Here is a 102,499-nt window from a genome sequence, read left to right on the forward strand (position 1 = left end):
TAACAACAACAACAAAGGCAACAAAATGGGAAAAATATCTTCCAGGAGCAGTGGATTCTTAGTGTAGGCATTGAGCCCCAGCAATAATCCTGGAGGCAAAAACAAACAAAAAACTTAGCAACCCAGGCAGGCTCCCTGTTCTCATGGAGCTCCCAATCTAGGTGATGCACAAGGTGTGATTTTCATTAAAAAGCCATGCAGTTGGTATGATTTATAAACTATGATAACTGCCATGAAGGAAAAGAATAGAGAATAAGAAACAGAATAAAACTCTGGTCTTTGGAATATAACTAAAATAGCCTACAAGTTATCTACAAAGCAGAAACACCCCCCCCCCCCAAACTCATCATCTGAACCATTCCAGCCTTTAGGTTCATGATTAGTCAACAATTTGTTTGGCTGTATATGTGACTCTTTTTTCAGCCACCAGGTTCCAGATGCTAACCAGATAACCAGATAACCAGGCTTCTCTAGGGCAGAGACCCCACCAATGTGTCCTGGAGGCCTGCTTCCCCAGAGCCCCGCCCCACTAGGGAAAGAGAGAGACAGGCTGGGAGTATGGATCGACCTACCAATGCCCATATTCAGTGAGGAAACAATTACAGAAGCAAGACCTGTCACCTTCTGCACCCTATGATGACCCTGGGTCCATACTCCCAGAGGGATAAAGAATAGGAAAGCTATCAGGGGAGGGGAGGGGATATGAAGTTCTGGTGGTAGGAATTGTGTGGAGTTGTACCCCCTCTTATCCTATGGTTTTTGTCAGTGTTTCCTTTTTACAAATAAGAATTTAAAAAAAAACCTCTGATCTAAGAAAGCAAGAAAGAAAAGAGACAGACATTATATAACCAGGGAAGCAATAAAGAAATACAGTAGGATTTGGAAGAGTGTCAAATGTCCATCTATATAATCCCCTAGGACTTTCAAACAGCCAAAACTGAAAATCCCCCAAGTCTTTTCTCTATCTACCCTTCCTTCCTCCCACTAGAGTCCCAAAGCTACATGTTCTAGGACAGACAAACATCTGTTTTGTTTGCCTAATGAATAAGTAAATGTCTGGCTGCCAGGATTATCGTGCAGCTGTCATTTCAGCCTGGCCCAGGGCAATCCCCCAGGAAGTTCGAATGTGACTGGTATGGCCGGTGTCTAGTGCTATATGCAGAGAAGTCAGGCCATTCCTGTGAGCATCTCTGTGAGCGAGATGGTCATTATCCTTAAATGAACAAACATCAGAAGTTTCCCTTATACAAAAAGCTCAAGAACAGGGAGCCAGGCAGTAGCACAGTGGGCTAAGCGCACATGATGTGAAGCACAAGGACAGGCTTAAGGATCCTGATTCGAGTTCCTGGCCCCCAACTCCTCACCTACAGGGGAGTCCTTTCACAAGTGGTGAACCAAGTCTGCAGGTATCTATCTTTCTCTCCCTCTCTCTATCTTCCCCTTCTCTCTTGATTTCTCTCTGTCCTATCTAACAACAATGACAGCAACAACAATAACAGTGATAAACAAGGGCAGCAAAAGGGAAGAAATAGCCTCCAGGAGCAGTGGATTCATAGTGCTGGCACTGAGCCCCAGCGATAACCCTGGAGGCAAAATAATAATAACAACAACAACAATAATAATAATAATAATTTTTTTAAAGCTCAAGAACAAAAAAATCATCACCTCCACATATGGTAATCATCCCATCTGAGATAGTTAAAATAGTTTTAGACAGGGTACTATAGATCTGGAAGGGTAGAATAAAAGGCAAAAGAGATCACCTATATCCAAAAATTATTCCATAGGAGATTTGCAATTGCAAATAAAAAGAAATGGGGGATGAGGCATCCTGGCTGATAGTCAGCCTCCAGCTGATCTGCCCACTAGTCACACCTGAGGAAACTCCAGAGGCTATGCATCAGCTACGCCTGCCCACCTGCAGAACAGCCTCCTTGCTAAACTCTGCCCCAATTATCAACTTGCAGGTTAAAAGAAGGTTAAAAAGAAATAATCATCCCTGAATATTAGGAGTGAGGAAAAACTGCTGTTGTTGTGTTTTTAGTACCATTATCATACTTTATTTTTTTAATTCATTTTTATCCCACCACTCCCACTGCCAAAGGTCTGTGTCTCCATCCCCACAGAAAAACTATTTCTAAAACCATTTATAGATGAGAATTAAAACATCTCAATAGAAGTAGGGGGTTCCTCCAAAGAATCTGCTTCACAAGATAGATTTGGAAGAGGATAAGGCCCCTACATCTTCCCCAAGACATCAAAAATACACAGTTTGGGTCTTTTCTATGAATTTTCTTTCACTGCCATCAAAGCTAGGTAACATGATTGGTGAAGCCCACCAAGCTCCACCTAGCTGCCACACTTATTAATGTCTCCATAGTCTTACATTATTGGTGCTGTCTTGCAAATTCCCTCACTCATTCCACTCCTCACCTAGAATCTTCAAAATCTAATTTATAATTTGTTTTAATGTATTGTCACTGTCATTCTGCCATTACAAACTTCCAGTTCTTTCTTTCATCTTCCATTTGAGAAAGATGGTTTATCATTTCTTCTAGAATAATTCATCTGACTGTGGTCAGTGATGCCTCAAGGATTCCGAGAAAAACACATCTCTCCAATCCTGTTCTGAAGTTGTTCCCCAACCCCAGCCACCACTGCCAGCCTGAGAATTACTGCACTGACCTCAACAAAATATTCCAGACTCCTAGAACAAGCTAGCTTTATTATTGCTTCTACTAGTGATCATATTATTGGTAACATCTGTCCCAGAAATGTATTCCCAGTGATACAACCACGGTATGATTATAATGAGTTAATGCTCTAGTCTCAACATCAGGGAGATATGAGTTCAACTCTTATTTCATCCACTTACTAACTATAAACTTGGACAAGCATCTTCTGTTGCCTGAATGTCAAGACAGAAAAAACAATAGTAATTTGCTCAAAATATTGTTTAATCAATGGCATGAGACAGACTTCAAAAAGGATCTGTTGGTATGCATGAGACCCCTTCTGTTTCATTTGGTTTAAATCCCCCCTGCTTAACACTATTCTATTTACATAACCACTTCATTCTATTTACATAACCACTGTTAACAAGTTCCACCCTCCCTCCAGGGCATTTGTGGTTCAGTGATAGGATTCTCGCCTAATCTGCCCCCTCTTTGTCACACTCTGATTTTCACCAGTCACTTTTCTCTCCACCCTCTCTATGTCACATCCTGTTTCCACCCTACTTCGCAAGTATATATAAAGACAGCATTGTGAGTTTTACAGTACCTTGAGTTTAGCTTAGCTCGTCTTAGATTGTGCTGCACGTCCTGCATGAATAAAGAAATACTGCCTACAGCTCAACCATGAGTCCCTGGTCATCTGTTACCCGCCCGTGAAGCCAGCCCATTGAAAACAACATAACCCGTCGAAAACAACAAGGATCAACATGGAACTTGGGGCATGATAGTCAGGAATGTCCACCATTCTTTGTTTTGATATATATGCATTCTCCGGCCTCAGTTAAGTTGTGCATCAAATTATATACAAGAAAAAAAAAAAAGGCCAGAGCTTTCCTGGTCTTTCTGAAAGGCCTTCTGATTCAGGCCAGTGCTTTTCAAGCTGCCAGTTAACAGATCTAGAAATCAGTTTAGCAGGTCATAACATTACTATTTTCAAATTAGAGTAAGATGTGTAAAAATGAATAAATTAGAACAGATTGAGACTGAATCCAGAAGGATGGGATGGGATGGGATGGGATGGGATGGGATGGGATGGGATGGGACAGGGCAGAACAAAACAAAATGTACCGAAAGCTATGTTATGTTTTAAGGACTACATGGAAGATTTCCAAATATATATTATATCTATTTTTGTGTATATTCATGCTGAGAGATACAAGGTAAATTTATTTCTCACTGTACATCACAGTAAAAGGAAAAAAATAAACTAAAGGCAGAACTATTAATTTGGTGACTATTTATAGGAGATACATTGCTGCCCCCTGCTGGCAATCTTGATGAGAGGCAGGGGAGAGAGGAGGGAGGAGGAGGAGGAGGGGGAGGAAGAGGAGGGGGAGGGGGAGGGGAGGAGGAGGGGGAGGAGGAGGGGAGGGGAGGAGGGGAAGGAGGAGAAGGAGGAGGAGGAGGAGGGAAGAGGAAGGGAAGCTAGGGTAGGGAAAGTTAGGAGAAGGGAGGGGAGGAGAAGGAGGAAGAGAACAAACAGCAGGTAGAAAGCTCTTGCTTCTCATTACCCCTGTGACTCCAGTCAACCTCTAGCCATCTGAAACCTCTGCTACAGGAAACTCACCTCTGGAGCCGTCTTGATACCCAAGGCAGTAATTCACAAGCAATGCTAGATGTGAGAATCAGGACTCTCAATGTCAGTCCTACCCACATGCCTTCCAGTTTCTCCTTGGTAACCAAGCAGAAAGTCCCCATGACTGAATCTCAGTCACAATGTTACTCTTGGTCCCACCATCACCTTAAGTCACAGCTGATAGCATCTTCCTAGCCCTTCAGCACCCAGCCTTCTCTGTTTCTCTGGGAAGATTATGCCCCTTAGAGGATGGTGCACTTAATGTGATTTCTCAGGGTCAGCAGTCTCTGTTCTGTAACCTAGAAGCACTCTGTGATAACTAAACTGGGGTTTGGGGAGCAAAAGGCAGGGAGGAAACACCCACCCACTGCCTCCTGCCCCACCATAGGCAGGACTGTAATACAGGTCTTACTGAGAAGGAAAAGACCTTGAAGAAAACAGTACCACCTAAGTGTGGCCCAGAACCAGTTAGGCTCACTAAGCATCTCCTTCATCTTGTTTCTTGGGACAGTGAAGGTGAATCCAGTGCTCCTTCCAAGTCACCCACATATGTAGTCACAAGTAAAATTCTGAGCAGAGGGAAAGGTCAGGCTTAAAGGGGTGCAATAACTTACCCCAGTGGCACCGTGGAAGGTGACTTCAGACCCCAGTGCCCCCTGATGCAGGCTGGGTGTACACAGACATAGCTCTAGTGTCTTCCTTCCTATCTCCCTCCCTCCCGTCCTTCCTTCCTTCCTTCCTTCCTCCCTCTCTCCCTTTCTTCCCTTATTTTTTTTCTTCTTCTTGGCATCACTATGGTTTCACCAATCTAGGCTGAGTGTGTGTGTGTGTGTGTGTGTGTGTGTGTGTGTGTGTGTGTGTGTGTTCTGTGAAGAAATATAGGGAATGGAAAAGAGAAAGAGACACAATAGCACCAGAGATTTCCCTTTACCACAGAACTTCCATATGGTGGTGGTGGGACTCAAACTTGAGTTACACACAGGACAGAGTAAGTGTCTTTCCAGCGGAGCTAACTCTACACTTGTGTTTAAAGTTGGAGACTTACATGAGGGAAGAAACATGATCCAAAAGCAAAGTAGCAGATAAAACAAATCTAGTATTGGGTGGTGGGGAAGGTGAAATCTTAGCACACTGAGGGATGTGATCACATACTTTTTTTAAAGATTTTTTTAGAACAAAAACTATTTCATTAACACCCCTTAAAAATAAATTCATTTGTCTTGAGTCTGAATTAGGCTTCTTTCTTCATTAGGGAGAAGGCCTATGCTCGAAAAGACATTCAGCCATTTCCTGGTCTATTAATAAAGGATTTAAACACAAAATATTTTTCCACTCCTCTAGCATTTACACTCTGTGTAGGCTTGTATGCTTTTTCAGTGAGCTGTTGGACAGAAAACTGACAACACTGGGTCAGAGAAGTTAATTTGCAGAAGGTCACACAGCTAGTAAGAGACAGATCTCTTGCCCTGACCCTGAACCCTCCCTGGTAAGTGCAGTTTGACACCTTGAATTTCTCCTTCCTCCCTTTTTTATTATAATTATTTATTTATTGGATAGAGGCAGCCAAAAATTAAGAGTAAAGAGAGTGATAGGGAAGAAAAGAGACAGAGAGACACCTGCAGCACCGCTTCACCACTTGCAAAGCTTTCTCCCTGCAGGTGGAGACCAGGGCTCAAACTGCCCAGCCCCAAAGGTGACTTAATCTTTCTTTTCTTTTGTCTTTTCTTCCCTTTTTTTTTTTTTACCAGGTCCCTGATCAGCTCTAGCTGATGGTGGTGCTGGGGATTGAACCTGGGGTCTCAGAGCATCAGGCAGGAAAGTCTTTTTGCAGAACCACTATGCTGTCTCTCCAGCCCCCTCCACCTCTGCTTTTCCGTACGTCCCAGTGGGAGCAGTTATTGAATGTGAAGGAGGACAGAATGGCCATGCTCATGAAAAATATGGGAAGACTGAGTTACCCACACAGGCCAGAGATAAGGAGGGAAATAAATGCAATGTGGTGTCCTAGGATCTCATATTACAAAAGAGACTTTAGTGAGGGAACTGGGTGAAACCCAAAGGCTGCCTTTAGCAACATACTGCAGGTTCTTATGGTTCACTGGCTTGGTCTCTTTGATCTTGTAATACATTCTCATGATACTTCCAGATTTCTCTTCCCAAAGCACCAGTCTAGTCATATCCCCTTCTTCTGCTTACGACCCTCCTGTGCATTCTCTCATGGTGAATATCAACCCCTTTTTCTGGTCTGTCTCCAGCTTCCTTCCCTAGTTCCTTCTCTCACCTCCTTTCTCCCTCCCTGACTCTACTGTAGCTCTGCTGAACTTGCTACTGTTCTCAGAAAGCACCAGGCCCTTTCCACCCTCCGGACCTTAGTTTGACACATACTGTCTGTGAACTCTATGCCCTCAACCTGTTATGAAAATTAAGCAGGCCTTTCTTAAGGGACTCAGATGCCACCTCCTCCCTGATGCCCTCGCTCTCGTTCCTCAGTGAAGTTCCCTGCCTTGAGTTCCCTCAGTATTCTGTAGTGAGCACCCAATCACAATGATTACCATCCTGAAACATATTCCTATTATGATATTTGCCCCTTTCCTCTCACATACTGTGCCACCACTTCCCTGATGTGGGAACTGCAGGCCCAGGCAAAACACTCAATAGCACACACTCACTCTCATGGCAGTGAGGCCCATCCTCTATACTTTTCTCACCATTTTTTCCAGTTGTCAAGGAGAACAGTGTTAATCTGTCTTCAACACTCCTTGCCACTTGTTAATCATTTTTCAAATGATGCCAGATCAAGTGTAAGCTGGTATTTAGAGCAAACAACAGAATCTAGGTTGAATTTAGTGCTTTTTTTTTGCCATTTGTTTTGTGAAATTCTATTCATGGAAAACAATTTATATGAGTGAAGGCAGTAACTTACTTTACAGAAACTTTGGTGAGGGGTTGTGTGGCAATGCATCTGGTTGAGCATACATATTACAGTACCTAAGGACCTGAGTTCAAGCCCTCAAGACCTGCAGGGGGGAAGCTTCATAAGAAGTGAATCGGTGTTGTAGTTGTCTCTCACTCTCCCTATCTCTCATTTCTGTCTCAACTTCTGTCTATATCCAAAATAAAATGTAAATAAATAAATTGCTAAAGAAAGAGAAAGAGAGAAAGGAAGAAAGACTGAAAGAAAGAGAAATAGAGGGAAGAGAAAAAGAAAGTCTGATGAGTGGCTGTGCAAGTAGTATGATGATAAATGAAAGCATATTGTACATGCATGTAATGCATACATTCACATATGTACACCTGAATGCATACATACACAGCTCTGTGAAGGTCACTCTGAATAGGAGAAACTCCATCACTAACACTTCTAAAACTTCTGGTGACCCACAGTACTGATGCCTTTGCCATTTACTTCCCGCAAGAAAATTGCCATTCTGTTTCTTAGTTTACTCACCTGCATGAAAAGAGGATAATAAACTTGGGCTGGAGGATCATATGCCTTATTCCCTTACTCAGAGTCTCTTTTCCTGCTTATACAGTATGGATAGCACATTGCTAACAAGGAACCCAGAAGTGACTGAATTTGTTATACTAGAAATCAGTCATCTGAACTGTACCAGGAATTAAATGACTTGACCAAGGTTATATTGCAATTGTATGTCCAATTCAAGACCAAAATCTCCAGCCTCTTGTGATGTTTCTCCCTTCCATTCTAATACCTTCTCCTACTGCATAGTCTCCTGATGAGTTTTTAGTTACAAAACATACAACTTGTGGGTGTGTGCACACATACACATGCAAATAGAGACTTTGCATAAAAACATCTTAAACAATGGAAAAGCAAGTAATAAAAGGGAAAACAGTATTAGATTTCAGAGCATTACCACTGTTGGACAAGGAAATAAAACATTTTGAGGCTGAGAAACATGTTACAGGGTTTTCCACAATGTTGCAATTCCCTCCTTGTTCTCTCTTTAAATTATATCTACAGGAGTCAGGAATCATGTAGGCCAGCTAATTCTGGGTGAAGATTAAGACAAAGAAAGTAATTCATCCTCAAGGGCTGGGCAATGGTGTGCCTGGTTAAGTGCAAGTCATAATAAGTTCAAGGGCCTGAGCAAGGATCTGAGTTCGAGTCCTGAGTCCTCAGCTCCCCACCTGCAGGAGGGATGCTTCATAAGCGGCAAAGTAAGTCTGCAGGTGGCTATCTTTGTCTCTTCTGCTCTCCCTCCTTCTCCCCTCTCAATTTCTCTCTGTCATATCAAATAAAATGGGAAAAAAATGGCTCCCAGGAGCAGTGGATTCATAGTGCCGGCACAAAGCCCCAGTGATAATCCTGGAAAGTAATTCATTCTCCTTTGGGTACTTCTTATGTATAATAAAACCTGCTCAAACAGAGACCTGAACCAATCACCACTTCACTCTGTGTATCATGAAGAAACAGCATTAAACTACATTGGATAAATGGAATATTAAGTGCTTTTAAAAACAATTTGGGGGCAAATTTGCATATTGGATGCGGTCATTGTAATTATATAATACAATATTTTTCTCATTAAAATATGTAATTCTTCCTTTGTCTGAAATGTGCCAAACATTATTAAGTGACCTGAAAAGAAGCAAATTTACCAGCTGAAACAGAGTACACTGAACCAGGTAAGTGTAACCAGTTTCCAGTAAAATGTCAAGTGGGTGGATATAATCAACTTCACTTGAATATGTAAATATATATACATATACATACACACACACACACACACACACACACATATATATACACACACATATACTGCGTTTTTGGTAAAGTCATGACACATTTTTCTGTTTTTCTACGTAAAAATGCATCATGACTTTTACAACAACCCAATATCTTCACTCAACATATGTGTTCACCTATATACACAATATATAATCACTTGAATATAGTTGTCTCTGTGTGTGTGTGTGTGTGTGTGTGTGTGGTTTCTCTGTGCATGTGGGGGGGAAGCCCATGTAATATGCTTCAACTAATCATAAGCTTAGTATAAGCCAATGATATATGGCTTCTGGGAAGAAGAAAGATTTTAATGCAACATTAAAATACAGCATTACATCAAGCCTAATAATAATCTCTGCCCACCAGCCAACACCAAAAGCCTGGTAAATCTATAGGGAACTACACATTCAGAAAGACAAAAATTGTCATCTATCCAGAGAGGAAAAAAAGGCTGGAGGGTCTGTAACCTGAGTCAAATAGGGAATGGAGTCATAGCGTGGATTCCCGGACCATGTAAAAATTCAATATGAGATATATGGGTGTTCTGGAACACATATGTCCCTGGCCATTAGGCACTGTATTGGAAGTTCTCTACATGAGTTCGACTCATCCACAACACCTTTCCCTGCTCTGTGATTTTATAGTTGTGGTAAGAGAAAAGTCACATCTGTTTCATAAGGTAGCAGATTTGGTCTTTGCAGGTCCTTCCTGAAGAATTCTTTCTAGAGTAGAGTATTTGGAGAGGCAACCAGCTTCACTGATGTTCAGGTAAGCTTGGAAACTAAAAACTGCAATATTTACTCAACTCATCACCCCCAGTCCTCCCAACTCCACCACTGGTCATCTGACCAACCCCAGGAAAGAAAAACTGAGGACAGAAGGCCCCACAACACAATCTAAGCTAACAGATATCAGGCAGCAAGTCTTATACAGAGATTCTCTAGTAGATAAGCTCTATAGTTTTTAGAGCAGGAATGAATCACTTGCACCATAAGGATCACCAAGAGAACAGGTAAAACTCACCTGGGTTCCACAGACTCCTGATCTGTAAGTCCTCAGTGGGACCCCTGATTTTCCATTTCAGTTAATCCTAAAATTGATACCAGTGCTGCTGGTCCAGCTGGTGTACCAGACTCTGAGTTAACTGTCTTAAATCTACACTGTCTTAAAGACTACACTATCAAAAAGCTCCAGACACTAAGGAAGGCAACTGTGGAAATATCTTCAAAAGTCCCTTATCTCCTGAAAGATATACCCTTGGCCATTCCTTCCCTTATTCTGTGGACTAGACCCGGTGACTGCCCCATTATGAACTGAGTAGGCACAACAAATGGGATGTCACTTCTAAGCTTATGTTATGAAAGGAACATGACTCGTGCTCTTGCTTGCTCCCCCTAACTCCATGCTCATCCTGACTCGGGCTATCATGTTGTCAGCTTTTCTATGGAGGAGACCACACAGCAAGAATCCATGGGCAGTCTCTGACCAACATTTGGAAGCAAGCAATTTTCTAGTTGAATTTGAGAAGGCTGTCGCCACAGGAAATAGTCTTAACAAGGTCAATTCCCCTATAGCCCAAGGAAGCAACTAAATCACCAGGGTTCCTGGTTTCTGACAAACTCTAATGTAACAAATGTTTCAAATCACTGCACTTACCATGCAGTAATAACTAGCAGACAGAATAGCTCCATAAAGGAGCAGCCCTGGAACCAACATCAGAACCCTTTAATATCTAATATTTAATATTCAAGTCAACCATCTCCTTTCCACTTGCTAGAAAGGAGACAAATGTGTATGTAAATGTTAATGGACAACGTTTAATAATATAAGCTTGTTTACTTGTAATCTGTGTTATTTTCTTAGTGCTCAATTTTTAATCCTTGGTCCTTGAGAAGCTTGCCACAAGGTTGTGTGGGAGCAGGGCCTGAGAGCAAGATGGAAATCATGAATCCTCTAAAGCCCTGTGCCTCACAACAGGCCCTCCTGAGGGTCTCTTTTGAGCTGAGAGCATAGTGACTTGCATCCTGTCAGTCCTCATGAACAAGGAAAGCAGCACTTTTTTTTTTGAAGACAAAAAATATAACTAGAAGTTTCTCTATAGGCAAGGGGTGAGGTTGTTTCCTGAGCAGAACCACTGAAAGGAACAAAATTTCATCTGCTTCTTGTTCCAGAGCAGTGCCCAATTTTTTTCTTCTACAGCGTAAAGAAATAGGTCTCCTAGAGGTAAGGTCTCTCAGTTTTTCTAGAACCACTGCCTGTGGATAGTTACTAGCTTCAGAGATCAAGATACTTTCTAAGCATTTCAGAGGTCTTGTGTATGGAAGGGCCACCATTTACTAGATAGGGTCTAGATACAGATCCAGGACTTCCAATTCCTCCTCCACCATCTGTGTGACCTCGAATGAGTCCCCTCCCCCTGGACTATGCTCGTGCCATTGTAAGATGGACAGAAGGAGCTGACCAAACCATGACACAAGTCCTTAAAGTCAGTGCCCAGAGGTGAGCACAGGAAGGCAGCTTCCCGACAGGACAACTGATCCAAGATGGGCCAGCTCTCCTCAAAGGGCCAGGCCCCCACCACTCAGCCACCGCGCTCTCTCAGAGGAGTGCCCAGAGGAGCTGCTGTGCCACAAGGGGCTGTGGCAGATGTAGTCCAGCCTGTTCCCAATAGTGTTCTGCAGCTCCTCATCACCCAGTAGGACGGCAGCTGCCAGGGCCAGCCAAAAGTACTCAGTGGCATCATGGGCATCCTAACCCCATAGCGTGGGGTGGGGGGGAGAAGAGAAAAAAGAAATAATATTAGCAAACATCTTCAGGACAGGCTGAGAACTCTAGCTTTTGTGTGTACAACATATATTCCCACCTTCTCTTCTCAACTGATTTTTTTTTTGGGGGGGGGGTGGGGAGCCCCTCTCCTACTCCTCAGTGATCCTCTAGGAATTGTGAACCCATGTGAGAAGCGCTTCCTCTGGGAATATGGCAGTGGACTTTGCCCAGGCTCAGACAACATGAAGCCCAAACTATGCAACCAATCATTCATTCCTAGGAACTTCTCAGAGTGACTCAGCAAAGATGGGCACTAAAGCCTACTAAGAACTATAGGGAAAGATCAGCAGAGGGAAGCAGGAAAAAAAAAAAAGATAGAGCACAGAGATAGACCAAAAGATGGGGAAAAATCCTTGATGATATTTAGTACCATCATTCAGAAACTATATCTAAGTTGAATTTCCAAATGACCTGAACCAATAAATTGACTTATAGCTTAACCAAGTTTGAATGACTTCTAATCCCTTTTAACCCATACAGGTCATGATTGGTATAACTGGATCACACACACTTTGTCTTAAATTACTCCTGGGAGTTATGGGGCACAGACAAAATGGCTAAAAGTCCACCTTGATCCCCTTTGTCCATCTCTACATGACAGGAATAAGGAACAGATGCTTCTTTGAGACTCAAAAAGGCATGTCTGGTTCCCATTAACCCTCATAAGTCAATAATTAATCCAGACCAGAAACAATGTCTGGCAAATAAGCACAGCACAACAGGCTCCCCTAGGGTCCCTGGGGGACAAATCAAACACCGGCTAAGTCTGAAGCCATGGTATCAATATATTAGGAGTAAGTTGAAATAAACCGGAGACTCTGGGAAGAGAAAAATAATGCTTCCAGAAAACTGTAGAACACCGTCACAGTTCTCAAAGTTGACCTGGAAAATAATTTCTGGATTCAGTTCTACCAAATTAAATAGGAGAATCAAGGCTAATGGCTTCTTGGGAGCAAAACATGTTTCCTTTTAATGACCTCGCATATTTCAACATACATTTATCTTATCATATGTTTACCCCAACATATGCTCATTTTGTCATATTTATCTCAAATGAATGTGCACAGAGTTCTCCTAAAATACAAAGTTTATAACCTTATAAGTAGTGAATTGCTACTTATTAATTAGTCTATAACATTTTATAGACATACGAAAGAATAGGCTATCCCAAAGACATCTAGATAGGCTTTTTCAAAAATGTCCTGAACAGGATGCTTGGTATGTGAGGTAAACTGAAACTCTACTAGTTTTAAGAGAAACTGTTGCCATTGCCAAAAATAATTATGGCTGCCATATTTTGCTTTGTTTCTTGCCATTTTTAGGATTACTTTTTTTTTTGAGAAATCTGTATTATGACAGAGTAACATCTAGAGTATCTGCTTTTGTCAAATTATGCGATTCTCTTGTTATATTCTATCCCTTCCTCTCTTCTTGATGTCCTCTCTTCTCTTTTTCTTTTTTTATATATAATTTTTATTTATAAAAAGGAAACACTGACAAAACTATAGGATAAGAGGGGTACAACTCCACACAATTCCCACCATCAGAACTCTGTATCCCATCCCCTTCCCTGATAGCTTTCCTACTCTTTATACCTCTGGGAGCATGGACCAAGGTACATTATAGGGTGCAGAAGGCAGAAGGTCTGGCTTCTGTAATTGCTTCCCCACTGAACAGGTAGATCCATACTCCCAGCCTGTCTCTCTTTTCCCTTGGTAGGGTGGAGCTCTGAGGAAGTGGGGCTCCAGGACACACTGGTGGATATAAACCTTCAGTTTGTCTGATTTACTCTAGGATTTACATCCATATACTAAGAATTTAAAATTTTAATGGAATTGCAACCATGTAAAATTTTATACATAGTTAATTAACTTTGACCTTCCTCTCCTACTAATTTGTTTAATGTTACTTTGTTTGTTTGCTCTACCAGCTCAAGAACTCAGAGAGGAGATGTAACTTTTCCTTGCACCCTTGCACATACAGGTAAGCACTGGTTTTTGTTTTAATTTCAGAGTATCACAGTTGTTTTAGATCTCTTATGTTACGAGGGGTGGGAGTCTCATATATTTTCACATATAGCAGTGCTGTAGTACTAATCAAATGGCTGCATAGGTCACAGCAAGGACAAAGGGGAGCTTTCCTGGACAGAGATGGCACCCCTTGAGGTCTTCAATGGAACAAAGCAGAGCTAGTTGTGTCGCTAATGGGGTCACTTGACCAAATCAGACAAGACTCTCCATCTTGGACCTCTGAACTTTACCCTGAAGGCTCAAGGTCAAGGAAGAATATAGTTGGATGATTGGTCTGGTACAACACTGGAGACCTGACTCTCACCTTTAGCTGGTAGAAGGTGAGTTGTCCCAGGCGATAGTACACCTTGACATAGTACAGGGCCTCCTTGGGACTCTGTAGACAAGGTGGGCAGAGAGACAGAGTCTTCAGGTAGCAGTCCTCAGCCATTTCATACATGTGCAGTGAATAGTAGACTGTAGCCAGACGGTGAAAGGCCACCAGCTCTTGCCTCTTATCTCCTAGGGATTACAAGATTGAGAGCAATTCCTGAAGCCAACATCTTGCATCATGTATTTACTCATTCATTCTGTATTTTCTGAAGGCCTACTGTCAGGGACTTAATTAAAAGCAATGGGAGCAGAGCAGAAGAGTCTCCTACACTCATGAAGCTGATCATCTCATGGAACACATGCATTCCTTAAACAGCGTCAACAAGGAAAAATTACACTGTGAAAAGTGTAATTCATGGGGTTTAGGTGTCCCAAAATGTGTCATTCTGACATGTTGCTTCTTATTTTAAATCAAATTTATTTAAGTAATAGTCAATACAAGAACAATATTCTGGCCCTTATCTATTTCCCCTGCAAATGGGAAATGAATCTTCTATACCAGAGGAAGAGATGCTATGCTGGGGGTAGAGAGATATCCTAAACACCACAGAGGGAATTTGGGGCTGGAAAGACTTATGAACAAATACTGCTACCTCTTTATCATCTTCTACAACCAATACCACTACCACTACCACTACTATTATCATTAACCTGTATCATTAGGGTCTTGTACATGTACAACTGCACTGCTCTTGGGTCAGCTTCTTCTTTCTTTTAAACTGAGATATAGAGGAGAGACATCATAGCACTGGAGATTCCCTGGTACCATGTTACTCCCATGCAGTTTCAGGGTTTAAACACGGGCAAAGCATGTGCCTTTCTATGTTACCTATCTCCCAGCCAAGCACTTGATTAGACAGTATTCTTGCTCAAATTTCTTTGTCCGGCCCATTCTTCAAACCTATCTCCATGTTAAAAGATATAAAAACTGCCTGCTTTGGTCACTTTTTGGAGTTGCCTGTTTTGAGTATGAAATTGAATTGAATTTGTCTATTGTTAATCTTGGTTGTTGCTTGGAGGAGGGCAGGAGGAACTGTCACTACATAAGATAAAATACCATTTACTCTGTATTGGAGAATAATGCCAACTGTAATACAGTAGTTAGTGTGGCACTGGGACTTCTTATTAAGGACTTCTTATACCAAGCACTGTGCAGCAGGTTGCACCTGGCTAATCATTTGTCTTCAAAACAACTTCAGGAGGTGGGTGCTATTTTTCATCCTGATTTGCCAGTGAAAAACTTGGGGTTTAGAGACTTTAGGCAACTGGCTTAATTGAGGGTTCTCTGACTGATTCACCTAGGATTTGAACCTCTGCAGTCTGACTCAAGATATGATGCTGTTAACACTTTGCTGTCCCTCTTCGGGGAGTGTTACCTACCTGCCACAGTGCTGAGCCTGGCTGCCAGGGTGGCAAATTCCAGAGCCTTCTCATAGCCTTCCAGACTGATCTGTAGCTCTGCCAGCTTGTTGAAAATCCGAAGCTCTGTTCTCACTGCCTTCAGCCTCCTTGCTAATGGGACAGCTCCAGCCTGCAAACATAGTGGGGTAGTTCAGAACAAACTTCCTTATAGAGGTCACTTGGGCACAAGGACTGCTCTGAACTGGAAGCAGTTAGGAACCAATAGACTTTCTCCAACTTCCCTTAACTCTTCAAAGTAATTTAAGTAGACTCCTCTACTAAGAAGCAAGTTAGCTCCAGTGCTAAATAGATATATTTATACATACACATACATTTTATACATATACATACATATGTTAAATATGGTAGACTGCAGAAAACTCAATAAGGCCAATACTGAAATTCTTCCCTGTATATGCAGGGCCCAACAAATATTTCTTTTTAAAAATATTTATTTATATATTTAAGATAGGAAAAGGAGATCCAAAGCATCCCTCCAGCACATGCAACTGGGAAGTGAACCTGGGATCTCAAGTTCATAATCCCTGGCCTCTGCCGCTGCACTACCTCCCGGGCTGTACAAGGAACATTTCTTTACGGAACAGTTGCTCCTCTGATATTCCTATACCTTCATTCCTTCTGGTGTTCTAAACTCTGCCCCCTTCTGCTTAGTCCATTATGGAAGACAGACCTCATGCTGCTTGAACATCTTTACACCCTCAGTGCCACTGTGAGGCCCCTGTATGTGAGTAACTGAGTCTGCTTCTCTGTTCTTCTGTCTTACCATTTTACTCACTGAACCAAGCAATGCACCTAGAGGAGTGAAAGGAAATAGTTCTCTCCCAGCAAGAGGCACAGGAATCTCAGTCTAGTCAAGAATCATTGGGATCCACCCAACTCATTACATTCTACAGACAGGGCTCTCCACTGCTGGCAGTGACTAAAACATAGGGGACAGGATTCCCATGCACAGTCTGTCCTTCCTCTCTTGCTCTGTCCAGATGATGTCAGAGTAGTAGTACAGGTCATCAGGCCTCCTAAAATGAGGGGAGCTAAGCATGGGCAGAGGACAGTGACTGTCCCTAAAGTCATATGGAAAGTTATCCACCACTATCACCACCCCCAGCAACATATTCTGTTACCACCCATAGTGTTAATCTACAAAGCACACACCAGGAATACTGTCTGAGTGCCTGAGAGTACCTGATAAACAGATAATTCAGCTACTGGTACCATGATTCCCTTTGGGATAGATTACCTCATGGGTCTAAGCCTTTGTTTTCTCATACATAAAGTGCATGTGTAAATAGCTTCCTAGTCTCACCACCCTGACTCACTATTTGCACATACTGGTGGGTGCTTTAAAAGAGTTTGATGATTGATAAACCACCAAATAAACCAATGAGTGGACATCTTAGTGACATTTTAGGGTCAAGTATGATAATGAGGTCTCCCAACCCTTATGATTTTTGACACATCTGTTCACTATCTAGAATTCAACTCTTATGTTGCCTCATCCTTTGCAATAATACCTATGAAATCACAAATTCAATGAGCTTGTGCTAATGCATTTTTAATTATTTTCAACACTTAAGAACATAGTAAAAGAAAACAGTAATTGTCCAGACCCCTTTAAATTCTCTCCCACAGTGCCATCAATAGTATATGAGACACTCTCATGGAAGTGTGAGACTAACTATAAATTATCAGGCACACAAAGACATGCAGAGGTTATACTATTTTGTAAGCCTAAGAACAACAGTTCACTAATAATTTTAAGAACCTTCTAGAAGAGCCATAAAAATAGCTTACTTGGATAGTGTGTCACTTTGCTGTGTGTGACCTGCCCCTATCACATTTAAGAGAACTTTTGTGAGGCATTTTCCCTATCCCTTTCTCTCTCATTCTCTATGTGTATGCATATGTGTTTGTGAATCTGTCTGTCTTTATCTGAAAAAAAAAAACCTGCTAGAATGAAGAGAGGAAGAGCAGCATGTTGATGATGGATGAGGACAAGAAGAAAAAGAAGTTCCAGCAAGATAGAAGAAAGATTCTGAGGTTAAAGCCCATGTACCACCCACCCTACCACTCACACACACAGTCTGTGCCAGAGCCTGGAGGAAGGAGCACAGGTAGACTGGGACTCACTCTGTAATACTCCACTGCTCGGTGCCTGTGGCGGGTCCCATTGAAGAACACATCCCCAGCTTCTTCATAGAGCTTGAGTGCCAGGGAGGGCTCCTCTGACTTCAGGGCTTTCTGGATGGCTGCCTGGGTAGGACCGAGATAGCCAAAGGTAGAAACAACACTTCTAGAATCCCACAGAATTGGCAGGAGTGAGGTTCTGACCACCCAGTTAACCCTATATTGAAAGTCCAAATTTTGAACTGTCCTCCACACTCATAGGGCTGCTGAGAAAACACTGTTCACTTTGTAAACAAGCATTTTACGATAAATAATAATTTATTTTTTAATTAGTTCAAGAAAATTATTAGTATGCATTAGGACTTAGTATTCACATTGTGTATATTATAAAATCTAAGTTGATTTGAAGTCAAAGAGAGACAGAAGTGAAGTTCTGATACAGAATCCTAGACTCTTCATCCTCTGCCACCAAGCAATGATCAATGTGGACAACTCCCTCGGGGCCTCCACCAATAGAGAATGAAAAGCAAGACTGTTCATTTTTCTAGCCCTTTTTCCAGTCATGACATCATCTCCCCAAATAACAACTTGGGTCCACCTGCATATTAGATGTCAGGCTCAGGAAAAAAACTAATAAAGTCATGGGCCCCTTAGAATATACCTAAAATAAACCTACTAGCTTTTTCCAAAATGGAGACCCCAAGTCTTCATCTGCAACATCCCAGCCTTTAGGTTCATGATTATCAAGTTTGTTCTGCTTTATATGTTAACTCTTTTTCAGCCAGCTGGTTCCAGATGCCACCATGATTCCAACTGGACTTCCCTGGGCAGATGACCCCACAAATATGTCCTGGAGCCCTGCCTCCCCAGATTTCTACTCTACTGGAGAAATAGAGATGGTTGGAATACTGTGAGAACCAGGTTGAGCATGGTGAGGTTTTTTCCATTGAAAAATGGGTAATTGGGAGTCAGGCTGTAGCGCAGCGGGTTAAGCACAGGTGGCGCAAAGCACAAGGACCAGCATAAGGATCCCGGTTCGAACCCTGGCTCCCCACCTGCAGGGGAGTCGCTTCACAGGCGGTGAAGCAGGTCTGCAGGTGTCTATCTTTCTCTCCTCCTCTCTGTCTTCCCCTCCTCTCTCCATTTCTCTCTGTCCTATCCAACAATGACAACAACGATAATAACTACAATAATAAAAAAAAAACAACAAGGGCAACAAAAGGGAATAAATAAATAAAATTAAATTAAAAAAAAAAAAGAAAAATGGGTAACTGAGGAAACAAATCTCCCTATCAGACTCTCTCTTTCTGAGGGTGAGCTTGGGAGAAGAACAGACCTCAGTTTTCTGCCTCTCTGTTAGCTTACTCCCTGTCTCCAGAGACCCTGCATTTTTCTGCCTCCAGGGCTCAGCATTCCTTAAAAGTTTAAGCTGGCTCCCCTGCTTCACCCTTCATTCTTTGATACAATGGCCCGCTCTCTTATTATCTACATATCATGTTATGCTTTGTCTAACAAACGGTCTCCTCCCTATTTTCCCACCCATTCTGCTCATTTGACATATTCTTTTTCTACCCTCCAGACCCTACCTGCCTGCAGGATATTATTAATCCTACCAGTTAAACCCCTCGCAATAGTTGCTAAGGAAGTTCCTACCTTTCCCAGCCCCCTTTTACCTTTCTCCACCCATTTCCTAACCATGTATGGTATTGTCAATACACTTCTGTTCTGACTTGCCACTTCCGTTTTCCAGCCTTTAAGAGGTTGGGCACTGGAATGAATAAAGTATTTGAACCACCTTGCCTCCACCAGCTTGGTTCCTGAGTCATCTCTCTCATCTCTGAGTGAATAGCAGCCCTGGCTGCCTCTGATTGTGTTCCCTCCAACCAAGAGAGCACGCACCCAAGAAGCACCCCCACACTAGCCCAGCAGAGAGAGAGACAGGCTGGGAGTATGGATCAGCCTGTCAATGCCCATGTTCAGCAGAGAAGCAATTACAGAAGCCAGACCTTCCACCTCCTGTACCCCATAATAATCTTGGGCCCATACTTCCAGAAGGTTAAAGAATAGAAAAACTATCAGGGAAAGTGATGGGATATGGAGTTCTGGTGCTGAGAACTGTACCCCTATTATCCTGTGGTTCTGTCAGTGTTTGCATTTTATAAATAAAAATTTTAAAAAAAAAGAACAGAAGAGAAGGGGGAAGAAAGAAAGGGACGGAGATGTTGGCAAACATCTCACTTGGATAATGCACTACTTTTCAATGTATGTGACCAAGGTTTAAGTCCAGCCACCAACACATTGAGGGAAGTTTTGGTGCTGTAATCTATTTCACACACTCTCTCACTGCCTTTCTGTACCCAACAAAATTATCATGTAGATATTAGTATTAATAGTTACAAATGTATGATGAATTTACTATGCAAGTATATACCTAAACCTGACCCTAAGAGGCAAGTCCATCCATGAAGAAGCTGAAGCTCACCAGAGAGCTCATGTAGCAAGTTCAAGATCATGTAACCAATAACCAACAGTGGCGTGATCTGAAACCAGGCTTATCTCATTCCAGCACCCAGGCCTGGAATCACAACACTAAAACCATACTTCAGATCTTAAAGGAATACAAAAAACAAATAATAATCCTACAACAACATTAATGCTAATACTCACACACAACAACCTAGACTCCAATTCTAGTATAATCCTGAAGTCATGATAGGCACCAAGCTTGGCAAAGATGGTTAGACTTGATGTACTTGATGTGATAGGTGAGCTAACTGGGAGCATCTGCTGGCCACCTGTATGCAGCCTGCCAGACCACTTTGGTATCTACTTTGTGTCCAGGGAGCTGTCCAGTGCTGATCTTCCCTCCAACCCCTTGGGTAGGTGGACATCACCTCTCTCTGGTTGCAGCTGCTTCTCCAAAGGAAACAGTCAGCAGGTGAATTTGTGGGAAGCCTACCTGCAGGTATAGTTCTACCAGCTCATCTTCCTGCATGAGGTAGTGAAGTCGACCAGCCCCAAGCCAGGCCTCAGCAGCCTTTTCTCTCTCCCCCAGGTCAATGAAGATACGCAGGCTCTCTTTGATGCAGGTGAGGGACCTCCTGAGGGACCTATGGGAAGACATGGAGTCAAAGAGGACTCAGCACAGAATGATACCTCTATAAATGCTCACTCTCTTTAGAAAGCAAAGTGGCTGCTGGGAGTAATATCCTCCTGCCTCCAATTGTGAATTTGATTGGCAATAAAGGCTTTTCCTTTTTGCAAAAGCAATGTAACAGAGTTTGGCTTTCTGTGACCCTGGGCAGCAGGCCTACATTTGATTTTACTATTATTCTAAATTATGCAAATTCTTCTAGGAAGATGAATTCATGTTATTATCAGTTAGGAGGTTTTCATCAAGTGTCACTCCTGTCTCATCATGGGCAGCCTACCCTTAGGTTTGCTTTCCACTAATGATCCCTGGGTCATCAAGGCAATAAAGAAAGGAGCCAGGTGGTAGCACATCTGATTGAGTACATATGATAAAGTGTACAAGGACCTGGGCTCAAGCCCTTGGTCCCTACCTGTAGGGGGGAAGTTTCATGAGTGATAAAGCAGTTTTGCAAGTCTCTCTCTCTGTCTCTCTATCACTCCTTTCCCTCTTGATTTCTTGATTTTAAAAAACAGTAAGTGCTACACATTAGACCATTATAAGTTTTAAGAAGAAATAAATCAAATGGCCCTCATTGCTCTGCTTTGTTTGTCTTGTTTGTTTGTCACCATGGCTATCACTGGGGCTTGGTGCCTGGACAACTCCACTATTCCAAGCAATCCTATTTTTATTATTTGGGTGAAATAGGAAGAGAGGGACATACAGAGGGAGAAACACTTGCAGCACTGCTTCACCACTTGTGAAACTCTCCCCCCTATTCCTTCAGGTGGGGGCTGGGGGTTTGAACCCAGGTCCTCATGCATGATAACATGTGAGCTCTATTAGGTGAACCACCAACTGGCCCTGTTCTGCTCTTAACATATGGTTTCTTGCCATCCAGTGTAGACACTGGTCACTTACTCCCATGTCAGATTGGCTCTCATAACACTGTGCTATTGTTGGTACTATGTGTGAGCTTGATAGAGCTTAGGGAGAACTCCCCATCCTTGGATGGAGGTCTGAGAAGATACCCTCTTGGTTAGTCTCTCTCAACCAAGGTGAGCAAAGGAGAGAAGCTCAGACTTAGTTCTTTCCTTCTTGACTCTCAGGCCCACAGAAATCCCAGTACTTCTCCCCATTAACTGCAGGCCGCATGGCCGCCTACTTTAAGATTCACTTACTCAAAGTCACCTTACCTTCTGATCACAGAGAACACACCTTATCACACACTCCATCATATACCTCAGACCCCAGACAAGAGAAATTCCAAACTATATGGCCTTTTGATATCCATCTTCTCTCTGTCTCACCCTACTGGTTTAACCCTTATGCCTCTCTCAAATACCTTTGGATAATTAAGTTGCTTGCGTCATGGAGAATAACTGTCTTGTATCTCATCAATTCCTGTCATACCAGCCCCCTACCATAAGAGCAAGCTGACCTTTAAGAAACCTGTAATTTCTGACATATTTCAATAATTCCCTTTGTTTGGTTTTCTATTTAACTCATGTCCACCTGCTAATAAATGAGTTCTGAGCACGCTTCAGGTCTCCCTGGTGTCTTTACTCGAGAAAGAACCAGTCCATTACCTTTCCCCTGGAGATCACCCCACCAGAGACCCCGACATGCTATGAGCCAGGAAACTTCAAGCATTGCTTCAAGCATTGTGTCTACTATATACTCTGCAAACTTCAAGCATTTGAGCAGTTTGACAGGCCTGGCCTCCACAGTTCTCCCCACTCCTGCTGAAACAGATGATGAAGACAAGACCCAGGTATCTCATCCGATCCTGATTCTTATTCTGTCTTTATCCCCACTTGCTGCCCAAGGAGACCCTGAGGCTGTAGCTACTTCCTCCACATGCCCAGGCATCAAGAATTGAGTTGTTACCATGACCAACTCACAGAGCAGCTTTTGTTTCTTGGATATGTTCTGAGTTCAATACTTCTGTGGATAAAAGACCATCAGTATTTTTCTCCATGGAATATTCCATGTGGGAAGGCAGGTCTGAGGTACACCTACCTAGCTACTCACACAACACTACCAAAATTCTTGTTGCATGAAGGGTTCTACAAAAACCACTGCTTCCCTACCACCTGCTCCATGACCTCTGGTAAAGCACAAATACGTTTATAGTGTAAAACTGGGAAGTGGTTTCCAGATTCCTTGCATCATTCCTGTCACTAGTCACCACCCCATTTGTTTACACCTGCTGGTGGGTATCTATATCATCCATCAGCTAAGTTCCTGGCTTGTCCTGGAATTGGCCCAGCACCTCAATTTCCTCCTGAGGTTCTAAGTGTGACTCAACTCCCCAATCAAAAGAAGGAATAAAGTAGGTGGGAAAGCATCAACTCAACCTTGACCCCAAATCTCCCACACACTTAGGCCTCCTCAGCTGCCACCACCTTCAGGAAGTCTTCTCTGCCAGATTCCCCTACCCTTAGTGGAGAATGTGTCTTTCTTTCACTCCAAGTACACCACATAGTCTCATCCATGAGCACTTCCCTGTCTGTGCTTGCTATGACTTGGAGCTTGTGAAGAATGGAAAACCCCTTGTGGGATGCTGAAGATCTGCCCATGACATCAGAAACTCACTTAATAAGCTCCTTCTGGAAATCAGTGCCAAGAAGGAATATGCTGTGAGATATATTTTTTGTGTGTTCTTTTAAAAGACAATGAGATTCTCATATGGATTTCCCCTTTTTATTTCAACTACCAGGAAGCTTGGAGTTAATTACAGCAACCAGCTTCAGGTTCACAGACACACCTGCGGACAGGTGTCTGTTACCTGTTCTTGGTTCTTATTTTTTATCTCAAGTACTCTGTAGAAGTAGGTAATTAGAAAAAGAAAACTATATATGATATTATATAGTGTTATAAACCAATGTTACACTGTAGCATTACAATGGCCAGAGAAATAGACTGGTAGAGCACAGAGTTTATACGCCTGAGGTTCCTAGTTCAATCCCCAGAATTGCATGTGCCAGAGTGGTACTCTGGATTCTCTCTGTCTCTGTATATTTCCCTCTGTCTCATGAGAAGCTCATTATCTCTCATATATAATAAGGAAAATAAGCCTTTAAAAATAAGCAAATATGACATTACAGCATGTTCTTCTGGATAAGATAGTAATTCTGAAAGGAATGAAGACCTTATGCTTGCAGAGGCTTCCCCTAACCTCTTTGGCAGGAAAGCAAAGGTATATTATATAACTATACATACGTAATGGGCCCAGTGGTGGAACACTGAGTTTAGTGCACATTGTACTAAGCACAAGTACCCACACAAGGATCCAGGTTTGAGTCCCCAGGTCTCTATCTGCAGGAAGGGAAACCTCATGAGCAGTAAAGCAGGCCTACAGGTATCTCTCTATCTCTCTCCCTCTCTATCTCCCTCTGCCCTCTCAGTGTCTCTCTGTCCTATCCAATAAAATGGGGGTGAGGGGGAGAAGGAAAATGACTGCCAGGAGTATATTCATAGTCCAGCACCAAGCCCCAGCAATTAACAATGGAGGCAAAAACAAACAAACAAGCAAACAAGCAAACACACATATACATGAATCAGAATGTCAGAGATTAAAATTACAGAATTCTAGTATTATATCTTTGCAGTTTGCATCGACTTTCAGAGTAATGGCATAAGGTGCTGTAGAAATGCTCTCCTCCATAAAAGCAATGAGAGCACAGGCAAATCAGTGAATAAATAAATAGCCACAATCACTGTTCTCAGAACTCCAGCAATTAATCAAATGTTTGCAACAATTTGAGGGCTTTTTTTCCTCTAAAGAAAAATGACTCAACTTTAGTAAGAATGGTAAGTTTTGTCACTTTTTAAATTCACACTAGAGTTGTCTCCTTACTAATCTTTTAAAAGCAATAGTCTCACAATCAGGACAATGAGTTTGGAATTCCCCAGCATGATGTTCCCAGGAATCATGGCTATGTGACCTTCCTGGAAGTTCCCTGAAAGCCTCCAGTTATAAGGTTTGCTGTTCTTAAACCTGTCTCAGAGCAGTTGGTATAGGTCCGCCCCTTTCTCCAGCAAGGCCAGCACTGCACTGGGGAAAGCTTCAATGCTGTGGTATCACTCTCTGTCTCTTTCTTTCTATCTGAAAAATCAGCTTGGAGTGGTGAAGCCCTTGGCAACGATGTACACACACAAAAGGAGGGAAGAGCAGAGCAGAATGAAATAACATAGTGGACTATCTTTTCTCCTGAGCTATCTGTCCACAAAGACCAGGTGCAGTTGCTACCACCTGCAATAGTGAAGGCATTTGGAACCAACAAGAAGCTAACAAACATTAGTCAATTGATTGAAAAGGCTGGGGATGGGGGCAGGGCAGTGGTGTACCTGGTTAAGTGCATATACTACCTGGGTTCAAGTCCCCCACTCCCCACCTGGAGCAGGGACTCTTCACAAGTGGTGAAGCAGGTCTGCAGGTATCTATCTTCTTCTAGCTCTTCTTCCCCTCTCAATTTCTCTCTGTCCTATCGAATAAAAATGGGGGGGGGGGAGCCAAAGGGTGAGATGTTCCTAGGGAGTCTTAAATAACTGCAGCAACATCAGGGAGATAGCTCAGCTTTTTATGAGAGTATCAATTTGCATGACTAAGGCCCAAGAGACCACAGATTCAATCCCTGTACCACCTTATGCCAGAGTTGACTGGTGCTCTAGCCCTCCCTCTCATACTTAATTTCTATTAAAAAAAAAAAAAAAGGAAGAAGAAAATCTGTAGGTGAAGCAGAACTGCTTCTCTCTCCCTCTCAACCTCCCCCCCTTCTCAATTTTTCTCTATACTATCAAATAAAAACAGAAAAAAGTGGGGGGGGGGAGAAAGCTAGAATGAATGAATGAATGAATGAATGGGGCCACTGTGAATGGAGGATTCCTAGTATTGGTACTGAGCCCCAGGGATAACTCTAGTGGTAATAAATTTAAAAAAAAAAGAAGAAGAAGATGATGATGATGATGATTAAGAAGGAAGAGGAGGAGGAGAAGGAAAGAAAGGAAGGAAGAAAGGAAGGAAGGAAAAACATAGTCTCTGTTAGTCGAAAGTTCATGTCAAATGAGGCAAGATGACAGACGGAGCCCTGATGAAAAGATGCCTATTTTCTAGCCTATGCCACTCCCTGAAAGTCCAGCTTTCCCTAATCCCAATCTGTTGGTATGCATGAGACCCCTTCTGTATCATTTGGTTTAAATCCCCCCTGCTTAACACTATTTTATTTACATAACCACTGTTAACAAGTTCCACCCTCCCTCCAGGGCATTTGTGGTTCAGTGATAGGATTCTTGCCTAATCTGCCCCCTCTTTGTCACACTCTGATTTTCACCAGTCACTTTTCTCTCCACCCTCTCTATTTCACATCCTGTTTCCACCCTACATGGGAAGTATATATAAAGACAGCATTGTGAGTTTTAGAGTACTTTACCTTGAGTTTAGCTTAGCTCGTCTTAGATTGTGCTGCGTCCTGCATGAATAAAGAGATACTGCCTACAGCTCAACTATGAGTCCCTGGTCGTCTGTTACCTGCCCGTGAAGCCAGCCCGGCGAAAACAACCTAACCCGTCAAAAACAACACCAATCCTCAGGGGCCTCATCATAAAATATGATTATTTTATCTCCAAATGCCACCAAAGCCTGCCTTCTGGGTGTGCTCCAGAACTATTCAAGTTCCTTGGGTGTCTTGGAATGGAGGCAGAACAGATCTGGGGTCAGGCCTCGAAGGCCCTCTGGGACAAAGATCCAAAACTTCCTTCCTAGGACAGAAGGCAACAACAATGGGAGGTTTTGGAGGACACCAGATTCTTTCAAAAAGAAAAAAAAAAAACTGAAAAGCTAAAGGAGCTGGAGATAGAGGCAGAGAATGGGAGGGACAGAGAGAGACAAAGAAAATGTACAAAAAGAGAGAAAGGGAGAGCATGCAAGGTTAGCACGTTACCTAGAACAGCAGAATCTGTCATTTAATTAGCTTCTTCTCAACCACCTCTTTCTGTTCAACACTAGCAATTATCCTCGCTCTACTTTAGAAGTCACTCATAATTATGACTACAATGCCACAATGCTAATCTGTTACAAAGTGAAATTGAGTGTCTTGAAAACCATGAAGGATTTAATGGAATCAGTTAAAGGCTTGTTAGAGAACAGACCCCGCAGGCCCAGTCATTAAGGAAGGAGGATCAAGCTGATTAGACCAAGGAACAGCAAGGAGCTAGAGACAAGAAAATGAACAGGACAATTCTTTCCTCTGAGAATAAATGAAACAGCAAAGGGTTAAACAAAACAAACAAAAAAAGTCCTTGGATAAAACAGTGTATATTTCGTACATTTTCTGCAAAAATGAGTCTTTTTAAAATAATACTTAAAAGTCAATCACAAGACTGTCTCACCATGCTAATTAATGTTTTTTTTTTGTTTGTTTTTAACAAGAGAACTGCTCAACTCTAGTTTATGGTAGTGCTGGAGATTGAATCTGAGAGCCAAACTGAACCTGGGAGCTCACAGCCTCCAGGCATGAGAGTTGGTTTGCATAGCCATTAGGCTGACTGACTCCTCAGCCCTCTAATATGCAGTTTTGTCAACACAATGAAGCTAAAAAAAAGTCAGCACCTCCTTTGTTGCTTGTTCTAAAATTTGGTGTACAGTTGCAATTATAATCTAAGTTTCTTAACTCAAAAGGACAATGCATGGGGTTTCATGATTCTCAGTTTCTTTTTAAAAGAGGGAATGCCCCCAATCAAATATTTTTTTTATCATGAAATTCTACAACCCTTTCTGTAGCACCCATTGTCTCCAAGCTGGGAAGACCTCTGAGGACTCTATCCTCCTCCAACCTTCTCTCTGAATTATGCATGTGAGGCGTGGTTGTGGAAACACACAAGTAACTGCAACATAGCCAGTTTTACTAAGACATTCCTCTGTGTCTGGCACAGGTCCATGTGTACCGTGTGCATTCACTCACTCTTCACAACAATATTAGCCTCTAGATGCCATGATTGCCCTCCTTTGATGGATGTGGAAGCTGGAACACAGAGTAATTAAATAATAACTTTCCCACTTGAAGTCACTAAACTAATTAGTGATGGCCAGCAAAAGGCCTGCAGCCCACATTCTTTTCCAGAATTCCATGAGCACAGTGTGTCCTTGGTCTTGACTCCCTGAGCCAAAGAATATTGCTCTTCCCTAGAGAAGACCTACGATTGAAAAGATACGGTGTGTGCCTTGTCATTTGTGTGGTGCAGGTTTGAAGCCCAGTACCACATGGAAGCTTCAGTGGCACCAGGGGAAGCTCTGGTGCTGTGGTGTGTGTGTGTGTGTGTGTGTGTGTGTGTGTGTGTGTGTGTGTGCGCCTCTCTCTCTCTTTCTCTCTCTCTCTCTGTCTCTCTCCCTCCTTCCCTCCCTCCCTCCCTGTGTGTGTGTATGTGTGTGTGTGTGTGTGTGTGTGTTTGTGTGTCCATCTGTCTTTATCTGAGTGAAAAAGTATTTCAACTCAGAGTGGCAAAATGATGCATGCATGCATGAGATGAGGCCCCAGATCTACAAAAAAATAAAGGAAAAACTGACACTAGGACTGCTGCTAAGTGCTAAGTCCAGACCCACCTGGCTGTGTTCAGATTCCGATAGAGCTGCCCCAGAGATTCCAGCAGCCTTCCTTCCATCTCCCGGTCCCTAAGTTTCTGAGCCAGACTCAGCCAGTGCTCATGGTAAGTGATGCATGCCTCAGGGTTTGGGGACACCGAGCTGTAGAAATGGCAGAGGGATTTGGTGACCTGAAGCTGACCTGAACATAAAGCAGGGACAGGAATGAGATGACCTGAGACACAAGAACTAAGATGTCTCAGTACTCTTAAGATTTTTCCTTCAAGCTCCCCAGCAGCACAGACATACTTACCCTTCAAGTGTTGATGCCGCAAGGCAAACAGCAAGGCCATTTCATAGCAGAGGCGGCCACTGGCCAGCTGGCAGCTGCACACCAGGACTTGGGCCAACCAGAGCAGCACCTGTACTAATTCCATGTCTGTCTCCACACTGGCCTGGAGTTCCAGGTAGAGTTGGACAGCCCGTAGGAAGTAATCCCTGGCCAGCAGCTGAGCCCAGGATTTAAAAGTCAGGTAACCAAGGTTGGCCAAAACCACTGCCTGGTTCCTCAAGTCCCCAGTCTCCTGGGCTCTAGCCAGGGCACGCAAAAAGTTTTTAGCTGCCCTATTTACCCGGCCTTCACCTTGAAGTGCAAGTCCCAAGAGGTTATGGACCACCCCTTTCTGGGTGACACTTTCTGTCCCCTTCAGGGAGTATGACAGTGGCTCCAGGAGGTCCACAGCCTTCTTGGGCAGGCCGGCTAAGAGATAAGCCCAGGCCAGGCAAAGAGAGGACTCAAATGCTTCCTGCTCACTGAGCAGCTGCCCTAGCACCATGGCCTGCTTCAGGTAGTAGACAGCACCTTCAGGAGACTTGTGTTGCAGGTACACTTTGGACAGGATAAGACACAGGGCCCTCTGGGTGCTGCGGTCCTTCTGCTCCTCACAGGCCTCCAGCGCCTGTCTGAGTGCCGGGCAGGCCAGGGGGGACACCTCACCCCAGTTTGGGGAGTTGACCCCAAGGAGCCTGGTGGTGTTCTGGAGAACCAAGTGGGCCTGCCAAATGGGGAGACACAACCCCTGGCCATTCTGGGCACCACGCTGCCTGACAGAAGCCACCACAAGGTGAGGGAGATATTTCTTGTCATAGAGAAAAGTCAAGATGGCTGTCCCAGCCTCCAAGGCAGGAAGGTGACCAGACAGGAGCTGCAGACGCTCAGCGAAGGGCAGGACCTCCTCATGCCGGCCGAGGCTCAGGAGCAACCGGATGGCCAAGAAGCAGGCCCTGGCCTCCAGGGGGCAGCTGCCCGACACAATGCCCTGACGCAGCACATAGGCCACCACGTCCAGCTCGTTCTTGGCGCTCGACTCTCGGTCAGGCAGGCAGGCCAGCAGCACGCCCGCCTTCTCCAGCAGAGCTGAGCCCTTGTCCCTCAGCCTCTGCCTCAGGTAGATGGCAGCCACGTTGATGTACAGAGCAGCTACCAAAGGGAGGTCGTCAAAAGCCCCGCAGAGAATGTGAATGGCCTCCTCAAAGTACACCCGGGCCTGAGAGAGTTTGACCTTCCGGATGCCCAGGCGGCCCAGCAGAAAGCAGAGCCGCGCATGCGCCCAGGTCATGTGATTGCGCTTGGCCCACTTCCGGCAGGCCTCCAGGTAGGCCTCCAGCTCCATCTCCTCGGAAAAACTGTAGAAGGAAGAGGTGAGGAAAGAGAAGGAGAAATCATAGAGGCTCTTAAAATGGTCAGCGTAACCTTCGTGATCCAAAAACGATAACAGTGGAGCGAAGTTCTCCACTTCCTCTTCCTCCTCCTCCTGACCCATGTTGAGGTCCACAAGTAGTTCCGGGTCATCGAGGTCTTCAGGCTCAGGCAGGTGGTAGCTATCCGAAGTGGCCGAGAGTAGCTCCCCCTCCAGACTGGAATCCTCGGAGCTGCTGGACCTTCTGAAGCTCCGGGCCTGACGCTCCTCCCAGGCCACCCCAGGTTTGGCCTCCCTGAAGCCTTTGGGTGGGGATGCTGTAAGGACAAGGGAGGTTTGACTGACCTTAAGCACCAGCCACTGTGACCACCTCTGGGCAAGAGGACAAGATACTGTCTCTGAAGGTGTAGTTTTGGTTCAGCATGATTTCTACTCACCACTCAGGTCGTTTGGAAGGTTCTGGATGGATTCAAACCCACCTGGGTGGAGACGAAGGACAGACCTGCCATTAGGTTAGAATTGGCCACCAGCTGACCTATGGCCTTTGGGAGACTTGGTATATAAATGACAGATCATCAACCAACTTTAGGAACTCGGCAGAATATCCCCCTCTCATCATCTCTTAAGAATTAGAGGGACCCCAGAATCATCTTGTTAAGCCCACTCATTATTTAGTTGGGCACTGAGGTGGAAGTGAGAGGCAGAGTAAGAGAAGAGAAGCTAGAAACACAAGCCCCATGCCCAGAGAGGGGGTTTCAGAGGTAGAGGATTGATCATGAAATCTGAGGTCTCAAATCCTTTCAACCAGTTTACAGCAAGGCTAGAAACAGAATCTCATGTGCTGAATATGTTGTGCACAGCTTCAAAAAAATGTGGCCTCCTTGACAGAATAAATTACAAAGAGGCATTTCATCACCAGGGTAAAGGCCTTGGGGGAGTTGGAATCTACAAACCAAATACCCTCTTTTAGTGGCTTTGGTGTCCAGGGTAGCCTGAGCACCCATCACGTACAGTGTTGTATCTAGAAAGTTGTGCTCCTGGTCTTCAGATAAACAGCAAAGGAACTTGTTTGAAACCTGCTCCTGGCTCTCTCTCAACCATGAGAGTGACAGATGGCAGATAATTTAGATCCTAGTCTGCCCCTCTCCTCCAAGCCCTTATCCCAAAGCATATCCCAATAGTCCTTGATTACCAAACCTCAGCTTTAACTACCCAGACAATGCCCATACCTCCAACGTCCCAGGTCAACATGGTGGGGCAGTGGGAACTCAAAGCATGGAAGCTTTACCAGGACTGGGTGCTAATATTGGAGCTAGATGTTCCTCACCAATGCTCTTTGCATGTGGAGATAGACTGTAGCTGCTGCCTCTGCTCCCTTGGACTGTCCCCACAAGATCTACTCATAAAATCTGTTGTTTGCACAGGGATAGACACAGCCCCACCATTACCAAAGATAAAGAGGGAAACAGGAATCCCTCCTCAGGTCACTGCCAATAAGATGTACCTCCTGGCACAGAACAGCTATTTCTAATGTAAGGGAAAGGACCATCATTTATTTACTTATTTATTCCACCCATCATTCTGAAAACTGCTTCAAGCACAGACCTCCATATCCACCCAAATCTAATTTATCCAACAGATCAAGATCTTTGCAGCGGGGAGTGGCAATATAGTGATGTAGGTAGATATTGACCTGACCAGAAAGTCAGGGAGACAAGTTCTCATCCTGACCCAGACACTGATTCACTTGGGCCTCAGTTTCCCAGTCTGCAAACAGAATAAAAGGTTTCTTTTTCCTTTGTTTTTGGTTTTTGTTTCTTATCACTAGGGCATGATGAATCAACTGTTCTTAGAGGCCATTTTGCTTGATTTTTCTAAAAGACAGAGATAAGTGGAGAGGGGAGAGAAGGAGAGACACTTGCAGCACTTCTCTACCATTCATGAAGCTTCCCTCCCTGTAGATGGAGAACAGAGACTCCAAACCTATTTCTTGTACATGTTACTATGTGTACCCTTATCAGGTGCACCATGTCCCAGTTTTAGAAAGCATTTCTCAGGATCCTTCCAGTTATAATCACTCTGTGGCCCACTTTTATCCCTGGGAACCTAGACATCCCTCAATTCTGAAAGGAAGAGACCTCAGTCACAACTCAGTTTTTCTTTACCAAGGTTGTCATGTAAGCCTCAATATGGCTGACAGCAAATAGACTGCTAAATTAACTTCACTGCTTCCTTTCCTTTCTAGGGGAGAAGTCCCAGACTACCCCTAGAAGTGCCTGAAAACTCATTAACTAGAAAGCAGTCAGAGCACCAAGCTCATGGACAGGATTAGATTGGTGCTATTTCACCCTCAGTTTAGAGCACACTTATCTTGAAGCTCCTAGGCCTCCAGAGTGGTTCAAGAAGCAGATACTCACTAAGCCGGTAGACAGACGTTATGTCTGTGTGAGCAAGTGTGTGGAGGAAGCTGGCACATTCTGCCTTCCTGTCACTTCCCAGAAACCCCAGGGAACATCTTTCTTCATCACTTAAAAAGGCAGAGTTCTTGCTCCTGCATTGAGGCAAAAGACAGGGACACAGATCAGTACATGGTGCCAAATGCAACTTCCTTCCACCCAGGGAAGTAGCAGGGACCAGTGAGGTACCATCACTCATTTTGTACAGCTGGAATCAGGCTCTTTATCTCACTGTTGTCTGTGTATCAAAAGCCAATAAAGAAGAACTATAGGGCTATTAGTACCAAATCCATGGAGTGCTGAACTATGCAAAATAGCCTCATGTGGGGGCAGAAAACAACCTTCTAGTAGCACGGCCTCCTCCCCAAGTAAAGAAAATTCCCTTTATTCAGTCTCCTGGGATGCTTTCTCCAATCTCAGAATTCATACAAAAAAACAACTCTTTATATGTTTAAAATGTATTCACATAGCAAAATGGCAAACACATAAGAAAATGAACAGTAGAATAAGAGAGCCAGCCAATACACAACTAGGTGAATGTATAGTTCAAAAACTAAAAGTAGGATGATCTGAAGATTAAAATGACTAAAATGAGGAAATCCAGAGAATGTGGAGAAGGTGTAACGTAGAGCATTTAAGCAGAAGCAAGCATCTATACAAAATAGTAAAATATAAATTCTAGACAAGAACATAAAAGCTTAGACACAGAGGACAATACTAGTGAACTGAACAGCAGATTTTGCCATAGCAGAGGAGAGTATCAGTAAAGTCCAAGATGGGTCTGAGAAAATACCTGGAGTGACCAAAAGTGAAAAATACAAAAGGACTCATTAAGCTAGATCAGGGACAGAATGATAAGTTTAACATACCTCTAGTAGGCGTTCCAGAAGAGAGACTAAAAAGAATGAGAAAGAGGCAGTATTCAAAGGGAGAATGACTGAGAACTTTCCAGAGTTGAAGAAAGACATGAATCTTCAAATGGAAGAAGCACATCAAGTCCTGAGCAAAATAAATAGAAATAATGTCATTTAAAAAATAATAGTCAGGGGGCCAGGCGGTAGTGCATGTGGTTAAAAAAAAAAACACTAGAGTGCACAAAGACCCAAGTTTAAACCCCTGGGCCCCATCTGCAGGGGGGAAGCTTCACAAGTGATGAAACAGTGCTGCAGTAGTCTCTCTCTCCTCCTATCTCCTCCTTCCCTTTTAATTTCTCTCTGTCTTTAGCTAAAATAAATAAATTATAATATAGAAATAATAAATAATAAAATTAGAAATAATTTTAAATCTAAAAATATTTATTTCTTTAATTTCCTGTGGACTTTTGTGGCTTCTCTTCTAATCCTGCTTTCTGGGCCCAACTACCTATTACATAACTACTTGATTTAAGGCATGGAAAAGTTAAATATAAAGGGTGAGAATATGGGAGTCGGGCGGTAGCGCAGTGGGTTAAGTGCATGTGGTGCTAAGCGCAAGGATCAAGTAAGGATCCTGCTTCGAGCCCTGGCTCCCCACCTGCGGGGGAGTTGCTTCACAGGCAGTGAAGCAGGTCTGCAGGTGTCTATCTATCTCTCCCTCTCTCTGTCTCACCCTCCTCTCTCCATTTCTCTCTGTCCCTTCCAATGATAACATCAATAACAACAATAACAACAATAACTGCCCCTGCGGCTACAGACAGACTATGACCCACATAGTCAACGACTGCCACCTCTCCAGATTCAAAGGAGGTCTCGAAACTTTACATCAGGCTCAACCTGACGCTGTTGACTGGCTACGGAAGAAGGGCAAACGCTAGAAGAAGAACAACAACAACAACAATAAGTACAGCAATAAAACAAAAGGAAATAAATATTTTTAAAAGGGTGAGAATATAAATTAATGAAATAAAACATACAAAAATACCCAGGATGAGACAACAAAGGAAAGTATGACTCTAATGAAATAGAAAGCAGAGAAAAATTAAGTTGGCTAACAAAAGACCGGCTGATAATTATAAAAGACTAATCAAATGACTAAAATGCTGGAAAAATGGATTTGAATTTTATATTAATAATTATTTTACCCATTCATATTTGAAGATACTATTTGTTTTGTGCCTAGTTAAACTACCACTTATGGGTATATTTTAAGTAACTTTCAGAAAAACATAGACTGAGACTAAAAGAATTTATGGCTCAGTGGTGCCTGTCAAAATAATTACTAAAAAATAAATTTTATGGAGAGAGAAGTGGAGCCTTTGCTATAAAAAAGTAATAGAATATATCATTTCTAAGCAAACTGTACAAAAGAAAAGCATCTATAATAGATAGAAAAGTTCTAAAAAGTACATAAATGAACTATATTTATTACAATGTGAATACATTCTAAATTTGTAATGTCAACTGAAAAAAATAACAGTCAAGAAGAATACTGATATAAACTTTTAAATACACAAAATCATAGGATTTTTGTTGATCAAATACCTGCTTTTTAATTGTATCAGAATGAGAATGAGAAAGGCAGATTAACCTCAGATAATTGGCTGCTAGAGTCAGATAAATTGGCCGCTGGAGTCAGAAGCAGGAGCAGAAAATGGAAAAGGTAAGGGCTTGAGTTATATATAAAGACTTTCCCCCATTAACATACACACAGGCACACAAATATCAGACATTTTCTGAAAACATAAAATGTCAAAAAAAAAAAAAGATGCAGTGTATCATCAACCCCAAAAGATATGGGGTCCTAAAAAGTCATTTAGACCAAGTGAAAATACAATATCTTATTTTTTTATTTCTTTATTGGGGAATTAATGTTTTAAATTCAACAGTAAATACAATAGTTTATACATGCATAATATTTCCCAGTTTTCCATATAACTATACAACCCCCACTAGGTCCTCTGTCATCCTTTTTTGGACCTGTACTCTCCTCCCCACCTACCCCAGAGTCTTTTTGCTTTGGTGCAATATGCCAATTCCAGTTCAGGTTCTACTTGTGTTTTCTCTTCTGATATTGTTTTTGAATATCAGAATACTTATTAGGAGGTTCAGAATTCAATCCCCACAATCACGTATGTCAGAGTGATAGTATGGCTCCCAGTAAATAAAAATAAACCTTTAAAATAAAGAAAAAAATAGCTTCTGAGACGTTTCAGGCACAATACACTGTTGATTTGGTTAGATATCTATAAATATGGTAGAAAGACAAATGCAACACTCTCGGGAGAAAGTACATCAGTACAGGGAGGAAACAGGGTGGGGGTGGATGAAAACAGCAAATGCTGTATCTTTTACAAAAACCATGAACACAAACTAAGAGTGACACCCAGTGGTTAACTTGTTCCATAGCACACAGGACACACCCTGGCTACTGATCTGTGGCCAAGCAGTTGTCAAGTCTTTCCTTCAAGTGCTGTGTTTAAGAGATGCTTTGGAAGGAGGCAATGAAGCAGTTCCTCTCTCTTCTCCTTCCACCCTTCCCTACTCTTTCCTTCCTTTCCATACTAAATGTGCAATCTCTGATGCATTTGGGACCAGTTTGGAGGCTGGTAGAACAAGAGATGGCAATAAAGAGAAAATATTGTACCTTTCCTGTGGTTCACTGTTCTTCAGGTGAAGAGTTCCTAGAGCTCTGTCATTCTTCTTCTAGCGTTTGCCCTTCTTCCATAGCCAGTTAACAGCATCAGGTTGAGCCTGATGTAAAGTTTCGAGACCTCCTTTGAATCTGGAGAGGTAGCAGTCGTTGACTATGTGGGTCATAGTCTGTCTGTAGCCGCAGGGGCAGTTTGGGTTGTCTCTGGCTCCCCAGCGGTGGAACATAGCGGCACACCGGCCATGGCCTGTTCAATAGCGATTGAGGGCCCAATCATGTGCTAGGTCAAAGCCGGGTTGATGCTTGCAGGGGTCTGTGATGAGGTGTTTGTTCTTTACCTCAGCTGACTGCCAACTCTGTTTCCAAGAGTCTGGAACAGAGAAGTTCAGTGTAGGCGTAGGAGACCAGATTGGATGACGAGACGTCAAGCGTTGGACAGGGTGGGTGAAGATATCCGCGTATATTGGCAGGTCTGGTCGAGCGTAGACATGGGAAATGAACTTAGATGATGCCGCATCCCGACGACTATCTGGCGGGGCGATGTTGCTAAGAACTGGCAGCCATGGAACTGGGGTGGAACGGATGGTTCCAGAAATTATCCTCATGGAGGAATATAATTTGGAATCGACCAAGTGGACATGGGGGCTGCAGAACCATACTGTGCACAGTATTCTGCAGTGGAATAGGATAATGCCAGAGATGATGATCGTAGTGTGGAAGCGCTCGCGCCCCATGAGGAGCTGGCCAGTCTTGCAATGATGTTATTCCTCGCGCCCACCTTTGCTGCAGTTTTTAGGAGATGTTCATGAAATGACAGAGTGCGATCGAGAGTAACGCCAAGATAGACTGGCTGGGCTTCATGCCGGATTCTCGTATCGTTAAGTTGCACATTAAGCTCACGCAAGGCCGAGGCATGGTGTAGATGGAAAACAGATGATACCGTTTTTGCAGTGCTAGGGATTAGTCGCCATTTTTTACAGTAATCAGATATCAAAGACATGTCTTTCGTGAGTGTTTCCTCGAGGATGTCGAACTTGGATGCCTGAGTTGCACAGCAGATGTCATCGGCGTAGATGAACTTCCTTGAAGTTTCTGGGAGGTCATTGATGTAAATATTAAGTAGCGTAGGAGCCAGAACAGAGCCCTGGGGGAGGCCACTTGAGACAAGTCTCCATCTGCTAGACTTGTCACCCAGATGCACCCAGAATCTTCTGTTTTGGAGAAGAAACGATATAGTGTTGGCCACCCATGGAGGCAGGCATCCTGAGATCTTGACTAGGAGACCACGATGGCAGACCGTGTCATAGGCTGCTGTGAGATCAACAAAGACAGCACCCGTCTTTAAATTCTTCTGGAATCCATTTTCAATGTAAGTTGAGATGGCCAGGACTTGTTTGCAGGTAGATCTTCCTGGGCAGAAACCAGCTTGGGCGGGTGATAGGAATTTCTCTGTAAGAGGAGAAATTCGTGACAGAAGCAGCCTCTCAAGGAGTTTGTAACACATGGAGAGGAGAGAAATTGGTCTATAGCTGGCGGCCAGTGTTGGGTCTTTCTTTGGTTTCAAAACTGCTATTATCTTCGCACGATGCCAAATTTTGGGCATAGATTCGGATTCCAAGATGTGGGACAGGAATGTAGTGAGCCACTTCTTTGCCGCGGGGCCCAAGTTAAGAATGAGCTCTGTCATAAAATGTGATGTCACACTACTGTAGTGGTACCAAGTTACTGTCATTTAAGTCAAGATGAGGCACAGAAACCCAAACAGAATTTATGAAATCTGACACTTGCCCCCAGTATCTATTAACCCCGTGATTGATGGTAAGCACACAGTATGGGCTCTGTGTCCATGGTTCCTGGCTCACAGATACCAAAACTCTTGGAAGTTCCTGAGAGGTAAGAACATGTTTAAAATGTACTTACTTATTAATCAGTGAAAGAGAGAGAGAAAAAAAAGTTTTCTTATACCATGTGGTACTGGGATTGAACTTGGGACCTCATGCTTATAAGGCTGTTTTATCCACTGCACCACCTCCTGGACTGCAAGAGCAATATTTGTTATACTATTTTTTTTCTCTGTACAGTAGTTTTTGAAATTGCTCAGAACCATAAAGATCGGTAACTTGTTACTCATAGCAAGCTCCTTTAAGTCACAACTGAGTCAGTGTTAGCAAAGTGACTGGGAAATCCCCTAAATATGGGAAGGGCTGGTTGCTAGGAGACCCAGCCATGAATAGAGACTCAGAAATTTCAGTCCAATTCCCTGGTTCCCAGAAAGAAGAGAGAATCTTGAGAGTGAATGAATTACCTGTAGTCAATGATTAAGTCAGTCACTGAGGAGTTAATAAATCAGGGCTGGCAAAATAGTTCAGCTGGATAGTCTACTGCTTTGCTATGCACACAATCCAAATTCAAATCCAGCTTCCATGATATTATATGAAGCTTTGGTCTCTTTTTCTTCCTCCTTCTCTGTCTCTTTTTTAAAACTTTATTAGTGATATATACATAGATTTTTTTTCCATTTTTATTAACTTCTATGGCCCTGCCTTCACTTTCTTTCTAAGCCATACCCATGCCTATTACTATTCCAAGTGTCTTTCCTTTTTCCTCTTTCCTCTCAGATAAGAGAAATAGCACCTGGCTTCCCCAGGTATTCCCCAGATTCTTTTCCTTCTCAGTGTATCTCTACTCTCATTCCTCTCCTCCTCCTTCTCTTCCTCCTCCTCCTTCTCCTTCCTCCTCCTCCTCTTCCTCCTCCTTATTCTTCTCCTTCTTCTCCTTCTCCTCCTCCTTCTCCTTCTCCTTCTTCTCTCTCTTATTTCTCTCCCTCCCCCCACCTCTATCTGAAAATAAAAATCAGACAATAAACCATACCTATTCAATGAAAATCCTAAGAGAAGTTCAGAGAACATACAGCCTTGACATCTAAACTACTTCTCTGTACCACTATGTACAACCCCAGACTCCAAAAGGATAGAAGCATCTTTTGTGGAAACTATATGTATTTCTTCATCTGGCTGTTGGTTCACAGCATTTAGTGGTCCATTTCAGAAATCAGTAGTCTATTGAATAAATGGGTTTCCAGAGGTTCTTTGAGCTTCTCTAGCAAATGAAACAAACAAAAAGGTCTTTGAGATGGCCAATCATCTAGAAATAGTACAGGTGATAACCATCAGCCAAAGTGGACAGTCCACAACCTGTGGAGTTTGGTGCTCTCTCACAGCAGTTGGTGCCAGAATTGAGCAAGAGTGTAGGATACATAGCTGGTGTCAAAGAATGATTTATTAGGAGTTAAAGCATAATGAACACATAACACATACACACACACAAACACACATGCACACACACACATACACACACACACACACACACACACACACACACAAAATACCAGGCATAATTCTAACTGACCATTCTAACTGTATTATCTTAGTTCAGTTCACAACATCCTTTAGGACAAAATTAATATTGTACCCAGTTCACAGATGTGAAGGCTGCTATATAGAGAGACAATGAGTCATATCTTCAATAAATATGAACATTTATAACAAATTCAAAGAGACATTTGATGTGCTCACATGGCCATGGATGTGTTTTAGACAGTCCAGTTCTGGAACTCTTGGTTATTCTTAGTAACTATATTCCTAACTGGATCAGCTCAGAAGATAACAATATTAACCAGTGAGAAGGTTCAATACAGGCCATCCCCAAACATTTCACTTTGACATATGTATTATAATAATAATAATTATTATTATTATTATTATTACTATTACTATTTCGGGGGGAGTGTCATTGGAGATTCACTGTTCCAAGCAGACTTTTTCAGGTAGAGATACAGGAAAGGAAAGAGACAGTTACCACAGCACTAAAGCTTCCTCCAGTACAGTAGCATTGGGTTCAAACCTGGGTCATTTGCATAGAAAAGCAGGCACACTATCCAGGTAAACTATTTTGTCTGCTTTTAGTAAACGCTACTTTGAGCTGAATCAAAACTAACAGCTAAAAACAAAAGGAAACAAAACACCTTTATATCTCCCTTAAATACAAACACCTCCAGAATTTAGATAGAAAGGCCACTCGGAAAAAGAGCTTTGATCAGAGATAATTTCATCATTGAATTGGCCTTTATGTGAGGTCAAGCAAACATCTGACCACCAAATATCTGCTCTTCTCTATTGGAAATGACCCTCCTCCTCTTTGAAACCCCAGCCCACTCTTCATTCCTTATCTCAGGGTGGCATTATGCTTCAGTTTGCCCCATAGCACTTTAGTATGTAATTAAGATGGTTTTCCTTTTGTTTATTATTTATTCATACCCTGTGTTGCCCTTGTTGTTTTTGTATTGTTGTAGTTATCGTTGTCATCGTTGTTGGGTAGGACAGAGAGAAATAGAGAGGGGGGGGGGGAAGACAGAGAAGGGAAAGAAAGATAGACACCTGCAGACCTGCTTCACTGCCTGTGAATCGACTCCTCTGCAGGTGGGGAACTGGGGGCTCGAACCAGGATCCTTAAGCCGGTCCTTGCACTTTGCGCCACGTGCGCTTAACCCACTGTGCTACTGCATGACTCCAAGGATGGTTTTGTTCTTTTTTTTTCTATATCAGTGTATTAGCAAAGAACCTAGAAAGGTAGAAGGAAAAACTTTCCTCTCCTAGACAACCCCCCGCAACCTTCCATAGATGGTTCCTTCCTCTCAGTGGAAAGGAATTTATTCTTTTTTCACTCTATTCTTTCTTATTCTGCTCAATGCATGGTTCTTCCCCACCAATGCTGTTCTTTGTATTCTTTTTCCTTTTCACCAGGTCCTCAACTGCAGAAATATGTTGCTGAGAGAAGAGAAAAATAACAGAGCTGGCAAAATAGCTCACCTGGATTGTGCACCTGCCTTGCCTTATACACAAACCCAGGTTTGAGCTCCCAATCATCGGGAAGCTACACAAGTGGTAGAATAGTGTTGTAGTGTCACTTTCCTTCTCTCTCTTTCTCTTTCTCAACTTCTATCAAAAAGAAGAAGGAGGTAGTAGAAAAAGATGAGGAGGAAAAAAGGATCCACCAAGGCCAATAGAGTTGTGAATGCATGGAACCCTGGTACGAGCGAAAAATGCAGAGAGAGAGAGAGAGATTTCCAGAATGAGTGTCCAGAGCTTTCCACATTCTAGGCCCTGTTGTCACAGTGTGAAGGACTTGATCCCACCCTGCAGATGGCCTTCTGTGCTTGCTCCCTCCCCTGTTATCAGAGCCCAGACTCCCTGCTGCTTCCTTCCCTCTGCAGGAAGAACACCCCAGAGACCAGACAGCCTTCCCAGCTCTGCCCCTTCCTGACATAGCTAAGTGGAGGAGGCTAGTCTCTGCTCAGCAACTCAGACCCAGCCCTGCCACATTTAAGGTAGAAAGGAGTAGAAGAACGTACTTCATCAGTCCTGCCAACTCTGCTTCCTCCACACACCCAGTCTGAAGCACACAGACCAAATGGAAGGGATGCTTCAGTCACTGTGCTGCTGTCTCCAGAGCCTGAGTGCTCTTCCCTTGATGGAACTTCATGATTCAATGAAATGAAAGGCAGAACACAAATACCCAAAACAGTGACCATCTATGGAAATAGATTTAAGTGGAAAAATCCATGATCACTCATTCTGTTCCCTCTGGCCTTCCTGTCCTAGTCTAAGCTGTGAAAATGTGCCCCTGGGTTTCTCAGGAACCCTAAAGTTCAGATAAGCTCAGAAGAAAAGGACCCTGCCACTGAAGGCACCCCTGCTGAACCTCACTCCTGCCCCAAGACCTCCCAAGAGCTTCTCTGCTGTACTCACATGGAAGAATAGGAATTTGGATCTATGTTCCTGGTGGGGATGAAGCCCACTTCTCCCGAGCACAAGGACTTCCCAAGGAACCACTGAAGACCAGGGATGACGAAGCCAATGATCTCGATGCTCTCTCCCTGCTGTAGGGTCAGCTCATCCTTCTCCTCCTTTTCATAGTCCTTCCAGGCCTTGCATTTTCCTCTTCCTGTGGGGAAAGAGCATGCAGCTCAGAAAATAAGACACAAGCAGCAGAGCCATTTGCCAGCTTCCAGTGCAATGTGAAACTGAAGACTTCGCAGATTCCTCGCTTACAAGAACCAATAACCACTACAACCACCACCAAGAAAGAAAACAGAGAAAATTAGAAACATGGCACAGGGTCATTGATTATTGGGTTTTGTTTTGTTTAATTCTTGTTGTTTGTTTTTAATATTTATTATTTTTTACTTTGATAAAACAGAAAGAAATTGAAAGGCAATGGTGAAACAGAGAGAGAAAGAGAGAAGCATGCAGAGGGGGACAGGTGGTGGTGCACTTGGTTGAGTGCACATCACAATGTTCACTCACGGACCTGAGTTTGAACCCCCAGTCCACACCTGCAGGAGGAAAGCTTCACAAGTCGTGAAACAGGGCTGCAAGTGTCTCTCTATCTCTCTCCCTCTCTATTTCCCCCTGCCCTCTCTATTTCTGGCTGTCTCTATCTAATAAATAAAGATTTTAAAATGTTATTTAAAGAGAGAGACACGTAGCACTGTTTTACCATTTGTAAACCTTCCTCCCCACAGGTGGGGACCAGGGGATTCAACCCCAGTCCTTGTGCATGATAACGTGTGTACTCAACCAGTTGTACCATCACCCAGCACCTGTTTTGTTTTTCCATTTGATCAGATCAGAACAATAACAACAGAAGAACTTATATCCACTTTCACCATTGTTTTAGAAAAGACGTTTTGACAAATGTCAGAAGGGGTCAGGGAGGTAACCTGGTAGTTGAGCACGTACCTCAAAATGCATGTAGACTTGGATCTGATCTCCAGAACCACTCAGGAGAGTAACAAATAAAAAAGTGGAGCCCCATGAATGGTAGGACAGTTCTTTGATCTTTCTCATTTATTAAAATTAAAAATTGTATTAAAAAGTTTCTAATATTGGAAAGACAGTGGCATTCACCTCAAATCTAAATGAAGTCAGTTGATCAGAATTGGGAAGCTCACACTTTTGCCCCCCTCTGTCTGATGTATTACTATCATATAAAGACAATGTCTGTGTGGTTGGCACAAGTCCACAGACAAAGGTGAGAATCACTGGATATCTCTCTCCATCTCCTGACAACTCCTTTGGCCTCTATGGCCTTCAATCTACCCAGTTGTAAAATGAGGGTAATGAGAATACCAGTCTCACCAATCACAGTGATAAATTGTACCTATCCATCAACAGTACTGTAAACCATTAAACTCCCACACACACACAGGAGAGAGAGAGAGAGAGAGAGAGAGAGAGAGAGAATGAGAATGCCGGTCTCTTGTAAACATAAGAATCAATGAGACCAAGTGTGCAGTGTAGGAAGCTAATAATCTCTCAGTAGATGTTACCTTCAAATCACCTGTCATTCAGCTTGACAAGTTGCCTAAGATCTTGGGTATGTATAATTTTGTCCATTTTCTCAGATCTACCACCCACCCATCCACTGAAGAATCCCAAAGAATAGTAGTAGAACAACAGATTCTCCTTAATACAGATTGGATGGAGGAGGTGCAGAAAGGATAAGTAATTAGTACGAAATATATATCTTTGTGTGTGTATCCAAGTTGAGGCTAGAATTTAATTTCTCTCTTCTTTTTTATATATTTTATTTTTTTATTGGATAAAGACAGAAATTGAGAGGGAAGGGGGAAATAGAATGGGAAAGAAACAGATAAACACCTGCAACACTCTTTCACTGCTTGTGAAGCATTCCCACTGCAGGTGGGGACCAAGGGTTTAAACCCAGACCCATGCACACTGTAACATGTACACTCAATCAGGTGTACCATCCTTTGCCCCCAAATTTCTCTCTTCTTTACACTGATCCTGCTCTGGTTGCTAGAATGGTTTTCATGTGCCTCAGTTCCCACATTTGTCTTTGATCCTCCACTAAGGATAGCAACCTTTTTTCCTAATATTGTTAGTCATGTCTCTCTTGATTTTGTCAAGGTGAGAAATTCCCACTGCTTTGCATGTTAATGGGATCGACTATTAATACTGACAATGTTAGATAATTTACTAAATGATTTGCAGATCGCCTTTAGCTTCATTCCCATTACGCTATTTGCAGTTGGCTTCTAACAATGGTTTGCTAATAAGGAAGCTGAAGTGTAATCAGGCATATAAATGGCTGAAATCATACTGATTTCAAGTTTTGAAGCCAGAATGGCTCCCAGGCCCATGTTCCTAACTACAGACAGGCCTTACTGCCTCAGATACATAAAATTGTTTATGGTTATTTGTTAAGCCTAATCTCTGGCCTCCATATTTCCCCCTCTGTTTATTTCTATTTGTTGTTAAGTATTACTTGAGATTAGAACCTTAAAAATTGTACTTTTGGGGGGTCGGGCAGTAGCGCAGCAGGTTAAGTGCATGTGGCGCAAGGACCAGTGGAAGGATCCCAGTTCAAGCGCCTTTCTCCCCACCTGCAGGGGAGTCGCTCTTCACAGGCGGTGAAGCAGGTCTGCAGGTATCTCTCTTTCTCTCCCCCTTTCTGTCTTCCCCTTCTCCCTCCATTTCTCTCTGTCCTATCCAACAACAAACAGTATCAACAACAACAATAATAACCACAACAAGGCTGCAACAACAAGGGCAACAAAAGGCGGGGAAATGGCCTCCAGGAGCAGTGGATTCATGATGCAGGCACTGAGCCCCAGCAATAACCGGAGGCAAAAAAAAATTATACTTTTTGTTGGGAGGAGATTGAAAATGACTCTAAGGATAAAAATAAAAAGAATAAATAATCTAGATACCTAGAAAATATGAAATTCTTTATCCTTTATCCAGCAGATTCATATATGCCCATATATAGTTATACATGTGTGCAAATACAGATTAGCTAAAATGTATGCTTGTGTTTATTATACACATGTGTATATATTTTCTTTCAGTCTTTTAAGTCAAAAAATACTTACTGAATTTCCAAGCATTCAAGTCCTAACTTCAAGATCTCTAAAAGAAGTTAGAAAACATTTCACTAGTGACTGAAAGCAGGCAGCCACCAGGCTGCATTTGGTCCATGCCAGGCTTCATTTCCATGTAACTTCCTACCCTCGACTGTCCACATAGTTCATCGAAGTCCCTGTACATCCAACAGGCATTTACATCTACACCCTGCATTTTGCCCTGTCCTTTCAGAGACAAGGAAACACACATGCAGAATCAGTAACTTATTCTCAAAGCCAGTGAGTAACAGGGGCAGGGAGCAGATGGAAACTCACACCAAGAAACTCCAAATGTTTAGGTAGTATTAGGAATCAGGACAATTGTTTCTGTTTCTTCCTTTCAATTTTCCCCTTATTTTTATTGTTGTTGTTGTCATCAGGAATTCACTACTCTGGGATGACTTTACTTTTTCAGATACAAAGAAAGAGGGAGGGACAGAGGAAAGATACCATGGCATTGATGCTTCCTCCAGTGTGGTGGAGGCTATGGGTTATGTCTGTGTCAAGGCAGGCACACAATCCATGTGAGCTGATTTCCACTCCACCTTACCAATCTGATAGGGCCCTGTCCAGTCCCTCTTTCTGCAGTGGCCACAGCTTCCAGGGTAATTCTTTAGGAACCACCTGCCAATGGAAACATGGAATTTGCAAGCATGCCTTTCAAAAGATAAGAATGGTGGAAAGCTGGGGCTGGGCAGTGGTGCGACTGGTAGAGTGCGCATGTTACCATGCTCAGGAAGCAGGTTCAAGACCCCAGTCCCCACCTGTAAGGTGGAAGCTTCACAAGTAGTGAAGCAGTACTGCAGGTCTCTCTCTTTCTCTCTCTCTCTCTCTCTTTCTTTCTCCTTCCCTCTCGATTTTTCACTGTCTCTATAAAAAAACAAAAGAGGAGAACAGAATGGTATACTAAAATATCAGGGTAATGGTGATGATGCTGGGAAGGTGCTATGAAAAGGAGAGACATTCAGCAGGCTGAGAGATTTCTTGTTCCTTCTATTAGTTAGTTAGAAAACTCATAGATGCCCTTTCCATTCCCACCCAGAGTCCACTGCCTGGAACAACATTAACAGTCACTCTGTGTATCTGAGCTCATAATGCCTTCTAAAGGGGATTCTCCAACTGAATGAGAAAAGCATCCACTTGTCTTGTGGGAAGTGTATAAAAAATACAAACCCCTAGCATCAACTCCAAATACTGTCTAAGGATGGCACTGAGATAGGACTGACAACTAAAATCTCCAGGTGATTCCAACACAATAACCCAAAATTCCTACACTGGGGGGTCACTACACTGAAGACTAAGCAGAACATTCCTCCCAGGTACAGAGACTTCTAAAGTTTAGAACCATCTCAAATTTCATCCAGTTGAGCAATCCTTCATTACTAGCATAAATAAATAAATAAATAAATAAATAAATAAATAAATAAATAAATAACAGCAGATAAGAAGCCACACAGCTTTTTCTCCCTGCTTAGTCTCATGGGTGCCCACGTCTGCAAGCTTACCAGGCCCCTCTCCCAGGCAGCAGTTGCTACTCACTGGTGGAAAGGAAGTTGCAGGGGCTCCAGTGCTGACACAGGTACCAGACCACGCTGGCCTGTCATCAAGGACACGCCTTCCCAGTCAGACTCGCCTTCTGCCATCTTCACAGAGACAAGCTCATTCTTGCAAAGTGTCAGACACTCCCCTTCTTTTTCAGCTGGCTCAATCACAGAACGCACAGCTCTGCAGACAAAGTGACCTGTGGATAATGAGAGAAACCCTTTACAAGGAGTAGCAGGAAGCAAGAAGAGGTCATCACACATTATACCATGCCTCTCCAGAGCTTCAATCCTGTCCTTCCTGGATTGGATTATAGACAGTCAAGGTAAAACACCTCAGGGATCCCTTTAGTGGCAGGGACGGTCACAGAAAAACTGATACCAGGAAAGAAAAAGGAATTCATTTAAAAAGACAGAAAATTCTGAGCAACTTATAAAAATAAAATCTAGTTATGACATTTCCTAAAGAAAAACTAAAAACACTAAAAGTATACACTTAACAGAACAACAGTTATAATTGTAACCTTGTCCTTAATCTTAGAAGCAACAAAGAAAAAATTACACATATTTAAGTGAAGATGTTTCTTCACCTAAATTTTACAGTTGCACCTCATAAAAGTTTCTTTGGGAGAGTGGGGCAGTAGCACAGCAGGTTATGCGCAGATTGGCACAAAGTGCAAGGACCGGCATAAGGATTTTGGTTCAAGCCCCCGGCTCCCCACCTGCAGGGGAGCCACTTCACAAGCAGTGAAGCAGGTCTGCAGGTGTCTGTCTTTCCCTCCTCCTCTTTGTCTTCCCCTCCTCTCTCCATTTCACTCTGTCCTATCCAACAACAACATCAATAACAACAACAATAATAGCTACAACAATAAAACAAAAAGAGCAACAAAAGAAAATAAGTAAATAAAATAAATATAAAAAATTTTCTTTGGATGCCATGCAGGCAATGCAATCATAAGCACAAATGAATGTTTCCATAAAACATTCAACACAAATCTGACCCTTTCAATGTGTCTGCAATGTCATCAGTTACTGAAAGTTTTCTCAGAGCCTTTCAAATCTTTCCATGCAAACAGTTCCTTGGATGCTACAAGCAATTCCGACAGCTCTTTACACCATCACATGAAGCCCTCCAGATTTTGCAAGATTTACACTTTTATTTTATAATCATATGGTAACAAGTGATTCTCAGTGATGGATGCACATAAGAATTGTCTATCAGCTGATACAGAAATCTGGACCCCCCACCTCCATAGATTTCACTGAAATGAGTGATAAAATACCACCTGACATATCACTGTGGTAAAAATTCTCCAGGGTGGTTCTAATATCAGGCAATCAGTGAGACCACCAGCAAAGTTGACTATATGATGTCAGTGTTAAAATGAGAAATATGGGCCTAGGAAATAGCACAACAGTTATGCTGGAGGCTCTGAGGTCCTATATTCAACCCTAAGCACCACCATAAGCCAAAGATGAGCAAAGCTCCAGTCTCTCAATCTGTCTCTCATTAAAAAGAATAGCTTTCACATTTAAAATAAAACTCAGAAAGACTATAACAGGTGACTTTACTTGTAGGAGTCTTCACCTTTGAATATTCTTCACCTCTATTTGTATCCTTAGATGTATAATCAGATAAGCCCTCATCTGCTCCCTTGAGGGAAGATGTCTAGGAAAGATATCTAGGCATGCCCAGTTTATATTTGCAATACACTTATACAACCCATGGTCTAAGTATTCTTCATGGCCAGAAAAGATCTGTAACTCCCAAACACTGATAGGTGTCATGAAACCAAAGCTCCCGATGCCAAAGCACTTGACTACAGCCAGTTTGATACCTCATGTGAAGGAGGGGATATATAGCTTGATAACTATTGTAGTCATAAATCTGTTGAGATTCTCTTAAGAGTGCTACTTAGGAGAGACCTGGAACCAAAGAATTCTAGAAGAGATTCCTGGTTTACCTCATCTTATCAGTGATGCTTGCTGCCCAATGCAATTTCCCTGCTTCGTTTGTTCCCCTTATCACACTGTTCTTCTTTTTGCATCAGTAAACTGTCTTACAATTTCTTGATTTATCTTAAAATGAACTAATAAAAGGCAAGAAACCCAAGGTTGAGGCTGCACTAAATGCCACTCATCTGTAGTAAAATAAATTGGTGTGAGCCACTCCAGGCTTCTTAAGACTAGGCTACAGTCCTAAGTAATTATTCACTATTTCTGTGTCAGAGATTTTTTAAATTTTTTTATAATTATTTATTCCCTTTTGTTACCCTTGTTTTATTGTTGTAGTGTGTCAGAGATTTTGAGTCATTTCACATTCCCTTACTATTTCATGCTCACCTTCCTGTATTAGGAGTCCCAGGTACATTTTTTCCAGTTTTTTATCATCCATGGACACCTGGATTTCTGTATCCTCCACCAGTCTACAGTTGAGCCAGTACTTTTGATCAAACAGGAGATGCTCCAGACACAGAGATACATAGCCTATGAAGACAATACAACAGAAGAATTCTGAAGAACAGGATTCCAGCCATTAGCTAATTGTAAAAAAAAGTACTGGTAATCTCTGTCCTGAAGTATCTCCCAGCCTTCCATTCTCAGCCTTAAATTACTCCACTAGAATGGGAAAGGCATGCACTTCTAAAATAAATCAGTTTTTCTGAGTGTCTTTGGGAAGTACAACTTATTTTGAAATGATTTCATCTTCAACATCTTTTTTTTTCAGTTACTACCAGTGTTTCAATACTCCAGGCTGAATTTTTCAGATAGAAAGAGGAAGGCAGGCAGAGAGAGACAGAGAATAAGAAACCACAGCACCAAACTTCCATCAGTGCAGTAGAGGTCAAGCTCGAACGTGGGGCACATATTTGGCAAAACTGCACACTGTGTAAGTGAGCTATTTTGCTGGTCCTTGTTCACAACATCTCATGAGCCTGTGTAAGTGCACAATGAAGTGACCAAGCCCAGTTACATTTTTCTAATACATCCAAGATCCAGTGACATATGTGATTGTTTCTGGTCTACCTATTTAAAATTTTGTTCTATTTGATAAGTTGGAGAAAAAATGAGACAGAAGGGTGTATAGAGAAGGAGAGAGAAATAGAGACATCAGCAGCACTGATTCAATGCTTGGAAAGCTTATCTCTACAAGTGGGGACCAGGGGCTTGAACCTCCAAGGTCTCATATTTAGTCCCCTATTGCACCATAAACCAGAGATGAGCATTGCTCTAATAAAAATAAACAAAATAGGAGTCGGGCGGTAGCGCAGTGGGTTAAGCGCACATGGCACAAAGTGCTGGTGTAAGGATCCTGTTATAGATCTCAGCTCCCCACCTGCAGGGGAGTCGCTTCACAGGAGGTGAAGCAAGTCTGCAGGTGTCTCTCTTTCTCTCCGCCTCTCTGTCTTCCCCTCCTCTCTCCATTTCTCTCTGTCCTATCTAACAACGATCAATAACTACAACAATAAAACCACAAGGGCAACAAAAGGGAATAAATAAATAAAATATAAAAAGTAATAACTAAAAACTTTAAATGGTATTTATTTATTTATTTATTTATAGAAGGCAGAAAGAGAGAGCGTTGAATAGATCACATCACCAAAGCTTTCTTCAGTGGAGAGAGACAAGGTTCAAACCTAATACACAAGTACACATGACAAAGTAGCATTCTATTCAAGTAAACTATTTCTCCAGTTCTATTTATTATGAGAGAGGACACACCAATGCATTACCCTATGGGATATCATGCTTGTAAGTCAGGTATTCTATAGTCTGTGCTACCTCCTGGATCATAGTACTCTACCCCTTTCAATGATTAGAATCTGATCCAGTACTACAAGTAAACCTAGCCAGCTCTCTACTTCCCTGTTCGCATCATACCTAAGTTAAGATAGGTGGAGAACTTCCAGATTTCCTCCATAGTCTTAAAAGTGATGAGGAATTGGGCCTTCTGGGACTGGATCCTCACCAACCTTGCCGAGAGGTCCTGGATAGAGAAAACAATGAGTCAGCCTGAAACAACAGAAGTGTCCTGTGACAAGTTCATATATGAACCAAATGCTTTCTGTTAACTTGATTATGGTGTTAAGTTTTACATCACATGCACACACACACAATACAAGCAGCCTAAATCTTCATCAGGAGTAACTGGATGACAAATCATGGTCCATACAAGCAGGGGGACCTAATACATCATGGACATTAAAAATATAAAGCTCTATTACTCTGCCATGAATTTTCAGATGCTACCATGATGCCAGCCTGACATCCCTGGGCAGACGACTCCACCAATGTGTCCTGGAGTCCCACCTTTCCAGAGTCCTGCCCCACTAGGGAAAGATAGAGACAGGCTGGGGTTATAGATCAACCTGTCAATGCCCATGTCCAGCTAAGAAGCAATTACTGAAGACAGATCTTACACCTCCTACTCCCCATAATGATCCTAGGTACATACTCCCAGAAGGATAAAGAATAGAAAAAGCTTTATCCCTCTTGGAGTATGGACACAGGGTCATTATAGGGTACAGAAGGTGAAAAGTCTGGCTTTTGTAATTTTTTCCCCACTGAACATGGGCATTGACAGGTTGATCTATACCCCCAGCCTGTCTCTATCTTTCACTAGTGGGGTAGGGTTCTGGGTGTGTGGGGCTCCAGGACACATTGGTGGGGTGGTCTGCCCAGGGAAGTCCGGTTGGCATCATGGTAGCACTTGGAACCTGGTGGCTGAAAGAAGTGTTAACATACAAAGTCAAAAAAATTGTTGACTAATCATGAACCTAAAGGCTAGAATAGTGCAGATAAAGATTTGAGGGTCTCCATTTTATAGCTAACTAGTAGGCCTATTTTAGTTATATTCCAAAGAGCCCATGACTATACTGATTAAAAAGAATGAGAAAAGCAATAAAAAAAAGATACATGAGATGACTAATTTAAAAAAATATATACAAAAGCTTCCAATGGGGGAGATGGGATAGGGAACTCTGTTGGTGGGAATTATACTCCTCTGGTTCTATGGTCTTGTCTATCGTTGTTAAATCAATTTAAAAAAAGAAAGCTCTTTATGAATCGATACAGCCTCCAAATTTACTCTTCTAAATGGAGGTACCAGAACAACAAAAACAAAACCAGGGTATAGAAGTATGGAAAGAAAATGCTATGTTATTTTTTAAAAGATTTTATTTATTTATGAGAAAGATAGGAGGAGAGAGAAGAACCAGACATCACTCTGGCATGGATGTTGCCAGGGATTGAACTCGGGACCTCATGCTTGAGTGTCCAAAGCTTTATCACTGTGCCTCCTCCCGGACCATGAAAATGCTATGTTCAATATAAAATGCAGATGAACAAGGGTGGAGGATGAAATATAGAAAGCATCTCAGAAGGAAATTTGGTTGCAAATCTACCTAGTGATCGTGTTTATAAACCTGAAAGACAGGAAAATCAAAAGACACAAAAGTTAATATCATCCATAATTCCTCTTCCTTCGTGTACTCACTCTTTCTTTTTTCAGATAGAGAAAGATAGAGAGAATGAAAGAAACCATGGCATCAGGTTGAGGAGACAGCTTACTGGTTATGTGACTTTCATTCTTGAGGCTCTGGAGCCACAAGTTCAATCTCCAACACCACAGACCACTGCACATAGAGGTGTGCAGTGTCCTCCTCATGTCTGCCTGTCTGTCTATCTATCTACCTACCTATCTATCTGTCAATCCATTTGCAGCTCTCTCATTCAAATAGAAATAAAATTTTAAAAATTCCAAAAAAGAAACAACAGCATTAATGCTCCTTTCAGTGTGGTGGGAACCAAGCTCTAACCTGGTCATACATGTGGCAAAGCAAGCACACTATCCAACTGTATTATCGTGCAGATTTCACTGTATGATATCTTAAGGTGTACAGTGTGATGGTCTGACTTACATATACTGTGGAATGATTCGTTCAGTAGGTTTGTCTAACATCCTTCCCATAAACTAAAAGCAAAGGTAAGAAATAAAGAAGAAAAAAGAAATTTTTCTTGTGATGAAAATTCTCAGGATTCACTCTTAACAGCTTTCCTATACAATTGTACCTATAAAATTGTACATGTTTTGTTTTGTTTTTTATAGTTTCACTCTCCCTGGTTTCAGGTACTCTCATTCAGTCACAGTCTGAAACTACAGTGTATAATAAGATGTTAAGAGAGACACAGAGAGCACATTTACTTCACACTTTTGCTATGCTATATTGCTGTGATCGTTCTGTTTTTATCCATTATTTCTGCTAATCTGTCTACTTTAGAAATTAACAGTTATCAGAGGTATTGATGTATAAGAACAGTCCATAATACAGTTGGTTCTATACTACCGAAAGATCCAGGCATTGACAAGGGATTTTGGCCCATACACCCTGTGAAAGAGGGGGCCTACAGCATTATGAAAACATTATCAGCTGGTTTTCTTTCATTCTCTCATACCAATAGCCAGAATTATCATCATCATGTTGCCAATTGTTAACATACTAGACAGCACTGTGAATAAACATCCCATGGCTAAGTCTTCATGCACATCCTTGATTGTTTTGACAAGCTTTATTTCAAGAAGTGAGAGTGCAAGAGCATGTACAGTTTCAAAATGTAAGCGTAGAACCAAACTGCTCTCCAGAAAGGTTGTGCCAGTCTCCAAGTTCACAAGCAGAGCTAGAAAAGGGGGCCTGGAAACCCTTCCCCTTAAAACAAAAACAAAAACAAAAACTTGAGAGAATAAAGGTTTGAACCACTGCCCAGCCCAGACTGGATTGTCCCTTAAGAACAATCTTCTTGTTTATCCAAATTTCTATAGTTGGTTCTGATGATCAGAAAACCCCTCAGTCCTCAGGCCTCAGGCCAGGTTTCATCATCAAAACTCTAACCCTTCCAGTCTGAAGGCAGGTCCTGCAATGAGTGCAGCCTAGAATGTTTCTAGCTATGTCAACAGAATGAGAGCTCAGACCTACAGGGATACAGAGATTATAAAGACTCCTGCACTGAATGTAGGCCCCAGATCAAATCACTGGGATTTATAGTTAGCAATACTTATAAAGTTTTCCCATTTTGGGGAGCTATTCTCTTCCCTAATCCAGCTTTCTAGTCCTATTTCCAACTCTGACACCATCTCCCCAAACAATACTTTTTAGCCTACCTGCATGTTAGCTGTCGGTCTTAGGCAAAAATTAGTAAAGTCATGGGCCCCTTGGAATATACCTAAAATATACCTACTAAATTTCCTAAAATGGAGACCCCAAATCTCATCTGCTATATTCTTGCCTTTAGGTTCATGATTATTAAACTATTGTTCTGCTTTATATCTTAATGCTTGTCTAGCCACCAAGTTGCAGATGCCTCCATTATACCAATCTGACTTCCCTGGGCAGATGACCTCACCAGTGTGACCTGGAACCCCAACTCTCCAGAGCCCTGCCCCACTAGAAAAGATAGAAAAAGGCTGGGAGTATGGATTGACCTGCCAATGCTCATGTTCAGCAGAGAAGCAGTTACAGAAACCATACCTTCCACCGTCTGCACCCCATAATTATCCTGGGATGCTCTGAGAGGGATAAAGAATAGGAAACTTTCCAATGGAGGGGATGGGATACAGAAGTCTGGTGGTAGGAATTGTGTGGAATTGTACCTCTCCTATTCTATAGTCTTGTTGATCATTATTAAAGAAAAAAAGAAAGAAATGGCAATACAAAATAAAAATAGAAATAAATGCCTTGAGATTTGGCAATCAAAAAAAAAACTCAAACTCTAGAGCCAGAGACTCAGGTTCAAACCCTAATAACAACATAGCAGATGCTGTAGCACTAAAGGAAACTCACATACTGCGGTGCTTCTCCCTCTCCTTCTGAGTCTTTCTGTCTGAATGAAAAAGCTGCCCAGAAGCAATGGAATCACAGACAAGTGAGACCTTGCTCCTTATAAAAAATAAATGAATAGGGGGGCAGGCAGTAGTGCAGCAGGTTAAGCGCACATGTTGCAAAGCAAAAGAGCAAGGACCAGTATAAGGATCCCGGTTTGAGCCTCCAGCTCCCCAGCTGCAGGGGTGTCACCTCTTAATAAGTGGTAAAGTATATCTACAGGTGTTTATCTCTATCTCCCCTTCTCTATCTTCCCCTCCTCTCTCAATTTCACTCTGTCCTATCCAACAACAACAACAGCAATGGAAACCATAAGAATAACAAGAAGGGCAACAAAATAGAGAAAATGGCCTCCAAGAGCAATGGATTCATAGTGCAGGCACTAAGCCCCAGTGATAACCCTGCAGGCAGAAAATAAATAAATAAATAAATAAATAAATAACCCTAACACCCTGCCCTCAGGAGCTTTGGGTATAGAAAAGAACAGAAGGGCCCACAGGAAAACGCTCTTCAATTAGCAAAATCAGATCTCTGAGATTCTGCCACACACAACACGGAGGAAAATTTAGGTCTCATTAATTAAGGAAAGGGTTCAGGTAAAGATTGATGTACAGAGAATATACTGTATGACAGGCACTTCACTAAGATCTTCACAAGCAGTGCCTCAGTGGACACACACAGTATCCTGTGGCAAGAACACTGTTACTACACTATAAGACAAGTACTCTCATGGACCTAAAGGCTGGAATAATGCAGATGAAGTGTTGGGGAGTACCAGTCAATGCCCATGCTCAGCGGGGAAGCAATTACAGAAGCCACATCTTCCACCTTCTGCATACTCTGGGTCCATACTTCCAGAGGGTTAAAGAATAGGAAAGCTACCAGGGGAGGGGATGGGATATGGAGATCTGGTGGTGGGAATTGTGTGGAGTTGTACCCCTCTTATGCTATGGTTTTGTTAATGTCTCCTTTTTTAAATAAATAAAAATAAATTTTAAAAAAGACAAGTACTCGCATCACATTCCATCATTTCTGAAAACAAAAACAAGACCGTATGGCATCATGCATAATTGGCAGTCTTAATCTTTTTTTCCCCTAAAAGGGATATAAAATTATGTCTTTTACAACCAAATGACAGCTCAGATTTATTATAAAATGACATCCAATCAATGAGCAAGGGTCTAGGACACAGATTAAGCAATTTACCCAAGGTCACCTGTGAGTGACCTGTGGCTCTGATTGGATCTCAGATTCAGCTGCGTCTAGGCCTCAACTTAGATCCACAGCTTACCCACCTCTAACACAGGCTCTGCGGGCCAGCTGTCAATCAAGCACAGCTCCAGTCTGAGCTGAAAAATGGCTCAAATTAAAGATACTCTGGGGAAATTGAGACATGATTCAACCTGTTAGAGCACTAACATGCATGTCTGAAACATCACTTTATGTTTTATGCTAGAGCTGAGCAGTGCTCTGGTCCTTCTCTCTCTCTCTGCCTTCCCCTCCTCTCTCTATTTCTCTCTGTCCTATCTAACAATGATGACATCAATGACAACAACAATAATAACTACAACAACAATAAAAAAATAAGGGCAACAAAAGGGAAAATAAATAAATATTTTTAAAAAACTAGAACACATTATTTCACTATGTAAAGCAACGTTCTCCTTCCCTCCAGTTACTATAACTTTCAACCATTTCTAATGCTATTTTCCTACTATGTACTACCAAAGCTGTAATAATTAGACTATATCTTTCTTCCTTGGTGAAATGAGTAAAGAGTTATTTGCTACATTGTCTTTTCTTTATTTCCTGCTAATATATATAATTGTAAATTTTTCTCTTTTTTCTTAAATTAGAGCACTACTCAGCTGTGGTCTATGGTCATGCTAGGAGTTGAACCTGGGACAGCATGGAAATAATTTTGTATAACTATTATATTATCTATCCAGCCATAGTTATTAATCTTTGATAGGCAATTTTGGTTCTTAAAAAAAAGGGTAAGATACAGCCAAGTAGTGACGCACTTAGGTGAGCACACACTTTGCCATCTGGAAGGACCTGGGTTCAAGCCCCTGCTCCCTACCTGCAGGGGAGGAAGGAAGCTTCACGAGCATTGAAGCAAGGCTACAGGTACTTCTCTCCCTCACTATCTCCCTTTCCCTCTCAATTTTTCTCTGTCCTGTCAAATAAAACATTAAAAACATTATTAAAAATTTAAAAAGGTAAGACTTAGTAGGTTGCTGGGATTAAGGGAAGGAGACAAAGTGGAGTTATAATTTAATGGGCACAGAGTTTCAATTTGAGAGATTTCTGAAATAGGTGATAGAGGTGGTTCACAGAAATATGAATTTACTTAATACCACTAAATGGTATTCTAAAATAGTTACAATTTAGGTTTATACCACATATACTTTATAACAATAAAAATAGTAAATTTCAAGCCTACTTCATTTTTTAAAGTACTCTTAATGAGCTAGGTATTATAACTACTCAGTTCCCCCATGCTGTCATAGGTGCTATCCAAACTGTGGCAGACCAGTAAGAGGCACCTGCACAGCTCAGGCCCAACTCACCTTAAACAATGCCTGCACTTCCTGGTCCTCATTCTCCAGGGCCCAGAGCCGCCTCCTGGCCACTTCCTGCAAGGAACCATTTACACACTTCCTGGAGCGGCTCTTCACACTGAAGGAAAGTGTCAGGTCTTAAAGAAAACAGAGACAAGAAAGATCGGGTTCAAAATGTTCTGAATGGGAGAAATCAGAAAATCACCAATGTTTCTCACTTAAACTCTAACTTGATGTCCTCATTTATCAGCAATAATAGGTGGCCTTAAATATCCTTTGAAGGACTCCTTTAAACTTTACCCCTAGAAGGAGAAAGGGGGGAGTCGGGCTGTAGTGCAGCTGGTTAAGCGCAGGTGGCAAAGCACAAGGACCAGCATAAGGATCCCGGTTCAAACCCCGGCTCCCCACCTGCAGGGGAGTCGCTTCACAGGCGGTGAAACAGGTCTGCAGGTGTCTATCTTTCTCTCCTCCTCTCTGTCTTCCCCTCCTCTCTCCGTTTCTCTCTGTCCTATCCAACAACGACAACAACAATAATAACTACAACAATAAAACAACAAGGGCAACAAAAGAGAATAAATGAAATAAATATTTAAAGAAAAAAAAAAGAAGGAGAAGGGGATGCGGAAATGGAGGAATGTTCTGAAATTTCAAGAGCCGATGTTCACAGACTGTTTATTTCCACTTTATAGAAGACCATTTCTGTGTTGCCTGACATTTAACTGAGATTGGGCACAGCTAGGACATACATGGAATGACCTCGTAGATTGTGCAAATTTTATATATTAAATCATTCATACTAATAAATTATATTTATATATTAATTTTACAATATGAAATAGATATTGTGAGCTTTATTCATTGACATATGCCCAGATATTTTCTTTTTTTTTCTATAAATTACAAAGCTTTAGACTTGGGGGTGGGGGACAGTGTCTCTACAGACAGTTAGAAAGGCTCTCGGGACCCACGTCCTGGGCGTGGACGGCATGATGTGGAAGGCCTCCACACGGAAGTTGTACTGTTACTTATTTTTTGCAATAAAAGAGGCACAGCTGGTGGGGCTGCTGATGGTGAGAGGAGGGAACGTGACAGCAGCTTCAGGAGGCAAGGCCGGAGCGTGTGTGTGTGTGTGGGGGGGGGCACGGCGCAGGTGGTCCTGGGCATATCCCCTCTGGGCCTGCATGCGGCCATGGGGGATGGGGTGTATCATCAGGCCGGGCCTGGTGCCCCGAGAGCTCAGTCATGCTCCCCACTCTGTGATGGGACGCGCGGACTCTCTAGTGCTGAGCACAGGGTCCCCCAGAGCTGACAGGACAGATAGGGCTCTTTCCTCTCTGAACGGGTCACCCCCTATCAGCTGTGGGGTTTAGGCCCTACCTGCAGGATCGTACCCAGGGCCCCAGGATCACACCCAGGGGACGGGGCAGGGATCCCAGGCCAGGGTGAGGACGAGGTCCCCCATGTGTGCGCGCCACGGCCACATCACCTAGAGTCCCCAGGGTGCGTCGGGTGTGTGACAGGAAGGGGCAACAGGGTGAAGAAGGCACTTCTTCTGGGAGGGCCCCCAGATGGGTGAGCCTGGTGGGGCTTGTAGGGCCCAGGTCTGGGGGCGGTAAGGCGGGTGGCCTCCTTGGTCCCCAGCCAGCCTGCCCGCCCACCGGCTGGGAATTGGAGGTGGAGGTGGCTTCAGTAGTTTGGTCCCGAGTCCCGGGGCCTCAATGCAGAATGGTGTCCCTGCGGGTCTGAGGTCCCAGGTCCCAGGGGGGGTCTCACTGCAGATGGTGTCCCTGCGGGTCTGGGGTCCCTGATCCCGGGGCCAGGGGCCTCACTGCAGGATGGTGTCCTGGGTCCCAGGGGGCCTTGCTGAGGGTGCTGTCCCTGGTCCGGGGTTCAGGGCCTCACTGCAACATGATGTCCTTGAGGTTCTCCTGCAGGATGGTGTCTTTGACGGCATGGAACACGAAGAGGATGTTGTCCATGTCGATGGCCGTGGTGAAATGGTGGAAGAGTGGGCGGCTGCGGCTGCTGCTGCGGCGCTGGCGCTCAAAGCTGTGCACCAGGAAGCGCTGCACGTCCTCTAGCCGCCGCGGGTCCCCGCGGAAGTCGGGGAAGTGGGCACGGATGCTGACGCAGGGCACCTTCTCAGCCAGCAGGTCCGTCTTGTTGAGGAACAGGATGACGGACACGTTGGCGAACAGCCGGTTGTTGACGACGGTCTCGAAGACGCTCATGGCCTCTGCCAGCCGGTTGGTGTGCCGGTCCTCCATGAGCACCTGGTCGTACTCACTGGATGACACCAGGAACAGGATGGACGTCACGCCATCAAAGCACTGGAACCACTTCTGCCGCTGTGAGCGCTGGCCACCCACGTCCACCATCTTGAAGGGGATCTTCTTGATGACAAAGTCGTGCTCCACGATGCCCTTGGTGGCCTTGCGGGCCAGCAGGATGCCCTGCATGCTGGGGCAGTAGTTCAGCTGGCCGATGCGATCCAAGTTGTCCAGGAAGTAATTCACCGACTCACCCAGCTGGAACTCGCTCCGGCGGTTGAAGGCCTCTCGGATGCCTGAGTCCTGCCAGAGGGCGCTGAGTGCAGGCACATACAGCTGGAAGGTGGCCGGCTCCACGGGCAGCCCTGCCGGGTTCTCAAAGGCCATGAGGAACATGCCGTGTTTCTCGTTCTCCGAGTGCTGCCAGGGGATCCTCAGCTTGTCCCGCACGTCCACGAGGACCCTGCAGCCCTTGAGGATGTTGTCGAAGATAGTGTCGCAGAACTCGAGCAGCGCCTTGTGGTCGAACTCGCGGCCGTGGATGATGCGCATCTGCTTGAGGAAGGTGGACTTGCCGCTCTCGCCCACGCCCAGCAGCAGGATGTGGACCAGCCGGCGGCCGGCGCGCCGCTCCCAGGCCAGCCCCGCATCGATGGCTCTGCTGTGCCGCCGCACCTCCCGCTCGGGGTCCCGGGTCTCGGCCAGCAGCAGGCAGCGGCTCAGCGAGCGCACCACCGCGGCCATGGCACTCAGGCCATGGACCAGGCGGCCGGACGCGGCCAGCGCGGCCCGCGGCCTCCTGCCTCCGCCACCGCCCCCCAGATATTTTCTCTAGTATGTTTCTGCTATAGACATTCTTCGCTGCCCCAAAATAGCACTTTTTGGAAATAATAGTCATTAATATATACAAAAATCACTTGAGAATTTCCAGACTCAAAACATAACCTACCAATTATGCCAAGTAGGAACATTCTACTTTCAGATATTCAGGGAAATCTATCGTGAATTTATTAGTGTTTGCTGAGGAAATCAATTAATATATAAAAGTCAACCATCAATTTATTCAACACACTTCTACGTTTAATAAATATAACAGGTAGACAGGCTGGGTGGTGGCACACACTTCACCAAGCACAAGGACCCAGGTTCAAGTGCTTGGTCCCCTCCTACAGGAGCAGAAGCTTCAGAAACAGCAAAGCAGTGCTGCAAATGTCTCTCTTGATCTCTCCCACTATGTCTTCTCCTCTTTCAATTTCTCTGTGTCCTATCAAACACAGAGAATTAGAGAAAAATATGGCATACAAGAGCAGTGGATTTCTCATGTAGCCACCATGTGGGGTCCAGTAGGAAATCAGACCAACATAATCCTGTTCACCTGGAGTTCATACCAATGAGCACAATGATATCAAATGGAGTAAGTAATATGAAAAAATACCAGATGGTGTTGGGAAGTGTTTGAGATACAAATTAAAATATTAATATATTATAGTCTTATCAATATTTCCATTTTATAAGTAAAAATTTAAAAAAAGAAAAGAGATCAAGTCAAATCCCCAATTTATCTCATACTTGGAGAGTCATATATTTAAAAGCAAAATAACAAAGTAAGTAATTTCAGAGTAGGAGAAGACCTTTCTAAATATAACACAAAGCTCTCTGCAAATATATATATATATATGAATATCTACTGTTTACTCCCATGTTATTTGAAATACAAGTGACTATGTATATATTATTTTGCATGAGGATGTCTTTGACCAAAAAAAAGCAGTCTGTTATTTGTAAAATTCCTTGTTCTAAATAAAGCAGTAATGTAATACAGATATAAATTATGTAAATAAAATTATTTTATACTACTACTGTTGTGTCCTTTTTGTACAGCTAACTATACTGTTTAGTTAAACAAAGCTAAGTTTTTCAATTAGTTTATACTTGATTTTCTTCCTTCCCTAGGAAGAATTAGCCTTTTTTCTTATGTAAATACTGTAAAGAATTTTTTTTTATCTTGCAACAATAAAGATAGCCTTTTACCCCTCCCCCCAAAAAGGAAAGGAAAAAAGTACCAAATGGAGTAAGTAATATGAAAAAAAAATAATGTCAAAGGACAAAGAGACAGAAGTGTGACACCTTCGAAAATCAAGATAAATCTCTGGGTGGCATCTTCCAGAAAGGTTATAGAGAAGAGATTCACCTTGAAACTGCACTTTTCCTTGTAGCTTCTTTAGACAATAAGTAGTGATCCCATTAATAATTATCAAGCAGGGTAAGCCAGGAAGGCAGTGGACTGGATAGCCATGAAGGTTTCTCTTTCGGGGCTAAGTTTCCAGGGTCTTTGCAATTACTGAATGCATTAAAAACAGCCCCGTCGTGCTGGCCTGAGTACACCTAGCAGCCCTGGACTCCTATCTTTAAAAATCCTGTCTGTAACCTAGAATATCTAGAAATGGCTGGCATGGCCAATCAACCCCAACACAGTTGTCCAACTGACCTGACATCAGCATTAACTTGGGGCCGAAGTTTGTTCCACTCAGTTCCTCCTGGTTTGAGTTCTGATCCTGGCCAAGCCCTCCATCTGTGGCAGCTAAGTCCTGTCCTCTGTGTTGTAGCCCCACTACACTCTGAGCTCAAGGAAGCAATGTAGGCAAAGGAGGAGTCACAGTCTTGGGCTTGAAGCTTGGGCTTGAAGTACTGCCCTCTTAACTGTGCCAGCCTAAACGGTCCATTACCTCTCTACACTTGCTTTTTCTCATTAGAAATATGACCTTTAGATACCTATCTCATTGGGGATTTTGAAGACTTATTTAATGAGATTATGCACATAAACATTTTCTTTCAATGCCTCGTACATACTATGTGTCCAGTAAACACCTTAGGCACTAGCTGTTACATCTTGGAAATCCCCCTCCCCTCATCCCAGTACTCCACCTGTTATCTCTTCACACCAGTAATGAGCCTTGACTCTACCTAGGTTGGTGATTTCCGTTCACCAAACCATGTCCTTCTAAAGCTTGGTTCAAACTCCCTCCTAGAATTCCTCACCAGTAGAGTCCTTAATGAATAACAACCCTTTCAGTATGACTCTCCTGTGGACCAACCAAAGTTTAATCTATGAATATACAACTCAAAAGAAATGGGAGGGTTCAGGCAGTGTTACAACTGATAAAAGGCACAAGTTACCATGCTTGAGGACCCAGGTTCAAGCCTGTTCACAAGCAGTAGAGCAGGCTGCAGGTGCCTTTCTCTCTCTTCCTTCTCCCTCATACCTCTTATTTGCCTTTATCATAGTTTAAAAAATAAATGGAAAGGGGGGAAATGGCTGCCGGGATAGTGGGATCATCTTGTAGGCTCTGAGCTCCAGTGATAACCCTGATAACAAAATAAAACAAAACTGAATTTCAGTGACCTGGGAGTTGGTACAGTGGATGGAGTATTGGGCTTGTACTTCTAAGCATAAGATCCCAAATTCAATCCCCATCTCCAGCATCACATCTGCCAGAGTGATGTTGTGGGTCTTTCTTTCTTTGTTAGCAAATACATATATTTTTTTTTAATAACTGGATTTCAGGGAAGGGGAGATAGTACAATGGTTATTCGAAGAGATTCTCATGCCTAAGGCTCCAAAGTCTCAGATCCAATCCCCTGCACGAGAGCTGAGTAGTGCTCTGGTGATGATGATGATGATGATGATGATGATGATGATGATATAAAGTAAAATAACTGAATTTCAGTAAGTAGATCACTTTTGAGATCTTGACCAGTGAGAACTGAGGCAGGGCACAGCTTTTGTGTGCTCTATATCACCAAGACAGGGAGTGAATCAAGCTCACCCTGGTTTTAGTGTGAAATGCATCTTGTCCCTTTTTAATCCTCCTGCAAATGGTCACATAGTCACAGTAGCATATCTGACTAAATGGATCTGTGGCTATTGCATGAAGAAGAGTTTGCAGCTGGTGCTGTCTCCCTTCTCATCTGTGACCTCCCTGGAGACAGCATCATGCTGCAGAGCACCATGAAAGCAGACAAAATCAACCTCTGAATCATTCATTCAGTTTCCTGTGTTCATACCCATGGTGCCTTGGACTTTGCACATTAACAAAACGCAAAAAAAAAAAAAAAAAAAAAAAGCTGACTCCACTGCACTCATGAAACAACAGATGGTGATTTAGCCTTTTTCATGGCTGGCCCAAGCTGACAGAGGAACAGATTGACAGCATAGCAAGAAACAAAGCAGGGTTTTTCTCCTTTTCAGTCAGGCAGTGTGACAGAATTTCACATTGGGCAAAGAAAACACCCAGAATGACATTTGCACAATATCTAGCAGTATAATTTATATCCTTTAAGACATTCTCTTTCTCTCAGTAAAAACTAATAATAATTGTCGGGTTGAGCTTCATTGATGGGAGACAGACGACCCGGGACTCATGGTTGAGCTGTACACAGTATCTCTTTATTCATGTAGGACACAGCACAATCTCAGCTGAGCTAGAGTAAAACTAAAACTAAAAACTGAACTAAAATGAACAATCCTGTCCTTATATATATACTTTCCAAGTAGGGTGTGAACAGGATGTGACGTAGAGAGGGTGGAGAGAGAAGTGACTGGTGCAAATCAGGGTGTGACAAGGAGAGGGGGCGGAGCAGGCAAGAATTCTACCACTGAACCACCAATGCCCTGGAGGGAGGGTGGTGCTTTATGTAAATGTAAAAGTGATTTATGTAAATAGACCGCAGCTTTGAGTGGGATCAAACCAATCCCTATACAGGCATACCGGTGCTTGGTTAAGCAGAAGCCAGGAGGAGCTGGCATACTACCCAACAAATAATAATAAGTTTGGGGGAAAAAGACATTCTTTTTTTTAAATATTTATTTTTATTATTTATTCCATTTTGTTGCCCATGTTGTTTTATTGTTGTTGTTACTATTGATGTTGTTGTTGTTGGATAGGACAGAGAAAAATGGAGAGAGAAGGGAAGACAGAAAGGGGGAGAGAAAGATAGACATCTGCAGACCTGCTTCACTGCCTGTGAAGCGACTCCCATGCAGGTGGGGAGCCGGGGGCTCAAACTGGGATCCTTATGCCCGTCCTTGCACTTTGCACTACCTGCGCTTAACCTGCTGCACTACCACCCAACTCCCAAAAAAGACATTCTTAATGTAAATCTTTTCTCACCAATATATGATCATCTTCGCTTCTTAATCTTGCTTTCTGAGATTTGTTATTTATTCATGGTCCAAGCATTTTATGAATAAGGTATTTTGAGAGAAAGAATACATCTATATTGCTTTCAACACAGTGTGTTTATGTATATTGAGTTTTTCATCACTGAGACTTCATTCTGGGCTGACTTTTAATACAGAAAGAAACATAGGGAAAGAAAATAAGATAGCACAGTTTTACAAACTGAAACTTCTCCCAGTGTACAGGAGACTGGGGTCAAACCTGGATCATGCATAGGACAGAACAGGTGGACTATCCTGTGTGAACTATCTCATTGGCCCAAACAGTTCTATTTTATTACTAGTTATTGTTCTTAATAGTACACTAGCTTATAAATTAAATTTTATATTAGGTATGTAAAGGAAAACCATAGAATGAATATATATGTACACACATATATATCTGTACACACATATACACATACATACATACACATGCATATATATATTAGTACTACCTAAAGCTTTTTTGTTATTTTTTAATTTTTGTTATCTTTATTTATTGGCTAGAGACAATCAAGAGGAAAGGGAAAGATAGAGAAAGAGAGAGACAGAGAGACACTTGCAGAGATGTTTCACCACTCATAAAGCTTTCCTCCTGCAGGTCTAGGTGGGAGGGGGGAGAACCAGGTCATTGAGCATTTTAACATGTGCCCTCAATCAGGTGTGCCACTACCCAGTCCTGAAAGCTTTGGCTATCCACTGGGGATCTTGGCTTTCATCATCCATGCATAAGGGAAGAGTGTTCTATTTCATATGTCAGAGAGAAGGTGCTTTTGGAGGAGCAGTGGAGCATTGTGGTTGTGATTATGAACAAGACAGGGAGAAAAGAGTCCTTTTCTCACTACATGTTAGCTCTGTGGCATTGAAGGTCATCAGCTACTGACTGGTGTTTGCCACTTGCAGAACAGAGAATTTAGTGCCATCTCCTGGCTGAGGAATAACATGAGTCTGAGGAGACCTCTTGAAACTCACTTAGCATGTGTTTGACACATGGTTTTCCTTCAAAAATGCCCTCCTTTGCAATACAACAGGCACTGAGTCTTCCACAGATTCATTTCCAGAGACTCTGGAACAAGATTCAGTTTTGCCTACTGAGGTCATTCAAGGAGATACTTATGAGATACATGTATTGAGGATAAGATATATTGCACAATAACTTCAAAATCTTTTTTCTGCTTCTGAGTCATGCATATGCTTTTCTGCTCAGTCAATCTCACCCCATATATCCAACTGATTATTCAGTCACTAATTTGACAAATAATTATTGAGAAACTACTTCATATTTATTACCAGGTATTATGTAAGACCTTCATATATTTACTCAACCATTCTGGTAGCTATTTAACAAAAATTTTATAAGCAAAAAGTCCTCCTTTTGGGAGGACTACAAAGAATATATAATTATCTTTAAGAAAAACCTCTGACCTCTATCAACTTTAAATAAAATTAATGTGCATCCTGAAAGGTGGCATAGTGGATGAAGCATTTCACACTCAAACATGAGGTCCAAGCCCTGTTAGTGCACAAGCCAGAGTGATGCTCTAGTATTATCTCTCTCTCTTACTCTCTCTCTCTCTCTCCCACTTTTTCTCTCTCCTATCTATTTTAAAATATAAAACTTACTTTTTACAAACTGAATCTATGAATAACTTCCTTTAATACAGCAAATAAGTGCAGAGTTATGTATTTAGCAATATCTTTCAGACTGCATGAAGATTTTCAGCCTAAGAAGATTTAGTTTGATCCAGTAGTAATGGAGAGCATAGAAACACTTCTGAGGGACCGGGTGGTGGTGCACCTAGTTGAATGCACATGTTACAGTGCCCAAGGACCTGTGTTTGAGCCTCCGGTCCCCACCTGCAGAGGGAAAGCTTTGCAAATGGTGAAGCAGGGCTGTGGATGTCTCTTTCTCTCTTTCCCTCTCTGTCTCTCCTACCCTCTCAATTTCTAGCTGTCTCTATCCAATAAATAAAGATAATAAAAGTAAATAAAATAAATAAATATTTCTGACAATATTTCCTCTAAGTATTTAATATTTTCTGGTCTAAAATACAAGAGGTGTTGAAATCCCCTACTTTTACTGTGTTGCTGTTAAAATATTGTTGTACCCCTTTCAGTAGATGTTTGATGTATTTAAATGGCCTCTTGTTGGGTGCATAGATGTTAATAATTGTTAAGACCTTTTTATTGATTGAGCCTCTGAGCATTAAGTAATGTCCATCCCTATCTTTTTAAATTTTATTTGTTTTAAGGTCTATCGTGTCAGATTGAGAATAGCTGTTACTCTGGGGTAGGGGAGGTTCAGGTCCTGAAGCATGATGGCAGAGGAAGACCTAGTGGGGGGTCGTATTGTTATGTGGAAATGTTATACATGTACAAACTATTTTATTTTACTGTTGACTGTAAACCATTAATCAACCATTAAAGAAATTTTTTAAAAGAAATATTTGTGAGTTAGTCAATATCATAGTAAAGATAATGTCTATACAAATGCACTTGGTTTCTCCCTTTATTTCCTCTTTGACCTAGAGGTTGTTAAGAAGTGTACTGTTGAGCTTCCACATTTTGGGACTATTACTAATCTTTTGTTGATTGTTAAGTGTTAGTTTAGTTCCACTGTATCTGAGAAGATGCTTGGGATGATTTCAATGCTCTTGAATTGGCTGATGCTGTCTTTGTGGCCTAACATATGGTCTATCCCTGAGAATGACCCATGTGGATTTGAGTAAAATGTGTATTCCAGTTTCTCGGGATGAATGAGTCTGAAAATGTCCAATAGTTCTAGTTTATCTATCTCTTCATTTAGCTCCCTTATGTCTTTATTGATTTTCTGTCTGGATGATCTGTCAGGTTGAGAGAGTGGGGTGTTGAAGTCCCCTACTATGACTGTGTCGCTGTTACTATATTGCTGTAGCTCTTTCAATAGATGTTTGATGTATTTAGATGGCTTCTCATTGGGTGCATAGATGTTAATAATTGTTAAGTCCTCTTGATTGACTGATCCTCTGAGCATTGAGTAGTGTTCATTCCTATCTTTTTTAATCTTATCTATATTAAAGTCTATCATGTCAGAGTTTCGAGACTTCAATGAAAATGAAGACACAAGCTATCAAAATATTGGGACACAGACAGCTAAGGCAGTACTGAGAAGGAAGTTCATAGCTATACAAGCACACATTAGGAAACAAGAAAAAGCACAAATAAACAGCTTGATTGCACATATTAAAGACCTAGAAGAAGAAGAACAAAGGAACCCTAAAGCAACCAGAAGGACAGAAATCACTAAAGTTAGGGCAGAAATAAATAACATTGAGAATAAGAAAACCATACAAAAGATCAACAAAAGTAAATGTTGGTTCTTCGAAAGAGTGAACAAAATCGACAAACCTTTAGCCAGATTCACAAAACAAAAAAGGGAGAAGACCCAAATAAATCGGAAAGAGGAGATATCACAACAGACACCACAGAAATTCAACATATCATGCGAGGCTTCTATGAACAACTATATGCCACCAAGCTAGAGAACCTGGAAGAAATGGACGATTTCCTAGATACCTACCAACTTCCAAAACTAAGGAAAGAGGAAGTGGATAACATGAACAGGCCCATCACAGCTAATGAAATTGAAACAGTTATCAAAAATCTCCCCAAAAACCAAAATCCTGGACCAGATAGTTTTACAAATGAATTCTACAAAACCTTCAAAAAAGAACTAATACCCCTACTTTTAAAAGTCTTCCAGAAGATTGAAGACACTGGAATACTCCCTGCCAGCTTCTATGAAGCCAACATCACTCTGATACCAAAAGCAGACAGGGACACAACCAAAAAAGAAAACTACAGACCAATATCTCTGATGAACATAGATGCTAAAATACTGAACAAAATTCTAGCCAACCGGATACAACAGTATATTAAAAAGATTGTTCATCATGACCAAGTGGGGTTTATCCCAGGCATGCAAGGTTGGTTTAATAAATGTAAATCAATGAATGTGATCCACCACATCAACAAAAGCAAGACCAAAAACCACATGGTCATATCAAGAGATGCAGAGAAAGCCTTTGACAAAATACAACATCCCTTTATGATCAAAACACTACAAAAAATGGGAATAAATGGAAAATTCCTGAAGATAGTGGAGTTTATATATAGCAAACCTACAGCCAACATCATACTCAGTGGCGAAAAACTAGAAGCATTTCCACTCAGATCAGGTACTAGACAGGGCTGCCCACTATCACCATTACTATTCAACATAGCGTTGGAAATTCTTGCCATAGCAATCAGGCAGGAGCAAGGAATTAAAGGGATACAGATTGGAAGAGAAGAAGTCAAACTCTCCCTATTTGCAGATGACATGATAGTATGCACAGAAAAACCTAAGGAATCCAGCAAGAAGCTTTTGGAAATCATCAAGCAATACAGTAAGGTGTCAGGCTACAAAATTAACATTCAAAAGTCAGTGGCATTCCTCTAAGCAAACACTAAGCTAGGAGAAATTGAAATCCAGAAATCAATTCCTTTTACTATAGCAACTAAAACAATAAAATATCTAGGAGTAAACCTAACCAAACAAGTGAAAGACTTGTATACTGAAAATTATGAGTCACTACTCAAGGAAATTGAAAAAGACACAAAGAAGTGGAAAGATATTCCATGTTCATGGGTTGGTAGAATTAACATCATTAAAATGAATATACTACCCAGAGCCATCTACAAATTTAATGCTATCCCCATCAAGATCCCAAGCACATTTTTAGGAGAATAGAACAAATGCTGCAAATGTTTATCTGGAACCAGAAAAGAAAATTGCCAAAACAATCTTGAGAAAAAAAGAACAGAACCAGAGGCATCACACTCCCAGATCTCAAATTGTATTATATGGCCATTGTTATCAAAACTGCTTGGTACTGGAACATGAATAGACACACTGACCAGTGGAATAGAATTGAGAGCCCAGAAGTGAGTCCCCACACCTATGGACATCTAATCTTTGACAAAGGGGCTCAGACTACTAAATGGGGAAAGCAGAGTCTCTTCAACAAATGGTGTTGGAAACAGTGGGTTGAAACATTCAGAAGAATGAAACTGAACCACTGTATTTCATCAAATACAAAAGTAAATTCCAAGTGGATCAAGGACTTGGATGTTAGACCAGAAAATATCAGATATTTAGAAGAAAATATTGGCAGAACTCTTTTCCGCATAAATTTTAAAGACATCTTCAATGAAACAAATCCAATTACAAAGAAGACTAAGGCAAGTATAAACCTATGGGACTACATCAAATTAAAAAGCTTCTTTACAGCAAAAGAAACCACTACCCAAACCAAGAGACCCCTCACAGAATGGGAGAAGATCTTTACATGCCATACATCAGACAAGAGTTTAATAACCAACATATATAAAGAGCTTGCCAAACTCAACAACAAGACAGCAAATAACCCCATCCAAAAATGGGGGGAGAACATGGACAGAATATTCACCACAGAAGATATCCAAAAGGCCGAGAAACACATGAAAAAAATGCTCCAAGTCTCTGATTGTCAGAGAAATGCAAATAAAGACAACAATGAGATACCACTTCACTCCTGTGAGAATGTCATACATCAGAAAAGGGAACAGCAGCAAATTCTGGAGAAGGTGTGGGGTCAAAGGAACCCTCCTGCACTGCTGGTGGGAATGTAAATGGGTCCAACCTCTGTGGAGAACAGTCTGGAGAACTCTCAGAAGGCTAGAAATGGACCTACCCTATGATCCTGCAATTCCTCTCCTGGGGGTATATCCTAGGGAACCCAACATATGCATCCAAGAAGATCTGTGTACACATATGTTCTTGGCAGCACAATTTGTAATAGCCAAAACCTGGAAGCAACCCAGGTGTCCAACAACAGATGAGTGGCTTAGCAAGTTGTGGTATATATACACAATGGAATACTACTCAGCTACTAAAAATGGTGACTTCACAGTTTTCAGTTTAACTTGGATGGACCTTGAAAAAATCATGTTGAGTGAAATAAGTCAGAAACAGAAGGATGAATATGGGATGGTCTCACTCTCAGGCAGAAGTTGAAAAACAAGATCAGAAAAGAAAACACAAGTAGAACCTGAAATGGAATTGGCATATTGCATCAAAGTAAAAGACTCTGGGGTGGGTGGGTGGGGAGAACACAGGTCCAAGAAGGATTCAGAGGACCTAGTGGGGGTTGTATTGTTATATGGGAAACTGGGGAATGTTATGCATGTACAGACTATTGTACTTACCGATGAATGTAAAACATTAATTCCCTAATAAAAAAAAAAAGCCAAAAAAAATCCACTTGGTAGTGATGCCTAAAATGGATAAGAGGAAGAAGCCTGCAGATGGGAGAGATAAGGAAGTTACTGCAATATTCTATGTGGGGAAAAAAATATTAGGCCTTGTCTCTGGAATTTAGATACCTGGAGTCATAGTCTGTGGCAGGAAACATTTTTCCTTATCTTCAGATGAGGACAAAGCCTCACTAGAAATGGCTGGCTCCTTGGAAGAAGTTTCTTTACCTAAAAAAGAGCAAGTGAAAGATCATTTGTGAGCATGTGAGTAGGTTTTAAGCAAGGACTTTGAGTTTTTGTCAAGTGACAATTCTTCCCTACAACTGGTGACATGGATATTTTATGTTATCACCAGTGACATAATTATTTAGTACTTGAAAGTTATCATACAACTGCCATACATGTTATCTCAATCATGCAGCCTCCTGAGTATCTTCCACTTTATTTGAAAAAGAAAGTCATACACACACAAGTTGGATGGAGTGTTATGGCTTAATACTGAAGGAGCTTAATAGATGTTGATCCTCAAAGACTACACTTTCAGGTATCATTTTTATAGTTTATAATAAAATGTTGATCCTCAAAGGTGATTATAGATCTCAACTACAGCAAGATTAGCTAATCCCTGGAGTGGAGCAAGGAAGAATGGCATCTTCAGAGATATCCGAGGCCTGGTTGGGATGACCCTAGAATGTGTGAATGTCCCCAACCAGTCTGTCTGCTCACTAAATAGTTCTATCTGCATAAAATGACTCTGTGCACTGAAATGTTTATGTCATTATAGGTGTGGAGCATAGTGATGAAGCAAGAGGCAGTAGATATATAAAATAAAACGGAATTTCACAAGCATTGCTAAGCAAAGTAGGCCTTCACTAGAGTGGTTCCAAAATACAAGGGAGCTCAAGTCCTTAAACACATTACCTTTGGTTAATTTGTTATTTTTTATTTTATTTTATTTTATTTTATTTTGGATACAGGCAGTGAGAAATTGAGAAGCAGGGTAGAGATAATAAGGGAGAGGGGCCAAATGATGGGGGTACGAGGCCCCAGTCCCCCACTCGCAGGGGGAAAGCTTTGCAAGTGGCAAAGCAGTATTGCAGGTGTTTCTTTTTCTCTCTATCATCCCCTTCCCTCTTGATGTATGGTTGTCTCTATCCAATATATGTAGGTCTTGGTCTATCTATCTATCTATCTATCTATCTATCATCTATCTATCTATCTATCAGCCTCTCTATCTGAATGAAAAAGGTGTCCCACAGCAATGAAATCATGCATGCATGAAGCTCTAGCTACAGGGTGGAAAAGGATCTTTTTTTCTATTTATTTATTTTATTTATAAAAAGGAAACACTGACTGAACCATAAGATAGGTTATGGTTCAACTCCACACAGTTCCCACCACCAGAACTCCATATCCCATCCCTCCCTTGATAGCTTTCCTATTCTTTAACCCTCTGGGAGTATGAACCCAAGCTCATTGTGAGATGCAGAAGGTGGAAAGTCTGGCTTCTGTAATTGCTTCCCCACTGAGCATGGGCATTGACATATCCCCAGTCTTTCTCTCTTTCCTTAGTGGGGCAGGGTTCTGGGGAATTGGAGCTCCAGGACACATTGGTGGGATTGTCTGTCCAGGGAAGTCTGGTTGGCATCATGCTAGCATATGGAACCTGGTGGCTGAAAAGAGAGTTAACATATAAAGCCAAACAAACTGTTGACTAATAATGAACCTAAAGGCTGGACTAGTGCAGATGAAGAGTTTGGGGGGGGTCTCCATTTTGTAGATAGCTAGTAGGCATATTTTAGTTATATTCCAAAGGGCCTGTGGTTATACTCGTTTTTTTTTCTTTTTCTTTTTTCCCCTGAGCCTGAAATCTGATATGCAGGTGGATCCAAATTATTGTCTGGGGAGATGATGCCATGACTGGAAAAAGGACCAGAAAGCTGGATCAAGGAAGAGAGTAGTTCCCAAATATGGGAAAGATGTACAAATATTGTTGACTATAAACCCCATCGATTTGATGTGATCTGGGGCCCATATTCAGCTTAGGAGCCTATGTGAGCTCTGCATCCCTGTAGATGTGAGTTCACATTCTGTGATCATGAGTAGGAACGTTCCAAGCTGCCCCAATTTCAGGACCCATCTTCCTCAAGTGTAGCATAGAGTGTGTTGTCCAGCCTCCCTTCAGAGGATGGAACACACTCTACCATTATTGATGCAAGTTGAGGACAAGCTCCTATTGGAGCCCACAAAGGGGCCTATTGTGTTGTTTCTGATAGAGATGACCGGTAACAATGGAGAGAGGGATTTATTTGAGGTCTAGGCCCATTATGTCTGTTTGGGAATCTCAGGACTCCCTGAACAGGGCCCCAGCTGATGGGGTGGACTGATTTTAGGTAATATCAGCATTACCAGGAAACAACTTAGAAATTTTTCTTCAACTCCACCTATCATTTCTATTAACTTAAAATTAATTTTAATTTAATTACCTTTTACTAATATTATTTCTAATATTATTTCTAATTCTCCTGGTTGCTTAGACTCTAAAATCACAATGGGTGGAAGTCAAGCTGGCCTATCAGCTTTGCATACAGGCTCTTTTGCTCCTATTGAAACAGCCAAGAGTCACTGCTGGCTACTTCTAAGCCCATATCCTTATACTACTACCAGGGGTACTGGCTTCCTGGGTGAGTACAGCAGGATTTTGAAATCTAAGTGGAGAAACCTTCCAGTTATTCATAGGGGGAGCAACAGTTAGCACTTATTTAGATGACACATGGAGAGCATGAAATGGATTTGAATTGGAATAGGCAGAGAAGGAGGGCTCATCACCTCACAGCTCTCTCGCTATCCAGTGATACTTGTCAGAGGCTCAGCATTGAAAGCAAAGCCTGCTGCTTAGCTGGAAAGCTAAAGCATTCAGCTATAGGTGAGCAAGAGCAGTTTGTAATTCTGTCCCCAAGGAACCAAAATTCTCTGAAACAAAAAGGTACAGACTTGGGAATTATGAGCTGGAGCCCAGGTTAGATTCTTGTATACATTAATTAAGTGACCTCGGGCAAGACATTTCATTTGTTCCTGAGATTTCATTTCTCCCATTCATAAACGAGAGATTGATCTAAGTTAGTGCTCTTCAACTCTGGCTGCCTATTTGAATCCCGTGAGTTGCTTTTGAATTTGAAGTGGCCCAGTGCCTTCTTATTATATCCAGAAATGCTGACTTTGGTTGTATCACAGCACAACCCAGGCAGAAGAATTTTTTTAAGTTCCCCCAAATGATTCAGATAGGAGTCAATGTGGTAAATTACAATCTACCTCGGTCATTCTCCAATGTTAAGGTGCAGATGAATCACCTGGGGGTATTAGGCAAATATCAGTGGAAAATTCCACCCCACTCCTTGAAAGGCGGAAAGTTTGTATTTCTAAGCTTTCCCCAGTGACACTCCTCCTGCCTGTCCCATCACACCTGGAGTAGCAGTTTGCTTCTCTACTCCAGAACAAGAAGAGATTATTGTCCATAGCAAGCCCGTGGACATCTTTTGCTTTCTTCTCCAACTCCGTGCCAGTAAAGTTTAAAGTTTTAGTTGCTTGATTTTATTGTTTGTTTGTTTGTTTGTCTGTTTGATAAAGCAGAGAGAAATTGAGAGGGGAGGATGAATGAGGGAGAGAGAAAGAGAGAAATTGACAACACTGTTTCACCATTGATGAAGCTTTTGCAAGTAGGGACTGGGCATTTGAACCTGTGTCCTTGAATATGATAGCATGTGCACTCAACCAGGTGAGCCACTACTCCAACACTCTCCTATTTTTTCTGTTGAGAAACTGAGGCTCAGAGAAGACAGTGTTTTTCCAAGTTCACATAGCAAACCAGAGGCAGATGCAGAGTCCACTCAGATCACTGCATCACAAACACTTACTGGAAATAAGAATCCACTCCTATTTTTCTCCTTTCTCTCTTGACTCCTATCCACCCACCACCACCCCAACTTGATAAACAAAACAGTGAACATTTCTTTGCATGCTCTTTTTCTCTACCCACATATTTTTCCCTTCTCTGATCTGAGCATTATGCCAACCACCATTTCCCTGATATAAGTCCATACTGTCCTTGTTGGGATAAATGTCAGATTAGAACTGCAGCAACAACTATCTGCATTGATATTTCTCTGATCATCATGGTATCCTGTTTAAACCCAAAAATACTCAAAATAAATTCTCTGCAATGATCATGATTACATGAATATGTAATAAAAGTCACAAAACCACTGAATTCATGAAAGTGATTAACTTTGAAGGGAAGAGGAATGGAGGTTATATAGGTAAAACTATCAAGAAACCCTAATTAAGTCTGCAAATCTGTTATTCTTTCAAAAAAATAAGAGAAAGAATAAAGAAGCTCTGAAGTAAATACAACCTGGAATAGAAAGATCCTAAAGATGAATGGTGAATTTGTTATTCTAATACTATCTATTATCAGTGTGTTCAAAATGCCCCAGCAGCTTTTCAGAGTTCAAATGTGAAGCATCATTTGCTATTGTTGGCACTCATTCTCAGTTGCCTATTATTATATTGATGATTCATAATCACGCACATACACAAAAACCTGAAAGGTACAAACACCAACAATCTATGCAGGCAAATATATCTCTCCCACACCCTCTAGTTGGATGTAAATCTGCCAAAATTTCTTGAAGACAGTCTTAAAGATAAACGGGGAAGATTTCAAAGCTTTCAGACCAAAGAACTTTGACAGACACACAACTTGCTCTGTGATTCAACAGTCGGATATAAAACAAAGGCAAGACTCTTCAAGGGTTCCAGCAGTCAAAGACAATGGAAAATGACCAGAAACTTGCCCTCTCATCATGCACATTCAGGAGATTTATGTAAGCAAACGGGAAACATCCTGGGGAACAGATGTAACAGGCAGAGTTGAGAATGTTGCATGCCTGGGGGCTCCAAGCCAACAGGCTTCATGTGTCATGCTGCAGCAAGACGGCTGGGCAGCTGTCCAGAGTTCAGTGGTATCAAGAGTCTCTTTCCCCCTTCCTGCCTCCCTCACCCTCAAGGACTGTGGGTCCTTGCTACTTACTTCCACTTAGACACAATGGCAGAAACTGCCACAGAGAACATAAACGGAGGCTCCAACACCACTGGAGTCAGGAACTGCGAAGAAGGGGTTGGGGAGGAGTCCTTATTAACTATCAACAAACAGATTATGAGAAACCAGGCCCTGCACTAACTCCAGAAGACTAATTCTCTGGTTTAATCCTCTCCAAGACTGTATGTTATAGATAGTACCATTAGATCCAGGTGACAGCCAGGTAAACCGAGGCTCAAGAGGATAAGAGACTTAGTGTCACACAATTATTAACTTCTCCAGAAAGTGTCTAATAGTTAGTTCCATTTCTTTGAGATAAATATATTTCCCTAGAGGAGAGTGTTTATATCAGTTGACTTCAGACCTGCAACACCCATATCAGCTTCCTGGTGGAAGGGTTCTGACATGCAGAAAGAATGGGGGATGGGGGGAAGTCTTACAGAAAGAAATAGCAGGCTAGCTCTTGGTAGGAGACTCTTGGAGAGAGTGGATCAAGATGTCAATCAGTTATGAATGAAGTGAGTTCAATCATAGCACACCAAACTTGCATACTTGAGGTCCCAGGCTCAATTCCTGGCACCACCAAAATAAACCAGAGCTGAACATTCTCTCTGTCACTCTTGTTCTTGTTCTTGTTCTTACTCTTGCTCTTTCTCTCAAAAAAATAAATCTAAAATAAATATTTTCAAAAGGTAATTATCACAAGAATAGTTGAAGAAGAAAGCAGATGATATCTTTAAGAGTGCTTTCTTCAGTATTGTTGGTTTGGTTTATTGCTTGCTTGCTTGCTTCCTTGCTTGCTTGGATTTGAGCTGCAGATTCTGGTTTGCATGCAAGCTTAGGAGGTAGCAAAAGGTAACAAGAAGAAGCTGAACTGCTGCAGCTAAATCTGGAGGCTAGGGAGTAGAAGCAGAGCTTCCTAAGTACACCTCCACTGGCTGAGTTAATACTCCCTCATGTAATACAGACTGAGGCCTAGAAGGAAATTAAGGTAATTTTCAATAAAGAAATGAATTAAAGATGGCTGACATGTGTTGTGCTTATAACCTTGCCATGGTATCTGAGTACTTTGCATATAGACTGAATTCTCACCAAAACCCTTGAGAAAGGCATCATCATATAATATATTTGACAGATGAAGAAGGTGACACACAGAAGGATTATGTATCAAGAACTTGTCTCAATGAATGATCCCTGGTGGGAGGTATGCTTTCTGGTTTTCCATGCTAGTGTTCCCCATTCCACCCCATCCTACAAGCCATAACTTATCCCTATAAATGCTATTTGCCACAGGCTCTACTCTAGCTGTACTCAAAAGAAAAAAAAAATGCTTGCATGATGGTGGCCAGCCATACCACGGACTGTCCTGATTCTAGCACCCAAAACAAAACCTGGATGGAATATTCATCCTCTGATGTTAGATAATTCAGATATTAGATAATTCAGATATTAAATAACAATTCTCTCTCACTCTCTCTCTCTCTCTCTCTCTCTCTTTCTCTCTCATGCACACACACACACACACACACACACACACACACCCCACATCACTCTGTAAAGGTAGAAGACAGGAAACTGCCTGTTATGACTTTTTTTCCCCGGTAATGGCAACTCTGACAAAAATAGGATGAGCGACTAGAGGCCAAGGTCCTGACCACCCATGGACCAAAGAGGAACTCAGTGTCTGAGCTTTCTTCCTGACCTAGGGAACCTTGGGAAGAAAGGAAGGAAGGGTTTAGTCACACCCTGGGAGTGGCGGCCAAGAGCAGCAGGGCTCTGAGTGAGTTCAGTCTTTTTCTTTAGGAAAAGTACATGCTCCCAGGCTTCACTCCATTCTCACAAATCCAGAATAAACTCAGGAGAGAGGAAAAGCAGTAAGAAGAGCCACCCTCTCCCCATTGGGAAGAACAGTTTCCCCAACCCAAAGAATCTCTGAGGCTTAACCAGACCAAGCACTGAGTCAAGCCATAACCCAAGTTCTCACAACCAGGGAACTCACCTGGGCCCCACGACAGACTTGGCTCCCCAGGGATGCAGAAGCAGCCACCCATGTGTGCACCATCCTCCCAGGATGAGGCCCCTGGGAACACCAGCCAGAAGAGCACAGGGAGGGGGAGAACCTCTTCGGAACGGTGTCCCTCCTCCCGCCTCCTCCTTGGCCCATGAGGGACCAAGGCCAGCTCAATGCACAATGCAGCCTTTGATATCCTTGCTGCAGCAGGAGGCCTAGGGAGGATGGGAGGGGCAGCCCAGCACACAGGCCCCAGAGTCCTGCACTGTCAGGCCTCTGACCAGCCAGCAGAGCTCCTCCCTGCCTCTCTGCACATTGCTACATGCCTATCAGGCTGTAGCACATTCCTCGCATTCTAGGATCTAGATACAGGCTTAGCCTCTTGTGGGGGCAGCCAGGGCAGAGGAGAAGGGCAGAGAGCAGCCCAAGTATCAAGGGCTGCTGCTCTTCCTCCTCTCTCCATGACTTGGGCAGCACTGGCTCCCCTGCCACTGGGAATGCCCGCCCCATCTGGCCTCTCTTTCTCTGCAGACACACCTTGACTATCTGAGTGAATCTGGGACTGTGGTACAACATCTGCCCTCCACCCCAGAAACAGCAATGAGCCAGCTCCTCATGGTGCATGTGCAAAACCCCAGCCACTGGCTTCCAGGGACTTAGTCAACAAGAATCATGAAATCACCTCGATGTCACCTAACTTCTTCCAGAGAGGACACAGGCCAAGAGCATTGAGGCTACAGGTGTGTACCAAGTACTGGTCATACCAGATCAACATCTTTTCTGTTTTGGATGGGGGTGAAGCAGGGGAACATGGCTGACACAGTGTTTGAATTTCAGAAAACCTCCCACGGGATCACCCAGAAGAAGAGAAAACAAGGGCTGAATGCCAACAAGGTTAGAGCAAGGCATGAGCAAATCAAGCTCCATGATCACCAGATGCTTAATTTTGCCCCAATGTCAAGAGCAAAAGGCTTTGGTGAATTGTCCAAGAATGAGCAAGTATGAACCAAGGGAAAAGAGGGTCCTATAAGGCTTGAGTCAGAGTCATTACCTACTTAAGGAAGAAAATGGACTGATTGAATCTATATTCTGGGAGAAGCAACTGGGTGATATCGTAAAGAAAAACCTCAGGGTTCCTCTCACTGATCAAGGGTGTCCACAGGACCCAACTTGACCCCAGGAGACAAGTATAAACCATGAATCTGTCAGCTTTAGGGGGTTGGGGCACACAAGTATTTTGGTAGCCTCAGGATCAGGGGGGTGGAAGGGTAAATGCCCATAGTGCCCTCAAGTGTTAACTATACTTTGCAAACGATGACACCACCCACACATTTAAGACCTGGAACATCAGGAAGCTTCATCCGAATTTCTGAAGAATCTTGGTTGGGTGATGTTCGACACAAGCCACATATTAGAAAACCCAGAGGAACTTTTTTTAGAATTGAAAATGCACAGCCCAAAAGGTAGTGCAGTGGATAAAGCATTTGCTTCTCAAACATGAAGTCCTGAGCTGGATCCTTGGCAACTCATGTGCCAGAGTGATGCTTTGGTCCTTCTCTCCTTCTCTTCCTCATCCTCATCTTCTTCCTCCTTCTTTTTCTCCTCTCATTAGTAAACAAATATTTTTAAGAAATTGGAACTACATGGACCCCACAGCCCACCAATTTAATTATTTTAGCCTGAATGGGTAGCAGACATGGACCTCTGGTTCAGTAAGCATGTCTAGTATTCTTGGACTAGCTACATCAAATCTCCAGTCTGGAAATCAGTTTAGTGGTCATAATGTCTGCATCTTGCTCCACTATTCACTCCCTGGCTGTTTGCTAAATACCTGCTGTACTTGTTCCTGATATTACTGTAACAAAACTTCGCTGCCTTTATCAAAAACCACAAACAAATTATCCACTCACCACTATGGAGGTCAGGTGTTCAAACTTCTTTTACTTGCCTCTAGTCCTTCCTTATAGTCGTGGAGGGAAAAAAAAACTGAGAAAAACAAAGCTCCTAGAATATGGAATTGAGTAGACCTGATCAAGTTTTACACCTGACATTTAGAAATGGTAGAGCCTTGTGCAGGTTATATATAAGTTAAAATGCTGGTGTTTCAAACTCAAGACAAAAGTGTTAGCAAGACTCCCTCCAGAGGTTTTAGGAAAAGGATTGGCTCCTTGCCACTCTCAGCTTCTGGTGAAAGGGTGTGTGTGTGTGTGTGTGTGTGTGTGTGTGTGTGTGTGTGTGTGTGTGTGTGTGTGTCTTCACTGGTATGTCACTACTCCAAGTTAACTTTTTTGTATAGAAAAAAAGAGAGACAAGAGACAAAAAGAGAGTGTGTAAGAAAAGGGAAGTCACCACAGCACCAAAGCTTCTTCCAGTGCATTGAGGGCCTTTATCAAAAATCTAGATCATCTGTATGACAAAGCAGAGGCACCATCCAGGTGGGCCCATGGCAGCATCTAGCTCATGCCTGATACTTTATACTCCAGCTTGATCCAAAGGATGGTGTCTAAATCTAGTCCTGAAGTCTGACTTGGGTTTATATGCTGACTCATCCCATCTTAAAGTCCCTGTTTATTATAGCCTGGGTATTCATTGTGCATTACTTCACTTCATACATCCAATGTAGACATTATTATCTCTATTTATCAGTAAGAATACTAACAAAGATGAACAAGCATGACCTGTACAGAGTCGTACCACTTATTAATGTCAAATGCAAGATTTGGTCAGACCTACTCAATTTCCTAGTCCAGGAGCTTTGCTTGTCTAAGTTTTGGATTCTTCCATGACAACTGTGAGAGAGGTTAGATGATCTGATACTGAACCTTCCACAGTTCCACTTATGGAAGTTCCAGGAAAGAAGAGTAGATGGGGACAGAGTACAGGGACAGAGAATCCCTCTGATCAGTGTCACCACAGAGGATATTCTCTCCAGCTTTATCTATTTAGAGTGTTCTCTCCCATAATGTGACTCATGACCTTTCCAAAGCATAATATTTTTATTTGTTTGTTTGTTTTTAGTATGAATTGGGATTTTTCTTGAACCCAAGAACAAACACCAAGGATTTCTTTAGGAAACAAATGTTCATAAATTTGGGAGACCCAGGAGGATCAGACAGTGAAGGTAACTTATCGTCTAACTTGGATAAGGACACAAAAGCTCTGACATATCATATATTCCACTCTGACTTGCCTGCACACCTAACTTATACAAGTGCAGAAATGAAGATCAGGCACTGAAAAATATGAAGGTCAGCAGAAGGAGACTCAAGCCATCTGTCTCATTTGATACAAGTGGCTAAGTAACACAGCCACCAGTCAAGTGACACCAGCCAAGCCGAAGCTGTCAGTTTCTCAGTGTGAGGCAGTTTCAGTGCTTCAGTGAACAAATTTATCAACATAATTATTTATATATATGTATATATAAATAATTATATATGGTCTCACTTGGGAACTTATGTGCATATACATAGGTGTGTATTTGTGTGTATACGTAAGCATATACACATAAGAGATAGACGTAATGCTTTTTATGCATAGCTTATTATTATAAGGACACCATCTTATTAATTAATCAGGTGTCCCAAATATATTTATTTATTTATTTATTTATTTATTTTGGATACAGACAGAGAAAAACTGAGAGGAATTGGGGAGATAAAGTGGGAAAGAGAAAGAGAAACACTTGCAGATAAGCATCACCACATAATGAAGCACCCCACCCCCTGCGGGTAGGGACTGGAAGCTTGAACCAGAGATAGAGATGAACGTACAAATACAGATGAAAATATGGGCACAGATCCAGATACAAGTACAATTACAGTCACAGATACACAGTTGAGAGATAGCTCACCCGATACTATATGCGCGTCACCATGTGGGCAGCCTAAGTTTGGTCCCAGCACAAGGTGGGGATGACATGACACAGGGGCAATTTCCAGTGCTGAAGTGTTTTTCTCTATATTTACGTTGAAATGAATGGTATGAAAAAGTCAATTTAGGAACATGCCTGCATGAAGCCCTGGTGCTCTCTCTATATATATCGTCTATATCATATTTCATTTTTATATTTTATTGGGATGATTAATGGTTTACAGGAAATTCAGTTGTATTTTTTTTTCAATTTCCTACAAAACACACTTACCCATGCCTAGATCCTCCTCCACCATCATGACCAGGATCTGAAAGCCTCTCCCCCTCAGAGCCTTTTACTTTTGTGCAATTAATTCTACGTCATCTTTTTATATGGCTATGAAGATAGCCCAACATGCTAGAGCACAGGATCTGCAAGGATTAGGTCCTAGAAGTCGCAGGTTCAGGTCCTGAAACCACCATATGCCAGAGCCAAGCAGTACTCTGACCTTTCTCATTCTGTCACTCATAAAAATAAATAGATCCCAAATTAAGTACATAAACTTCCTAATAGAAGTAGGGGTAATATGTGCTCAAGCCTAGGATGCAGAGGCAGAGGTCTGGAAGGACATACTGGCTCTCAGTCTTCAGGGAGGGGATTGAGTTTTGTTTAGGAGGAAACAATGCTGAAAGGGAGGGGCCTTTTTTTTAATCAATATATAGTTTGCTTTTCTTCAAGTAGACAAACTACTTGGATTATTTATTTAGTTAGTTACTTGTTTGTTTGTTTATTGTTTATACCAGTGTACTGCTCAGGTATATACCTGGAACTCTGGTGCCTCAGGCATGAAAGGTTTTCTTCCACAACTATTATGCTACCTCCTCAGCCCTCAATATATAATGTGGATGCTTTTTATGCATAGCTTATTATTATAAGGACACCATCTTATTTATTGATTGATTTACTTCTTTATTAATTTAATTATCATTGAGGCTTCACTGCCTCAGGGTGACTTTTTTTTCAGATAGAAATACAAAGAGACAAAGGCTTAAAAAGACAAAAAGACACCACAGCACTGAAACTGTAGACACTATTTAGGCCAAGAACACTATTTTAAACAGAAAACTCTTGGACACTCTATGTATAACCATATAGGAGCCTATAGAACAGTGCTGGCCTCAAGGCCTCGACTAGAGTCCTATCAGGTGCTAAGAGGCATCTCTGAACTTCAAGCTTTGCACCTTCCTCTCTTACTCCCTGACGGACTTGTTCTGTGAACTTGTGTTTTTTATGACTTGGGTCAGTAGAGTGCACTGCATTGTCATGTGCTTGGCCCAGGTTCAATCCTGGCCCACATCACATTGAAGGAACCTTCAGTGCTGTGATCTCTTTCACTCTCTCTGCCTCTATGTCTTCTCTGTTTCAATGAAGAGAGAGAGGGAGGAGGAGGAGGAGGAGGAGGAGGAGGAGGAGGAGGAAAAATATGGTAAGGAAATAAAACCATGACTTGTCAAGAAAATCAGCCTGAGCCTGGAACCCCAACTTTATTTTTATTTTTTTTAATTTTTAGTTATTTACTTTGGATAGAGATAGAGAGAAAATGAGAAAATGAGAGGGAAGAGGGAAATAGAGAGAGGGAAAGAGTGAGAAAGAGATCCACAGCACTGTTTCACTGTTTCACTGTTCATGAAGCTTCCATGTTGCAGTTGGGCTTGATCCCAGTTCCTTGTGTACTATGATGTTTGTTCAAACAGGTGCACCACCACTCACCACTCACCCACCTCCAACTTTATTTTAATTTAATTTTTCCCTTCCAGTCCTCACATACGTGTTTCCACTGGTCTCAATTGAGAGAGAGAGAGAGAGAGAGAGAAGGAGAGACACCACACCCTGCCATTCCATTCATGGAACTTCCTCTAGTGCCATCCTTGTGGTGACAGAGGCTCAAACCTGAGTATTTCTGTAAGATGAAGTGTGTGCTTTTCCTTCATTCCTTTTTTTTTCTTTTTCTTTTTCTTTCCTTTTTTTGTTGCCACCAAGGTTATCTCTGGGACTCAGTGCCAGCACTACAAATCTACTGCTCCCTGTAGCCGTATTTTGCCTTTTTATATTTTACTGGATAGGACTAAGAGAAACTGATAGAGGTGGGGGAGCTAGAGCGGGAGAAAGAGAGACACCTGCAGACCTGCTTCACCACTCATGATGTGTCCCCCCCATAGGTGGGGAGTGGGGGCTTAAACCCCACTGCCCTTGCATATGGTAATATGTGCACCGAGCTGGGTGCACTACTGTCCAGCCCCACCATCTTTTTTGCACATATGTGTGAGCCAAGAGTCAGGGTTCAGTGGCTTGAGTCTAAAAGGAGATCACTACAATAATCCTGACTATGCAGGGACTCAGTAGCATGATCTTCATCAACCATCAAGGATGCACAAAGAACTATAAACTCATGATGCTTCCCCTTTCCTAAACCCATAACTCCTGACTACCATCACACATAACCCCCTATACACACACACACACACACACACACACACACACACACGTTTCCAGAGAATTGAGTTAACCAGAGAGGCCAAAAAAAAAAAAAAACTAAAATAAATAAATAAATAATAAAAAGAAAAAAATCTTGTTTTACTTGCCTTACTGTAGAGATAAAACAAAGTCATGAATAATGCTAACTACTACTGAGTTTCATCTTTTCATCTTTGCTAAGGCTTTTCTGCTCTGGCTTGACTTTTTCAGATAGAGGAAGCACAGTACCAAAGCTTTCCCCAGTACCATGGATACCAAGCTTGAACTGGGGTCACACACATAGCAAAGCATGCCCCCTCTGAGGTGAGCTATCTCACCAGCCACAATGTTCCTATGGTATAGAACTCCTTTGATGTTAGTTTCAGCCTCCACTCATGTGTACACAACATATAAACTCTCTACACTATGTCCGACCGAATCTTTAGTCCAGTTCTCTCAGAGCAGTGTGAGGACTGATTTTTGGTTCAAGTCCCTCCTGGGCTTGAGTTCTATTAATTGATTCTAAGTCTATATTTGTTTTTTAACACTTTATGTGATAGAACAGCCAGAAACTGAGAAAGAACGGGGATAGGGAAGGAGAAAGAAACAAAACACCTGCAGCACTGCTTCACTACTTGTGAAGCTTTTCCTGCAACAGATAAGTGCCAGGGGCTTGTGGAACTTTGTACATAATAACAAATGCCCTTAACCAGGTGCATCACCACCACCAGATCCCATCTGTATTTTTTTTTCAGTCAGCCCTCATGTCACAGTCTGTCCTTGCTCCCATCTCCCTTTCCATCCTCTTTTTTGTTTAGAGGATTTACTTTATTATATTTTTAGAAAGAGACGAGAGCTCTGCTCAGTCCTGTTTTATAGTGATGCCAGAGACTGAATCTTCAACCTCAGGCCTCGGGCATGAAAACCTACTGCATATCAACTGTACTATATCCCCAGTCCCTTTCCACTCTTCTTAGCCTCTTCATCCGGTCTGCTTTTGCTGCCACTGAGAACTCTCTCCAAACTCCCCAGATTTTCTCACCTCCTCGCCCCCAGCCCTTGCATATCTGCTTTGCCAATTCTACTAGGCTCCTGGAAGTTACCCGCCTTCATTCCAGAACATTCTCACCGTTCTTTCAGAGGATTCTTCTATCTCTGCTGCCTCCAAGTCCACCCTTTTCCCTCCTCTGACATTTATTGTGAACATAAATTCTTCCCCTAGAAACAACCCCCAAATACCAGCTTCCACCCTTCCAACTCTACCTCTGTAGTTGTCTCCACTCAGGCACCTTTGGTCTCTTTCTCTCTGATTCCTGCTGGCATGGACAGAGCCAGAGCATTGTCCTGGGCTCAGTTCCAGCTCATAGCCAACTTTGCCCCCTGTGGTGAGGAAACAGAAGGTAGGTATGATCAGTTCCCACCCCCTGGTGGCCAGTCCACTCCGCCCCCAGTTGCCTTAGGGTTCCAGAGGACTCTTAGCTCAATTTCTCTCTGGGGCTTACCTAGGACAAGAGTGCCATCCCCATGCCATACCCTTCGGGGCAGCCCATGCTCAAAGAGGGGTCTTTGCAGTGCTGAAACCAGTGCAGAGGCTGATTGTCGCTGAGTACCCTTGTCCCTTTGAAAGACAACTGTGTAAGGCTGTGCCCTCTTCCTGCAGGAGATAGCTGAGGCAGCCACTGGGTCTGCATTGCACAGACACCTCACCCCCACCCCTCCACCCCGCTTCCACATGGATCCTGTGATCACATTCCTAAAATGCTTCCTGCTCACAAATTTTCCTTTCAGAGGCTCCTTCTTGAGAACCAATCTGTTGCATCAGGTTTTCCAGATCTTGGGAGAAATCTTTGAGTATGGATAGGATAGATCAGAGTCCAGAATGATTTCATCTGCTTATAGCACAGACCCTGGTCTAAGAAGATAAGGCTCCACAGATCAAGGTAAACTGCAGGATTCTGTTGTTCAGCAAAGCTCTGCTATGCAAATACAAGATGGGAGGAATTTAGGCAAGCATTTGATTTGAAAAAGAACAGATGGATCCCTTAATGCTTTAGTTCATTCATTCATTCATTCATTCATTCATTCATTCATAGAGCTGTCTCTGCTGTGCCAGGCTCTGTGTTGCACAATGAAGGTGGGGGAGCAGCAACATGAGGAGAAAAGGCAGTAAGCACCTAGTTTATTACTATAGTCTTGGAAGCAAATCAACAGGGAGGGCAGAGATAGAAAATGAAGAGGGCACCTCTCAGAATGGGTGACAGATGATCTGTGTCATTTTCTTTCTTTCTCTTTTTTATTTTCCTTCCACCTTTCTTCTCTCCCTTCCTTTATTTCTAAAAAACAGAGGAAAGAGAGAGAGAGAGAGAGAGAGAGGAGAGAGAGAGAGAGAAACTAAGACCGGAGCACTTCTCAACTCTGGCTTTGGGTGATGCTAGGGTTTAAATCTGGACTCTCAGAGTCTCAAGTCTTCATTGGGGAAACTGACGATCCTTCCTAGCCGACTGAATCGACATGGATCCCAGTCACTTTCAAAGCCAGCAACAAGCAGCAACCTGACGCTGTTGACTGGCTACGGAAGAAGGGCAAACGCTAGAAGAAGAAGAAGAAGAGTCTCAAGTATGAAAGTTTGTTTGTTGTTTTTGTTTTATTTGTTTTTGTTTTTACAAAACAATCATGTACCATTTTCAATGCTCAGATGCTTGAGCAGTGAGAGGCTTCCAGATTCAATTCGTAAGGAATAGTTAGCCTGCATGGGGCAGGGCAGAGAGAGGGGCACTGCAAATGTTCTTGCTGTTCAAAATGTGATCTAGGATCAGATGTAACCAAAGCAATCTCCTTTAAGAGCCCTGAATCCCCTCCTAGACCTGCAATTAGGATCTGCATTTCAGTATCCCCCAGGTTTAAAGTTCGTCATTTTGCCTTTTTAAGAAGGAAGTGAAGCCTAGAAAATGTTTTTTAAAAAAAGAAAAAGAAGAAAAAGAAAGAGGCTTTGAGTGGTCTGGGAGGTGGCACAGTGGATAAGGTGCTGAACTTAAAAACATAAGGTCCTGAGTTAGATCCATGGCAGCACATATAACAGGATGATATTTGGTTCTTTTTTTCGGGGGGAGAGAAAAAGAAGGAAGAAGGGAGGGAGGGAGGTAGAAAGAAAGAAAAAGAAAGGGAAAGGAAAGAGCTATCTGCTTGAAGTGGTTAACTCATAGTGCTAGCACTGAACCTCAACAATAACCTGATGGCAATAAAAATATTTTTAATAATTGATTTATTTATCTTCCAGAAACATAACATGGAACTGGGAGGAGAACTGGGAGTGGAGGTCAAACTGCCCTGGAAGGATACTTTCACAGCCAGCCTTGTGGGGTGAGGTGTGGGCTGCCCTCCACTGACCCCAAGTTTTTTGTGGGAACTAAGACACAGGAAATCCAGCTTCTGGAAAAAGCAAACAGCCCACTTGGGGGAGGTGATAGCCTGGAGCTGGTGACCTCTCCCTGGGGCAGTGAGCAGTAACCCAACCTTCTGCCCAGGAGCTACTGCTAGTTGCTGAGTTGATCCTGGGGAGGACCAGGGGGAGAAATCTGGGGAGCCTCCTCTGACCTGTAATTTGTGCCTGCTGAAAGGTGCCAGGCTGTTGGTATGTTCCCTTCCCCCCGACCTCTGAGAAGAATTGGTTTGCTCCTTGCTAGTTTCGTGCCCGCTTTCTCCCTGCCCCCTATGCTAAGGACAGGCAGAGTCCCAGCAGCAGCAGCAGAGAGAGGATAATGGAGAAAAGCACATGATGTGGTGATTTGCCCGTTAGTGAATAAAGATTAAACTGCGTTCTCAGCCCAGCCGTGTGTCTCTGGTCGTCTCTGTTACCCGCCCGTGAAGCCAGCCCGGATAAAACAACATATGGCGCCTACAACGTGGGACCGGACCCGCGCATCTCTCAGATAAGTGAAGACAATTTGGCTACCTATGCACTATGGCCTTCTCTTCTGCTTGTGAAGAGATCTCCAAAGGCGTCTTCCCTTTCTTCACGAGACTGTTTTGCTGTTTCTGGAACATTTATCTCTGGACCACTCTGTGGTTTCTGCCCAACGCCAGCCTGCAGGAGCCCAACGCCAGCCTGCATGAGCTGGCTTTCCGCTGCGTGGCGCGGGGCACTGGGCGTGGGCTCCCTCCACACTGCTCGGCCACTGGGAGCAGGGCAGCAGACATGGCAGGGCCATGGGGCAGGGTCACGGCAGCTTATCATGGCCACCACCCCGGGGCACCTCGGCCCACGTCTTCTGCACGGCTGGCCCACCGGCCCTCGTGCTATGAAGTCTGGACAGATCCCGGGCCACCTGGAGACCGCGGGCTCCCTGCTGAAACTGGGCCCCCTGGCCGAGATCTCTAGCTTGGGTCTGAAGGCAGACGAGCTAAAATACGCAGAGATTCATCCAGAAATCGCAACCTGCAATTCCTAGAACTGAAGCTGCCCAAGAGGCCACCGCTGGACAACGCACTCCCAGAACGGCTAAGACAGTATAGATCTAAATTGGTGTTTAAAATGACATGTCTTCGTAACAAAAGTTTCTCTCCTTGTATATTGAAGACCATGTGTATGTGTGTGTTTAAAGTTTGGTAACATTAACTTTAAGGTTAAGAATATAACTTTAAGGCTAAATTCTTACCAGGCAAAGTTAAATGAAAAAGATTTTCAACGTAATTCTCATAAAGATAAAATTAACTTACATTTAAAGTCTGAGGTAAAAATTAGTTAACAATCAATATATTTTAACTAAGTTGGTCTAAACAAAACCTGCGCACACCTAGGGTGTGTCTCCATCTTGAATGGGTGTAAGAAAAGGTTAAATAGACTTGTTGATATCTAAAACTCTCGGTTACCTTCCCTATTAGAAATGGTAGATTACACAATGGTTATGCTAATGATACTTATGCCTGAGGTTTTCTTTCCTTGATTCTCATGTTTACCTTTTCACATTCTATTGTTTAAACTTTAACCAACCTTAAAATCATTCTAAAAAAGACTTCTAATTGTAATAGCTATCAATTGTGATAAACTTCTAACCTGCTACAAGTTTGTTTCATAGTAAGTAAATTGCAGCTGTCAAGTTCTCTACAGAAAAGCAGAATTCCAGCAGCTGACCTTCCTCATACAACATTCCACCCCCTGGCATTCTTCCATGGACATTTGCTTTGGACTGGCATTTCTATCGGACTCAACTGGTACACCTCTTGGATACTTTGCAGCTTCCCCTTATGCTGCTGGGTTTCTCAAAGACTGACTGCAGCCATGCCTTGGGACTCTAGGCCCTTCCCCGCCCCCATGCTAAAAAATGCCCGGTCGAGGCAAGTACGCCCCCCAGAGGCAGGAAATGTTTTTTTAAGCTGATAAAGTTTTGCCCAGAGGCAAAAAAATGGCCCCCTCAGGCCCTCCCTTGGCAGCACATTGGTTCTTGTTACTTGCTTACATGTTTCTCTATGTTTGTGCCAGTTTCTTTTTTGAAAATGTCTGTAAGATATAGGTTTCTGTTCACCCCACACCCCTGATACTGTGGTCATTTAGTTAAAAACAGAAGGGGGAATTGTTGGTATGTTCCCTTCCCCCTGACCTCTGTCTTCCTCACCTCTCTAGATTTCTCTCTGCCCTATTCAACAACAACAACAGCAATAACAACAACAACAATATTAATAATACAGTGATAAAGAACAAGAGCAACAAAAGGTGGAAAATGGCCTCCAGGAGCAGTGGATTCACAGTACAGGCACTGAGCCACAGTGATAACCCTGTAGGCAAAATAAATAAATAAATAAATAAATAAATAAATAAATAAATAAATAAGACTTGTGTTCAGGTCCCCAGTTCCCACCTGTGGGGGGAGCTTTACAAACAGTTAAGAAGTGCTTTAAGTGTCTCTCCTTTTTGTCTCTCCTCTTTTGTCTTTCCCTCTCATGCTCTCTTTCTCTCTCACTCTCTCTCTCTCTTTCTCTCTCTCCTCTCTCTCTTTCTCTCTCCCTCAATAAAAGAAAAAGTGAAAGTATGGCCCCCAGAGCAGTGGAGTCATGCAGGTAAAGATTCCCAGCAAGATCAATACCCCAGATTGCAAGCAATAAAATTAGAGAGAGAGACTTAAGTGCCTTTTCTGCTACTGACGATGCAGCTTTGTTCCTATAGCTCATTCCAACACAATAATTTTTTTTAAAAAAAAGATATCTATGGGGGCTAGCTGATGGCACACCTGGCTGACCACGCATATTACAGTGTGAAAGTACCTAGATTCAAGACCCTGGTCCCCACCTTCAGGGTGGAAGCATCACGTGCTGAAACAATGCTGCAAGTGTCTCTCTTTCTCTTTCTTTCTTCCCTCCTAATTTCTGTCTGTCTCTATCCAATAAATAAATTAATTAAATATTAAAATACTAAAAAATAGAATTTAAAAAATATATGAAGAGGAAGAAATACAGTAAGTACCAGAGCATCACTCTGGCACATTTGATACCAAGTATTGAACTTAGAAAGTCACACTTTTTTTTTTGAGACTTTTAACACTTTATCAACTCCACTATCTCCTAGGTCACCCAACACAATGCCTGATGCCTAAATCTAGCCCCAGTGTTACCCTTAGCACTTTTGCTTATGACTTTTCAACATGAGATTCTACAATCTCATTCAAAATTGTGTGTGTGCGCACGCACATGTGCACACGCGTGTACATGTGCATTGTGTATTTCAGCATAGCCAGGATCTACCTACCTGGCTTCCTGCATATTAAGAGAAATTATTATTTTTCCTGCAGCAAACTATTCATTTCAGATTTGTTGGAATGGGTATCTTACCAACTGTCTCAGATGTGATTCTGCCTCCCTCACCACCAGAAAAGATGGGGTATTCTTGTAGAAAAAAGACCCTTGGTGAAGTCAGCCTAGTAGCCACTAAGGAGGTGTCAGTGGGAGAGATAAGCTGAGATGGGTTTCCTCTCCAGGCACACGGGACAGAGATGGAAAGTCCCAATGATAGTTTTCCCATGTGGCTTTCCAACAGCGGGGAGTATTTTCCTTTCTCTGGGTGAGAGGTATTTGCTTTCCTTCCTGGAATCTAAACATTTAAAACAAACAGATGATCCTCTGCCCCCATCCTGCCTCATCTCTTTTTAACTCACTGGATGAAAGAAATCAGAGATTAAAGAGACCATGATGGGGGGGTCTGGCAGTGGCACACTCGTTTAAGGTGCACATAATACAAGGACCCTGGTTCGAACCCCCACTCTCCACCTTCAGCAAGGATGCTCCACAATCAATTAAATATGTCTGCAGGTATCTATCTTTCTCTCTCCTTCTTTATTTCCCCTTCCTCCCTCAATTTCTCTGTTGTTGTTAAAATTCAGCAACTTAACTATCCAAAGGTATTTGAGAGAAGCATAGGGGTTAAACCCGTAGGGTGAGACAGAGAGAAGATGGATATCAAAAGGCCATATAGTTTGGAATTGCTCTTGTCTGGGGTCCGAGGTGTGTGATGAAGTGTGTGATGAGGTGTGTTCTTCTGTGATCAGAAGGTGACTTTGAATGAGTGAATCTGTGGCCATGTGGCCCGCAGTTAATGGAGGGAAGTACTGGGGTATCTGTGGGCCTGAGAGTCAAGAAGGAAAGAACCAAATCTGAGTTTCCCCCCTTATGCTCACCTCGGTTGAGAGAGACTTACCAAGAGGTATCTTCTCAGACCTCCATCCAAAGATGGGGGTGGTTCTCCCTAAGCTCTATCAGGCTCACACATGTTCCCAACATCTCCTCCTAATTTCTTTAATTAATGAACAGTGTTTATGGATCAATGTCAGTTAGAGCATTTCTTTCCTCTAAAGGAATACGAGTGTAAGGTGAACTGAGACTATCTGTACTGTAACATTAATTATGTCATGTATGCATTTCTTGAGGAATTGAATGAGGCAAGGAATAATTAGCGATAGAGCTACCATAGCTAGCAAAGGGCCTAGGAGAGGTAGAAGCCAAGCAGTTAAAGGAGAAGAGACCCAGGAGTTAGTATTGAAAGGGGAAAAGGAATTCTTAATATCACGGCTAAGTTTGTGCAAGGTATCAACATTCTGTTCTACAAATCCAGTTTCATTTACAAAAAAACAACATTCTTCCTGCAATGCCAGGCAAAGACCACCCCGTTCTGCATGTATTAAGTCCAAACCTCTATGGTTCTGGAGTACCACCTTGGCAAGGGAGTTTATCTGTCTCTGGAGAGACTCCAAGCTGTCAGAGGTAAAGTCAATGGACTGTTGGAGCTGATTTTCAATGTGTCCAGCAGCATAGAGAGATTGTCCCAAAGTCCACCAGCAAGTTTAAGGGAAGCAGTCAGTTGATGTGATGTCCAGGGGAAGAAACAGCACGTCTGGTCCTCTGGTGGGTCAGCGCCAGCTGATGAAATTCTTCTTCTTCATAGAGGGTCAGCTGTGGAATAAGAAAAACTAGGAGGCAAGGACCAGGTAGAGAAGAACTGACACGAAAATTAGATCAGCAGAAAGAGAACTGGATAGGCTGGTGAGGTTAGCTGGAGTATATACTGGCATGGTGTCCTTTAATGGTAAGGACTTGCCAACAGGGACTCTGTGGATTTTCCAAGAGCAGTAATGTCATCTACCATAATAAAAGGAAAACAAACATTCCAGCATTGAAAAAAGAAAAAAGAAAAAAAATGTGTCTCTATGACTATGTGTCTCTATAAATTGGGTGGCTTTGTCAATGAGCTATAATAAATGGGCAATTCGAATTTCTGTAAATATTAAGAAGGTTTAGTAAAGTTACTTCATTGATACTTTAGCCAACTGAATACTGGGGGGTGCATTCCCCTTCTTTTTTTATTAATTGAGCTTAAGGGTTATAGTTTTTCTTGTTTGAGCTGTAGCCCACATAAATTTAGAAAAAGTACCAATTGAGAAAAAAAAATTGTTTACCAAACATGGGCAGGTGAGTTACATCAATCTGCCTGAGAGCACTGGCTTTTATCAATGGGGATTAGTCTTCAAATTCTGAATAGCAGGATCTTAATTAAACAAAGCAGGAGCCAGTAAAGTGCTCTCACTATGGCAGGTCAAGCGTTAAAATTTAAGACGCTTGTAAAAAAATGAAAAAAAAATTTTAGCATATGAGTGACTTTAGGAGTCATCACACACCCATAAATAAAAAAGAAAAATGTTTAGCTTTAAATCTTACCATATGAGCAGTCGGTTCTTCATCTGTAGATTGTACCTATAATTATTTACTTAAGAGAAAATAATGTGTACCAAGTTAGAAGTTTAATGGTTAGAATTGGCTTGAGTTCCTTCATATGATTTTAGAAGGCTCTTTATTAAAATATACCAGTATGTTATAGAAAGTCAATACCTAATGTGTTGACATGATAAAATGCTTACTATTTTTTTTAATCACTTAAACAATTTTAAACTTAGTTTGTTAGAATCTTTGTTTATCACAAAGCTTATCACACCCTTGCTATAAACAAGGGTGGGTACACAACTTAATTGATCTTTCACTTAAAAAGCTAAGATAAACCTCATAGCTTAAATGTTTAAAAATAAATTTTTACTGTTACATTTATTTTAGATGACAATATTAGACTAAATAATTTTGTTGAATCACATCTGCCAAATAAAAAATTTTTATCAGGCCAGGAATATCATGTTTAACCCTTTATTCCTGGCAAGGCCACTGCTCTACCCTGTCTGGGTCATTAGAAAGCCAGACTAAGCACGGAATTTGTTACAGTGGCAGTTAGTATTAGGGTGCTGGTGATATTTAGAATTCTTACAAGTATGAGAGACTGCAGAGGTGTCTCACCACACCTAGAGATCTCAGAAAATCTCTAACTAATGAACTGATGCTGATATTAGCTATCAGAAGGACGAAATTGTCTGATATTTTAGTCTGGTAAAGGTGTGCCAACTCTACAAGTCAGGATCTTTAAAATCACATTCAGCTTAACTAAATCTTATTTAAAACTTAAAACAAAATCTAGTTATTTCTTAGGGTTAACACACATTAGTGAAAACAAAGTTAGCACACAAATTTAAAACAGACATTCTTGGTGAAGAAAAAAATTTTTTCCTTAGCTCACAGCCACTCCCCCCCCACCCCACCCCAGGAGGGGTGGGTGTGGCTAAAGGAATGATTGATTGCAGTCTTTGCCAGTCTGTGGAGCAGGAGCTCTGTGATGTGATTGGCTGCACGGATGGAACAGGCGGGCTTAGTTTACCACCGCGCTGAAAAAAAATTTTGGAAGTTTCTTTTCTGGGCTAAGGTACATTTTAGATTTTTAAAGAAACAAATCATTAAATTTCTATCAAAAGTGTGTGCTGGTTCTCTAATAACCTTTAAGTTAAAGAGAATGTCTTGTTTGATTGATTTCTTTCTTTCTTTAAAGATAATATCTCACTCAGAACTGGTTTAACGTTTTCTGAGGGCTCTGGCTGTCACAAAAAAGCTTTATCTTTTGCGTTTTCCTTTTAAGCAGTAAATAGCAGTTTTAAGACCATGCCTAGGTCCACTTTAATGTCTGATTGACTCAGAAATTAAGAGAGGGTATAGAACAAAATGCCACAAAAGTGGGAGAGGAAAAAATTAGGTCAGACTCGTTTAAGATTAAACAGGGGAAGGACATTCAGTTTCTCAGAGCCTGGCCAGGGTTCTGATCTGCTGAGGTTCCTTCTCTGCGTCCACTCCACAAGCTTCCCTGGAGCTTGAAGGATAGGGAGAAGGAGAGAAAGATCACAGGGACTCAAACGAGAGCCTCAGGGTTACCTTCCGATGTACTTTGGTACTGCTTCTTGATTTCCTGGAGTCACGGTCCCGATCCTCTACGGTTGGGCCAGCATTTTTTTCAACTGGGTGCTTGGGGTCGGGAAATTCTGCCCCACGCTATGGGCGCCAGATTTCGGGGTGTCTCCTTCTCCGGCAGGGTGTCCTCCAGGGGAAAGGTAACGGGCTGGTTCTTTCTCGCTCACGACAGGGGTGACACGAAGTAAAAGACACCAGGGGACTCTTAGCGTGAATCTAGAATCTGAGTCCTTAGAGTCCCAGAATCCTAGAGTCCGTTTATTAGCAAAATTGACATGAGTTAAATAGAAAAGCAATGGAGGTAATTATTGTTGCAATATGACAGAAATTACAGGTTTCTTAACAGTCAGCATGCCCCTAAGGTAGGGGGTTGGTATGACAGGAATTGATGAGATACAAGACAGTTATTTTCCATAACACAAGCAACTTAACTATCCAAAGGTATTTGAGAGAAGCATAGGGGTTAAACCCGTAGGGTGAGACAGAGAGAAGATGGATATCAAAAGGCCATATAGTTTGGAATTGTTCTTGTCTGGGGTCCGAGGTGTGTGATGAAGTGTGTGATAAGGTGTGTTCTTCTGTGATCAGAAGGTGACTTTGAATGAGTGAATCTGTGGCCATGTGGCCCGCAGTTAATGGAGGGAAGTACTGGGGTATCTGTGGGCCTGAGAGTCAAGAAGGAAAGAACCAAGTCTGAGTTTCCCCCCTTATGCTCACCTCGGTTGAGAGAGACTTACCAAGAGGTTATCTTCTCAGACCTCCATCCAAAGATGGGGGTGGTTCTCCCTAAGCTCTATCAGGCTCACACATGTTCCCAACACTTGTGGGCATGGTATTTCATTCTCATTGACTCCATGCTTCACATCTTCATAATTCTACATGGTTATGTTTTTCTGATAGAAGTTAAAGGAGCACCAGTCATCAGTCCACAGCTGGGCAAAGTGAAAAGTGTCAAACCCCCCCCCCCCATTCAAACCTGATGCTCCCTCTGCCTCATTGAGGGTTCTCCTTTTCCTTGTGAACAAGGAGACAGAAACAAGAATCAGAGTCAATCTTACTGGTATCATTGCTGCTGGCACAGAGCAGAACCACACCCTGAAGCACCGGGGCCTGTAAAGCTCAGCTCACATTCCCAGTAGAGAAGTGTTAACTAACACACAAGCAGGAACTGACAACAGGCAGCAGCCTGCAGGAACAGATGTGGAGAAGATGGACTAGTCAAAGGGAGAGGAGTCAGTGATACTGATAATGACTTATTAGTCACATGCATTGCAGGCTTCATACAGGCACAATACACTAAGCATTCTAATGGGTTATCCTGTCAACATACAACAAACACACATACACACATACATACAAACACCAGAGAGGCAAGTCTATCCTTTCTCCCAATGTAAACTGAGGAGTTGAGACAATAGGAGCTGAATACATTTCCAGGGTCACAAGGTTTGCAAGAGATGGAATGAGAAGTTGGAATCCCACAAGCTAAGTCCAGGGCTGGGGGGGTTCCTATTAGGAAATGAGGAGGCTTTGATGGTTCAGTAATAGAATTTCCACTTCCTTAATTAGGAAATAATCATTGCTTTTGGCAAAGAATAACACATTCTATGCTCACAAACTCCTTGAAATCTTAGCCCTAAAGAGACAGGGGTACCTGACATGGACCTGATGGGACAAAGTGACCTGACATTGGCCATTCTGGTTAGAGAAAGGGTCCTTAGTTGACACTGTTTGCAGGACTGCTCTGCAGAAGAACCAAATATGTCATAACTGTTTTTGTAGGAAAAAATACCAAGCAGAAACACACACACACACTTTGTCCCTGTTTGCTTTGTCTTTCAGAACAGCCAGCATAGTTTCACACCTTCTGGAAGGAAGAAATGCAGAGAAAACACACCACCGTGCAGGAAGCCAGGTGGCCTCATTCTGTTTAGCCAGAACCTACCTTCTGTTTGTCAAGAAATAGGCAAGATGGAAATTTCTAGCCCACCCTCCTACCTATATAAATATTCTGAAACATAAGGTACAAGAGAAGTACTACATATAACTGTCTTTCACTACAGACTGCATTTTTTTAAATAATTATAATAAATGTCTTTTCCCTTCTGCAAAAGCAGAAGTTTTTGGCCTTCTGAAATACTAGGTAGTGGGTCCACTTTTGAATTTACCCCGGATCCTGGATATGAAGAGTGAAAATAAATTCTGAAGGTGGTGGTGAAATAGCTCACTTGGTAGTGTACTGCCTTCTCATGTGCTCACCCCTTGCTTGAGCCTGACCATCACCAAATTGAAGGACAATTTGGTGCTGTAGTGCCCTCTCTCTCTCTCTCTCTTTCTCTCTCTCTTTTTCTCTCTCTGCCTCTTTATAAAAGGAAAAAAATCCTGAAGATTATCCTATATGTAAGTTCAACAAGTATTGACTGAATACCAATTATGGAGCTGGCAGAAGTCTAGATTGGGAACAGAAAGGCAGTGCAGCAGGAAAGTCCACAGATACAATCTATTTTTTCATGGAGTAAACATTCTAATAAAGGAAAGATGTAACAGACAAGCAACAAATTAATTAGTGACTAGACTTGATTAATTAATTGGAAATGTTTAGGGTAAAATTATAGAAAATAGGAGGACATAGAGGACATATGATAGCAGATTGAAGGAACCCTCTCTCCCTCCGTGTGTGTGTGTGTGCGTGTGCGTGCGTGCATGCGTGTGTGTAAGAGAGAGAGAGAGGCATAGCTCACTTCAGCTGTTTGAAGTAGTGTCAGGATTGAACCAAGACCTTATGTGCTATTACACTGAGTCACCTCCTGGAACCTTAAGAAATTCTTTAATGTCCCCCATAACACAGAGATCAGCCATCGCCTTCAATGCTTGAGGAAAACCAGAACCTCCAGTGACCTGCTCAAGACTAGATCACACAGAGACTTTAGGAGAGTTTGAAAGTGGAAAAGAGATTTCTTGGGGGCCAGGTGATGGTGCACCCTGTTAAGCACACATAGTAGGTAGCACAAGGATCAGCCAGCTCCTGCTCCCCAAAAGTCCACCTGCAGGGAGGACATTTCACAGGCAGTGAAGCAGGTCTACAGGTGTCTATTTTTCTCTGTCCCTACCTCCCTCTCCTCTCTCAAGTTTTCTCTATCCTCTCCCATAAAAATGGGGGTGGGAGATATCTGCCAGGAGCAATGGATTCCTAGTGCCAGCAGGAATCCCAGTGATAATCCAGGAGGGGAAAAAGGAGTTGGAGGGCGGTGGCTTACCTGGTAAAGCACACATAGTACTTAGTGCAAGAATAGATGCAAGGATTGGGTTCGAGCCCGAGCTCCCCACCTACAGGGCAGGGACACTTCATAAGTGGTGTAGCAAATCTGCAGGTGTCTATCTTTCTCTCACACCCTCCCCACTCAATTTCTCTTTGTCATATCGAATAAAATACAGTGAAAAAAGAAAACAAAAAGTGGCCACCAGGAGAGGTGGTGGATTCCTAGTGCTGGCACCAAGCCCTAGCTACTGGAGGCATAATTAATTAATTAATTAGTTAATTAATTAAAACTAATCCATTCTTTATAGTCTCTACCTAAATTACTTTCCTTGTCATTGTCTATTCCTTAGGCCCAAAGGGATAGAAGTGGTCACAAACCTTCTCTCTGCCCCTTTCACACCCTCCACAACCTGTTGGCCTCAGGACTCAAAATTCCAGCTCATTCATGGTCACTCCACAGGACACCAAAAAGCCCAAATCCCACTCGCTTGGATATGCTCCAGTGAGTCCATCAGGTGGCACCAGCGAGCAGCCTTCCCTGCCATTCCACCTCACCCAGCCTCCCTGGGAGCCATAGTCTAGGAGGGTGAACTAAGACTTTTCTCTGTACTTGCCTTGGAATTCCAGACTTTAGCGAGGACCAGGATTCATGAATCAGTCGCAGGGACCTCTAGATTCCCAGGGAAGGTCGCTGCTAGCAAAGACCGGGTGGAGACTCGCTACTCCTGCTCTGCCTTCCCCAGGTCCATACCCACTTCGGGATCCTGAGGTATGAGGCCACAATAGTCTGGGGGCAAGGGAACAGGTGCTGCCAGCCTTGCTTCTACCAGGGGGTGAGAAAGACAGAGCTGGAGAATGTACATGTCCCAATTTCAAATGTTAGTTTATAGCAATGGTAAACAGCAGTGTGACACATGTTGGCAGAAGGATGGAATGAAGAGTAGAAAACTTAATCTCGGATCAGCTGATTTTTCATGCCAAAACAATTCAACAGGGGATAAAATAGTCTTTTAGAAAACGGGGTGGGTACAACTGAATGACCACAAAACAATTAAGTTGCATCCTTATCTTACACCATATACATGAATTAACTAAAGGTGAATCACAGATTTAAATGTAAAGGCCAAAGCTACAATATAGAACATAGTGGCAAATCTTCATGACCTCGGAGGTGATCATAGGTTCTCAGATGTGATGCCAACTGAATGGAAAGTGTTAAAAAAAAAAAAAGGCCATAATTAAAATTAACATCTTTTGTGTTTCAAAGTGCATTCATTAACTAGAAAATGAAAGTACAGTTCACAGAATTGGATGAAATGCAATGAAAAATCATATAAAGGACTTCATCTCATAAAGGACTTTTATCCAAAATGTATAAAGGATTCTAACAACTGAAAAGGGGGGGCAGCGAGGGGTGCTAATAATCCAATTTAAAAAGCAGACACAGGATCTGAATAAATATTTCTCCAATGGCCAGTAAACACATGAAAAGATACACAGAATCATTAGTCTTCAAGGAAATGTGTATCAAAGCCACTTGTGATACACTTCTTCACATCTATTAATATGTCAATAATCAAATAGTGAGAAAGCAAGTGTTGACAAGGATGAAATAAGAACCCTCAAACACTGCTGGTGGGGATGTGAAATGATTAAACCACTTTAGAAAAACAGTCTTGTTAGTTCTTTCTAGCATTAAACACAGTGTTTCATTTAATCCAGCAGTTTTATTTCTTGGTGTACATACCCCCAGATAAATGAGAATATAATATCCACACAAAAACTTGCACACAGATGTTCACAGCAACATTATTCATCAAAGCCCAATGTAGAAACAACTCAAATGCAATGAATGAGTGGGTAAACAGATGTGGTGTATCCACTACAGTGGCTATTGTTATGAGATAAAAAGGGAAATACTGATGCATGGTGCAAAATGGCTGCATCTTGGGAACATTATGCTAAGCAAAGAAGTGGATCACACATACACATACCACACACAAACACACACAACTTATCTTATATGGTTCTAGTTCTACAAAATATCCTCACTAGGCAAATCTGTAGAGATTGCCACAGATCCTAGAGCTAGGCAAAACAGGGATAAGTGGTGTCCCCACCCCCACCCCCACAGGACTGGTGGGTGGGTGTGGGCAGAGAGTAGGGTAGAAGGGGACAGATGGACAGGCAAACCGTCAGGAGCCACCTTTCAGTCTGGAGATGGTGAAGTAAGCAGATCCTGAGCACCTACAGTCCTGTGAACTAGGGGCTGATACTGTCACACACCAATAGACTGTATGTCATCCACTGTGGCGGCTTTCAAGCTCTCAGTCAATAAGCAAACAACCAGCTCACAAAACTCCCAACTATTCAATATCCAGTTTTCAAAGGTGGGTACTGGCTCAAGGACATTAAGGTCTGATGCTCTAGGACAATAAGTCTCGTATCTTCTGTGTTCCCTTTACATGGAGAGCTTCTTAAAAGCAGGATCCTAGTCCTATTGGGGTCTGACTAAATCAAAATCTTCATGGTTGCCACCCTTGAATGCATTAGAGATGAAGATATAGTAACCAAGCTTTGCATCCTGCATTGTACTGAACAAAGCCATGTTCTAGCCAATAACGAGATCGACAAAGAAGAGTTTATTACACCAGTGGACCAGAGCCAGAGAAAGTGCTTGGCCCCAAACCTTGGGTCACTTGGGTCAAACTGCCTATAAGTCCAAGTCTATAAGTACAAGCAAGCAAGCCAGGAAGTACAGAAGCAAAATTCAAAGCAGTTAGCTCTTGCAGTTACAACCACAGGAGATTTTGCAACCCATTACCTTAAGTAACAATGACATTTTCAATTAGCAGGATATCATCTAGGGAATAGAATATTTCACTCTACATATGATGGAGTGGTCTAGCTTAGTTCTGATCTTACTTGCTTTTATATTATGATTCTTTTTGCTTTCTACTTATTATCTACATTCAGTCTACTTTCTAATCTATTTTTTGTTGCATCTCTACCACAGTCAGTTTCCTGAGCACCCTGGTAAGTCTGGAGTAATTCTATGAAAATGTAGGGGAGTCTTTCTTAACTGTGGTTTTATCCAGTCCCCTGCCAACCCCCGCTCCATTCTTGGTGATTGAGACACAGCATTGTCTTTAAAATGTTGTTTAATGAAGCTCTGATTCATTTTGGCAATGAGGCTTAGCCCTTTAAAGACTGGGCAGAGAGAGACCACACTTTCTCCACTGCCCTGTCTTTGACTTAATATTGAAAATGTCTTAGGACTGGCTCTAATCCCCCTCCCTCAAGATCTGGAGTGTCAAACTTGCTGTGAGCCTGTGTTGTGATCTGAGAAGCAGTAGGGCAAGTTAAAGTGGTCACACATTCGCTCCCTGATTGAACTGAATTAATCTCAATCTTCTGTTTCCAAGAGACGCCTGCCCTACTTTCAGATACACCACATTCTCAGATCTAAGTAGAGTTAAGAGGTTGGGTGGGTCTGGCTTAATAGGCTCCCTACTTCCACTATGTTCTCTGTAGCTCTAGATTTATTTTGCATACAGGACCAATCAACTACAAACTAGGTCATCAATCTTCATCAACCTGATGAAGAGGAAACATAATGATCATATCCCCCAGATTCATGTATGAGTCTGCAATAACCCCATTCACAGTTTTTAATGTATTTCTTTAGTATTAAAGAAGGAGTGAGAGAATAGGGGGAGAAAGAGAGAGCTAAGAATCAGAGGACTCTCAATTCAACACTGACGTATGGGGGTTAAACCAGAAACCTCTAGGGTCTTGGGCATGCAAGCTGCTGCTCTAACAGTCTGAGATATCTCCCTAGTCCCCACCTAGTTACAGTTTTAAGTATCCTATTAAACTTGAGGAGCTTGGGCCTTCAGAAGGCA

General features: G+C 42.4%; 2 protein-coding genes across 6 annotated transcripts; both read right to left on the reverse strand.

Moving 5' to 3' along the window:
• Positions 1-11,372: 11,372 nt before the first annotated feature.
• On the reverse strand, positions 11,373-85,884 carry SH3TC2 (SH3 domain and tetratricopeptide repeats 2). 5 transcript variants are annotated; one of them, XM_060180747.1, is made up of 17 exons: positions 85,781-85,884; positions 71,174-71,272; positions 57,248-57,375; positions 50,680-50,785; positions 49,141-49,284; positions 46,796-46,997; positions 45,807-45,880; positions 42,078-42,273; positions 32,665-32,798; positions 30,685-30,726; positions 28,861-30,564; positions 28,569-28,749; positions 20,795-20,945; positions 17,839-17,961; positions 15,670-15,820; positions 14,222-14,418; positions 11,373-11,811 (listed from the first exon to the last, which is right to left on the reverse strand). In XM_060180747.1, the coding sequence occupies exons 2-17, from the start codon at positions 71,181-71,183 to the stop codon at positions 11,620-11,622; spliced, it is 3,735 nt and encodes a 1,244-aa protein (XP_060036730.1). In that variant the 5' UTR covers positions 71,184-71,272; positions 85,781-85,884; the 3' UTR covers positions 11,373-11,619. The 5 variants fall into 5 exon arrangements, with proteins under 5 accessions (XP_060036730.1, XP_060036715.1, XP_007516441.2 ...); XM_060180732.1 differs by lacking the exon at positions 85,781-85,884 and adding an exon at positions 78,142-78,771 and having other exon boundaries at positions 14,222-14,415; XM_007516379.3 differs by lacking the exon at positions 85,781-85,884 and adding an exon at positions 78,142-78,770.
• Positions 58,540-60,312, reverse strand: LOC103107572 (guanine nucleotide-binding protein subunit alpha-12-like). Its single transcript, XM_060180720.1, has one exon. The coding sequence runs from the start codon at positions 60,250-60,252 to the stop codon at positions 59,137-59,139; it is 1,116 nt and encodes a 371-aa protein (XP_060036703.1). The 5' UTR covers positions 60,253-60,312; the 3' UTR covers positions 58,540-59,136.
• Positions 85,885-102,499: the final 16,615 nt, after the last annotated feature.

The sequence above is a fragment of the Erinaceus europaeus genome, chromosome 2 (genome assembly GCF_950295315.1).
Source record: "Erinaceus europaeus chromosome 2, mEriEur2.1, whole genome shotgun sequence".
NCBI lineage: Eukaryota > Metazoa > Chordata > Mammalia > Eulipotyphla > Erinaceidae > Erinaceus > Erinaceus europaeus.

Excerpts from the sequence above, each read along its gene's own strand:
- LOC103107572 (XM_060180720.1), bottom strand. The coding sequence starts at position 60,252 with ATGGCCGCGGTGGTGCGCTCGCTGAGCCGCTGCCTGCTGCTGGCCGAG.
- SH3TC2 (XM_007516379.3), bottom strand. The coding sequence starts at position 78,193 with ATGGGTGGCTGCTTCTGCATCCCTGGGGAGCCAAGTCTGTCGTGGGGC. Across the intron at positions 20,946-28,568 it reads CGGAATCTGAACACAGCCAG|GTCCCTCAGGAGGTCCCTCA; the intron begins GTGGGTCTGGAC and ends GTCTTCCCATAG. Across the intron at positions 17,962-20,794 it reads TGGTAGAACTATACCTGCAG|GCAGCCATCCAGAAAGCCCT; the intron begins GTAGGCTTCCCA and ends GGTCCTACCCAG.